A 142,985-nucleotide genomic window follows, 5' to 3' on the forward strand; every position below is an offset into this window, starting at 1 on the left:
GGTGCCTGTGGACCAGAACCCCAACTGGTGTGAAATGATTTTGGTCTATTAGAGGTGATTGTGAATAGTAGGAAGCTGCACTGGAAACAGTCGAGCTAGAATAATTCATATCATATGAATATCTACCCATCTGATTTTTAAACAGCCCCAACAAGTAGAAATAATATTAAAAACAAACCAGAGTACGGCCATTAAAACCGCACCTGTGGGACCAGTTCCCTCCAGCAGCCCCAAGAGGGCATCTCAGCCTTCTGGCAAATCCTCAAAACCTTGGCAAATTATTTCTCTGCCACCCACCATGACAGCCTGAATGGGTCTTTGGTCCATCAGCAGCTGTGATAGCAGATCCCCAGCCTGCGACGCTGGTTCTCCTTAAGGGGGAGTCTAAAGATCATGGTTATATCAATTTTTGACTCCTCCCCTCTCCGCCACACAGCAGATGCGGATGAGAAGTAAATAGGGGAAGGAATGGTTAATTCACAAGGAATGGGGTCTGCCGCGGGAGGGAATATTAAATAAATTACTCCAGGTCTGATGGACACCTGGTCCTGGGGGTACCAGTAGCTGCGGATGGCAGTAGGTGACACACTTCTCTGGGACTGTATGTCTAATTTTTGGCTCAAGGTTCCTGCTATTTTTCAGGAAGGAGAGCGGGCTTCTGGCTAGCATCTGGCAGCGGACGGGTTAACCTGTGGTCCCAGCCGCGTGGCTTGTTGCTAAGGGCGGGGAAGTGCCTCTGGATCTTGCAGCTCCGGGGCTGAGCTTCCCGGGTCACACGCTGCTGCCGCCTCCATTGTGAGCCGGGACTGAGCCGCTGCTGCTCCCCAGCGGGGTGTGTGCGGGGAGAGCCCTTCCCTAGCGCCCCTCTGTGCCCAGCCGGGGGACTTTCTCCGGGGGCTGGAACCAGCCCTTGGGGCAGCTCCGGGCTCTGCCGACACCAGCCCCTGAGCCGGAGCCTGCGGGTGAGGGGAGAGACCCGGCGGAAAGAGCTGGGGCCGGGCAGGAAAGTGACTCTGTACCAACGGCCCCAGTTCTGCTCCCGGGCGGGGCTCTACGGCCCTCCCTGACCCCCTGTTCCCCCGACCCAGCCTTTGCTCCCCTGAGCCCCTGCAGGAACCGAGCCAGCTCCGGGATAGCGAACGCCCTCAGGCAGAGGCAGTAAGTGGTGATACCTTTATTAATAACAGGCCTAGCACAAATCCCCCCAGCTCATGTTCCAGGTTGTGGGGATGTGCTAATACCCACCGGGGTGGTGGGTTAGAAGCAGTACAGGCACTTTTGTTTAAGGGCTGTGGTACATTGTTGAGTCCATCTTTAAAAATTAATATGTTGAAAGATTGAAAGGTGACATTATTACACTCTATAACTACCATCATGAAGAGAAAATGTGTACCCATGGACTCTTTAGTCTTGTAGATGAAAGCTTAATATGAACAAGCAGCTGGAAACTGAAGCTAGAGGTAATCAAATTAGAAATTTGTCACAAATATTTAATCATGAAGGTAATTACCACTGGTACAAATGACCAAAGGAAGTGGTGGATTTTCCATGTCTTGATGTTTTCAGATCAACATTGAATGAGTTTCTGGAAAATCAGGCTTTAGGTACATACAGGGATAACTGGGATAATTTAATGGCCTGTGACATACAGGAGGTCAGATTAGATGATCTAATGGTCCCTTCTGACCTTAAGCTCTCTGAATCTGAGACTCCTAAATTCTCATCCCACAAATACATGTTTAACATTAAAACATCAGAAAGCTGCAAAAAGTGGCCTATCAGCAATATCAATGCTCAAAACTGAACCCCCATGGTGTAAGTTCAGCCTTTGAAGCCTCCCTAGTTGCCCTTCTCATGCGGCCAGGCTGGCAAATAACATCCACATTTTGCTCCAGATTGTCCCATCATCCTGGAACATGGCTGCAACAGATCCAATGACCTTTGAGGAGGTGGCTGTGTATTTCACAGAGGAGGAATGGGCTCTGCTGGACTCAGGTCAGAGAGCCCTCTACAGGGACATCATGCAGGAGAATTATGAGACTGTGACCTCGCTGGGTAAGGATTTCCGTTTCCTCGGTTATTAGACACTTTGGGGTCTCTGAAGCATTTGGGGGCAGAGTGAGGGTTAATGAAGTACTTTATGGTCTGGGAGTGTTCTGTGGGGTATATCACTATAGTAGAAAACAGTGAGGAGGGCTCTTGTGGTTGAGGCACAGCCCTGGATCTCAGGAGAGATGGCTTCAGTTCCAGGTGTAATCACAGGCTCCCTGTCTGAGCTCTTCTAAATCACTGAGTCTGTGGCTTTCAAAGGGACTCCGGAGAGCTAGACACCGAAGCCCCATTGGGTATGTCTTCACTGCAATTAGGATAATAAAGTGGAGAGTGTGTTTATCAAATCTGCAGGTAACACCAGAGTGGGAGGGATTACAAGCACTTTGGAGGACAGGATTAGAATTCAAAATGACCTTGACAAATTGAAGAACTGGTCTGAATTATCAAGATGAAATTTAGTAACGACAAGTCGCAGGGCAAGCGCATCCCATCCCACTGTTGGGGCAAAGTAGTGGCTGTTATAGCCCCGCTGCTGAGTTCACCTGAGCGCCATTTGCCTCAGGGTGTTTCAGCCTAATGGCCAGAGTCAATATAACTGCCCTTTCCTTCAGGGCTGTGTGGCCTCATGGCCAGAGTCAATATAACTGCCCCCTCTGTTGGCAGGGGGGGCTGCATGGCCTGATGGCCAATGGGGAGAAGTGGGCCATCACCTAGGGGTGAGTGGCAGCTGGGGTAAGGGGACCCAGGCTTTACTACTTTAGGTCCCTACTTTACTGGGTCCCAGCCCAGGGCCCTGGTGAGTGTGCTTGCTACTGAGTCAGTGGTGATCTGACCGAAACGCGCTGACTTATTGCTCAGTTCAGCAACTGGACCACTGTATTTTCCCTGGACTACCTATCATGTATTCCTGTGGTGTCTGTGAAGCGCCCAGCAGTTCTGCTGTTTCCTGGGTGTCCAGGGGTAGCTGGGTATCTGTCTGGATCCTGGTGGACTAGGCCTCCACTGTCCCAGGCTCCAGTAACTCCCAGGCAGGAGCCTGCTGCATACATTCTCCCTCTTGGTGGTCAGCCCAGACTGAGCAGGGCTGCTCCCTTTTTATATTGGTTTCCAGCCAGAACATGCCTAGCAGGGCTGAGGGGGCATGGCTTCCTTCGCCCATAGGATTGAGTTAGCCCTTGCAGGCTCAATGCAGGGCAAGTGCACCTTGTCACACAACTGCAGAAGGGAAAAAAAACAAATGCACAGCTACAAACAGGAGAATAACTGGCTACTCAACAAAACTGAAGAAAAGGATCTGGTGGTTGTGGTGGATCACAAATTATATATGAGTGAACAGTGTGATGCAGTTGCTAGAAAGGCTAATATCATTCTGTAGTTTATTTACAAGTGTTGTATGTAAGACACAGGAGTTAATTGTCCAGTTTCTCTGCATTGGAAAGGCCTCATGGAGTTCTGTGTCCAGTTTTGGGCACTACACTTTGAGGTCTGGTCTACACTCTAGACCTATATTGATATAACTATGTCCTCGGGTGTGTGAAAAATCCACCCCTCTGATGTAGTTATACCGACCTAACCCCCATGTAGGTGGGATTATGTCAACAGGAGAGCTTCTCCTGCTGACATAGCTACTGCCTCTTGGGGAGATGAATTAACTATGCTGATCGGAGAGCTTTCTCTCATCGATTTAGAGCATCTTTGTTAAAATGCTACGGTGGCTCGGCGTTTTAAGTGTAGATGTGCCCTAAGAAAGATATGGACAAATTGGAGAGAGTCCAGAAGAGAGCAACCAAAATGATACAAAGTTTAGTGACCTATGAGGAAAGATTAAAAAAATAGGCATATTCAGCTTTGAGAAAAGAAGATGAGGGGGGTGGGGCGGGACCTGATAAGTCTTCAGATCTGTTAAGGGCTGTCATAAAGGACAGTGATCAATTGTTCGCCATGTCCACTGAAGGTAGGACAAGAAGAAGGGGGTTTAATCTGCAGCAAGGAAGGTTTAGTTTAGATATTAGGAAACACTTTTCAACTGTCAGGCTAGTTCACCACCGGAACAGGTTCCCAAGAGAGGTGGTGGGATAGCCATCGCTGGAGGTTTTTAAGAACAGGTTGGACAAACACCTGTCAGGGATGTCTAAGTTTACTCAGCAGAGGGGGATGGGCTAGGTGGCCTATCAAGATCCCTTCCAGTGCTACATTGCTATGATTCTACAGTTTCAGCCCAGGTGAAAGGAGAATGGCTGTTTTTCCTCTATAGTTGTCCTCTCTCAGGTCTGTGCTGTATGGAGTAGGCTGGTGGGGGAGGGGTGTTAAGGAGCGCCAGAGCCAGCCTGTGTTGCCAGCCAAATGGCTGCCTGCAAGGAGTAGAGCTGGTCTCATGGGTGATTGGGAAGGGTAGATTGACCATTGATCAGCTAGGGGTTGAGGCCCTAGTATGACCCCATGAGAGGAGACTCTGCTCTCAGTGTGGCACTGGGGGCATGTATATATATATATATACACACACACACACCCCTCCTCACATATTTTCTGTACATGCATCTCACAATGGTTATAATGACCAGTGTGATACAGGCTTTTATTAGAGACCTTACATGACATTCTTTTGTTGAACGCAGGGGGATCCCAGTACGCCTATATATATATACACATATATACACACATACACACTAAAATATATGTTCTCTCGGTCTGTAGTTAAAAATAGGTCACTCAAAGGTAGCACTTCTTGAGACAAACTCCTTCACATAGGGGTTGGAGATACTTATCTCCATGGGAAGAGGCACTGTACATTCTGTGTCATATAATAGGACTCTATTAGCATTCATTGTCAAATGCTAATGAAGAGTTGTTAGAAACTTCAGAAAGAAGCTAACCGGAAGAGGTAAACAGCCTGAGGTGGAGGGAACCCTACCTTGAGGTGTACTCCAAGCTCTGTTCTGGTATATTGAGGTTGCAAAGAGACACCCTGGCAACCTTCACCTATGAAGTAAACTCACTTGAGTTTGCTTCATGAAATGGGGATCTCAGTCAGGCTTGGCTGAAAGCACTGGGAAGAACTTTGTGTGAGGTGATTGTTCTTTGGACAGGAGAATAACCTGTTAGTTAAAGTTAGAATTTCATGATGTTGTTTTACATGTAACCATTTGTTCCCATCTCTCACACCGATTTTCATTTAAATCTATATTCTTCCTTAAATACATCTCATTTGTTTTATACTTGAATTCACATGCTGTGTGGAATATAGGAGCGGTGGTTTAAGATAAAAACTGGCAAACTGTGGTAAGCTGTTCCTTTGGGAACAAAGGATCTGTGAATTCTTTGGGTATCAGTGATCAGGGGCTGGCCCACAGAGATATCGCTGATGTGACTGGGGCTTCAGGGGCTGGAGCGCATCTGTTAACCTGCAAGGCAAAGACAGGACTGTGTAGCTCAGAGGACACTCGACCTGGTCTTTACCTCATCTCTAGTTTCCTAACTTATCTTGTCCATTGTTAGTAAATGGTTCTCCCTCCCTGGGCTGTTTTCCTTCTTATCTTAGCTGGCTCAGTCTATCTTTTTAGCCTACTGACCTATTATCTTATCTTATTTAGCAACAATCTGTTTACTTCCCTAATTCTATCCTCCAAGTAATGGGGCCTCCCTCCATGTGTCAATTACTCATGTCAGGACAGGCCTCTGCTACTCAGACAAGCCTCCCTCATGCTGGAGGCTGGTGATTACAGGGTGACTCACAGCCCTGGATGCCCTGAGAAGCATCATGGGGGCAGGGTGGATTGGCTGAAACTGGTTATACCCCAGATAGTTAAAGTGTAGCAATTCTGCTCAACTCACCATGGAAATAAATTAAGGCTATTCCTTAGGTAGAGTGGATGACCCGTTGCTCCAGATTAATGTGTTGTCATGGGCTATTGTATGATTTATAGCCCTATCCCTCTAGGATGGGGGTGGGGAGAGGAAGGAGCCTCTCTGGGCGGGCTATTCAGATCCCGGGTCTGAAACTACTAACAGCCCTGACCTTAATGAACAAGATCAACACTTGTTTCCTTGCCCCCCTCCCACCCCCCGACGCAGGATTTCCAATTCCCAAACCTGATGTGATCTCCCGGCTGGAACGAGGGGAGGAGCCGTGGGTCCCCAATCTCCAGGGCTATGAGAAAAGGGAGATCCTGAGAGAAGCCCACGTAGGTAAGGAAACAGCTAAACTGACTGAGAAACCAATTCTTGTATCTTCATGGCAGACATCACTCATAGGTTTTCATCAAGCTTGTCTGACCTTTCAGCCCCTGCCTTCATCTATATTCAGAGGATGTAGAGGCAGTATGGGTCCCCTCCTCTCTCTCCTCTGGGGAAAAGGTTTGGGAGGATGGGGTGGATTCAGCTCCTGATATTTCAATCTCCCCAGCAGTTGTGTGTGTTCCCCCATTTTCTCTTCCTCTTTCTGAGGTTTCTTTCCCCTCCCACTCTACCCCAGCACAGGCAATGACTCCTGTCTGCATTCTCTCTCTGTCTCAGCAGGTAATGCGACACTGAATAAGAATGAGGAGAATCCTCAACAGAAAGTTCCTGAGCAGGTGGATTCACATAGGGCGGTATCAAGGGAAACCAAAGGGGATGTTTCCCAGGATCCTGATCATGTACATGCCTGGGATAGTCAGCACAGGCCAGAGAGGCAAGGTAAATCCACTCACAAGAGAAGGGGGGCCAACCAAATCAAAGATATTGTTCAGCAGAGAGTCCCTACAGGAGAGAGACCCTACATGTGCAGTGACTGTGGGAAAAGCTTCCAGTGGAGATCAGCCCTTATTACTCACCAGAGAATCCACACAGGAGAAAAACCCTACAAGTGCCCTGACTGCAAAAAAAGCTTCAGACAGATCTCAGCCCTTACCTATCATCAGATAATCCACACGGGAGAGAAACCCTATAACTGCCCTGACTGTGGGAAAAGATTCAATCAGAGCTCACACCTTATTAAGCATCAAAGAATCCATACTGGTGAGAAACCCTATAACTGCCCCAACTGCAGGAAAAGCTTCAGTCAGAGCTCACACCTCATTATTCACCAGAGAATCCACACGGGGGAGAAGCCTTTTAAATGCCTGGAATGTGGGAAAAGCTTCAGTGTGAGCTCACACCTTGCCGCACATGAGCGAATCCACAGGGGAGAGAAACCCTATAAGTGTTGCAACTGTGAGAAAACCTTCAGTCAGAGCTCATACCTCATTATTCACCAGAGAATCCACACAGGGGAAAAACCCTTTAAATGCCCAGAATGTGGGAAAAGCTTCAGTGCAAGTTCAAACCTTGCTGCACATCAGAGAATCCACAAGGGAGAGAAGCCCTATAGGTGCCCCAACTGTGAGAAAAGCTTCAGTCAGAGATCAGCCCTCACTAATCACCAGAGAATCCACACAGGAGAGAAACCCTACCGATGCAATCAGTGTGGGAACAGCTTTAGTCAGAGCTCAAACCTTATTTCGCATCAGAGAATCCACACTGGATACAAACAGTAGAAATGTCCTGGCTAGGGATGGGCCAAAGGAATAACACCTTTGCCGATTCCCCTGAATCTCCGAGGATCAGGCCAGGCTGGAGTGGCCATGCAATGAAGACATGCAACCATGCAACAGTTACTACAGTAAAGAATGAAACCATCTTCCTGGAACTGAGTTGTGCAGACCCAGAGGCTGAGATAAGATTTCCATGTTGTGATGGGATTTGATTATTACTTTATGAGATGCTCTGGAAGGCCTCTGTTCTGCTCCTACATTCACGTTGGTGCTAGAAACCTAGAACACACTTTATCTTGTATACAGTTGTGATGGAATCCCCAAGGTGCAGCCTGGGACCATGGGACCGCTGTGCTTCCTTAGGCCAGGCTGGGGGCGTTGTCTCTCGCATGCTTTGCTAGTGACCAGCAGCAAATCCCTCCAGGAGCTGTTATCTCTCAGTGCATGTGGAGCCCTACACTGAGCTAGATTGCATGAATGCTCCTAGAGCCACTCATGAATCACACAGAGAAAGGCACCAGCGAAATCCACCCTCCCAGCCTTGTACCTCAGGAATATACCATCTTGCACCGCTCAAGATGAGCGGTGCAAATTTATTAATTGGTTCACCACTTCATCAATGGAAAGTGGATATACACCAGCCTTTGTAAACCTGAGCGAACACCCTTACCCAACACTTCAGGCAAACTCACTGGTAAAGATAAACAGTTAAACACATTTATTGACTACAAAAGATAGATTTTAAGTGAAAGGCAAAAAGTCAGAATGGTTACCAAAATAAAATTTAAGCACCCAGTCTAAACTCTCAACCCTATTAGACTGGGCAACATATAGATTAAGCAGTTTTTCTCACCCTACTGGATATTGCATTACATAGTACACAGGTTTCACCCTTGAAAACTGGGCCAGTCCCTTCTGCTGGAGTCTTATTCATAGATTATAGGACTGGAAGGGACCTCGAGAGGTCATAGAGTCCAGTCCCCTGCTCGCATGGCAGGACCAAATACTGTCTAGACCATCCCTGATAGACATTTATCTAACCTACTCTTAAATATCTCCAGAGACGGAGATTCCACAACCTCCCTAGGCAATTTGTTCCAGTGTTTAACCACCCTGACAGTTAGGAACTTTTTCCTAATGTCCAACCTAGACCTCCCTTGCTGCAGTTTAAACCCATTGTTTCTGGTTCTATCCTTAGAGGCTAAGGTGAACAAGTTCTCTCCCTCCTCCTTATGACACCCTTTTAGATACCTGAAAACTGCTATCATGTCCCCTCTCAGTCTTCTCTTTTCCAAACTAAACAAACCCAGTTCTTTCAGCCTTCCTTCATAGGTCATGTTCTCAAGACCTTTAATCATTCTTGTTGCTCTTCTTTGGACCCTTTCCAATTTCTCCACATCTTTTTTTAAAATGCGGTGCCCAGAACTGGACACAATACTCCAGCTGAGGCCTAACCAGAGCAGAGTAGAGCGGAAGAATGACTTCTCGTGTCTTGCTCACAACACACCTGTTAATGCATCCCAGAATCATGTTTGCTTTTTTTGCAACAGCATCACACTGTTGACTCATATTTAGCTTGTGGTCCACTATAACCCCTAGATCCCTTTCTGCCGTACTCCTTCCTAGACAGTCTTTTCCCATTCTGTATGTGTGAAATTGATTTTTCCTTCCTAAGTGGAGCACTTTGCATTTGTCTTTGTTAAACTTCATCCTGTTTAACTCAGACCATTTTTCCAATTTGTCCAGATCATTCTGAATTATGACCCTGTCCTCCAAAGTAGTTGCAATCCCTCCCAGTTTGGTATCATCCGCAAACTTAATAAGCGTACTTTCTATGCCAATATCTAAGTCGTTGATGAAGATATTGAACAGAGCCGGTCCCAAAACAGACCCCTGCGGAACCCCACTTGTTACGCCTTTCCATCAGGATTGGGAACCATTAATAACAACTCTCTGAGTATGGTTATCCAGCCAGTTATGCACCCACCTTATAGTAGCCCCATCTAATTTGTATTTGCCTAGTTTATCGATAAGAATATCATGCGAGACCGTATCAAATGCCTTACTAAAGTCTAGGTATACCACATCCACCGCTTCACCCTTATCCACAAGGCTCGTTATCCTATCAAAGAAAGCTATCAGATTGGTTTGACATGATTTGTTCTTCACAAATCCATGCTGGCTGTTCCCTATCACCTTACCACCTTCCAAGTGTTTGCAGATGATTTCCTTAATTACTTGCTCCATTATCTTCCCTGGCACAGAAGTTAAACTAACTGGTCTGTAGTTACCTGGGTTGTTTTTATTTCCCTTTTTATAGATGGGCACTATATTTGCCCTTTTCCAGTCTTCTGGAATCTCTCCCGTCTCCCATGACTTTCCAAAGATAATAGCTAGAGGCTCAGATACCTCCTCTATTAGCTCCTTGAGTATTCTAGGATGCATTTCATCAGGCCCGGGTGACTTGCAGGCATCTAACTTTTCTAAGTGATTTTTAACTTGTTCTTTTTTTATTTTATCTGCTAAACCTACCCCCTTCCCATTAGCATTCACTATGTTAGGCATTCCTTCAGACTTCTCGGTGAAGACCGAAACAAAAGTCATTAAGCATCTCTGCCATTTCCAAGTTTCCTGTTACTGTTTCTCCCTCTTCACTAAGCAGTGGGCCTACCCTGTCTTTGGTCTTCCTCTTGCTTCTAATGTATTGATAAAAAGTCTTCTTGTTTCCTTTTATTCCCGTAGCTAGTTTGAGCTCATTTTGTGCCTTTGCCTTTCTAATCTTGCCCCTGCATTCCTGTGTTGTTTGCCTATATTCATCCTTTGTAATCTGTCCTAGTTTCCATTTTTTATATGACTCCTTTTTATTTTTTAGATCGTGCAAGATCTCGTGGTTAAGCCAAGGTGGTCTTTTGCCACATTTTCTATCTTTCCTAACCAGCGGAATAGCTTGCTTTTGGGCCCTTAATAGTGTCCCTTTGAAAAACTGCCAACTCTCCTCAGTTGTTTTTCCCCTCAGTCTTGATTCCCATGGGACCTTACCTATCAGCTCTCTGAGCTTCCCAAAATCTGCCTTCCTGAAATCCATTGTCTCTATTTTGCTCTTCTCCCTTCTACCCTTCCTTAGAATTGCAAACTCTATGATTTCATGATCACTTTCACCCAGGCTGCCTTCTACTTTCACATTCTCAACGAGTTCCTCCCTATTTGTTAAAATCAAGTCTAGAACAGCTTCCCCCCTAGTAGCTTTTTCAACCTTCTGAAATAAAAAGTTGTCTCCAATGCAGTCCAAAAATGTGTTGGATAGTCTGTGCCCCGCTGTGTTATTTTCCCAACATATATCCGGATCGTTGAAGTCCCCCATCACCACCAAATCTTGGGCTTTGGATGATTTTGTTAGTTGCTTGAAAAAAGCCTCATCCACCTCTTCCACCAGGTTAGGTGGCCTGTAGTAGACTCCTAGCATGACATCTCCCTTGTTTTTTGCCCCTTTTAGCCTAACCCAGAGACTCTCAACACTTCCGTCTCCTATGTCCATCTCTACCTCAGTCCAAGTGTGTACATTTTTAATATATAAGGCAACACCTCCTCCCTTTTTCCCCTGTCTATCCTTCCTGAGCAAGCTGTACCCATCCACACCAACATTCCAATCATGTGTATTATCCCACCAAGTTTCAGTGATGCCAACAATGTCATAGTTGTATTTATTTATTAGCACTTCCAGTTCTTCCTGCTTATTCCCCATACTTCTCGCATTTGTATATAGGCATCTAAGATACTGGTTTGATCTTTCCTCCCAGTTTTGTCCTGACTCTCCTTTCTCTCTGCCAATATAGCCCACACTCCCTCTCGTTTCCGACCCATCTCCCCGGTCTCCATGTTCCCCACTTACCTGTGGGCTTTGCTCACCTGTCCCCGTCGAACCTAGTTTAAAGCCCTCCTCACTAGGTTAGCCAGTCTGTGTCCGAATAGGGTCTTTCCTCTCCTCGAAAGGTGAACGCCATCTCTGCCTAGCAGTCCTTCCTCGAATAGCATCCCGTGGTCTAGGAAGCCAAAGCCCTCCTGGCGACACCATCTTCGCAGCCAGGCATTCACCTCCATGATGCATCTGTCTCTGCCCGGGCCCCTACCTTTGACAGGAAGAATTGAAGAGAATACCACCTGCGCTCCAAACTCCTTCACCCGTACTCCCAGAGCCCTGTAGTCACTCTTGATCCGCTCAGTGTCACACCGCGCAGTATCATTTGTGCCCACATGGATGAGTAGCATGGGGTAGTAGTCAGAGGGCTGGATAATCCTCGACAATGCCTCCGTAACGTCTCGGATACGGGCCCCCGGCAGGCAGCATACCTCCCGAGATGAAATGTCAGGGCGACAGATGGGCGCCTCCGTCCCCCTCAGCAGAGAGTCCCCGACCACCACTACCCTACGTTTCCTATTCGCAGTGGTGGCAGCAGACTTTCCAGCCTTAGGGGTACGAGGCTTCTCCTCCTTTACTGTAGGGAGTGATTCCTTCTTTCCTGTGTCAAGAAGAGCATAACGGTTACCTATAACCACGGCAGGAGGGTTCGGAGCAAGGGTGGAGCACTGCCTGCTGCCAGAAGTAACCAGCTGCCAGTGTCCACCCTGAGCCATCTCCTCCTCCACCAGTGGTGTATCAGCAGTCCTGTGTACTGGGACAGCTACCTCAGCTGTCTCCACATGGACACTGTCGAGGAATTGCTCATGGATACGGATGCTCCTCAACCTAGCCACCTCCTCCTGTAGCTCTCCCACCTGCTGCCTGAGAGATTCCACCAGCAGGTACCTCTCACATTGGATGGTCCCCCCAGCCTGGATATCAGTAAGTGGAAATTGCAAGTTACAGTCTTTGCAAAACCACACCAGGATCTGGGTAGAGGCATCCATGCTTAGGCACTCTGTCTGGCTACAGGCACAGGTGGAGGAGACAGTAGCAGTGCTGGCATAGGTGTTGCGGGTCTTCTTAACCATCGTAAGCCTCCCTCTGTCAAACTCCCGTCTGCAGCCCCCTGTCAGATGAAAGGGTTGTTTAAGCGAAAAGTTATGAATGTAGTTGCTTTATAGGTATTAAGGGGAATCAAGAGAGAACAGATGGAACTGGCAAGGGACCCTTGCCCCCTTCGTAACTCCCTTGCGAAACTCCCTGTTCGCAAAGCTCCCTGGTTGCTTGTGCGCTGCTTTATAAAGCCCTGGCCTGTATGAATGCCCTGCCCACTGATGAAGGCTCAGCCACTTACCAGAGACTTCTAGCTTTCAAACCTTCCAACTGCCAGCCACAGCACACGGTCCTTCAAACAACCAAAACAAACAAACAGACTGACAAACACAAGCTCAGCTCACAGCAAGTAACCCTCAAACACAAACAAACACAAGCTCAGCTCACAGCAAGTAACCCTCAAACACAAACAAACACACGCTACAGACAGTCACTTACCCCAAAAGGGTGCTGTATTGCTCCTCCTTCACCTGGAGAACTCCCTTGCGAAACTCCCTGTTAGCAGCCCCTGGTCGCAAAAAAGCAGCCCGTGTTCGCAAAAATGTCCTTGTTGCTTGCAGCGTAGGTGGGGGAAGGAGAAAGGCCAAGCATGGGGCCCTTGTGTTCTGTTTTATACACTTAGTCCCATGTGCTTGGAGAAAACAAGTCCAGGCATGCCTAGTGGGCATTGCTGAGTCCCCAGTAAAGGTTGAGCACTTCCCCTGGTGTGGCTTTGTGCAAGTGAGTCATTGAATTATAACTCCACTGCTGAACAATGGTTGGTGGTGTCTGTTCAGCAACCACCTGGGCATTGGTTACCTCCCTTGTCATTGTCTCTGGAGAGTTAGTATCTGGGTGCTTTCCAAGCCCACAGCATATTTTAGTGACAACCATACAACACAACTCTCATAACTACATATTCATTAATTATATACATATTGCGACAGACCCAGACCAGTGGGGTACAGGAGTCTGGTAGAAGGCAAATATACTGGCCACTGGATGAATATTTTGCTGTTCCCTGAGTGACCAGAGCAGGTGCTGCCCTAGAGCAATCAGGGACCTGCTAAAACCAATTAAGACAGGCAAGCTAATTAAGACACCTGGAGCCAATTAAGAACACACTAGAATCAATTATGGCAGGCAGGCTAATCAGGACACCTGGTTTAAAAAGGACCTCCCATCAGCTAGTGAGGGGGCGCGCAAGGAGCAGGGAGTGAGAAGCTGCTGGAAGACTGAAGAGTACAAGCGGGATCAGGTTTCGGGAGGAAGATCCTGCAGTGAGGATAAAGAAGGTGCTGGGGGAAGGCAATGGGGAAGTAGCCCAGAGAGTTGCAGCTGTCACACAGCTGATACGGGGACATTGTAGACAGCTGCTGTCCACAGGACCCTGGGCTGGAACCCGGTGTAAAGGGTGGGCCCGGGTTCCCCCCCTATCCCCCAACTCCTGGTCAGACACCAGAGGAGTTGACCTGGTCTGTGAGAAACACCAGAAGGAAAGGTCTAATTTGGAAAGGGATCTGGCCTGTCCCCGACCCACTAGGTGGGACACAGACTGCTGAGATTGTTCTCCCTTTCCCCCATGCTGGCCAGTGATGAGGTTAGTTGAGTGAATGCAGGTTGGAGCCTCTATCAGAAGCGGCCAAACTGAGGGCTGCTGTGAACCTCTGAGGTGAGCAATTCTGCCAAAAAGCCCAGGACCCACCAAGGCAGATGAGGAACTTTGTCACACTGGTGTCAGGGGTGGGATCTGGGCGCACCACATGGCAGAAGGAGGGTGTTTTTAAAAAAAAAAAAAAAAGGGAGAGGGTTTTTTGTTTTTCTTCAGCACGATGGATGATGTAGTGCAGGCCCTGATACAAGCCACGGCTGCCCCGCAGGAGGTTACCAGTGTCCAGGCAGCCGCCCAACAGGAGGCAGGTACCAGGAAAACAGAACCCTGTGGTCCCAATTTTATGAACTCACCCATCTCGCACGAAAGTGGTTACGAACCGAGTCTCAGAGTCCAGAAGAGATGCTAGAGGTTCTAACTACCGCCAGACCTTCGCACCTGGGTAAGCCAGAATGACCCTTCCACCTACGACGAGGTTGTTGCACTGGTAGAGAGGTAAAGGATGGTGAGGGAACTGATCCAAACAGTGAAGGAAGAGGTACCCCGGGTTAAACTAGTGGCACTGACCCCCATATCTCGGGCAACTGAGCCCCCAGGAAAGCCCAGATGGAAAAAGAGAGGGACTGAAGGCCCACCAGAGGCCACCAAAAGTCAAAGCACTGAGGGTGAAGAGGATTGTGACATTAGACTACCCAAACCGAGAGACCAGGGAATGCCGAGGGCCCCATATGGATGTTACACCTGCGGGGAGTGGGGACACATAGCTGTACAGTGCCCCAATGCTGAGGAGTCTATACAACGTAACCTAGGCAACCGGGAAAATCCATGCTCCCTAATTCATATTGTGGGGGTTGCACTAACCCTACACAAATATACCAGGCCATTGAGGTTAAATGGAGTAGAGACCACAGCACTGATAGATTCGGGAAGCACGATCACGCTCATCTCAGGAAAACTCATGAAATGTAGTCAGTTACTACAGGCAAAATGTACAGGGGTGACATGCATCCATGGGATGGTTAGTTACTACCCCACCATCCCGGTAAAAATTGAAATCCAAGGGAACGCTAAAGAGGTAGCAGCAGATGTAGTGCCTAAACTCCCTTACCCGGTGCTCATAGGGAGGTCACTCCCATTGTGCGGGAACACCTAGAGAAGGTGCAAGAGGCCCAACAATCTTAGTACAATTGCCAAGCTAAAGTTCAGCAGTTCCAGCCCGGATACCGAGTAATGGTATTGGTACCCACAACAGAGTAAACTTTTGGCCCAGTGGCAAGGACCCTATGAAATAGTTGAACCCGTTGGGGAGATAAATTACAAGGTGTGACAACCAGGAAGTCGGAAACAAGAGCAAATATATCAGGTCAACCTTCTGAAACCTTGGCATGCACAAGAGGCATGCACAGCTGTCCAAAAAGACTCTGGAAGTGGATAAAGGGAATTTGAACAGAGAGATCTTAGTCTCTAGGAATAGAGCAAGAGTCAGGCTAACAAAATCAGGCTGACACTGACTCTAATAATGCGAGACTTGAAGGCAGGGCCTAGGCGGATGGAAAGCGAGAAAGCGAATGGGAGCAGACTGTAAGAGATACTGTTTTGACCTTGTGTTAGATAAGAATGGAATGTAGACTGTGGCAGAAATTAATGAGAAAAATGAGATCAGGAAGAAAAATGTATATACAAAATGCAGCTGTTGCTCATTATTGTATGTAATGAAAGGTATAAAAGCTTGCCCAATTGTTTACCTAATGGAGACCTGTCCGTGTGTACTCTCCCGTGCATATTGCAATTGCTCAAAATAAAGCTGCCTCTGGCTTGTTGCTTCAAACTCAGAGTGAGGACTTTGTTTTCCTCCACAATTTGGTGCCATGAGTCGGATGTCAATGCCCGGCTGAGACAGCAACAAACTACTCCGGACTGTTCCCCTGCGAACCCCATGGTGCCATAATAGAGGTAAGAGACCTTTTGAAATCTCTTATGGGGTGTTGCAGGAGGACTGCCCGTGGAGCCGTCTGTCCCTTTGGGGCTCACGCCATCCGAACTCATTGTTTTGCAACAAGACCAGATGCAGAGCGGTTCTGAGGAATTTGTTGCCGCCCTCAAGTAGGTTAGTTATTGTGGTTCAGAGGTCCTCAATAAGGTTAATGCACCGGTGCTGAGGGGTTTTTACTGCCTTAAATAAGGGAAAGGTTGTATTGAGTCTGGACATAATGAATTAAGGTTATTGTTAAATAAGATGTATCGAGATAGGGGGAATGTGTGTGTGTGAATGAATGAATGAATGAAGGGGGGGGTATGAGCCGCTGACCAGGTCTAAGACTAAGCTGACTCCAGCCGCCCCAGGGCTATCCCATGTGGGAGTTTTGAAAGCAAGGGGGGTCAGCCGAACCTTGTGACCCAGCGGATAGGAACTTTTCCTTGTTCATGAGCCACTAACCAGGTCAGGACGTAACCCGCTAGTCAGTGGAACCCATGGCCCAGTGGACCCTTTCCTGGGGATACGAGAGAGTGAGAATTTTCTCTAGTTTATGAGCTGCTGACCTAGCAGACAGGGTGTCCTCTGTGTGTGTGTGTGTGTGTGTGTGTAACTCTTCCCTAGTTCATGAGCCGCTAGTGGACAGGGCACTCCCCTGTGTGTCCGGAAAATGGGGGGGGGGGGCAGTCTAAGAATTCCCCCATGCCATCAAAGGGCACCTCTGCGTATTACATGTATGTGCACTATGGCCCAAGGACCTGCAGGTATTTAGAGAATTGGAATTTTTACATGCGTGATAACACTGCTCTACAGCCAAAATGCTTCTGAAATAAATGTAGTCAAACTACTAATTCTAGGTCACTGAGAACGAAAATGATGCTTAAAATTGTTGATTGGTCTAGTTTTCAAGATATGCTATTGGGTCAGTATATATGATCCTTGACTTGGGAATGGCGGAGGATAAGTGAGTTATAAAGGGAAGGGATCTCCATTTAAACCAGAAATAACTAAAATACATCTTTGACTGGATCTATGAATAAATCTATGACTGGGTTGGACAGTACTTGCTTTTTAGGCAAAACAATGAATGATGCAATCTGAAGCTGGTATTGTGTCATACATGATATGAATTGCATCAGGTTATTCCTAGAAGTCATGGAAGATGCAATCATAACAAAGCTTACATCACTCTGCTGAACAAATTGCCCTAAATCAGCTCTAGAAATCATACAGTGTCATGCTCTCTTATTTGTCAGTGTTTGATTTTGCAAAGGGACACATTTCTGTTTAGCCAAAGTGAGCAGAGATGCCTCGTACTTGTGTGAACAGTGCAGATAACTTCTGCTATGTTTGTGGTGAAGTGACTTTTGCATCACAAAAGCGCAGTATAACCACTATTTTTAAGAAAGCCTATCACCTTTCTTTTGGCTGCAAAATTGGAGATCAGGAGAAGAGGTGGGCCCCACACATATGCTGCAACACTTGTGCAACAAACCTTTGCCAGTGGTTGAATAGGAAAAGGAAATCTATGCCTTTTGCAGTGCCAATGATTTGGAGAGAGCCAACAAATCAAACCAGCAATTGTTACTTCTGCATGGTGCCTCCAGTTGGGAAAGGTGTGTCAAAGAAGAAAAAGTGGACTGTGCATTATCCAAACATTCCATCAGCTATACGCCCAGTACCCCATGGAGAACGACTTAGTTCCTGATGCACCAGAATCATTCTCACTTGAGTCAGACGAGGAAGAGGATGAAACTTCTGGTCCTGAACCATCAATGTCACAGGACCCACATTTTCTCCCATCCTCCTCCTCTGAACCACACCTCATAACACAAGGTGAACTGAATGACCTTGTCAGGGAGTTGAAACTACCCAAGAGTAAGGCAGAGCTGTTGGGCTCCAGACTACAGCAGTGGAATCTCCTGGCAGGTGATGTTAGGGTTTCCATGTTCCGTGACCGTCAAAAGGATCTTGTCCCATTCTTCTTCATGGAAGGTGATCTTGTAGCCTGCAACAACATCGATGGTGTGATGGCAGCCCTCAACATCGTTCACGATCCAGATGAGTGGAGACTGTTCATTGATTCATCGAAGAAGAGTCTTAAAGCTGTTTTACTGCATAATGGCAATTTTTTGCCATCAATTCTGGTCAGTTATGCAGTCCATATGAAGGAAACCTATGACAAACTTGAAACAACTTTTGGGGTGCATAAACTATGACCAACATCAGTGGCAGCTTTGTGGCGATTTGAAGGTTGTTGCTCTCTTGCTTGGTCTGCAGACTGGATATACAAAGTACTGCTGTTTTCTCTGCGAATGGGATAGTCGTGCAAGAGATTCCCACTACATCAAGAAAGATTAGCCACTCCGACAGTCATTGGAGCCTGGGAGGAAAAGTGTTCAGCATCCACCACTTGTTGAATCAAGGAAGATTTTGTTACCATCCTTACACATCAAGCTGGGTCTGATGAAGATTTTTGCCAAGGCCATTGACAAAACACAAGCAGCTTTCAAGTACCTCTGTGGAAAATTTCCAAGGTTAAGTGAAGCTAAGATAAAGGAAGGTGTCTTTGTTGGTCCTCAGATTTGTGAACTTCTTCGAGATGATGCATTTGACCATGCACTGCGTGGCAAGGAAAAGACTGCATGGAAAGCCTTCCAGTTAGTGGCAATAAATTTTCTCGGAAACAACAAGGCAGACAACTACAGGTTGTTAGTGGAAAACCTCCTCAAGGCATACAAAAGCCTTGGTTGCAACATGTCACTAAAGATATATTTTTTGCACTCTCATCTAGATTTTTTTTTTTTTCCACCAAACTGCGGAGCAGTGAGCGACGAGCACGGCGAGCGATTTCACCAGGACATTGCAACAATGGAGAAACGCTATCAGGGCAAATGGAGCCCATCAATGCTTGCAGACTATTGCTGGACAGTGACAAGTGATGCTCCATTTAATGAATACAAGAGACAAGCCAAGAAGCGCTGAGTAGACACTGAATAGGACTAAACTATGTACATAAGTTTTTTGCCTTTTTGTTTCATAATAAATTTTATTTCTATAACCCTTTTGCTGATTTTTAAACAGGACAGGTGAAATATTATCATGTAAAGCAACCATAAAAACATGAAAAGACCTAGGTTTACAATTTATGATTAAAACTCTACTATCTACACAATATACATAGACATAAAATGTAAAACCTTAAATAGCTTAGAAACAGTAGCCAATCAGTTGTTTTAATTGTCATATTTGAATTCAGCACATCAAAATACATAATAAATAGCACATTTTATCTCTGAAGCAGATGACTTCTCAAAAATTGTAGACCAGTGTAATCCATCCAAACAGTTCCCCCTAGAAGGTACGTTCAATCTAGATAAAATTATATACCTCAGAGGAACACTTACATCACCAAAAGCCTCTGATAAACAGTGGGAGCAATTTGTCTATTGGTGGGAGGAAGCTACAAAGAGCCTCCATGAGTCTCGAGTGAGGAGTCTGAAGGACTCCCCAGGAAAGGTTTAAAAACTCAAGTACAGGATTTGAAAACAAAATGCAAAGCATCCGGATGCCTGCCTACCCAAACCATTTCATCAACCCCCTGAGCTCCTTTATATCCCCAATTAGTTAAGGCTGAAGGGAGGAAGGAAAGGAACGGGTTAATTTGAAAATTCAGCTTGATCTGGAGATAGAGAAAGCTGCTCCAAAATCCTTTTACCTGTAAAGGGTTAAGAAGCTCAGGTAACCTGGCTAACACCTGACCCAAAGGACCAATAAGGGGACAAGAAACTTTCAAATCTTGGTGGGAGGGAAGGCTTTTGTTTGTGCTCTTTGTTTTGGTGGTTGTTCGCTCTTGGGACTGAGAGGGACCAGACATCAATCTAGGTTCTCCAAATCTTTCTGAATAAGTCTCTCATATTTCAAACTTGTAAGTAAACAGCCAGGCAAGGCATGTTTGTTTTTATCTTTGTTTTCTCAACTTGTAAGTGTACCTTTTTGCTAGAAGAAGAACAGGAGTACTTGTGGCACCTTAGAGACTAACAAATTTATTAGAGCATAAGCTTTCGTGGACTACAGCCCACTTCTTCGGATGCATATAGAATGGAACATATATTGAGGAGATATATATACACACATACAGAGAGCATAAACAGGTGGGAGTTGTCTTACTAACTCTGAGAGGCCAATTAAGAGAAAAAAAAAAAAAAAAAAAAAAAAAAAACTTTTGAAGTGATAATCAAGCTAGCCGAGTACAGACAGTGTGATAAGAAGTGTGAGAATACTTACAAGGGGAGATAGTCAACGTTTGTAATGGCTCAGCCATTCCCAGTCCTTATTCAAACCGGAGTTAATTGTGTCTAGTTTGCATATCAATTCTAGCTCTGCAGTCTCTCTTTGGAGTCTGTTTTTGAAGTTTTTCTGTTGTAATATAGCCACCCGCAGGTCTGTCACTGAATGACCAGACAGGTTAAAGTGTTCTCCCACTGGTTTTTGAGTATTTTGATTCCTGATGTCAGATTTGTGTCCATTAATTCTTTTGCGTAGAGACTGTCCGGTTTGGCCAATGTACATGGCAGAGGGGCATTGCTGGCACATGATGGCATAGATCACATTGGTAGATGTGCAGGTGAACGAGCCCCTGAGACTGCAGAGCTAGAATTGATATGCAAACTAGACACAATTAACTCCGGTTTGAATAAGGACTGGGAATGGCTGAGCCATTACAAACGTTGACTATCTCCCCTTGTAAGTATTCTCACACTTCTTATCACACTGTCTGTACTCGGCTAGCTTGATTATCACTTCAAAAGTTTTTTTTTTTTTTTTTTTTTTTTTTTTTCTCTTAATTGGCCTCTCAGAGTTAGTAAGACAACTCCCACCTGTTTATGCTCTCTGTATGTGTGTATATATATCTCCTCAATATATGTTCCATTCTATATGCATCCGAAGAAGTGGGCTGTAGTCCACGAAAGCTTATGCTCTAATAAATTTGTTAGTCTCTAAGGTGCCACAAGTACTCCTGTTCTTCTTTTTGCGGATACAGACTAACACGGCTGTTACTCTGAAACTTTTTGCTAGAGTGTTTATCTCTGTTTGCTGTAACTTTGAACCTAAGGCTAGAGGGGATTCCTTTGAGCTCTTTAAGTTTGATTACCCTGTAAAGTTACTTTCCATCCTGATTTTACAGAGATGATTTTTACCTTTTTCTTTAATTTAAAAGCCTTCTTTTTAAGAACCTGATTTTTTTTCCTTGTTTTTAGATCCAAGGGGGTTGGATCTTGATCCACCAGGAGTTGGTGGGAGGTAGGAGGGGGGATGGTTAATTTCTCCCTGTTTTAAGATCCCAGGGGTTTGGATCTGTATTCACCAGGGAATTGGTGAAGAGTCTCCCAAGGCTACCCAGGGAAGGGAATTAGCACATTTGGGAGTGGTGGCAGTGGACCAGATCTAAGCTGGTAGTTAAGCTTAGAAGTTTTCATGCAGGCCCCCATATTTGTACCCTAAAGTTCAGAATGGGGAAGCAGCCTTGACAATCCTACAGCAACATGCGGACCTTACACAGGCAGGAGATACCACTCACTCCACCTCCCTGGGCCTCTTCCTACTGTGCTTCCTGCAGGTGTAGTTAATAGGACATTTGGAGTCTCCCAGCTACTCGGCGCAGGTAACTCCCTGGGACTCAGACTCCAGATGATCAGCTGTAGGCAACAGGTCTCCAGTCTGGATCTTGGGATCTCCAACTCCCGCAGGCAAGGGCTGTAACAGCTCCTGGGATGGAGCCTCCACTAAGCGTCCTTCCACCTTGGTGGTCAGCACAGACTGAGCTGGGCTGCTCTCCTTTATACTAGCACAGCAGTTGGAGCATGCTCAGCATGATCTGAGGGGGTGGGACTCCCTCTGTCCCTAGCATGATATTAACCCTTTCTTGCCTAGTGTGGGATATGCACACTCTGTTACAGGTTGTAAGAGAAGGAATAAACAAAGGTGTCTCAATGTCTTCATACCTTCCAGACCCTAAAAAAACTTAGGTCTTCCCTCCCAACACACATTTTAGATTTCTATTTAATATTTTGAATAAGCCTGTATTAAACTAAAACACAAATTCATATGGTGTATCATTCAATAATTAAAACTCATACGTGATGGGGACCATATCATGAAATAAATCTTTTCTGACCCACTCTTCTAGCCTTCAAAGAATCTCTCAACCTCACCAAACTTATCATCAGAAACAAGTTCCTCACAGACCAAGACCCATCAACTCAAAGTGATACCAGACCCTGCCAGAACAGCAGATGGAAAACCTGCAGTCACTCTACTGCTATAGTGATCAATGCCCCCTGCCATACACCTTTCAAGATTAATGGGTCCTACACATGCCTATTACAACATGTAGTGTACCTCATCCAGGACTCTAAATAGCCCAGTAACAACTATGTGGGTGAAACCAAACAATCATTACGCTCTCAAATGAACTCACAGAAAAATGGTAAAAGACAAAAACACCCCATTACCCATTGGTGAACACTTTTCACAAAATGATCCTTCAATATCTGACCTCACCATCAAAAGAAACCTGCACAACACCTTCAAAAATTGACCCTGGGAACATAAATTCCTAAGGTTGACTACACTACCACTGATGCCAGCAAAACTTATGTTGCTCAGAGGTGTTTAAAATATAAAAAATAATAATAATAATAATAATGAAAAACACCACATCCCTGAGCAACATAAATTTTGCCAGCTTATGTGCACAATACTGTCAGTGGGAGACATAGCTACCCCAGCCCGTTTAAATGGTTTTATTATGTCAATGGGCCTAGAGCAGCTACCTGAGGGTACGTCTACACTAGAAACTTCAAATTGCTGCCAGGGGCGTGCTCCCGCAGCAGCGCTTTGAAATGCGAGTGTGGTCACGCGCGAGCATTGGGAGAAAGCTCCCAGTGCTCCTGGTAATCCACCTCCATGAGGGGAATAGCTCCCAGCGCTTGGAGCCTCTCCACACTAGCACTTTAAAGCGCTCAAATTTGCTGCACTTGGGGGGGGGGTGATTTTTCACCCCCCTGAGCCAGCAATTTAGAGCGCTATAAAATGTAAGTGTAAACAAGCCCTTAGTATCAAAAAAGATGTGTTTCAATTCCTCACCTCAATGAGTTTTCAAAAGAGTCACATGTCACAGAAATACGCCCTGTGGGTGTCTTATTACTGTTTTTCTTTAATATTTTAGAAGGGACTGCAAAGCAGACACAGACAAAAGCTAAATCAACTTTTACCCTCTCAACAATCATTCACTTAGCGTGATGCCATCCAGAGTGGTCATTTTGACCCGGGTCAGCTTTTACCAAGCCCACTGATCACATGATTTTATGTGGTCTTTACTTTGTGAGCTGGTTCCCCTGGCTGATATTCCAAAGTTTGATGTTGAAACATGCTAGCATATAGACTTGTTTGTCATCCTGAGATAGATTTTTGGGTTTGACTTTTTGATACTCTTATATCTTATACTAATGTGTGAACAAAGGGATTCTTACTAAAAACAAAGACAGACTGTGTAGGTTGCTTCTACCTAGTCAGCTGGATTTGTTAGTACAATGGGAACAGATAAGAGCAGTTAAAATGTTACTCGAGAGTATGCTTTAAGATTGCCTCAACCCCTATCTCAAGGCAAGGCCAAGCAACCAGTTAGGAGGGGCAAGGAGGGATGGGGAGGCATAAGAAACACTAAAAGAACACTAAAAGCCAAAGAAAAGCCTGGCTTTGGCCAAAACACAACCTCACTCTTTACCCCTCCCATGGGATACAAAAGAGGTGGGATGAAGATCCCAACTCATGACCCTCCCAAACGGAACATGACCATAAGTTGTAAGGGGTGTGACTTGGGGCATGCATTGCAGGTATATTTTGGCCTGCTAAGAAGGAGGAAGGGGGAATTGGGAATGGGGACACAGGCTAGGCTCTGTGGTGTCAGACTCTGGGACAGGGAATACTGGGAACCAGACTCTGACAGCGTGTAGAGCTATGGATGTGCTTGCTTGGAACTAACCCCAATAAACATTGCATTGCCTGCACTTCAGACTTCCGGTCTTCTTCTTTCTGTCTGCGTGACAAGGACCAGGGAAGAGGGTGAAGGGAAAGAACCCTAACAAAACATACATGCAGATTGAGCCGTTATTAACCATTCCAGTGCAGTTTCAGCACCTCCAGTAATTTTCTACATCATTTACCTAATGTTAAGAGAATCCTGGTCACAGAATCCTCTAGCAGACTCAGACATACCAAGCCATACCAAACTGATGCTTGCCATATTTATTCATATCAATCACAGCAGCCCATAATAATTTGGCACCATCTGAACACCAGGCATCCAACAATGATTAAGGATTTCATTACTGGGACTCTGAACCGTCAAATGGGGGACAAAAGACCAAAGACAGCACATATGGAACTGATCAAGTTTCTTAATGGGACCGTGATATGTTGTCCATGTCTCACAACCATGTAAAAATGATTGCCTGATAGACATTTAGCTTCATGCTCTCTTTCCTGATCCACCATAGGCATGCTGGTTGATTTTAGCCAAGTCTCTTCACCAGTCCATGCCTCAGTTTCCCCATCTGAACATGGGATAATGATGTATCTCTCCCTGAGAGCCACAGATGAAAAGTGCAATGTAAGAGCTAGGTTAGTGCTGGAGGCAAAACTTGGATTTGGGGGTGGAGGCTGACAGCTTGCAACCCCCACATAATAACCTCATGACCCCCAGTTTGAGAACCCCTGAACTAGATGTTATCATTACCAGTCCACAGGAATATCTGAATTGCACAGTGACAAAGTAATTACTAAATGACCACTAACTACCAATGGCATTTCTCACACACACACACACACACACACACACACACACAGCAATTCACTGATTTAAAGAACATTGTTCATGCAAAGTTACAGTTGCCCTGTGGTCAGGGGTACTGGAACAATGTGTATAGTGGGAGTGCTGAAAGCCATTGAACCAAACTGTAAACCCTGCATATAATGGAAACCACTTCAAACCAGGGGGTGCGGAGCACCCTTCCAGCATCTATGCCCGTGATATCTCATTCCTTTTCAGGATGTCGAGTCCAGCAAAGCTCAAACTTCTGAAAACCAGGATGTGAAGAGTTAATATATTTCATATTGAAACTTCTGAAAACCCGTGAAGCCCTTACGGCCAGCTTAGGCTAATGCTACACTAGAGAGCTTATGGCAGTGCAGCTGTACCGATGCAGCTGTGCTACTGTCAGCTCTATAGTATAGCCACTCTAAGCCAACAGGAGAGAGCTCTCCCGTCGACTTAATTAATCCACCCCCAATGAGCGGCGGTACCTATTTTGGTGGGAGAAACTCTCCCACTGACATAGCACTGTCCACACTGGTGCTTAGGTTGGTGTAACTTACGTTGCTCAGTGGGGCACCCTGAGCAACATAAATTATACCAATATAAGTGGTAGTGTAGACATAGCCTAAGTCAGCTTGGCCTTTGTACCTAACAGTGACACATGGAACCTAGAGGCCTGTTGTAGTAGGGTCGGGCCGGGGCTCTACCCTCTGAGTCGGAGGGGTGCCACACCGGCTCACTATAGCGCAGACAGTCAAAGCTCAGGTCCCTTTACGCAGGGGCTGAGCGGCCCGCAGTTCAGGGAGCTCAGGCCCTTAGTCAGGGGCTGAGCGCTAATCAACAGTTTAAGCAGGCCCGGGCCCTGGATCAGGGCGGGGCACAAACAGTCACAGCTCAAGCCCTTTGGAGCAGGGGTTGAGCAATAAGCAGTTAAGGTAAGCCTAGGCTCCTACACCTGAGCGTTGGGTGAGGGGGAAGCCTGCCACCCGTGAGCGGGGTGGCAGGGGGGAACGCAGGCCTACCCACTCCACTGCGTTCCAGCCTGGGGCCCTAGCAGCGGTCACTGCCGCTGATGGTCAGTGGGGTATCCTGACCGAAACACACTGACATCGGCTCACAAGTCTCTGCAGCCTGACCGGGGTCGGCTACCCCCGGGCTATTTCCATGTTCCCCCTCGGGGCCTACCTCGTTGGCGATGCCGGGCTCGGACCAGTCCAGCAGCATCGGTTCCTCCGGTGCGGGGCTTGGGGCCAGGTCCGGCAGCTCTCCACCAGAGTCGCTGGCACGGGGCAGGCTTGTCCGGTCCTCCTCGGGGTAGCAGGCCCGGGGCAGGCTGGTCCAGTCCTCCTCAGGGTAGCGGGCCCGGGGCAGGTTTGTCCAGTCCTCCTTGGGGTAGCGGGCCTGGGGCAGGTGTGTCCAGTCCTCCTCGGGGTACCTGGCGAGAGGTAGGCTCGACCGGCGTGGCGGGGTAGCAGGTGGCTCGCGGCCTGTGGCTGTCTCCCAAGCGGGAGCTTGGCCCGGGACGTCTGTTCTCTCTGCCGGCCTGGGCTCCACTGAGCTCTGCCAGCGGGCTTTTATACTTCCGGGTCGGGGCCGTGACCTCGGAGGGGCGGGCCCCGGACCCGGTGGCTCCGCCCACGCTGGGGTTGGAGGAAGCTCGGCCCCATCGGAGACGGAGGGGTGCCACACCGGCTCACTACACACACACACACACCCCCCCAAGGCCGGCTCCTGTCCCTCGGGGCCAGACCCATCTAACTCTCCCATGCGGGATAGGAAGTCCACGTTGGCGTGGTCTTTACCGGCCGTATGGCGGATGGTATAAGCATAGGGCTGTAACACCAGGTACCACCGCATTAACCACATATTATTGTTCTTCATTCGGGCCAACCACCAAAGCACGGCATGGTCCATGACTAGTATGAAGGGGGCCCCCAGGATGTAATAACGTAGGGCGTCACAGGCCCATTTCACCGCCAGGGCCTCCTTCTCTATTACCGCGTAGTGTCTTTCCCGCGGGAATAATTTTCGACAGATATATAACGGGGTGCTCCTCCCCATCCACCTCCTGAGACAGGACCGCCCCTAGTCCTACCTCCAAGGCGTTGGTCTGGAGGACGAACTCTCGGTCAAAGTCGGGGCTGTACAGGACAGGTTCGCGGCAGAGACAGTCTTTGAGGGCCCGGAAGGCGCTGTCACACTCCGGGGTCCATTCCACCCGTCTGGGACTGGTTTTGGTGAGGAGCTCCATTAAGGGGGCCGCAATGGAGGCAAAGTCGGGGATAAACCTCCGGTAATAGCCCGCCAGTCCCAGAAATTGGCGTACATGGCGCTTCGTAGTGGGTGGTGGGCATGCTGCCAGGGCTTGAACCTTTCCGACAAGCGGCTTCACTTGTCCCCCTCCGATTGTGTAGCCTAGGTAGGTGGTCTCCTGCCACCCGATACGGCATTTCTTTGGGTTGGCTGTTAACCCGGCAGCTCGTAGGGACCTCAGGACAGCTGCTACCCGCTCCAGGTGGCTCTCCCACTGGTCACTATAAATGATGATATCGTCCAGGTATGCGGCCGCGTATTCCCGGTGCGGAAGCAGGAGGCGGTCCATGAGTCACTGGAACGTCGCAGGGGCACCATGGAGACCGAAGGGCAACCGGGTGAATTGGTAGAGGCCGGTGGCGGTGGCGAAAGCAGTTTTCTCCTGTGACGTGGGGTCAAGGGGAATCTGCCAATACCCTTTGCATAGATCCAGGGTCGTGAGGTAGCGGGCCTTGACTAACCGGTCCAGCAGCTCATCTATGCGGGGCATGGGGTAGGCATCGAACTTCGAGATGGAATTAACCCAGCGAAAATCGATGCAAAAGTGCTGTGTGCTGTCCGGCTTGGGAACCAGGACTACTGGTCTGTGCCATTCGCTCTGGGACGGTTCAATGACGCCCAGCTCTAGCACCGCTCGTACTTTCTCCTCAACGACCTGCCGCATACGATAGGGAAGGGGTCTCGTTGACTCGCGGATTACTACCCCCGGCTCCGTCTGAATGTTATGGTACACAAGGGTCATGTAGCCCGGCTGGTCGGTGAACGTCCCGCGGAACGCCCGCAGGAGGCACTCAGTCTGTTTCCACTGCTCCACAGTCAAGGACTCTCTGAGCTATGGGGTGCCGACGTCCTCGGCCGGTGTAACCCGAGGCCCTAACTCGGGTTTGGGTGGACAGGGATTGATCAGGAGGCCTTCCCGTTCCCTCCAGGGTTTCAAGAGGTTGACGTGATACCGCTGGACTTTTTTTCGGCGGTCGGGCTGGTTGATCTCATAGGTGACTGGCCCAATCTTCCAGATCACCGCCTATGACCTCTGCCACCGCACCAGTAGTTTGGACTCACTGGAGGATAAGAGAAGGAGAACCTGGATGCCCGGCTGGAATTCGTGGACTCGGGCCGCTCGGTTATAGGTTTGGGCCTGGGCTTCCTGCGCGGCCTTCAGATTCTCTCGAGCGAGAGTTCCAGCTTGTGCTAGGCGTCCCTGCAGCTGGAGAACATATTGGAGAAGGCCCTGAGTAGGTGACGGGGCTTGTTCCCAGGTCTCTCTCATGAGATCCAGCAGTCCCCTCGGCCGTATAACAGCTCGAAGGGAGAGAATTTGGTGGATGCTTGAGGTACCTCACGGATGGCCAAGAGTAATGGCGGGATCAACTGGTCCCATCGGCGCAGGTCCTCAGAGGAGAGCTTGCGCAGCATGTCCTCCAGGGTGCGATTGAACCACTCGACTAGGCCGTCGGATTGCGGATGGTATACAGAGGTGCGCAGCTGTTTAATCCCAAGGAGCCGGCAGACCTGTCGTAGTAACCGGGAGGTAAAATTGGTGCCCTGGTCGGTGAGGATCTCCCGGGGCAAGCCCAGGCGGGCAAAGACCTTGATGAGTTCGTCGGCAATGGCCCTTGCAGTGATACTCCGGAGCGGGACGGCCTCCGGAAAACGGGTCGCATAGTCCACTATGACCAGGATATACAAAAACCCGGCCCGGCTCCTCGGGAGGGGTCCCAGCAAGTCCATGGCCACCCGCTCAAATGGGGTCTCCATAATGGGCATAGGGACTAGTGGGGCCGGGGCTGTCCGTGGGGGAGCAGCCAGCTGGCACTCTGGACAGGAGCTACAGTAGTTTCGCACTTCTTGGTGCACCACTGGCCAGAAGAACCGGGAGAGAATCCGTGCAAGGGTTTTCTCGACCCAGGTGCCCGGTGGCGGGGACGTCGTGGGCGAGCTTCATCACCGCCCAACGGTGGCACCGGGGCACCATCAGTTGCCTCTGGATCTCCCCGGTGCAGGAATCTCGATCAACCTGATAGAGGCGGTCCCGTCGTAGTTCGAAACGGGGCCATCCTTTGGCCCAGGCGGGATCAATCAGCGCATCGTCTACTGCGGCCAATTGTTTATAGGCCCTGCTCAGGGTGGGATCTTCCCTCTGGTCTCGGCAGAAGTCAGTAACGATCTGAGGGTCATCTGTCGGTATTAGTGGGAGGTCTTTTGGCTCCCCTTCCTGGCTCCATCGGATTCATTTGGCATACCAAGGACAGGGCTCGTCTCTTTCCACCTTCCTTTGTCTCTTTCCACCAGTCTCTCCAAGAAAGAGTATGAGTGTATAAGTACATGAGCATATGCTATGCAAGGGATGACATTAAAGATATTAAAAATAGCATACTATATTACTTCTATTTGTTTATGTGGTTTGGAGCTTTTCTGTCTTTACAAATTGTATTGATAAAGGTAGTTAAGGTTTTACTTTGCTCTCTGTGTTAGTGTCCTTGTCATACACTCCAGGATTCCCTACAAGATATTGAACTTGTTAGTTTTAATTCTGTTATGGCTGATTCTGGGATAAGAACCTTATTACACTCCAGCATGGACCGAACGGTAGGTGCGGGATCTGCTCGCCATATGGGGAGATGAATCAGTGCTAGCTGAACTCCGTAGCAGTAAAAGAAATGGCAAAATATTAGAAAAGGTCTCCAAGGCCATGAAGGACAGAGGCCATAACAGGGATGCACAGCAGTGCCGCGTGGAAATTAAGGAGCTAAGGCAAGCCTACCACAAAGCCAGAGAGGCAAACGGAAGGTCCGGGGCACAGCCACAAACATGCCGCTTCTACGCGGAGCTGCATGCCATGCTAGGGGGTGCAGCCACCACTACCCTAACCGTGTGCTATGACTCCTTCACTGGAGAAACACACAGGGAAGAGGGTTCGGGGTATGAGGAAGAGGAGGATGAAGATAATGTGGATAGCTCACAGCAGCAAGGAAGTGGAGAAACGGGTTTCCCCAACAGCCAGGATATGTTTATCACCCTGGACCTGGAGCCAGTAACCCCCAAACTCACCCAAAGTGTGCTCCCAGACCCTGAGGGCACACAAGGGACCTCTGGTGAGTGTACCTTTGTAAATATTACACATGGTTTAAAAGCAAGCGTGTTTAATGATTAATGATTAATTTGCCCTGGCAATCGTGGCCAGTACAGCTACTGGAAAAGTCTTTTAACGTGTATGGGGATAGAGCGGAACTCCTCCAGGGACATCTCCAGAAAGCTCTCTTTCATGTACTCCCAAAGCCTTTGCAAAAGGTTTCTAGGGAGCGCTGCCTTATCCCGTCCGCCATGGTAGGACACTTTACCACGCCAGGCCAGTAGAAGGTAGTCTGGAATCATTGCATAAAAAAGCATGGCAGCGTATGGTCCTGGTGTTTGCTGGCATGCAGACAACATCCATTGCTTATTGCTCTTTGTTATCCTCAGGAGAGTGATATCATTCATGGTCACCTGGTTGAAATGGGGTGATTTTATTAAGGGGACATTCAGAGGTGCCCGTTCCTGCTCAGCTGACCAGAAATGTTCCCCACTGTTAGCCACGCAGTGGGGGGAGGGGTGAAGTGATCATCCCAGAGAATTGGGTGTGTGTGGGTGGGAGGGGGGTCAGTTGGGTTTGTGCTGCATGTTAACCCGGGAACCACAGCCCCTCCTTTTTACATTGCAAACCCATTTTAAATGGCCAACCCAACGGGTGCTTGGTATGGGAAATGAGGGCACTACTGTTTGAAACCATTCCCACATGTTAATAAGGTGAAAAAAGCCAAAAGACTGTGGCTTACCATGGCTGCCTGCAAGCCGAAATCTGTTGCCTGGCACTGCGTGAGTGATCTCTCACACCAAACCGGCAGACCCTCAATATAAGAGGAAAAATGCGACCTTGTAACGAAAGCACATGTGCTGTGTAATGTGAACAGCAAAATTTAACGTGAAAGACTGTACCCATTGTTCTCTAAAATGTGTCTTTTTTAACCACCTCTCCCTTCTCCTCCACCAGCTGCAAATGTTTCTCCTTCACAGAGGCTAGTGAAGATTAGAAGGAGAAAATGGCGGACTCGGGCTTACATGTTCACGGAGCTCCAGATGTCCTCCCACACTGAAAGAGCACAGCAGAATGCATGGAGGCAGTCAATGTCAGACTACAGAAAAGCACAATATGAACGAGAGGAGAGGTGGCGGGCTGAATCGCGGGATGAACAGAGGAAGTGGCGGGCTGAAGATGATAGGTGGTGTCAGCATGCAGACAGAAGGCAAGAGTCAATGCTCCAGCTGCTGGAGCATCAAACTGATATGCTCCAGCGTACAGTTGAGCTGCAGGAAAGGCAGCAGGAGCCGAGACCGCCGCTACTGCCCCTGTGTAACCAACAGCCCTCCTCCCCATGTTCCATAGCCTCCTCACCCAGACGCCCAAGAGCACGGTGGGGGGGCCTCCGGCCACCCAGTCACTCCACCCCAGATGATTGCCCGAGCATCAGAAGACTGGCCTTCAATAAGAGTTAAAGTTTTAAATTGCAGTGTGTCCTTTTCCTTCCCTCCTCCCCCACCCATCCCGGGCTACTTGGCAATTATCCCCCTAGTTGTGTGATGAATTAATAAAGAATGCATGAATGTGAAGTAACAATGACTTTATTGCCTCTGCAAGCGGTGCTCGAAGAGGGAGGGGAGAGTGGGGTTTTTGGTTTACAAGGAAGTAGAGTGAACCAGGTGGGGGGGGTGGGGCGGAGGGTTCATCAAGGATAAACAAACAGAAGTTTCACACCGTAGCCTGGCCAGTCACAAAACTGGTTTTCAAAGCTTCTCTGATGCGCACCGCGCCTTGCTGTGCTCTTCTAACCACCCTGGTGTCTGGCTGCGTGTAATCAGCGGCCAGGCGATTTGCCTCAACCTCCTACCCTGACATAAACGTCTCCCCATTACTCTCACAGATATTGTGGAGCACACAGCAAGCAGTAGTAACAATGGGAATATTGGTTTCACTGAGATCTATCTGAGTCAGTAAACTGCGCCAGCGTGCTTTTAAATGTCCAAATGCACATTCTACCACCATTCTGCACTTGCTCAGCCTATAGTTGAACAGCTCCTGACTACTGTCCAGGCTGCCTGTGTACGACTTCATGAGCCATGGCATTAAGGGGTAAGCTGGGTCCCCAAGGGTAACTATAGGCATTTCAACATCCCCAACGGTTATTTTCTGGTCTGGGAAGAAAGTCCCTTCCTGCAGCTTTTAAAACAGACCAGAGTACCTGAAGATGCGAGCATCATGTACCTTTCCCGGCCATCCCACGTTGATGTTGGTGAAACGTCCCTTGTGATCCATCAGTGCTTGCAGCACCATTGAAAAGTACTCCTTTCGGTTTATGTACTCGCTGCCTTGGTGCTCCAGTGCCAAGATAGGGATACGAGTTTCGTCTATCACCCCATCACAGTTAGGGAATCCCATTTCAACAAAGCCATCCACTATGACCTGCACGTTTCCCAGAGTCACTACCCTTGATATCAGCAGCTCTTTGATTGCGTTGGCTACTTGGATCACAGCAGCCCCCACAGTAGATTTGCCCACTCCAAATTGATGCCCGACTGACCGGTAGTTGTCTGGCGTTGCAAGCTTCCACAGGGCTATCGCCACTCGCTTCTCAACTGGAGGGCTGCTCTCATCTTGGTATTCTTGCGCTTCAGGGCAGGGGAAAGAAAGTCACAAAGTTCCATGAAAGTGCCCTTACGCATGCGAAAGTTTTGCAGCCACTGGGAATCGTCCCACCCCTGCAACACTATGTGGTCCCACCAGTCTGTGCTTGTTTCCCGGGCCCAGAATCGGTGTTCCATGGCATGAACCTGCCCCATTAACACCATGATGTCCACATTGCCGGGGCCCGTACTTTGAGAGAAGTCTGTGTCCATGTCCTCATCACTCTCGTCACCGCGCCACTGTCGCCTCCTCGCCTGGTTTTGCTTTTGCAGGTTCTGGTTCTGCATATACTGCAGGATAATGCGCGTGGTGTTTACAGTGCTTATAATTGTGGTGGTGATCTGAGTGGGCTCCATGCTTGCTGTGCTATGGCGTCTGCGCTGAAAAAAGGCACAAAACAATTGTCTGCTGTTGCTCTGATGGAGGGAGGGGCAACTGATGATATCATAGAATATCAGGGTTGGAAGGGACCTCATCTAGTCCAACCTGCTGCTCAAAGCAGGACCAATCCCCAGACAGATTTTTGCCACAGGTCCCTCAATGCAGGGCTGGCTTTAGCAAGAGCGGGGCCCGATTCCTGGGGGCGGGGCTTGCTGCAAGCCCCGCCCCCAGGACCCGCGCCGCGGGGGGGGGGGACGGGGGGACCCGAGCCGTGCCGCGGGGGGGGGAGACGGGGGGACCCGAGCCGTGCCGCGGGGGGACGGGGGGGACCCGAGCCGTGCCGCGGGGGGACGGGGGGGACCCGAGCCGCGCCGCGGAAGCCCCGCCTTGGGTAGGGGGAGGGGGAGCCCGAGCCGCAGGGACCGGGCCGGCTGGAGCCAAGCCGGGCCAGAGCCGCTGGGGCCTGCGGGAAGGGGCCGCGCCTCCCCGGAGCCCTTCTCCCACCCGCACCCCAGCTTACCTCGTGCTGCTGGCCCGCCCCTGCTTCCTCGCAGACTTCCCGCGAATCTCTGATTCGCGGGAAGCAGGGGAGGGGGCGGGGCGTGCAGGGGAGGGGAGGAGGGGGAAGTGAGCTGGGGGCGGGGCGGACAGCTGCAGCGCAGGGCCCTCTTGGCGCGGGGCCCAATTCAGCCGAATCGGGGGGGAAATGAGCTGGGGGCGGGGCGGACGGCTGCAGCGCGGGGCCGAATCGGCTGAATCGGCCTAAAGCCGGCCCTGCCTCAATGGCCCTCTTAAGGATTGAACTCACAACCCTGGGTTTAGCAGGCCAATGTTCAAACCACTGAGCTATCCCTCCCCCCACTCTTCAGGGAGGGAGGGGGGAGCAAATGAATAAAAATGAATACAAAACAAATCTGGTCTCTTTCTTGTTTTGATCCACTCCATCTCTCTTATACATCTTAGGCTGGCAGCAGACGGTGCAGTACAACTGCTAGACATCTTTGTCTCCTGGGTGGTCGCCAGAAGACAGTGCAGTACGACTGCAGGCAGGACTGAATCTCCAGGAGACTAAACTTAAAAAGAGAATGACCTTGAGTCACTCTCATTTATGTCCAGGCGCCCCTGACAGACTTCACCGAGGTCTGCCAGGAGCAACCATGTCTGCCCAGACACCCCAGACCAACCTCACCGAGGTCAGCTCACCGAGCACCCAGGAGACAACAACGATGGCTACCAATCATAATGCACCATCTGCTGCCAAAAGGCAATGAGCTGCTGCTGTGTAGCAATGCAGTGCCACGTCTGCAAGCACCCAGGAGACGTACGGAGACGGTGAGCTGAGCAGGCTCCATGCTTGCCGTGGTATGGCGTCTGCACAGGTAACCCTGGAAAAAAGGCTTGAAACGATTGTCTGCCATTGCTTTTATGGAGGGGGAGCTGATGACATGTAACCAGAACCACCCGCGACAATGGTTTTGACCCATCAGGCATGGGGATCTCAACCCAGAATTCCAATGGGCGGCGGAGACTGCGGGAACTGTAGGATAGCTACCACAGTGCAATGCTCTGGAAGTCGACGCTAGCCTCAGTACTGTGGACACACTCCACCAAGTTAATGGTCTTAATGGTCTTAACTGAGGACACACACAATCGACTGTATAAAATTGATTTCTAAAAAATCGACTTCTATAAATTTGATCTAATTTCGTAGTGTAGACATACTTGGCACTCCCAGAGCTGGCTTGGCTCCTGCAGGCGCTCAGGGGAGCAGAGCCTGGGGGTGAGGGGGTCAGGGAGGGCAGCAGTTCTGGGACTCGCAGATTCCCGCCTGGGAGCAGGGCTGGTGTGAGGAGGGGCCATTGGTGCGGAGTCACTTTCCTGCCCTGCCCCAGCCCTTTCCCCCAGGTTTCTCCCCTCACCTGGAGTCTGCGGCTCAGGAGCTGGTGTCGGCAGAGCCCGGGCTGCTCCAGAGGCTGGTTCCAGCCCCCAGAGAAAGTCCCCCTGACTGGGCACAGAGGGGGCACTAGGGAAGGGCTCTCCCCACACACACCTCGCTGGGGAGCAGCAGCGTCTGACCCAGGAAGCTCTCAGCCCCCGGGGAGACTGAGCGCTTCCAGCTCTGCCCACCACCCACTGCAGCAGTGTTACCGAAATATCGGGTCCACCTAGCTGAGAGCCAATAACAGCCAGACAGGGATAAGGAAGTGTTGCTTTATTCTGCAGAAGAAAGGAGAGCTTTGCACCTTAGTACAAAAACTCTGTCTTACACACATTTTACAGATTCTTTATACACATTCAGACCAAGGTCCTTGCCGTGTTAACACTTGTGTAACCCTTCTGCCCATCTAAGTTGGCAGCAACAAGGGCCGGGTTCTGTATCTAGGGGTTCCGTTTCAATAACGCAATGCAAAACCGGCTCGAGCCCCCACCCAGTGACCTGGGACAATTACATACCACCCCCTGGGCGCCTCTAAGAGGCAATACTTCCCCTCTCGCAAGCACAGAGTCTGAGTGTAACAGAAAATGTTTAATAACATGAGGTAAACGACATCAGCGTTAAATTGGAAAAAACACCACAAACAGGCTTCATGAGCAAAAAACTCACCCCAGCAAATTGGGCTGTGTCCTTTCCCTTTGGTTCTTGAAACCAGCAACCCAAGGATCACCAAAGTCCCCAAAGTCCAACAACCCCCCAAAGTCCCTGTCCCTGGTCAGTGCAGCCCCAGAGTTCAAGCAAGGGGGGGGTGAGGCACGCAGGGTGTTAAGGGGCACCTTACGTGATCCAAGGCCGACCGGCTGCCTCTCCGTGGGGTTCCGCCGCAGCCTTCTCCACGAGCCGCTCCACTCCACCAGCTGTCCCATGAGCCGCTCCCGCTGTCCACGAACTGCTCTGGCAGCTGCTCCACTCACCGACCTGTGAGCCACTCAGCTCTGCTCCACTTCAGCCGTTCCTCGGGCTGCTCCCACAAGGCTCCGCTCTGCTCACTGCTTCTCCAGCCGCTCCGCCCTGCTCACCGACCTGTGAGTTGCTCAGCTCCGCTCCAACTGTCCCCATGAGGCTTCACTCTGCTAGCTGCTTCGCCAGCCGCTTAGCAATATAGCTTCAGAATCCCCCACTAGTTAACACAGCCTCAGTGATCTCAGCTCTTTCGTGATTTCAGCTCATAGTAGGGGAGCCCCAGTGCTAGTGCACCATTGGCCCAAAGTGAATTTAGCTCAGCAGTCTGTAATTAGACTTCTAATGGAATCAAAGTTAGCTCTGACATTCAACAGTGGAGAGAGGAGGTAGTGCAATTGGTGTTTCAACCCCTCGGGGAGGGGGCCATACTATCAGGTACAAATACTTGTCCCCATCCTCTCTCTATTCACTGGGTTTTGTAACCCATGCCCCTTGTCAAGCAAGTGCTACTTAGGTAATGGTGATGGACTCACTCAGTCCTTCTGTCATACAACAGGTTCACTGCCCTTGATTCACAGAATCAGGGTAACAAAACTTTATTCTTCCTGCCCCAATAACAAAGAAACTGGGGATCCCACACCAGCCAAAGTAACCACTTTGAGTTGCTGTTGTTTCATGCCAGGCGAGTGGGTGTGCCTATGCAAACAAATCAGCCCCTGGAGTTCTTTTCCACACTCGCCATAATTCACCACCAGATGTCAGGGTAAAGCTCATCCTGACTCTGCTTACATCTGATTGGTGGTTGTCAGACCCGTGCTTTTGCTATCTGGTCAGTGAAAACTAGCTTGGGACCAGCTCCAACTACCTTAAGGCCTTGAAGGGAAAACAGTTGAAAAGTTCAGCCTACTGTGTCCTTAAGGTGTCTGCTTCCCCCTAATGGCCGCTGGCTGACATAACGACTGCTCGGATTAAGGGGGGTCACTAGTAACTTTCACAGCAGTGCCCAGCATGGAGGGTCAAAGGATCCTTCCCCAGAACCTCCCTTTGCCCCACTCCCTCCAGGGATATGTCTGAGCAGTGCTTCTATATCGTGATGCCAACTTTTCCCAACCTAGCGCTAAAAATTTCCCAAATCTGGTGGAAAATTCCCAGATAACGTTTTTTACAGTGCTTCTATATCCTGGGAAATTTCCCAAAACCTGGGAAATTTGTGAGTAAAATGTTTCAACTTGTGAAATTGGGAATTTTCATTCAAAACATTTTACTCAAAAATTCCCAGATTTTGGGAAATTTCCCAGGATATAGAAGCACTGTGCCCGAGGCGATCACAGCCTGCCTCCGCTGGGCTCGGAGTCCCTGTCACTGCGAGCCCCCGCCCCTGCCTGGGCGTGTAGCTACACCGGCAGCTGAGGAGTTAACGCCCCCCGCCGCCGCCGCGCAATGCTACTCTGCTCATCCGGGAGGGAGGCGGCTGCTGTCTCTGTCTCTGAGCAGATCCGGGGCTGAACTTCCCGGGTCAGACGCTACTGCAACCTCTATTGTGAGCCGGGAGCCGGGCTGAGCCGCTGCTGGTCCCCAGCGGGATGTGTTCGGGGAGAGCCCTTCCCTAGTGCCCCTCTGTGCCCAGCCGGGGGGACTTTCTGCGGCAGCTGGAACCAGCCCCTGGGGCAGCCCCGGGCTCTGCCGCCACCAGCCCCTGAGCCGGAGCCTGCAGGTGAGGGGAGAGACCCGGGGGAAAGGGCGGGGTGGGGCAATGGACCATCTGCTGCTTTGCTGCTCCTGCAAACCGAGGCTGCTCAGTCCCAGCTGCTGGTGCCTCGGCTCCCACTCTGCACAACATGCTCGAGGGGGCAAATCGGAGGGAGGGGCAGTGTCTGTGCAGGGGGCAAACTGACTGCACGGGCGGCGTGGGGTGTCACACGGCTGGAGGCAGAGCCAGGAGAGGGGCCAAGGAGCAAAATCAGGGCAGGGGGTAGGCAGGGTTAAGAACAGGATACAGGCACTGCCAGCCAGGGGCAGAGGGGAAACCCCCTGATAGGGAGTGGCAAAGGGGATAGAAGTGACCCCAGATGCGGGAGCCATCTGCAATCTTTGCAAAAATAGTGTGGAGGCAGAGGGGCTGCCCTCTCCCCTCCCTTCTGCAGCTCAGCACCCACTTTCTAGGGCTGAGTTCTTGAAGACAGGGGGCAGCCCAATGTATAGGCCAGACAGATCTTCCCTAAATAACATGGTGTATTGAGCTGCCAAAGGAGACTTGGTTCAGGGACATATTTGACATACAGCTCCTCCCCCTCCCCCCCCCCCCAAAAAAAGGTAATTGTCAGACATGTTTTTAGGGTTTGAAAGAGTCCCTTATCAGTTTCTGTGTCTGCATAAAACCTCTTGGCAGTTCACAAAGTGCCCTAGCTGCTGTTCTCATTGCCTGAATTGCTCTGCCTTTTTCTTGTGATCCTTTAATTCTTTAATCCTTGCATTTTTTAAGTTGTTTTCTTTTTAAACTGTTCTTTTGCTCACTCTGAGCACTTCATAACGTACCTGCATTAACATTCAGCAGGTGGATGTCATTGTGCATCACTGTGCAATAATCACTGAAAATATTAATTCACTAGTGGCTTTAGCAATCTGATCTCAGTGTTTCTAGTATAACAGTTCCCATTTGCCTTGCAACATTTTAATTTTAAAATTTCCTGGGGGGAGATTTTCTCTTTTTTTAATACATAAGTTTATTCTTTGGGATCATATGTCTTCAAGGCTTTCTGATTTCCTGGGTTGGTGTCAAAACTTCTTTCATTTCTTTGATCCGTCAATGGAAACTGCCTTTGTCAACTGTTATTTTGTCTTTCAGTCCAACACTCTAGTGCTTTTTCTACACTTGTCTGTAGAATTTGCTTGCCAAATATCAGGGCTGCCCAGATTGGGGGGGTGGGGCAAGTGGGGCAATTTGCCCTGGGCCCTGCAGGGGCCCCGTTGAGAATATAGTATTCTATAGTATTGCAACTTTTTTTTATGGAAGGGGCCCCCGAAATTGCTTTGCTCCAGGCCCCCTGAATCCTCTGGGTGTCCCTGCCAAATATTCCCTAAAGGCCATGTTTTTAAACCCTCCTCCATCACAGTGTCCTAGAGCCTGGGCTGCATCCTAAGCCCAGACATCTACACTGCAGTGAAACAACCCCGCAGCCTGAGCCCCATGAGTCTGATTTGGCTGGCACAGTCCACCCATGGGTGTCTAGTTGCAGTGTAGAGCTACAGAAAGGGGGTGTAAGCACAGCTCCCAGAATTAGGGGATAGCTGTTTGGGGGGGGGTGTTGGGAGCATGGTCAGAACATATTGCACGACAGCTCTTCTGTCTCTTGGGGCCCATAGGGGGCTGTGGAAAGCAAAGTGTAAGTTAGAGCCGCATTAAGGCTGCTCTAACCTACACCAAGAGCCAAGTAGGACTTTGCATAGACCCTGAATATAAGGAGTGTAAAAATGAACCACACCCAGCTCCCTGATGTGCCATCTAGCAGGCCTGGCATGGTGGGAAAACTGAAACTGAGGTCAACTGAATAGCCAGTGAAAATTAATCTGAGCTTTCTGCATACTCTGCCAAGAGCCACAAAGAGGGTGAGATTTAAACATCTATTTAACTGTTGGCAACGTGATGCTGGAAACAGCACAGGGGGCAGCAGGTCTGTGTGGGACGGGGTAACTTGGGGCTGACATGAGGGGCCAGTCAGCAGGGGATGTATGCCAGGGCTCATGGGAGCTCTAGCCCAGCCAATAGGGCAGATGGCAAGGGAGGCTGAGGAAGGGGAGCAAGTGACTGAACTCGTGAGATTGTGCTGGGGCAGCATGTACTGAGTGAGGGACCCTTGCTGTTTCAGCAGCCAGTGACTTTCAAGGAGGTGCCTGTGTATTTTCCTGAGGCAGTGGGCTCTGCTGGACGTCATGCAAGAGAATTCTGAGACTGAGACCTTGCTGGGTAAGGATTCCTGTCTCCTTGGGTACCGCAAGCTGAAGCATCTGGGTTGGGTTGTGTTCAAGGATGTTTCCTGGCCTCTTAGATTTCAGAGGGAGCCAGATTTCAGAGGGATAGCTCAATGGTTTGAGCATTGGCCTGCTAAACCCAGGGTTATGAGTTCGATCCTTGAGGGGGCAACTTAGGGATCTGGGGCAAAATCAGTACTTGGTCCTGCTAGTGAAGGCAGGGGGCTGGACTCGATGCCCTTTCAAGGTCCTTTAATTTATTTATTTATTTTATCCCATATCCCACGTGTGAGAGACCGTCCCCTCTGCACCTCTCCCACGGGACCAGAGATTCAGGGACATAACGATGGTGCTGCTCTTCCCATAAGTAAGGCTCCCAAGTGGGAGAAACTCCCTGTTCCCAGCCCCTTCTTCCCAGGGCAGGTTCCATCCTGTGGGGACTGTGACCTCTCTGCCAACTCAGGGATGGACTTGTGTCTCATGAATCGGCTCTGCCTAAGTCCCCCAAGGGCCAGGTTTTCAGGGGTATTTAGATATCTAACTATGCAGATAGCTGCCTCATGGGATTTTCCAAAGCACAATGGAGATAGGTGCCTTGGGGCTATTGAAAATCCCACAAGGAGCCTGTCTGCATCTTTAAGCACCTAAAGACCTTTAAAAATCTGGCTTCAAGTTCCCTGTCGGTGCAGATCCCTAGACTCACTTCAGTGACTCAGCATCTGGGCCACACGTGCTGCCTTTCCCTGGGGGCTCTGGGACTATTTCCCTTGTTGTTCGTATTAAATGTTCCTACAGCAAAGAAAGGGGTTAAAATCCTGGCATAGCCTCCCTAACAACCAATCAGCAAACAGAGGGTAGGTTTGATTCCACTTGCTTTCTGTCCCCTGAGCAGGATTTCCCATTTCCAAACCCAGCATCACCTCCTGGCCAGAGTAAGGGGAAGAGCTGTGGGTCCTGGCTGTCCATGGGCTCTGAGGAAAGGGAGCTCCCTGGGGTAGTTCAACCAACTCAGAAACAATCAATGAGGGAAGCAAAATTCTGAGATTCCCACAAAAGGTCCATGAGCTCCACCAGTTCTGCCTCTTCTCACCCAGGTCAGGATTATCCCCAGCAGGGGTTGTATTCTCATGGCAGACATCACTCACCATAGCTTCCCACCCACCCTGACTAATAGCTGTCAGTCTCTCCCTCTCTCTTAGTGTTCAGATGTGATGTGGAAGAGAATTGGTCCCCTCCTTTCTCCTCTCAGGTATTCAGCTCCTGAATCAGCTCCTCTTTGGCTTGTTCCCCCCTTTCTTGTTCCTCTTTCAGAGGTTCCCATTCCCCCCAGCAAAGGGACTGACTTCTGTCTGGATTCTCTCTCTGTCCCAGCAGGTGATGGGGCAGTGAGCAAGAATGAGGAAGAGAATCTGCAGCAGGAAGGTGCTGAGCAAGTGGAACCGCCCAGGATGTTATTGCAACATCCTGAAGGGAACGTTTCCCAGAGCCCGGAACAGGGGACTGACAGGTGGAATCTGCGCCGGTCCCTTAGGCAGAAAGGAAAACAGCCTGTGGAGAGAGAGCTCAAAGAAACCATCCACCAGGAAATCCCCACTGGAGAGAAACCAAACTCATGTGGTGAGTGTGGGAAGAACTTCCGGTGGAGATCAGCTCTTATTGATCACCAGAGAATCCACACAGGAGAAAGGCCCTATCAGTGTGACGAATGTGGGAGAAGCTTCAGCAGGAGTTCGAACCTCGCTACCCATCAGAGACTGCACACGGGAGAGAGACCCTACAAATGTCCCGACTGCGGGAAAGGCTTTAATCACAGCTCCAATCTTTCTGCACATCAGAGAACCCACACAGGAGACTTGCCTTACAAGTGTCCCGATTGTGGGAAAAGCTACAGCGTGAGCTCCTACCTCCTGAGACATCAGAAAATCCACACGGGAGAGAGACCCTATAAGTGTGATGAGTGCGAAAAGAGTTTCAGCCAGAGCTCAACCCTTGTTATCCATAAGAGAGTGCACACGGCAGAGAAGCCCTATAAATGCCTTCAGTGTTGGAAATGTTTCAGGAACAGCTCTGACCTTATTAGACACCAGAGAATCCACACGGGAGAAAGACCTTATAAATGCAGCAAGTGTGGGAAAAGTTTCAATGAGAGCTCGCACCTCACCAGGCATCAGAAAACCCACACAGGGGAGAGATCCTATAAATGCCTCGAGTGCAATAAATGTTTCAAGAACAGCTCCAGGCTCGTTAGACACCAGAGAACCCACACAGGGGAGAAATCCTATAAATGTCCTGACTGTGAGAAAAGCTTCAATCGGAGCTCAAACCTCATTGTCCATCAGAGATCCCACATGGAGCAAAAGCCCTACAAGTGCCTGAACTGTGCTAAAACCTTCAGCTGCAGCTCACAGCTGATCAGGCACCAGAGGATCCACACAGGAGAGAAACCCTATAAATGCCCCGACTGCGGGAAAAGCTTCACCGTAAGCTCACAACTGACTTCCCACCAGAGACTCCACACTGGAGAGAAGCCCTATGGATGCCCCGAGTGCGGGAAAAGCTTCCGTCACAGCTCAGGACTTGTGTCACATCAACGGAAACACAGGAAGGAGGGCTGCCCGGTGACTGTCCCAATTGTGGTGACAGCCCAGACTTTATTGCATATTACAGTGGTGCCCATGCAAAGTAGCAGTGCCTAGATCCCACGCAGGAGAGACACACTATACATCTGTAGAATGGGTTGAAACTTTCCCATGAAAACTATTTTTGATGGAAAATTGGGGGGGTTGATTTGATCCGTTTTTGTGAAAAGTGTCAAGTGTCTGCTTTCTGGGGGCGGGGGGGAATTTGTGGGTTTTGCACCACCTCCCTTCTCTAAGAGTATGTCTGCACTGCAGCTGGTAGCATGCTTCCCAACTTGGGCAGACAGCACGTGCTAGCTCTGCTCAAGTTAGTATGGTGAAAATTGCAGAGTGAGCTAGGGCGGCAGCTTGAGCCAGCCACCTGAATACGAACCCGTCCAGACTACCCCGGCTGTGCTGCTATTTTAGTGCACTAGCTTGAGCAGAGCTAGCATGTGTCTGTCTACCCACTCTGGGATGCTCCCTCCCAGCTGTTGGGTAGATATACCCCAAGAGGGAAAAGTGTGGTGCATCATGGAACATATAGGTGAACCTGGCCTATAGAGAACAATTCAGGCATGAGATATCCACGCTATAACTCGCATGAGGCACTGTGATGATATTTCCCATTCAAAATATTTCTGGTTTTGGCCAAGCTAGAGATGAGTCGAATATGAGTCAACAGTGTAACACTGTTGCAAAAAAAGCAAATATCATTCTGGGATGTATTAGAAAGAGTGTTGTAAGCAAGACAGAAGAAGTAATTCTTCCGCTCTACTCCACGCTGATTAGGCCTCAGCTGGAGTATTGTGTCCAGTTGTGGGTGCCACATTTCAGAAAAGATGTGGACAAATTGGAGAGTCCAGAAAGGAGCAACAACAATGATTAAAGGTCTAGAAAACATGACCTATGAGCAAAGATTGAAAAAACTGGGCTTGTTTAATCTGGAAAAGAGAAGACTGAGAGGAGACATGATAATAGTTTTCAAATCCATAAAAGGTTATTACAAGGAGGAGGGAGAAAAATTGTTCTCCTTAACCTTTGAGGCTAGGACAAGAAGCAATGGGCTTAAATTGCAGCAAGGGCAGTTTAGGCTGGACCTTAGGAAAAACATCCTTTCAGGGGGTTAAGCACTGGAATAAATTTCCTAGGGAGGTTGTAGAATCTCCATCATTGGAGATTTTTAAGAACAGGTTAGACAAACACCTGTCAGGGATGGTCTAGATAATACTTAGTCCTGCCCTGAGTGCAGGGGACTGGACTAGATGACCTTTCGAGGTCCCTTCCAGTCCTACACTTCTATGATTCCACTAGTTCAAAAATCTCTTCCGAAAGAGGAGGCTTATTAACCATGAAACAGCCAGCAAAGGACAGAACTAGATTGACCTCCCCTTCTATCAAAGGTGTGAAAGCAGGACACACTTCAGGATCCAAACATTAAAAAAAGGAAATGGACAGCAATTATTAAAAGTAGGTAGAGGTTACATTTAAACACAGTCATACAATACAGACTACTATCGGCCCCCTTGCAACCACCTCTCATGGAAGTGCCACTTACATCCCCCCAACTGCAAGACATTATCCCACAGTTCAGCACTCCCACTGGACAACTCCAGCAGCACTGGTGTGCCATAGACTACAGGAGTTTGATACACTGATGGGATCCCTGTGTTTTTGCATAGGAACATGCTTAACACACTACTGGAAAGCAGGATAGTTGTAGCTGTGTCAGTCCCAGGTTATTAGAGAGAGAAGGTGTGGGAGGTGATATCTTTTACTGGACCAACTTCTGTTGGTGAAAGAGACAAGTTTCAAGCCACAGGGAGCTTTTTTCAGGGCTGGGAAAGGCACTCTGAACATTACAGCTAAATGTAAGTTGGAACATTGTTTAACATAAGTAGTTAGCACATAGGGACCATTAGCACTCAAATACTATGGTGGAGAGCACAGTACCTATATAAAATAATAGATAAAATAGAACATAGGACTGGAAGAGACTCCATGTCTCTGAGTCCAGTTCCATACTATTCCAGGCAACCTCAACATATACTCTGATTCATAAATGTACCAAGCTCGATCTTAAAACTAGTGAAGTTGTTTGGCCACCACTCCTCATGATGGGAAGCTGTTCCAGAACCTCACTCCTCTAATGGTTAGAAATCTTCTTCTCGATTCCAGTCTAAACACATGCATGACCAGTTTATACCCATTTGCAGCTTATCTCTGGGGTGGATGGGGTTCTGTACCGGGGAAAGGAGAACACAGTCATAAGTTTATGGTTTGTGGTACAGTTGTTAGTGATGTTCACATTTTGTCAACAGAATGGACTATTTATTGGTGAATTACATACTGGCAAATATGGTGAGTGGAAATTATCAAAGCCTACAGATTAACTGGCAGATCTTTGACACTCTGTACTTGGGTACTGAAGGAAGTTGTGCTAACATGTTAATATAAGGTGTGAATTTAAAATTATTTAGTTAAATCAATGCAAACTCACTTGTGGACATTCTTATTTTGGTTTAAGAGTGGCCAATTGCAGTGTAGCTTCAGTCGATAATGAATAGGGTGAAGTTAACTGAAATAAACCACTCTTCAAATGTGAGGGTTACACTGATTTTACTAAATCATTTCTTTAACCCGTTAAGTCAGTGCAAAGTTGTGTGTGAAGCAGGACTCTGCTCACATTTTCAAGGTGGTATTTGCACACACAACACAGAGAGACTGTGGCCTATACTTACAAAGGTACTTAAATACCTAATACCCAGTTTTAGGCATCTTAATTCTAATCCCATGCTCCTAGCACTGGATTATTGCCTCAGGTGCCTAACTCCAAGAGAGGGTTCCCTGCAGCCTTTATTTAGGCCCTATCTCCATGGGGGTGGAGGTTGCACAACACTCCTTTCATCGGAATCTCCCACTAGTGAGCTGGAATCTAAGGCACATGCCTCTCCCCATTCATTGAGCCTGGGCACCTACCTCAGGCTTTATGGATAGCAGGGGTCCTGTGGCTTTTATGTGCCTAAATGTTCGGCACTGTGACGTTCAGTGTCAAAATGCCTATCCCTTCATTAATCTAGGCTTTACTTTTGACAAAGGAAATTGGAACTGACATGCTGGAGCCCAGAATGGTAGCTTCTGAGCCGGGCTGGTGTCCTGTCCCAATATGAGTGCAACCCAGAGAAGAAAGCAGCATTATCGGGACCAAACAAGACTACAGCAGAGGCAGGGAAGGCCTGGTCTGCACTTAATATGTAGGTTAATATAATTATGGCACTCGGGTGTGAAAAATCCACATCCTTGCCCACTGTAGCTATGCTAATCTAACCCTGGCACAGATGCAGCTAGGTCCATGGAAGAATGCTTCCATTAACCCAGCTACTGTCACTTGGAGAGGGAGTGTTCCTACAGCAACGGAAAAACCCCTTCCCTTGCTGTGCGCTACGTCTGCACTATGGGGTTATACCAGTGTAACCACAGTGCTGCAGCTATGCCATTTTAATTGCCAGCGTGTAGATGTGACCTAGAACGTCCGTGAGCTGGACTGAAGATTCTATCTACCCTGAACAACCAGGCGTTGTGACCTGTCAGATTAAGCTGGTGGGTTTGTTTATGCACTGGTTTCATTGGTTAAGTAACAAGGACCTTCTGTACTCAACTCAATGGCATTTCTGTCTTGTCTATGTGTAAGTAACATGACAACTTTTGAAAGCTATATCTGATCAATTCCAAAATTTCAGGGAATGTCCTAGGCATTAATGGACAGAACCCTACTGACTTTGGGGAAAATCAGAAAACTGTAAAATCATGTTGGGTCCCTCAGGATACAGGTGTGCCGCTGTGATGTGAGAGTTAGATTAGGGTTAGTGGCCCCTCCCCCCACTCTGGCTAGCCCTCTTTTAGTTGGACTCCTCGCCCCGCAACAGGGCTTAAATTCTCCTGGAGTATTTGCAGGAGCCCCAGGGCTTGGGACTTCAGCCCCACTGTGCACGCCGGGGCTTGGAGCTTCTGCCCCGTGGGGCATGCCGGGGCTTGGCCTGACTCTTACCCACACAATTTTAGATTCCACCCCTACCCATCCTCATGGGTACTCAGGGCATAAGGGACCCAACTTTACCCCTCTATGGGCTCAGGGCTCTACTCCTCCCTGGGCTCAGGGCTAACATTCATTCCTGATGGACTCAGAGCTCTATTGATCTGCGAGGCCTTTTCCCAGTGCCTTCACACAGTGAATATCCTTAAATATGTACACGCGTTTATTAACAATTAGCAACAAATCAAGTATCTTATGCTCACCACTCCCAATAAGATAGACGTCTCCCGATGGCCAGTCAGGGTCAGGTCATCTGGGTTCCGGCTTCTCCACAGTCTGGGCATGCAGGGTTTAAAAATCCTAGTAGCTTTGGTCTTGAGCAGTATTCTGGAGTTAAGCTTCAATGAGCTTCTTTTCTGACCGTCATTATATAATTAAAATGAGGTTCTCTCTTATTTATGCCTTAACCAATTATTTTACTTAAAACATAGCTATGCAAAACCCACTAACCAATCGTTCTCACTATACAGGGGTTCACGTGCCTAAGACCGCCTACTTGTTAGCTTTTGCATTTTTCAAAGTCAGTAAAAAGTTCTCAAGGTCACTTCTCTTTATGCTTCCTTAGTGGGATACACTTGCAACAGCAAAACCTCATACTTTTTATTATCAGGAAGAAACTGCAGAAACTCAAGGTTAGTTCTCCATCCCCCCCCTGACTTTGTGAATATCTAGCTATCCCTGTTAATAATGCTGCAGCTGATACTTTTCTATCTGTCCACCTGCATCAAGGCCAAATTCTCCTGCCTCTATAGTTTTTGTTTCTAATTTATGGTGACTGAGCATACAAGATGTCTGCGGGTTATGCTAAGTCCATACACAAGAAGGCTGTGGGTCATGTCAAGTCCAGACCTCTTGTTACATTTTGGCCCCACGGGGCACACCGGCACTCGGGGCTTCTGCCCTGCAGGGTACATGGGGGCTCCCATGGGTTTAAAAATACGGACCGGAGTTCTGCTCCAGATGGCTCTGGTTGAATTTAAGCCCTGCCCCCCACCCTAACTGCAGGCATCCCCAAAATTTGGTCTTGTCCCTACTTCAGCCATCTCTTTTGTTCCCCTCATTCTGGTCAGAACCCTTTTGATTAGAGTGGAAATTGGAAAACTAGAAATGCCCAATTTTTATGGAAATCCATAATCAATCAGGTTCTGACCTGAGTAAGAGGTGAGAGGCCCTGCTGACAGTTAAGCTCAGACTACATAAACAATGAAGTGTGCAACTCTCTAGCCTAGAAGGATGGTGTAATGGGAATTAGATGCCTAAATACCTTCGTGAATCCCACCTGATATATTTATCTTTGAATAACCAAGAAAGTATGACCCTATGTTATAAAAGCTGGGTCATATGTCCTTGTCTTTCTTCTCTGGCAAGAGCTATGCAAGAGATCAGACTGGATGATCACAATGATCCCTTCTGACCTTAAACATCTATGAAATAAAGGCTTCAACTCCCACTGTCTTGAAATAATGGTGAGCCAATAAGAGGTGAAGAGTCCTAAGACTAGCAAGTAATTGCTTAACAAGATTGGCAGGATAATTGGTGTCATTCGGTTTCAGAGTGAACATGTAGTGGCTATTAATATTACCATTCTAAATTCTCTTGGAGCTCTTGTAGCAGCATGTCGATCCGAGACACCAGTGCCACAGTGTGGCTCTGACAGGATCTCTGCAGCCAAGAGAGTAAAGTCTGCAAGAAATCTCAGAAGCCCCAAAGAATCCCAGGGGACTCAAAACCTTTGGATTGAGCAGGAATTCTGCTCTCCCAAGTTCCAGTCCTCCAGCCCTGCCCATCCCTCTCTGCAGCAGTGTCCATAGTGGGGTACAGATACCCATACTCCCTGTCCCCAACACATGCATGTGGGACAGTTCCACCAGATCAAAACCTTCGCTGGGATGGGAGACACAGAGGCTGCTGGAACATGCCCCCTGCCTGTGAGAGCTGCTGCTAGCAGAGACATGTATTGAATGCTACAATACCCAGTGACACTGCGGGAGACTAGCAGTGCTTAATTTGTAATGAAAGAGGTGCCAGGGCACAAGCAATTTTTTTACATTAATAACTGATGCAGCAAGACCAGAGTGATGGAGCTATGAACTGCCAAGCCCACAGGTGCCACGGCTCAGTGCTGGCAAGCCCTGGCACAAATTAAGCACTGGAGACTAGCCCTGAGGTTTTAAAGGCCAGGTCTAAACTACACTTAGAGGGGTGATTTTCTTAGCGACATTTCTATAGTGCAGACACAATTATATCAGCATCACAGTGCTTCAGCTGTGTCCCTGCAGCTTATTTTGCTTGGGCAGCAGCTGGTTTAAGATCTGCTGGCAAAATCACATCTTTGCTTGTATAAGCTGCATCCCCAGGAGGAGGTCTGCGCAAATCTATCTCTAGTGTAGAAATTAGCTGTTGCCACAGGAGGGCTCTGGATAAAGCTGTGGGAGAGGGCTGCTCTTTCTGCACTCAGATCAGGATATCAGCAGTTGAGCTTCCGGGGTGAGCTATTAATGACCCCTCCATTGTCATGCAGGGGAGCCGGGCTGAGCAGCCACCGCTTCTCAGCCGGGAGAGAGACAACGCCCCTCTGTGCCCAGCCGGGGAGACTTTCTCCGGTGGCTGGAACCAAGCCCCAGGTTCTGCCGACACCAGCCCCTGAGCCGGAGCCTGCAGGTGAGGGGAGAGACCCGGAGGAAAGGGCTGGGGCCGGGCAGGAAAGTGACTCTGCACCAACGGCCCCTCCTCGCCCCAGCTCTGCTCCCGGGCGGGGTCTGCGAGTCCCAGAGCTGCTGCCCTCCCCGATCCCATTCCCCTCCCCCCACCCCCCCTGCTCTGCCCCCCTGAGCGCCTGCAGGAGCCGAGCCAGCTCCGGGAGAGCGAACGCCCCGGGCCGGGCCAGGCCAGGGACCGAGTCTCCCAGCCCGAGGGGAAGGGAGGAGGCAGGAGGGAGAGACTGGCAGGGGCAGCAGGAGCAATCGGTGGAGAAAGAGGTTCCCGGCTCCCAGCACTGCCCAGCCCCATTCCCTGCAGCCCCCCGGGGCAGATTGACTTTCCTGGGGAGGAGCAGGGAGAGGAAAAGCCAGTTCCTGCCTCTGCCTGGTCCCCGCTCGGCTGGGGGAATGTGCTGCCCTGGGGACAGTGTCAGGGGGATCCCCCAAAGCGGCTCCTTTCATCTCTTTTCTAGTATTTGGTTCAGAGACTCTGGTATTGGGGCGAGTGGGGGGTTGAAGTGTGGCAGTCCTGGTGGGAGGATCTGGGTCTGCACTGGCATGAAGCGACCAAGCCTTTTCTCACCACCACCGAGTCATGAGCATCTGTCTGCAGGGAAAAGGCCTGGTGGGAATCAGGGTATGAAATGGCCTAAAGCCCCTTCTGAAACCTGCCCCGTCTTCTTACCCTGACAGGCTGAAGAACCACATCTGGTCCATTCCAGACTGCCCTACCCTCCCGGGGCATGGGGCAGGGACAGGGACATGGCTGGAGCAGAGTTGGCTCAGGTAGGGCATTCATATTGGAGTTCATGGAAACGAGAAGAAGGCAGCAAAAGGCTGGGGTCAAACAGGCCCTTATTCTTTGGATACAAACCTGTCCTGGAGGGTTAGGAATCCTCCTGTGGTGTGGAAGGTGAACCAAGCCCCTGAAGGTCCTGAAGCCATATTTAAACTCCCTTATGGGTAGGGGCTGCTGGGAGTTTCTGAAGGAACTTCTCATTTCTGCTACAGGCCCTGTTTTGGCCCCACTGCTCTTTGGTAGTAGAGACCAGCACAGTTATGTCTGGGACTGTCTGAGCCACATAATGCAATCAGGGAACCCTACTGAGGATGGCAGCTTGAGTGGGCCCAGCTCCAGGCACCAGCCCAGCAAGCAGGTGCTTTAGGCGGCCAACGGAGAGGGTTGGCACGTCCGGCTCTTCGGCAACAATTCGGCAGCAGGTCCCTCGCTCCCCGTCGGAGCGAAGGACCTGCCGCCTAAGTGCCGCAGATCGCGATCGCGGCTTTTTTTTTTTCTTTTTCTTTTTCTTTTTTTTTTTTTGCTGCTTGGGGCGCCAAAAACCCTGGAGCAGGCCGGCCCTGAGCTTGAGGCCCCCAGACTACAACTCCCATGAGGCACCAGGGCAGCATTTCCAAATCAAAATATTTCTGGTTTTGGATACCATTTTCCATAGGAGTAGGTTGGTGGGGGGACGGTTTTTTGACCTGCATTTCGGAATTGAACTAGTTCAGATTTTGTCCAATTTTTTTCAGTATTTGAATTTTTACCAAAAAAAAAAAAAAAAAAAAAAAATCCTGTTTTCTGCCCCGCTCCATTGATGCTTCTGTGAGTAACGAAAGCAGGGATGGAGCCATCAAGAGTGTGTGGGGTACAAGGAAAGTGGGGTGAGGGCCTTTTGGAAGGTGATTCTAACTCTAAGCTAGGGTTCATGGGAACTACACCGATCCCTGCAGGGCAGAATTCAGCAGAGGGCTCAACCAGGTCTCCCGTGATTAGCTGGTGGGACTGTGGCTGGAGCAGGAAGCTCTGAATGTGGGATTCTTGCTATTCCAGGAGCTGGTGACCTTCGAAGAGGTGGCTGTGTATTTCACCAAGGAGCAGTGGGCTCTGCTGGTCCCAGGGCAGAGAGCCCTCTACAGGGACGTCATGCAGGAGAATTATGAGGCTGTGGCCTCACTGGGTAAGGATTCCTGTCGCCTCGGGTACAGCTTGTTACCACGGAGGCCTCTTCCAGTCTTATGTTCTTATAAGGGAGCAGGGAAGGAACCCTGAACAGAAGCCAGTGCAGGTGCTTAAGAGAGCACACATCTTAGGGATACATTTCATAGTCCCCAGATCCCATATGAGAGAGACATCCTCCACATCTCTTCTCATGGGCCAGAAGATTCTGAGACCCAGCAGGGATGCTTCTCTTAATATCTCTAGTGATTTGAACAGGAACACACTCACTTTATTCCCCGAAATTCCTGATAGTGGTTTAAACCCCAATGGTTCCCTGTCCTCTTCTTAATCATCATTATTAGCGTGAGTATTTAGCTTGCGGTAGTGCGCAGAGGTCCAAGAGGCCAGGGCCCCATTCTGCTAAGCACTGTACAAACATATAGTAAATGACAGTCTGTGACCTGAGGAGTTTATAGCCTGAAAATCTAGTAAAAAGAACAGGAGTACTTCTGGCACCTTAGAGACTAACAAATTTATTAGAGCATTAAGATGCATCCGAAGAAGTGGGCTGTAGTCCACGAAAGCTTAATGCTCTAATAAATTTGTTAGTCTCTAAGGTGCCAGAAGTACTCCTGTTCTTTTTGCGGATACAGACTAACACGGCTGCTACTTTGAAACCTGAAAATCTAGTGTGACAGGTGCTGACACACACAGAGACAAAGCACATCTGTGGGATCTGTAAAGAAAATAGAGTTCCCCCTCACAGACTTTGTTTCAATTCAAGGCAATAATATTTCTCTCTAGCCTCTTATTATTTTTTTATTGTGTCCGACACATTGGTCGGAGATGCCTGCCTTAAAACAACACAAAAGAGAGTGGGTTTATTAGCTGTCAGTGTTCAGGGGAGGCCATCGGCACAGCCTGCTTCAGAAAGAAGACATCATTATAACCATCTAGTCCAACCTGCATCACACAGGCCAGCGAATTTTACCCAGAGATTCCCAATATCTTGTGGTTGAACTGGAGGGTATTTTTTAGAAAGACATCTGGTCCTGACTTGAAATCTCCAAATGATGGAAGATGAACAGTTCCAGTGTTTTCAGTCTTTCATTGTATGGAAGCTGTTCCACACCCCTAATCATTTTTGTTGCCCTTTTCTGTACTTTTTCCAATTCTAATATAACTTTTTTTGAGATGGGGCGACCAGACCTGAATGCAGTATTCAAGGTATGGGTGTACCATGGATTTATATAGTGGCATTATGATATTTTCTGTTTTATTATGTATCCCTTTCCTAATGATTGCTAACATTCTGTTAGCTTTTTTTGCCTGCTGCTGCACTTTGAGCAGATGATTTCAGAGATCTATCTACATTGACTGCAAGATCTTTCTTGAGTGGTAACAGCTAATTTAAACTCTCTTATTTTGTATCTGTAGTTGGGATTATGTTTTCCAATATGAATTACTTTGCATTGAGTTTCATCTGCCATTTTGTTGCCCAGTCACCCAATTTTGTGAGAGCCCTTTGTAGCTCTTCACAGTCAACTTTGCTCTTAAGCATCTTGAGTCATTTAGAATTGTCTGCAAACTTTGCCACCTCGCTGGTTATTCACTTTTCCAGATCATTTATGAATGTATTGAACACCACAGGTCCCAGTACAGATCCCTGGGGAGCCCGCTATTTACCTGTTTCCATTCTGAAAACTGATAATTTATTCCTACCCTTGTTTCCTGTATTTTAACCAATTACTGATCCATGAGAGGACCTTCCCTCTTATCCCATGACAGCTTAGTTTGCTTAAGAGCCTTTGGTGAGGGACCTTGTCAAAGACTTTCTGAAAGTCCACGTACACTGTATCAACTGGATCACCCTTGTCCACCACATGTTTGTTGATGCTTTCAAGGAATTCTAATAAATTGGTGAGGCACAATTTGCCTTTACAAAAGCCACGTTGTCTCTTCCCCAGTTTATTGTATTCATCTGTGTGTCTGATCTGTTCTTTATTATAGTTTCTACCAATTTACCTAGTACTGAAGTTAGGCTTACAAGCCTGTATTTGCCAGGGCTGCCTTTGGAGCCTTTTTAAAAAATCGATGTTACATTAACTATCCTCCAGTCTCCAAGCCCCCATGCCCCAACCCTACTCCCCGGCAGGAGCTCGAAAGGGATGGGGAGGACACTTGTTCTGGCCCAGGGCCCCACAAAACCCTAATCCACCCCTGTGCAAGGGTGTTAAATTTAACTACATTATGGTCACTATTACCAAGTAGTTCAGCTATATTCACCTCTTGGACCAGATCATGTGCACCATTTAGAACTAAATCAAGAATTGCCTCTCCCCTTGTGGGTTCCAGGACTAGTTCCTTCAAGAAGCAGCCATTCATGGTGTCTAGAAATTTCTCTCTCCCTCCCATCCTGAGGGGACATACCCAGTCAAAACCGGGTAGTTGAAATCCCTGATTATGATTGGGTGATCTGTTTTTGTGGCCTCTCTAATCTCCCTGATCATTTCACAGTCACCATTACCACCCTGGTCAGATGGTCGGTAGTATATCCCTACTGCTACACTCTTAGTATTCAACTATGGAATTTCTATCCATGGAAATTATATGGTATAGTTTGATTCTTTTAAGATTTTTGCTGTATTTGACTCTATGCTTTCTTTCACATGTAGTGTCACTCCCCCACCACTGAGACCTACTCTGTCATTCCTATATATTTTGTACCCTGGTGTTCCCGTGTCCCACTGATTAACATCATTCAATCAAATTTCTGTGGTGGCTATTATATCAATATCCTCATTTAATACCAAGCTCTCAAGTTCACCCCTCTTAGTATGTCGTCTTCTGGCATTTGTACACAAGCAATATTTAGTTGACTGCCTTGCTGCGACGTAACTGTGATGGACTCTTTTTGGTTGAACTCTTCTTTTTCTTTTTTTTTTTCCACTTCCTACATGTACAGTACTTTATATCCTCTCCTCTTTACTAGAATGAGGAGTATCCTCTTTAATAAATCCTCTCCTAAGGGCTGTGTCTGTCTGGACTGTGTGTTCCTCCTCACCCATCAGCTTTCCCCAGCCCTTAGTTTAAAAAAGCCTCCACAATCTTTTTAATTATACATGCCAGCAATCTGGTTCTGTTTTGGGTTAGGTGGAGCCCATCCTTCCTGTGTAGGCTCCTGTCAGGGTTCCCTCCCCACTCTGAACTCTAGGGTACAGTTGTGGGGACCCTCATGAAAGACCCCCTAAACTTATTTCTACCAGCTTAAGTTAAAAACTCCCCAAGGCACAAATTCTCCCTTGTACCTTGGATTAGGTAACTCTGCCCCCATCAAGTGATTAGACAAAACTCAGGGAAAGGACCACTTGGAGTTCCTACTTTCCCCTAATATTTCCTCAAGCCCTCACCCCCTTTTCTGGGGAGGCTTGAGAATAAACAAGATGAGCACAAACCAACCTTTGGTTTTTTTAGACCACTAAAAAAACCAATTAGATTAAAAAAAAAAAACCACACACACAGAAATTTATTAGAAAGAAAAAGGTTAAAAGAAGCACCTCTGTACAATTAGAATGAAAGCTAATCTCACAGGGCAGTCAGATTCAAAACACAGAGGATTTCCCTCTGGGCAAAACTTTAAAGTTACAAAAAAAAAAACCAGGAATACACCTCCCTCTCAGCACAGAGAAAATCACAAGTCAAAATAAAAGTAAGCTAACGCATTTCCTCGCTAGTACTTACTAATTCTAATGGAGTTGGATTGCTTGCTTCCTTGATCTGTCTCCGGCAAGGACAAAGAACAGACAAAACAAAGCCTTTCTCTCTTTCTCCTTCCCTCCCCCCCCCCCCCATTTGAAAGTATCTTGTCCCCCTATTGGTCCTTTTGGTCAGGTGCCAGCTAGGTTACCTGAGCTTCTTAACCCTTCACAGGTAAAAGGATTTTGTGCCTCTGGCCAGGAGGGATTTTATAGTACTGTATACAGGAAGGTTGTTACCCTTCTCTTTATATTTATGACAGCTCCCCCTTCCCTAAAAGGTTCCCCACTTCCTAATAAACCTAAATCATTCCTCCCTACACCTCATTTTATCTGCACAGTGAGACCCTGCAGTTCTGCCTATCTAGCTGGTCCTGCATGTGGAACAGGAAGTGTTTCAGCTTCAGAGAGAGGACCTGGACTTCAATCTCTTACTCAGAAACCTAAATTTGGCCTCCAGGACCTCTCTCCTATCCTTCCCTATGTCATTGGTACCTACATGGACCACCAGCTCCTCCCCAGCATTGCACACATGTCTATCTAGATTTCTTGAGAGATCTGCAACCCTCGCACCAGGCAGGCAGTTCACCGTGCAGTTCTCCCGGTCATCACAAGCCCAGCTACCTATATTTCTAATGATCGACTCCCCTGTAACTATTACCTGGCTCTTCCTAATAACTGGAATACCGTGACATCATCTGGAATCTTTTCCCTCTGCTCCAGTTGGATGTTCTCCTTCCCCGAGACTTCCATCCTCCTCAGCAGCACAGAGACTGTCAGACCGGGGGTGGGACCGTTCTGCTGTGTCCTGGAAAGTCTCATCTACGTACCTCTCTGTCTCCTTTAGCTCCTCCAGTTCAGCCACTCTGGTCTCCACAGCCCATACTCAGTCTCTGAGGGCCATGAGCTCTTTTCACCGAGTGCAAAAGTATGCCACCGTAACCCACCCACAAGGCAGATAATCATACATGCTTCCTTCAGGGTAATAAACTGGATAGCCCCCACACTGCTGCTGGGCTTCTGCCTGCATTCTTTTTTGCTTTTACTGGGTTTGTTTGTTTGTTTGCTTGTTCGTTCTTTGGGGTTTTTGTTTTTGCTTTGGGGTTTTTTTGGGATGTGTGTGTGGGGGGTTATTGGCCTAAGTTTAGAGTATGTCTGTTAAGTGTAGCTTGCTCTCAGGCTCCCCCTCTAAGTTGCCTTGCAAAACTCCCCTGTTCACTAGCTCCTCTGGCGACTTAGGAGCAGGTTTTTTAAACCCCTCTTTTCCCTGAGTTAGCCTTGCTCCTTGTCAAGGGATCAAAGGATGGCCAGCTAGACCCTCCTTAGTAAGGTCTCAGCCTAGCCTAGCAGGCCACTAGGCTCAGCACACAGCCCCCAAAACAGACCACACTATAAACATAAATCAAGCAGGCACACAACAAGCTAACACAACAAAGTCACCCCCAGGATCACCTAGTCACTCCTCCTGCACCTGAAGAGCTCACCTAGTCACTCCTCCTGCACCTGAAGAGCTCCCTGTTTGCAAGGCTCTGATTTGGAGCAGAGACCTGGCTCAGCCCAGTCCCTCTGGGGTGCCCTAACCCCCAGGCTGTGGAAACAATTTTTCTTACGTAGGCCCAATGAATATTTAATTGTTTATTCAAAGTGGAACAGCGCCAATGGGGGAAGTTCACAAAGAGTGAGAGAAATCTGGGCTCTCTCTGGGGTGCAGGAGGTATAGACTGAACTTGCTGCTCTGCTAGATTCTGGCCAGGGACTTGAATCTAGATCCCAGTCACGTTCCCTACCCATTGGAATGGATGGGGCTCTCTGACCCTAAGCTCTATCTTGGACCTGAGAAATTGGTGTCCATAAATTGGCATTTTCTGATAAAAAAAAATCATTGTGTCAAAAATTTCCTCACCAGCTCTGTTCCAGGTCTTTGCGGTAAGGGCAGGATTCATGTCCTTCCCCTGATTTCCCAGCATGCTTTGGCCCACTCTAGGACATTGACATAGAATCATAGAAGATTAGGGTTGGAAGAGAACTCAGGAGGTCATCTAGTCCAACCCCTGCTCAAAGCAGGATCAACCCCAACTAAAGCAACCCAGCCAGCTCTTTGTGAAGGGAGGCCTTAAAAACCTCTAAGAATGGAGATTCCACCGCCTCCTTAGGTAACCCATTCCAATGCGTCACCACCCTCCTAGTGAAATAGTTTCTCCTAATATCCAAGCTAGACCTCCCCCGCTGCAACTTGAGACCATTGTTTCTTGTTCTATCATCTGCCATCACTTAGAACAGTCTAGCTCCATCCTCTTTGGAACCCCCCTTCAGATAGTTGAAGTCTGCTATCAAATCCCCGCTCACTCTTCTCTTCTGCAGACTAAATAAGCCCAGTTCCATCAGCCTCTTCTTGTAAGTCATGTGCCCCAGGCCCCTAATCATTTTCGTTGCCCTCTGCTGGACTCTTTCCAATTTGTCCACATCCTTTCTGTAGTGGGCGCCCAAAACTAGACGCAGTACTCCAGATGTGGCCTCACCAGTGCTGAATAGAGGGGAATAATCACTTCTCTCAATCTGCTGGCAATGGTCCTACTAATGCAGCCCAATATGCCATTAGCCTTCTTGGCAACAAGGGCACACTATTGACATAGCTACCAGAGTGAGCTACATTTCCCAGCATGCTCTTGGGCAAAGACATCTGAGGGCGACTGCCTGGAACTCCCGGAAGCCATCTTGGCCCATCACTGGCAAGCAGAGCGCCAGCTTCTCTGGAGCTACTTGTACCATTCCAGCCTCAGGTGGAAAAGCTAAGGTCAGCAGTTGCTTCCTTATTCATTCCTGGCTGCTCTTCCAGTTCAGTGACTTGGTCTTTTGACCAAGCAGCCTGGAACTGGGCTGACCAGGTTTCCATTGTACACCTTAAAAAGTCTGTCTACTGTCCTATTACACTGTGAAATGGGCAGGTGGATTTTTACGCCCCAGGGAAGTAAAAGTGTGTGTGTGTGTGTGTGTGTGTGTGTGTGTGTGTGTGTGTGTGTGCGCGCGCATGCTTGCATGCATGGGGGAGCCTTAAATGGACTGCAGAGGACCCCATATGTCTGCCACTGGATGTGTGACCCTACAGAGTGGGTCTCCATGAATATTTTCCAGTTGCTTTGTCTCAAGTGCCCCCTTGCCCAGCAAAGAAAGGGGCTGATATGAAAGCAGAGAACTGTCTGCATGAGAAGCACATGAATACCAGCCTCAACCTCTCCCATTTTCTACCCTGAGCAGGGTTTCCCGTTCCCAAATCCCTCGTGATCTCCCAGCTGGAAGGAGGGGAGGAGCCATGGGTCCCAGATCCACAGGGCTCTGAGGACAGGGAGGTCCCAAGATGCAGCCACAGAGGTGAGGATTTAGTTAAACTAACTTGGAAACCATCCAAGCCTTCGGGATCTCCCCCAGTTCTGCCTCGTCTCAGCCAGGTCAGGATTGTCCCCAGCAGGTGTCATATCCTCATGGCGGACGCAACTCAGCGCTTCCCGCCCACCCTGCCTGAGACATGCTGGAGCTCCCTTCCCCTGTGTGCTCAGATAGGCTGTGGGGATAGGCCTGTCCCTCCTCTCTATCCTCTGGGAGGACGGAGGGTTTGGGGAATCAGCTTCTGATTTTTGACCCTCTCAATTCCTTTGTGACACTCCCTTTAGCATCCCCATTCCTGATGCTCCCTTGCTGCCCGCAGAGGCACTGACTCGTGTCTGGATTCTCTCGATTGCAGCTGCCGAGGGGATGGTGAGGGAGGAGGAGGAGAGGCCGCAGCAGGACACCCCTGAGCAGCTGCAAAGCCCTGATCAGGGAGCAGCCTGTGTGACTGAGGGCGGTTCAGGAAGGCAGCAGAGAAACTCGCCCTCGGAGTCGGAGTGTGAGCGAGGCACGGGGCCGCACCCCGCCCGGGGCCCATCCCCTCCCTGTGGTGAAGCCATGGAGAGTCCAGGCCAGGCCAGGGAGCGGCCTAACATATGCAGCGAGTGCGGGAAAGGCTTCCGGCGCGGCTCAGACCTCACTAAGCACCGCCGGTCCCACGGCGAGCGTCCCCACCAGTGTCCCGAGTGCGGGAAAGGCTTCCCTGTCCGCTCGGCCCTGGCCACCCACCGGCGCATCCACACGGGGGAGCGCCCCTACGCCTGCGACGCCTGTGGGAAGCGCTTCGGACAGAGCTCCCACCTCATGCAGCACCTGCGCTCCCACACAGGGGAGAAGCCCCACCGGTGCCCCGAGTGTGGGAAGAGCTTCCGGGAGGGCTCCACGCTGGCCCGGCACCGCCGCACCCACCGCCAGGAGAAGCCCCACACCTGCCCCCACTGCGGGAAGGGTTTCCACGAGCGGTCCAACTTCGCCCGGCACCAGCGCACCCACGCTGGGGAGCTACTTCCTGCCCCAGAGGAGGAGGGAAAGTCCTTCATCTGCCCCGAGTGTGGGAAGGGCTTTGGCCGCAACGCCTACCTGACCCTGCACCGGCGCGTGCACACAGGAGAGAGGCCCTATGCCTGCGCCGACTGCGGGAAGAGCTTCAGCGCCAGCTCCAACCTGACCCGGCACCAGCGCGTCCACACAGGCGAGAGACCCTACCCCTGCGCCCGCTGTGGGAAACGCTTCTCCCAGAGCTCCACCCTCTTTGTGCACCTGCGCACCCACACTGGGGAGGCACCCTACCGCTGCGCTGCCTGCGGGAGGGGCTTCAGCCAGAACTCCACCCTCCTGACGCACCAGCGCACCCATAGGGGTGGGAAACCCTGCCGCCAGCCCCCGGGAGCCTGTGCCAGGGACGGGCCCTACCTGGGCAAGTGCTGTGTCAGTGACCCGCTGCTCCAGAGGCACCAGAAGACACACCTGTGATGGGGGACCTGGCCCCACCCAGAGGCATAGGTAGAGCGCAGCCCGGAGGACTAGCCCGGGGTCAGTTTCTTGCTCTGCCACAATCACGCCCAGATCGTCAAAGGTATTTAGGCTCCTGACTCCTATTGATTTAAATGGGCTTTAGGGCCAGATTTTAAAGGTATTTGGGTGCTTAAAGATGCCTAAAAATTCAGTTCCAAACGGGAACCAAAAAAAGTAGAAATTTCCCATGCAACAAAATTCCATCATGTTCTGGTTGTGACTTTATATGTTTATACACCTCTACCCTGATATAACGCTGTCCTCGGGAGCCAAAAAATCTTACTGCATTATAGGTGAAACCGCGTTATATCAAACTTGCTTTGATCTGCTGGAGCGCGCAGCCCCGGCCCTCCGGAGCATTGCTTTACCGCGTTATATCCGAATTCGTGTTATATTAGGTCGCATTATATCGGGGTAGAGGTGTGTGTATATGTGTATATATATATATATATATATACACACACGCACACACACACACTATATATATATACACTAAACAAAAAACAAAGGAAATCAAAATGGTCCCTCCCCAAAAGGTAGAAATGGAACCTTTCAGCCTTCTAGGCATGTTTCGATCTCATTTTATTTTTCCCCAATGAAATTTCATCAGAACTAATCCATTTCTCTTATTTTGACAGAATGCCCCTTCCAACAGAGAACCATTCCTTCAGAATGTTTTTGGCTAGCTCTAGAGCTTAACCTCCTCTGGTGCTTTCGAAAAATCCCTCCAGGTGCCTATCTGCAGCTTTAGGCACCTAGGTACCTTTGTAAACCTGGCCCTTCGTGTGTGTGGGTTTCAGTCCCCCATCTGTAAAATGGGGTTATAGTTCTGCCCTGCCTGACAGAGGTATGCAAGGACAAATGCACTGAAGGTTGTGAGGTGCCCAGATGCTACAGCGATGGGAGCTCTCTCAGCATTATAGATAGGTAGCCTGGGGTTAGCGAACTGCCATTGAATTTCCCTGGGATTTGGGGGCCTAAGTCCCTTAGGTTCCTTTGAAAATCTCAGCCCACATTGCTTAGGAGTATAAGGGGATTGGTGTGTATTTGAGTTGGGGAGGGAGTGGCTGCCTTAGGAAGCAGGGGTTGTGATGAAGCTGCTGGGCACTACATGAATGGATTGTTTGTCTGGGATTGCGAGGAATTGGGAGCCAAAGGGAAATTTTATTTTTCTTAAAGCCCCAAACTACCCAAAGTGATGACGGCCTCTGGTTCTCTGGGGTGGCAGGAGGGGGTATAACAAGCTAGCTGGGCCATCTGGTGTATTCCTCCCCCCCCCCCCCCCCCCCCCCCCCCCCCCGACACACACACATACATTCTGGGCAATTCCTGTATTTTGGAGCTCTCCATAGTGATGGACAAAAATCCTGTAGCTCCCGCTCCATGCAGCTGGTCACAAAACAGGAAATAGCATTCACAAATGTGTTTCAAGGGATGTTTCCTGTTCTTTCACCCATATGCAGAGTCCAGACCAAGGGCAAAGCCCCACTTCAGTCCCATTTGTGCTCTATTTTGAGGGATTAAGGGGGATTTAATACCCTCTAACCCGGGGTAGTCAGTTATTTTTTCTCAAAGTCCAAATTTCTTGGTCAAGGTATAGTCAAGGTCCAGACTCAGGGGAAATTAATTTTAAAAATCCTAACAATAATGATAATAAGTAAATAACATTTTGGGATCTGTTCAAACGTGTCTGGTGGTGGAACTTTTGAACAGATCCCAAAATGTTATTTACTTATTATTTGGCCCATGGTCCACTTATTGACTACTCCTGCTCTTATCTATCTATCTATCTATCTATCTATCTAATCACATTAAAGTTGGTCAGAAACTGGGATTTCCCATGGAAAATTATAATGAAAATGAGGGGGGGAAATGCTTTTGTTGAAATTTTTCACAGGAAATTTCAACTTTTAAATGCAAAATGGAAATATTTCAATTCTGAAATGACACCATGGTGCCTCATGGGAGATGTAGTTTGTGTGTTTCTTGCCCCCATTCTCCTTTATGGGCCAGGCTCCTTAATTGGCCTACATCTCCCATGATGCCTTGCTGAGGGAAGATGGTGAATCATGGAAGTCCCATGGCCACAATGCATCATGGGAGATGAAACCTAGCTGGGGAACCCGGCCCATAGAGGAGAATGGGGATATGAAGCAACTGAACTACAATTCACATGAAGCAACCTTGGCAGATTTTCCAAATCAAAACATTTCATTTTGAGGGAGCTCAGGGTTTTGCTTTTTGTTTTGTTTTGTCTTTTAGATGAAAAATTGATATTTTCCTCAGAAATCAGATATTTTCCTTTTCATGAAAAATGCGTTAGTCAAAATTCAAATTTCCATCAATAAAAAGTTTAGACAGCATGTGTTTTGGCCAGTCGTAATCACCATGCATATCCCTCTGTCAGTCTAGCTGTACTTCATATATGTATTTGGTAATATATAGGTGGGGAAAACTTCCAGTCATCTCCTTATCTGTAGTCTGTCTCTTTCTCTGTTTTGTCTTGTTTAGATTGTAAACTCTTTGGCACAGAGACCAGGTCTTTCTATGTGTTTATGTAGCGCTTGATGCATTGGGGCCCCAATCAGAACTGGGCCTGTTCATTGCTACTGTAGTACAATTAATAAATCTTAATTACTTCTGTTTAATCATGCTTGGAACACACAGAGAAGTGTGTGTGTATGTGCGTGTGCGAGCAAATGTAGGCTGTGAGCAGGACGTAAATGGTAGAGCTGGATGAAAATTTTTGGAGAAACAAAAAAAAATAGAAAAGAAACCAAAACATTTTTTTGACATTTTTGGAAATGATTTTGATTTTTGGTTTGGAACAACATTTTGTTTCGTAATTTCCTTTAATTTTTTTAAATGTGAAAAGTATTGAAATCAGAAACCTTGTTCAATCCAAAACAATTTTTTCTGACTTTTCAATTCACTTAAACTTTACAAAAAATTGTTTTCAGGTTGACCTGATTTTTTTTCCTGATTTCTTTCGGAATTGCCAGTGACCCGAAAAGTCAGTTATTCACCCGGATTTAATAAGCAGAGCCTGGCTTTCATGCTGATCCTCTGCATGAGGGGAATTTCAGTCAGTGTCTATTAAATAAGTAAATTTTATGGCACAAATACTCAGCTGGTGCACTGAGTCCAATGGAGCAACACCAATTTACATCCAGCTGGGGATTGATTGTAGTGGAGATAGGGCTGATTCACACCAGCTGGGGCCCTGGCCTCATTTACTTCTGTGGGAGCTGTGGACGAACACATGTAGCTAGCTTTAGGTGAACCCAGGTAATGCAGGCCAGAGGAGATAAATGTCTTGATAAACTCCATTATCCTGCATTAGGTAGCTCTAGCTATGGTAAGCAGCCTCATGGACTCTCCTCGCTGATCCTAGATACCCATATAATGATGCTACTGGCAGGGGTCAGCTGTAGGTTTCCAACGTGGGACCTCACCCCAGGAGCCTATAGAGCCTGAGCTAAAGCATCATTAACTCAGTTACCCCTTTTTGGCCCAAGTTGGTAGCCAGTTTTTGGGGTCCTGTGAGTTGCTTCTACTAGGAGGAGAAATTAATGATAGAGTCAGGTGTTTCTTTGGTGCAGTCCTGCTTATTTGCAAAGAATGTACAAAGCCCTGTTTTCATGAACACAGAAGGAATCAAACAACAGGAGACAGTTTCTTTGATCACAGCTCAAAGGCTCTTTCAGCTAGCACTCTGCCCAAAAGCTCTCCCTTGGCTTTTCTCAGGGCCATGCTTGCAAGTGCTCTTTTTAGCTGCCTCCCTGGCTTTCTTGCTGCCCTCTCTCTCAGCGCATGGCTACACTTGCAGATGTGGAGCGCTGGGAGTTAAACCAGCCTTCGGAGACCACAGCAGGGAAAACGCTGCTATGTGTTTACACTGTCAGCTGCAAGCGCACTGGCGTGGCCCCATTAGCAGGTCTTGCAATGCCACAAAGAGCAGTGCATTATGGTAACTATCCCAGTGTGCAAGTGGCTGCAATGTGCTTTTCAAATGGGGAGGGTGGAGTGTGACAGAGAGCGTGTTGTGTGTATATGGGGAGAGAGACAGTGTGTTTTGGGGGGCTGAGAGCATGTCAGCATGCTGTCTTGTAAGTTCAGACAGCAGCAGACCCCCCCCCACACACATATACACACACACTCAGAACAGCAGCATTCCACACTAATAGCTTGCTTTGTCCCAGAGCAGATAAGCAGCTGGCTATCAGAAATTGAGCTTTGAAAGGGCATATCCGCATTCCTGTAGCCAATTTCAAAACAATGAGAAGAGTGGCCACTTGACTTCACGGGATTATGGGATGTTTCCGGATGCCAATCACAATGCAGTAATGCAATACCTCGTTCACACTGATGCCCGGGCTTTATGCTTCTCGTGGAGGTGGATTACCAGGAACGCTCCAGCTGCAGAGTCCAGGAGCGCTACATGCCTTGCCAGTGTGGACACATAAGGAGTTAGGGTGCCTGGGGCTGCTTTAATGCGCTCTAACTTGCAAGTGTAGCCAAGCCCTCAACTTCTGTGGTCTTTCTGCTGCTTCTCTTCCAGACACACAAATCTTCACAAAACAATAGCCAGCAAAACTTCTCCACAAAGCTCAGTTTCTGGATGGGGACATGTACTTTTGTTTTGGGTGGAGACTGCTATTGTTTCAGCTATTTCATTCCATAAAGGAGCTTCATTGTTTCTGACATTTATCCCAGTTGAAGGGTGGCTACACTCACCAGCTTCACTGAGGTTTTACCCCACTCATAACAACCCAAAAGAAGCAGCAGGCTCTCTAGATGCAGTGTAGCCACTAAGGGGGGTCAAACAGCAGGGCTGGATTAGCTTGTGTTACACCCACATAGGAACAATCACTGTGATTTTTTTTTTCTTCTTCAATCAGCAGCTGGACAGGAAGCGATATGGACTTGCCCTGGTGGTCTATGTTCTTGTGACCACCAGACTGGAGTGCTATAAGAGAAGAGGAAGGGTGGTCCAACGGTCCAGGATTTAGCTTAGCACTTGGGAGACCTTGGTTCAATCCCTTGTGCTGCTACAGCCTGCTTTTGGGCAAATCCCTTAGCCTTTCTGCACCTCAGATCCCAATCTGGATGCTAGCACTCCCCTCCTCCCAAGTGTGTTGTGAGGAGAAACGTACTGAAGATCATGATGTGGACCAGATAAATACATGAGGCTGACAGAATGTCCTATACATAGGAGTCAATAAAATACTTCTAAAGAAGCCCCTCAGCCAGGCAAAGAACAAGGTAACCTGCTGCGTAGGTGACCTGTGTGGGGGAGGGAAGCTCTCTTCCTGATTTTGAAATTTGGCTTGGTACAAAATTGGAATGAAAAATTACACACACACACACCGAATTGTTTCAGTTCAATCAGCACGTTTCAAAATGTTTCACTGTGAAAATGTCAGAACAGGATGTTTGGAAATTTTGTTTCTGGTTTTATTCCAAAATGAAATTCCAGAGGATATGGAACCACATATTTGGAAGTCAATAGTGAAGATAGGCATCAGAATGATTTACCAAGATTGATTTTTTTCAGATAAGCTCTAGCTCAAACAGGAATTGGCCTGTGTCACGCAGAAGGTCAGGCTAGATGGTTTAATGGTCACGACTGGCCTTGGAATCTATGCAATGATTCTAGTTGTTTCCCACTGAATACTGGATGGAAAGGGAAAGATGTTGGAAAGAACAGACAGCAGATAATCCCTGAGACGTTCCCCTCTGAGCACAACTGCATGGAGAGTCCATGAGGGGGGCGGGGGTGCTTATCACAGCAGGGTCCTGGCCCAGCCAGCCTAAGAAGTGGCGAGTGAGTGTCAGTATCCCTAAAATTCTCCTGTCCCCAGCCGAGACGCTGCTCAGGGGCTGGCTAGCACATCTGGAATCTATGCTGTGCAGGCAGAGGAAGAGAGCCATCGTCCTTCCCTTAGCAATAACCTGAGCCCTCTGGTGTTACTGGGTACCACAACATTAAGACCCTCATCTGCTGGAAGCTGCTCGCCCAGGTTCCTGCAGCATCCGCACCTCCAGTCCTCCAGGGAAGATCTTGGGGTGTACAGGAATGAGTAGGGCGATGAATCTTTGAGCCTCTAGTACCCCTCACTGGACACTGCTGTGGAGGGGGATGGGCAGAGCCAGGGGAATGGCAGTCGGGGAGGGACAAAATTCTTGCCTCTCCTGAAGGTTTGGGGTGTCATCGGTTTTGTTTTGTTTTTTTGAGGGGGGGTGTCTCTCTTTGAGGTTTCCTACAGAATTTACCCTCCTAGCTGTGGAGATCCTATTGGAGCATCACTGGTGACTGGCATGGCTACAATGGCCCCAAGATTGATAGCAATAGCCCCATTCATCCCCAAATAACAGAGTCAATGGGTGCCAACCTTATGCTGAATGCCTTCCCGCTTCGACCTCCCCAAAACACTCCAACCTCTTCTGCCCCCCAGGGCATGACTGTGCCTGAGCACGAGGGACAAGCACCTGAGGCCCCAGAGCGGCTGGGAGTCCAGCACCAAGACTGAGCAACTGAGGGGAAGGGAGCCCAGCAGACAGACCATGGGCTGCAGGTATAATAGGCCGGGGAGGCTAAGCCTTCCCAAACAGGATGCTGTGCACTTTCATTTGGAGGCATTTGAGTGGATGCCTGGGCCGTGGCCATGCCTGTGCTCCATCCCAAAGCCCCACTCCCGCTCTTCCCCCCATGCTGCCTCCCCCAATATGCTCCTCTTCCTACCCCCACTCCACCTTTCCCCCCTCCCAAGACCAGCCCTCGGTCTGCATCTTCCCATCGCTGCCCCTTCCCGTAAGGCCCCACCATCCGCTAAGTCACTCCCCTCCTCCACCCACCTCCCAGCGAGGCCCCCACCTCCTCGTGGGAGTATAACATTTTTCACACAACAGTTGTACTAGTTTAAAGGTTGTCTACATGAAGAAATTTTTACAAGAGTAGCTGCATAAATATACTGATATAGCTCTGCTGGTATAACACCCTTAAACTAAGGACTGGGGGAAAGGTGACAGATGTTAAAGAGCACATGGGTTGGACAGAGAGACCCTTGAAAATATAATCCCAACTGTACATATAAAATGATGGGGGTCTATATTAGTTGTTATCACTCATGAAAGAGATCTTGGAGTCATTCTGGATAGTTCTCTGAAAACATCCACTCAGTGTGCAGCGGCAGTCAACAAAGCTAATTGAAAGTTAGGAACCATTAGGAAAGGGATAGATAGTAAGACAGAAAATGTCATAATGCTACTATAGAAATCTAGGAGACACCCACACCTTGAATACTGTGTGCAGTTCTGGTTGCCTCATCTTAAATATATATTTGAATTGGAAAAAGTACAGAAAAGGGCAACAAAAATGATTAGGGGTATGTAATAACGTCTATATGATGAGAGATTAAAAAGACTGGGACTGTTTATCTTAGGAAAGAGATGACTAAGTGGGGCTATGATAGAGAGCTATAAAAGCATGAATGGTATGGAGAAAGTGAATAAGGAGGGTGTTATTTACTCATCATAACACACAAACTAGAGGTCACCAAATGAAATTAATAGGCAGCAGGTTTAAAACAAACAAAAGGAAGTATTTCTTCATACAATGCACAGTCAACCTGTGGAACTTTTTGCCCAGGAATTTTGTGAAAGCCAAAAGTATAACTGTGTTAAAAAAAAAAATTGGATAAGTTCCTGGAGACTAGGTCCATCAATGGCTATTAGCCAAGATGGTCAGGGATGCAACCTATGCTGCGAGTGTCCCTAAACTGCCAAATGTCAGATGGTGGGACTGGATGAGAGAGAACAGATCACTAGATAATTTTCGTGTTCTGTTCATTCCCTTTGAAGCATCTGGCACCAGCCACTGTCAGAAGACAGGATACTGGCCAAGTGGGACCATTGGTCTGACCCACTGTGGCCATTCTTATGTCCTTACAGCAGTATAATTCTATCCGTTTAACTATGCTGGTAAATTTCCCCATGTAGACAAGCCCTAACTAAACTGGTTTCTAAAGTGATTTAGTAAAGGCAGCACAACCCCTTTGTATGGACACATTTAAACCAGTTTAAGAGTGCTTTAAAATAGCATAAATTTAGTTTGTTGCTGGTCAGAAACCAATTTAATTAAATCTGTATAAAAGCTGCATAAGATGGAGCCTACGCTTAATAAATCAGTCAATCAAATCAAGCTCCAGTGTTTTCACTGTCCAGCCCAGCTGTTCCTTGACTCCCTTCAGCTGCCAGCATTGCTCCTCTCAGATTAACTGGGTTTCCCTGTGCTGTCTCTTCTGTGGGTGTGGAGAACATCCCCACAAATGCACTCTGATCTAGCACCGGACATGTCCTTGCACAAACCCCCCATGTCTCCTTCCTCCAGCCCCCGCCGACCGCTGTTCAGGAAGCAGCGCACTAGGTCGGGGGCACTCGGTGGGGTCCGTCATGGAGGGTTTACAGATAACAAGAGGAACATGGGCCCAGCTCCACAAAGGTGTTCAGGTGCCTCTCTGCCTCATCAGGCACCTAATTCTGCCACTGGGCATCACTGACATCGTCAAAGCTGCCGCCTAACCCCGTAGGCTCCTATGTCCCCCCAGCACCTATGTTTCCACTGGTTGACATTCACAAATCCACCTAGAGGCTGATGCTGCCCCACAGCTACGGAGCCACTCAGTGCCCCCGCTCAAGCCAGCACCCCAGAAGTCAGATTCTCAAATGAGGCTGGGGAATCCTTGCTCCCCAGCCAGGCCTGATCCTGTAGGGGTGCTCTGAGCACCCCTAACATCTGTTAGGTGACTGACAGGCCCTGCGGCAGGAGGTCCAGAGGTGGAGGGAGTCGGGGCAGTACAGCTCCCGCACAGAAGACAGCTGGGGGCACAGGGAAACATAGGGCGAGCGTGAGAGATGGACCAGGTGTGACCCGGAGACAGCAGAGAGAGAGACAGTTTAGGTTGCTCCAGCCTCGGCTATCTGAGCGTCTGACCTGGCTCTGGTGCCTGATGCCAGCAGAGGATTTGCAGCTGAGGATCCCAAATGGAGGGAGCGCCCTGAGCCACATGGGTAATTAGGCCACTAACCCCAGACCTAGGTGCTAATTCCCAGTTTTATGCTCCTCTGTGACCCACAGACCTCCCATAGAACCCTGTAGGAGCCAAAACTCACTCCACCCCTAAGTATGCAGAGTGACAGTTCCCTCAGCATCTACATGCCTCTGGGCAAGCATACGGCTACCTCACTGTGGGCATCCAGACCCCTATGTGCCCTGCCCCAGCCCCAGAGTGATCCATGGAGAAAGGCAGGTGTTCAGCTGCCTATGATCCAGTGGGTGGGTGCTGACCACACCTACCAGATCAGGTCCCATCCAAAATCTGGCTGTGGGACTACCTCTCTTATAACTTTTAGCCCAGTGGTTAGAAGCCCCACATCAGAATATCCCGTAGGCCAGGGCACTCAGCTAAGACTTAAGAAACTCCCATTCAAATTCTCTTTTCCCCAACATGGCAGAGGGGGGAACTGAACCTGGATCTCCCACACAAGTGGTGTCACCACCATCTCGTCCAGCCATTTGCATGGAGCAAGACAGGTGCCTAACTCATTCTTGCAATAACTGGCACCACCTGACTCTAGGCAGAGGCTCCTGGACATGGCTCACAAGCAGAGCTGGGCGCCTCCCTGCAGCCTGGACTTAGGCATCTAACTTTCAGTGAAAGGGGTGGAGTTTAGGACATACCTCTCAGCTGGCCACGTCCTGTTGGCACTATCTAGTGCGCTGGGTTTTTGGCTCACGTTCAGGGGCACCTATCTCAGCCCATTCATTGAAGAGGGGGCCCAGGCACCAACCTCAGGCTCTGTGGATCACGGTGCTGTTCCTGTGATTTCCTTGGCACCCAAATGCTGAGCTCTGCCATGCCTGAGTCCCTCTGTGGATCTGGGTTGTGATTCCCCACCCTTGGCAATAATCAGAGCACTCTAATGACAGCAGCTAATGAATCTGTGCTCCCCCCAGGACAGAAACACAGCACAGGGGGCATCCAGCCAAAGTCCTTCTCTCCTTCCTGAGCAGAGAGAAACCTCCAGAGCGAATGGACCAGAGACACAGCCCAGAGAAACCTGCTCCCTGCTGCCAGCTGGGGCTTTGGGCAGCCCTGGGGGCCAGGTGCCCATCAGCACCAGGAACCTTTTATTTCAGGGATACCCCCAAGTCATCCCAAGGTCACTGCAGCTCTTCATTCCCCTCCACCTGCCCTATTTACGCTCATGCCCCAGCCATACACCCCCCCAATGGCCAGGAGTATGGGGTCAGAGTCACGTTCTTGTTGTTTAAATGATAGAAAGACTCACAAGAGAGATAGGACAGTGAGACAGGGACAGCTGGGTCCCTGCAAGTAAGGGCTCTGGGCAGCTACACTGGGCCCAGCCTCTCAGATGGGGTCTGCACAGGGCCCTATTGGGTATGTCTACACTGCAGCTGAAAACAAGCCTCACATAGATTCACACTAGCAAGCCTCGATCTAGCATATTAAAAATAGCAATGTGGACATTGCAGCTTGGGCTGCATCTCAGGCGCTTAAGCCCAACCAACACCCTCGGCTTCAGCCCGACTGCAATGTTCACACTGATTGTGTGGCAGCTCAAGCCCCGCTAGTACAAATCTGTCTATCCGGGCTGAGGCACACTCCCAGCAGCAGTATAAACACATCCTATGTGGCCTGTCAGCCCTGCACACCAGGTCAGCTGCTTAGGCAGCTAAGCCCCTCTCATCTCCCCACCCCTCAGCTTGGCATTTCACTCCTGGCTAGCTTCAATGGCTCCCCGCACAGTTTGCTGGCTTCAGGAATCTCTTTCCTGGACACCTAACTCTCCTCATGCATTGTACAGGGAGGGAAGCGAATTCCACTGGGCAGCAGGGTGCTGAGGAATTAGGTGTTGCAAGACTGAGCAGAGCAATGCTTAAGTACCTTTGAGGATCTGGGCCGCAGATCCTCACACCCCTTTCTATCCCCTACAATCTCAGTAATCAGTACCTCCCCCTCTGCCTCTCAGCATGTCAGTTCCCTTACCCCTCCCCAGACAATGCATTTCCCAGTTTATTTGCACTGCTTCAGACTCCAGTAAAAGAAAATTGTGAATTTCTAGTCTATGTGGGTTCTCTGGTGTCGAATAAGGATTGAGCTCCGGCCGAAGCTTTTCCCGCAGTGAGGGCATGTGTATGGCCTCTCTCCCGTGTGGGATCTCTGATGCGTGATGAGGTTGGAGCTCTGACTGAAGCTTTTCCCACAGTCAGGGCATTTGTAGGGTCTCTCTCCCGTGTGGATTCGCTGGTGCCTGATACGAGTTGAGCTCTGGCTGAAGCTCTTCCCACACTCGGAGCACCCGTAGGGTTTCTCTCCCAGGAGGAGTCTCTGATGCTGAATAAGGTACCTCCTGGCGCTAAAGTTTTTCCCACAGTTGGGGCATTTATAAGGCTTCTCTCCAATGTGGATTCTCTGGTGCTCAAAAAGGGTCAAGCTCTGGCTGAAGCTTTTCTCACACTTCTCACATTTATAGGGTCTCTCGCCTGTGTGGATTCTCTGGTGCACAATGAGGGCTGATCTCCAGTGGAAGCTCTTCCCACATTCTCCACATGTCATGGATCTCCCCTCTCTCCGGTTTCTCTGCTGAATGATTTCTTTGAGTTTCCTGACTCCTCTTCCCCTTTGAGTGGTTTTACTCCCTTCCTTCCCTAGCTGGTTTCTGTCATGGCTAGATACCCTGCACTGACTCTCACAGGCTTCTGCCTGCTCAGGAATCTCGGAAACATCCCCTTCAACTCTTCCTGACAACATCCCGGGCAGTTCCACTGGCTCAGCACCTTCCTGCTGGGGATTCTCCTCCTCACTCTCCCTCAGCATCCCGTCACCTGCTGGGACAGAGACAGAATCCAGACAGGAGTCACTCCTTGTGGCGGGGGGAAGGGAACCTCAGATGGGGAATGGGAAATGGAGGAACAAGCACAAATAAATGCTGGAGAGATTGAAACATCAGGAGCTGAATCCCCTAAGCCCTTCCCCAGAGGAAAGAGGGGAGGGGACCAATTTGTTCTCCACATCCCACCTGAACACGCAGAGGGAGGGAGCTACTGCCAGGGGTCAGTCATGGAGGGTGGGAAGCGATAAGTGATGCCTACTGTGAGGATATGACACCTATCTGAATGGGAGGAGCTCACAGGGCCTTTGTGGGAATCCCAGCTTCTTCCTTAATCCACTGATGATTTTCAAATCAGTTTAGCCAGTTCCTCACCTGTGCCGGCCCCTCTCAGGATCTCCCTTCCCACAGAGACCTGGAGGTCAGGCACCCACAGCTTTTCCTCTCTTTCCATCATGAACATCATGTCAGCTTTCCAAATGGGGAAATCCTGCTTAGAAGAAAGAGAACAGCTGAATTCAGGTGTGTTACATCCACACTAAGTATTTGTTATAAAGAATTTTAAACCCAGGGTTTTAAACTCAGCCCCATTTACCTTCCTCTGCACTAGATATTTCTTGGAAATCCCTGATGCTAACAGTACCCCAGTGCTGGCAACCCTAGAAGCACCAGTGTAAACAGGATCCAGGGAAACACCAGCACATTTATGGCAGTGTCATCTGGATCTGCTCTCTGACACTGGTATGTGGCACATTTCACGCCTGAATTTCCCGCAGGTTCTTTCCCTTCAGATGGAAGTTCCAGACAATGCAATGCCAGGAAAAAGAATCGGTCTGGAGGGATAAAAATTTCAAAAACAGTGAAGTGTTTTAGAAACCAAAATACTGTTTTCAAAAGTGGCCTGATCTACACAGAGGTTCTGTACCAGTTGAACTATTCATGCTTGTAGGGGGTGAATAAGCTGTCTTTAAACACTTTTTTATGGTCAATAATAAATAAATTATAATAATAGTAATAAATACAGTATCTGTAATGCCATAGCACTTAGAATTGCTAGTCATGGCCAGGACCTTGTGCTTGGTGCCGTACAAACAGAACAAAAAAAGTCCCTGCCCCAGACAGCTTAAAATATAATTATACAAGACACAACAGATGGGAACACAGAGATGGGGGAGCACAAGGAGACAATATAGGTCAGCATCCCAGTAGCAAATGAAAGACGACAGGGAGAGTGGGGATAGCCCATGAACGACCTCCACAGGGAAGACAAGTGACTAGATGTGACAGAGAGGAGGGTGGTGAAGCACTGGAATGGGTTACCTAGGAAGGTGGTGGAATCTCCATCCTTAGGGGTTTTTAAGGTTTAACAAAGCCTTGCTGGGATGATATAGTGGTGTTGGTCCTGCTTTGAGCAGGGGATTGGACTAGATGACCTCCTGAGGTCTCTTCCAAACCTGGTATTCTATGATTCTAGAAGGGGTGGCCAGCAGGGGGATGGAAAGAGAGGTTGAAGCGAGGGGCCAGGAGAATGAGCTTGCAGCAGCATGCTGAATTGGATAGGAGGGGGTGTCACTGTGTCAATGCCAGGGGGATTATGTCACTCTAGGGGGAAAGACAAAGCCGTGCAGCTACTGTGGGTAGACACGGCCAGAGGCACATTACAAGTTTGGCTCTCATTGAAAGTCTGTTTTGAAAAGTGGGACTTCAGCTCCTCAATCATTTAGATGCATCTAAAAATTCTACAGAGAAATGCAGGGCAGACCCAGCCCTTCCCACCACGGCTAAACCCACTGATACATTTTAACTCCCCAGCAACAGAGTGTGTGAACCAAGCGCTGGAAAAGAGCAGGACCAAAGGAACCACTTTGGGGGATCCCCTGACACTGTACACAGGGCAGCATATTCCCCCAGCAGCTCAGGGACTAGGCAGAGGCAGGAACTGGCTTTTCCTCTCCTTGCCCCTCACAGTGTCCCAGGAAAGTCAATCTGTCCCGGGATGCTGCAGGGAATGGGGCTGGGCAGGGCTGGGGGAACCTCCCTCCCTACCTACTGCTCCTGCTGCCCCTGCCAATCTCTCCCCCTGTCTCCCTCCTGCCCCCTCTCCCTTTCCCTCAGGCTGGGAGATTTGGTCCCTAGCCCGGTCCCAGGGCATTCACTCTCCTGGAGCTGGCTCAGCTCCTGCAGGTGCTCAGGGGGACAGAGCCGGGGGAGAGCAGCAGCTCTGGGACTCGCAGACCCCGGCCCGGGAGCAGAGCTGGGGCGAGGAGGGGCCCGGCCCCAGCCCTTTCCCCCAGGTCTCTCCCCTCACCTGCAGGCTTCGGCTCAGGGGCTGGTGTGGCAGAGCCCGGGGCTGCCCCAGGGGCTGGTTCCAGCCCCCCCGGAGAAAGTCCCCCCTGCTGGGCACAGAGGGGCGCTAGGGAAGGGCTCTCCCCGTACACACCCCGCTGGGGAGCACCAGCGGCTCAGCCCCGGCAGTTCCCACTAGCTGCAGTTCACCGCTCCAAGCCAATGGAGGCAGCGGGAAGCGGAAGCCAGCACATCCCTCGGCCCACGCCACTTCCTGCAGCCCCCATTGGCCCGGAGCGGCAAACCATGGCCAGTGGGAGCCACGATCAGCCGAACCTTTGGACGTGGCAGGTAAACAATCCAGCCCGGCCCGCCAGGGTGCTTACCCTGGCGACCCGCGTGCCAAAGGTTGCCAATCCCTGGTCTATACATTGCTTGGGCATATGTATACTTGGCTGCTTGTGTCAGCACTGCATGTACTCACCTGGAGTGCTTGTGTTAGAATTTATAGGGTTAGAAGGGACTGCAAGGGTCATCTAGTCTAATCCTCTGCCAAGATGCAGGATTTGTTGTGTCTACAGCATCCAGAACAGATGGCTATCCAGCCTCCTTTTGAAAACCTCCAGAAGGAGCTTCCATGACATCCCTAGCCAGTCTGTTCTATTGTCTTACTGTTCCTACAGCTAGGAAGTTTTTCCTGAAATTTAATCTAAATATGCTATGCTGTAGTTTGAACCCGTTGCTCTTGTCCTGCCCTCTGTGGCAAGAGAGAACAACTTTTCTCCATTTTTTTTATGGCAGCCTTTCAAGTATCTGAAGACCGCTGTCATGTTCCCCCTTCATCTCCTCTTTTCCAAACTAAACATACCCAGTTCCTTCAGCCTTTGCTCATATGACTTGCATTTGATCATTGTTGCATGCCTCTGGATCCTTTTTAATTTCTATACATCCTTTCTATTCATTGGTAACCAAAATTGGACAGCGTACTCCACTAACCAGCACCAAGTAGAGCGGTACTATCGGGTCCTGTGACTTGCACGCTATGCCTTTGCTAATGCAACCTAAAATTGCCTTTCCTTTTTTTGCAACAGCGTTGCACTGTTGACTCATGTTGGGGATGAGATCCACAATTCCCAGATCCTTCTCAGCAGTGCTGTTGCCAAGCCAGTTATTCCCCATTCAGTATTTGTGCATTTGTTTTTTCATCCCCCATTGTAGCACTTTACATTAGTCTATGCTGAATTTCATCCTGAGATTCTGCCACCATGTCTGTTCCTTCCTGTTCTGCAGTGCTATCCCATCCCGCTGGCCAGTGCTAGTTGGCAGAGACCTGAAGCAGTGCTCCCCTCAGGAAACTGTCATGAAAAAGTAACTGCTCTATTTCATCCTTCTCTGCTAGCCATATTGCCATGGCTGTCTCCCACCCATCCGAAGCTGTCCAGCTGCATGACTGCCAGTACACACAGCACAGCCTGTTCATATTAGGGACGGTCAGGACCATGGCCTCAACAGTAACTTCCTCATGCTGCCTTACTGCAGTTTGAAAATGTCACTGGCAAGGGACAAAAAAAAAAGGATGAATTATGGGATGCCAGACGAGGAATCCTAGGAGTTTGTTAGTTTGACCCCAAACTAACAAACCAGTTAGTTTACCAGTTGGTTGTGGTAAGCATCCCACAATGCATCATGAAAAAGATCCCACAATGCAGAGAGCCCAGTGGTGGAACATTGTGTCCCGGGGTATCTGCTCAGGATGCTCCATGGTTATTTTGACCAAAGTGCAGAGCAACAATTCAGAAGGGAAGCAGCTAAAAGTGGCACAAACAAAGAGGAGTGGATGCATTCTTTCATGATAGTTATACTGATACAGTTAGAGCAGAAAAACGTACACCAGAAAAATCTTTGCCATGTAGACATGGCCTAACTTCAATGAATCTATCAGCCTCAAATTCAAATTAAAATGTAAACCTGTGGCTTCAATTTCACTGTGTTCTTCATTTCACCCATCCTTACCACTACTTCATACAAACAGCTGATTAATATTAAATATTCCATTGTAAAGTTAACACTTCCCCCCCGCCCCCAACTCAGTCAATGAAGTTGTCAAGGCTGTATCCCCACTTTGAACTTTAGGGTACAAATGTAGGGGCCTGCATGAAAACTTCTAAGCTTAACTACCAGCTTAGCTCTGGTCCGCTGCCACCATCCCAAGGCTAATTTCCTTCCCTGGGTAGCCTTGAGAAACCTTTCACCAATTTCCTGGTGAATACAGATCCAAACCCCTTGGATCTTAAAACAAGGAGAAATTAACCATCCCCCCTCCTTCCTCCCACCAACTCCTGGTGAATACAGATCCAACCCCCTTGGATCTAAAAACAAGGAAAAATCAATCAGGTTCTTAAAAAGAAGGCTTTTAATTAAAGAAAAAGGTAAAAATCATTTCTGTAAAATCAGTATGGAAATTAACCTTACAGGGTAATTCAACTTAAAGAGCTTAGAGGACTCCCCTCCAGTCTTAGGTTCGAAGTACAGCAAACAAAGATAAACACTCTAGTAAAAGGTACATTTACAAGTTGAGAAAACAAAGGAAAACTAACACGCCTTGCCTGGCTATTTACTTACAAGTTTGAAATAGGAGAGACTTGTTTAGAAAGATGGGGAGAACCTGGATTGATGTCTGGTCCCTCTCAGTCCCGAGAGCGAACACCCTCCCAAACAAAGAACACAAACAAAAGCCTTCCCCCCCACAAGATTTGAAAGTATCTTGTCCCCTTATTGGTCCTTTAGGTCAGATGCCAGCCAGGTTACCTGAGCTTCTTAACCCTTTACAGGGAAAAGGATTTTGGAGTCTCTGGCCAGGAGGGATTTTATAGTACTGTACACAGGACAGCTGTTACCCTTCCCTTTATAGTTATGACAGAAGTATTTTTGGAGTACAGAGAATTAGCTTCTACGTGAACTTTGATTTTTTTTGTGTGTTTAAGTGCCTGTATTAAAAAAAAAAAAAAAAAAAAGAAAGAAAGAAACAGCAAGATAATTACAATGGAACAACAGTGCATTTAATGGACCTAGATTCTAAATGTACAAGGGATAATTACTCAGCCTTGTGGTCAGCCCCTTCGGTCTGACCTAGTATGGCCATTCTCATGGAATAGGAACAAGTAAACAGGTTATGGAGTTCACCTACTCATTACGGGGGCTCTGTAGTGTATACATGTATTGAAAAGGAAAACTGGAGACCCATGACAGTGTATGTATGTAATTCTACTAGCAGATATCAGTAACTCAGTCATCTAGCTAAACCTTCTAGATCTGTGAATTCATAGTAACTACAGGGGAATAAAAAGCAGAATCCAAGTGTAATTTCAGCTGCTAGATTTCAGAGTAGCAGCCGTGTTAGTCTGTATTCGCAAAAAGAACAGGAGTACTTGTGGCACCTTAGAGACTAACAAATTTATTAGCCCACAAAAGCTTATGCTCTAATAAATTTGTTAGTCTCTAAGGTGCCACAAGTACTCCTGTTCTTCTAGCTGCTAGATTGTACAGTATAAAGTAAACCCTTAAAGAGACTTTCCTGGAGGCCCCATTTCACCCCACAAAGATCAATTTTCACACTCTTGTCTTCTCCAGATAAAGGACTCTGAGCATTTGAGAAACTGGGATCTACCTCATTCCTCCTTGTTCAAATCAAGAAAAATCATAATTAAACCATCGCCTTGACTCAGTGCTCAGAGCCCAGGATAGGATGTTTTGAACCTGAGTCCAACATTGCTCCTGTACATATCAATTCCATTAAATAAAACACCGGAAAGAATAAACCAGAAGTTACAAGATAAAGATTGTTCTAGGTTCCTAGTACCAAACTTAAATGTAGGAGCTGAAGAGGGGACACTCAGAGCTTCCTTGAGAAGTGAGAATCAAATCCCATCACAACGTCTCAGTCTCTTGCTCTACAGGACTCCCTTCCAGGAAGGTGATTTTATTCTCTGCTTTAATAACTGTTACATGTCCTTGTTACGCGGCCACTCCAGCCTGGCCTGATACTCAGATTCATGGGAATCGGTAAAGGTGTTATCCACATGGCCCATCCCTATCCAGGACCCCTCTAGGGTTTGTGTCCTGTATGGATTCTCTGATATGTATTAAAGTTTGCTCTGAGACGTGCCCTCATTGCATTTTTAGGGTTTCTCTCCCATGTGTTTTTTCTGATGTTTACTGAGGTCTGAGCTGTATCGGAAGCTTTTTCCACAGGTCAGGCATTTATACGGTCTCTCTCCTGTGTGGACTCTCTGATGTGCAATAAGGTTGGAGTGCCAACCAAAGCTTTTCCCGCACTTGGGACATTCACAGGGTTTTTCGCCTGTGTGGGTCCTCTGGTGTGAATCCAGGTGTGAGCGCTGACCAAAGCTTTTCCCGCACTCGGGACATTTGTGGGGCTTTTCGCCCGTATGGGTTCTCTGGTGTTTAATAAGGTTCCACTTCTGATTGAAGCTTTTCTCACACTGGGGGCATTTATAGGCGCTCTCCCCCATGTGAGTTCGCTGGTGTGAAATAAAATGCGAGTTCTGGCGGAAGCTTTTCCCGCACAGGGAGCATGTTTGGGGCTTCACTCTTGTGTGGCTTCTCTGATGGGTAATAAGGTACCAGCTCTGGCTAAAGCTTTTCCCGCAGTCGGGGCATTTATAGGGCTTCTCTGCTGTGTGGATTCTCTCATGTCTGATAACCGATGAGCTGTGTTTGAAGCTTTTCCCACACTCGGGGCACTTATAGGGTCTCTCTCCTCTGTGGATTCCCTGATGTGCAATGGGGTGGGAGCGGAGTCTGAAGCTTTTCCCGCACTCACTGCAGGTGTAGGGTTTTTCTCCCATGTGGTTTCTCTGATATTTTGTGAGGTCTGAGCTGAGACTGAAGCTTTCCCCCGCAGTCAGTGCATGTGTAGAATTTCTCTCCTGTGTGGATTCTGTAATGTGCAATGAGGTTTCCACGCAGGCTGAAGCGTTTCTCGCAGTCAGGGCACTTGTAGGGTTTTTCTCCTGTGTGGATTCTCTGATGAATAAGAAGAACGGATTTCCAAGCTTTATGGCTAAGGAGAATCTATTACCTCCAAGTGTGTTTATGCAGACTCTAGAATGCAGCTGTATAGCTTCTATTGAACTGTAACATTCTATACACTACTTTCTTTTATACCATGCTTTGAAAGATGTATGTGTGTTAGTTATTGTGATTCCTGCTTTGTATAGAATATTTGTTAAGAGTCTGTAATTACAATATCCTGGTAGGTTGTAAATCTAGAAACCATTTGGTCAAAAAGCAACCAAACCTATCAGAGTGTTACATGAAGAAACGGGACACATCCCTCTTGTACAAGATGCCAATGTGGTATAGATATGATCACCAGAAAAGAGATTTTGTCAGATATGTATGGTTGAGAAAGAGTCCTGGATGTGAAAAAGAATGTGAGGATGTTTTTGTTCAGAAAACCTCAAAAAGAAGTAATGCTTAAGATGTGCTATCACAGCTCTAAACCAAGTCATAAAACTGAGTCTTCTATAGCCATCATATTTACAAAGAAAAACTTCAGTTAAACCCACCCAAAGAATTCTAGAAATATCCTTATTGAAATTGATTTATTTTGTAAACACACTAATGTCTTCATTCTTTAAATATGGAGACAATTTATGGTGGGAAATATTTTACGGAAGACATTGGTTACTTCCAAATCATGTTTCCACTTAAAAAGTGAAAATCTTTATTGTTTCTCAAATGCTTAAGGAGATGAATATTTGCAAATATTTTGAATCTAAATGAAAATGTTCATATGAAAACTGCCTGATATCATTGTTCTATGAATGGTAAGATGTCTCATGCACAAATGTAGCAAAGTGATTTGATGCTAAATTAATTTTATTAATGTAAGAAGCCATTTAAGTATAAGATATTTACATTAATGGAGAATTAATTATTGGCAGTGCACAGGCAAACCCTCACCCAACTCTGGAAGACAAAGCTGTTGCAAGAGTCAACAACTTTTTAATTATTTAAGCTAGAGGCTTTGTAAGAGCTATTGAATTGAAAGAGACAATTTTGAGAACTACAAGACTTTATATGAGGAATGGGAGTGTTTGAACTTTTTGAAAATAGAATTTCATTTCCTGTCAAACTCTAATAAAATTGAAAGAATATCTCAGAAAATGGACTGAATAAAAAGGAAGTTTTAAAAGTAACTTTTAAAGTTATCAAATGCTTTCCTGCCACAAAAAGGGCAAAGACAATTTAAGAAATGTTGGACGCTCATTAGGCTGATTGCATATTCAGGAGTTGAAGGTGTCACCTAAGCCAACCCCGAAGGCATGGAGCCCATGAAAGAGTCACAGCACCAGCTTTGACACTAAACAAGCCTGAAAGAAGTTTTTCTATAATTTCATGGAAATAGGAAAGAGAAGAGTATAAATAAACTGTGAAGTGAGCACAACCCTCTGCTACCCTGCTAAGACAGCAAGCACTTCACAACTCATCCTGTGCCCATCTCCAAGCAAGTTGCCACAGACAGGTAAGAAAAACAGAAGACTCAAGAAGAAGCCAACCGTAGAAATTGGCGATAAGTATTCCTTTCATGCAGTTTTGTTTATTTACAAAGAATGTACACTGTATCTCTGGATGCAGAGGGAATCAAATAGCAGGAAGCAGATTCTTTTGCTCACAACACCAAGAACACGCTTTGAACCTGCACCCCTGACCCAAAAACCTCTTCCCAGGTCTCTTCCAGTTGTCGGTACAGTGCTACGGCGTTGGGGTCCAGTAAGGGGGTGAGAACCTGATGAGAGACAAATGGGAGGGGAAGGCCATTCCCGATGGAGAGTTGGTGGTGGAGTATGTCCTGACCTTCTGGGAAAGACTTGCCAAGCTCATGGGCCTGGCCAGGGAGAATCTGGACAGAGCCCAGAGGAAGCAGAAGGTCTGGTATGACCGCACGGCACGGGCCCGCGCCTTTGCCACCAGGGATCAGGTGATGGTCCTCATCCCTGTGAGGAAAAACAAACTCCAGGCCGCCTGGGAAGGGCCCTTCAAGGTTGTCAAGCAACTAAATGAGGTAAACTATGTGGTGGAGCTGTCTAACCGGGCACATCGCCCCCGGGTGTACCATGTGAGTATGATGAAGCCATATTATGACAGGGGGAATGTGGTGTTGGCCGTGTGTGGACATTGGGAGGAGCAGGGAGATGACCCTTTAGTAGATCTATTCCCTGGGACAAGAGCTGGTTTCCCCCTGAAAGCAATTCCCCTCTCGGATCAGCTGACCCTGGCCCAGCAAGCTGAGATCAGAGGGGTGCTGCATCTGTACTTACAGCTGTTTTCCAGCCAGCCTGGATGCACTAATGGGTGCAGACAGGATCGCACACGCCTATAAAATGCTCCCCCTTCCGAGTCACAGGGAAACCTGCTCAGGACCTGGAAAGAGAGGTCAGGACATGCTGGCTTTGGGGGTGATCCAGCCATCTTCCAGCCCTTGGGCTTCGCCGGTGGTGCTGGTCCCCAAAAAGGACAGGTCAATCCGGTTCTGTGTGGACTATCAGAAGCTCAATGCCATCACTGTATCCGATGCCCAGGCCTGATGAGCTCCTAGACAAGCTGGAAGGCGCTCGGTACCTTACCATCATGGATCTTACAAAGGGGCTACTGGCAAGTACCGCTGGATGCAGATGCCAAGCTGAAATCGGCCTTTAACACCCCTCTGGAGCTTTATGAGTTCCTGACCCTGCCTTTCGGCCTCCAGGGAGTGCTAGCCACCTTCCAGCGCCTGGTGGATCAGCTACTGAGGGGGATGGAGAGTTTTGCCGTGGCGTATATTGACGATATCTCTGGTTTTAGCCAGACCTGGGAGTGTCACATGTCCCAGGTTAGACAAATGCTGGACAGACTGCAGGAGGCTGGGCTGACCGTAAAAGCTGAGAAGTGCAAGGTGGGGATGGCTGAAGTATCCTACCTAGGTCACCGGGTGGGGAGCGGCTGCCTAAAGCCGGAACCAGCCAAAGTGGAGGTGATCAGAGACTGGCCTGCTCCACAAACCAAAAAGCAGGTCCAAGCCTTTATTGGGATGGCGGGGTATGTGGCCCCACTTTAGTTCTATAGCCACCTCCATCACTGAGCTGTGCAAGAAGGGGAAGCCAGACAAGATGGTCTGGACCGAGGAGTGCCAGGAGGCTCTCCAGGCGCTGAAGGAGGCTCTGGTCAGTGGCCCAGTTCTGGCAAACCCAGACTTTGACAAGCCTTTTATGGGGTACACTGACACCTCAGACATGGGACAGAGGGTGGTGTTAATGCAGGAGGATGAAAAAGGGGGAACGACACCCGATCGTGTACCTGAGCAAAAAGTTGCTACCCCGGGAGCAGAACTACGCGGCCATCGAGAAGGAATGCCTGGCCATGGTGTGGACTCTTAAGAAACTAGAGCCATATCTCTTTGGGCGATACTTCACCGTGCACATCGACCACTCTCCCCTGTCCTGGCTGCACCAGATGAAAGGAGCCGACGCCAAACTCCTGCAGGATTATGACATGGACGTGGTCCATGTGAAGGAAAGTGCCAACGTGATAGTGGATGTGTTGTTCCAGAGAGGGGGCCCTGAACTTCCCCGGGTCACCGGGCAGAGTGCCCCGCTCAGTTCAGTCTCGAAGGGGGGAGAGATGTGACGGAGCAGGGAGCAGGGCAGATTTGACCTGGGAATGTTACAGGGGAGTTACATTGGGGATGGGAAGGAAGCTACCTGAGCTGTAACCTGAGCCGTAACCTGAGCCAGGAGGGGGTTGGGAGAAGTGACACCTTCTGCCCAGGAGACTGAACAAAGGAGAGGAGGAGCAGAGGGGAGGGGGGAAGAGAGCTGCTGGAGGAGTTTTTTTGTTTTCAGTTTGGGCTGGGTGGTGCAACGCAAGGAACCCCAAGCTAGGGTTTAAGCTACCTAAACCCCCCAGAAGGAGTTGATTGAGGGGTTCTGGTTGTACCTACACGCTCTGCTTGGGACTGTGTTCCTGTCATCTAATAAATCTTCCATTTTACTGGCTGGCTGAGAGTCACTGTGAATCTCAGGAAGAGGGGTGCAGGGCCCTGACTCCCCCACACTCCGTGACACCCCGCCATACATGTGCCCCCACCCACCCACCCACCCACCCACAGGCCTCCACAACACAGGCCAGAACAGGAAGATGTTACTGGGGGCTTGGCTACAGTTGCAAGTTAGAGCACATTAAAGCAGCCCCAGGCACCCTAACTCACAACCCGTCCACACTGGCAAGGCACTTAGAGCGCCTGGACTGTGCAGCTGGAGCGCTCCTGGTAATCCACCTCTACGAGAAGCATAACGCTTGCTGTGCCTCGTCTGAAACGCCCGAGCATCAGTGTGAACAAGGTGTTGCATTACTGCGCTTTGATGGGCCTCTGGAAACGTCCCATAATCCCCTTAAGACAAGTGGCCACTCTTATCATTATTTTGGAATTGGCTGTAGGAATGCAAATATGCCCTTTCAAAGCTCCATTTCTGACAGCCGGCTGCTTATCTGCTCCGGGATAAAGCAAGCCATTAGTGTGGAATGCTGCTGTTGTGAGTGTGTGAGTAGGGTGACCAGACAGCAAGTGTGAAAAATTGGGACAGGGGGTGGGCGGTAATAGGATCCTATATAAGAAAAAGACCCAAAAATCGGGACTGTCCCTATAAAATCGGGACATCTGGTCACCCTATGGGTTGGGGGTGGGGGGGAGGGGAAGGGGGTCTGCTGCTATCGGAACTTACAAGACAGCATGCTGACATGCTCTCAACTCCCCAAAAACCCACTCTCTCTCCCCCCACATAAACACAACACACTCCCTGTCACACTCCACCTCCTGCCCCCATTTGAAAAGCACGTTGCAGCCACTTGCATGCTGGGCTAGCCACCACAATGCACTGCTCTCTGTGGCATTGCAAGAGCTGCTAATATGTGACCACGCCAGTGGGCTTGAATCTGACAGTGTGAACACACTGCAGCACTTTCCCTACTGCGCTCTCTGAGGGCTGGTTTAACTCACAGCACTCTACGGCCTTGGCTACACCTGCGAGTTGCAGCGCTGTAAAGCCGCCCCCAACACTGTAACTCACTCCCCGTCCACACCGGCAAGGGACTTGCAGCGCTGTATCTCTGTGGTTGCAGCACTGCATGTACTCCACCTCCCCGAGAGGAATAGTGAGTATTGCGCTGCCGCTGCAGCGCTGCGGCACCAGTGTGGCCACCAAATGCGTTGTGAATGGCCTCCAGAATTATTCGGCAGTATCCCACAATGCCTGTTCTAGCCACTCTGGTCATCAGTTCAAACTCTACTGCCCTGGCCTCAGGTAACCAAGCATGTGAACCACCCTTTACATTCCCCGGGAATTTTAAAAATCCCCTTCCTGTTTGCTCAGCCCGACGTGGTGCGGAGTGCTATCAGCGAATCTTTCCAGGTGACCATGCCTCCACGCGCCAAGCAAGCCCCAGCATGGAGCAATGGCGAGTTGCTGGACCTCATCAGTGTTTGGGGGGAGGAAGCTGTACAGTCCCAGCTGCGCTCCAGCCATAGAAATTATGATACCTTCGGGAAGGTATCAAAGGACATGATGGAAAGGGGCCATGACCGGGACGCCCTGCAGTGCAGGATTAAAGTGAAGGAGCTGCAGAGTGCCTACCCCAAAGTCCACGACGCAAACGGCCGCTCGGGTGCTCCCCCCGCGACCTGCTGATTCTACAAAGAGCTGGATGCGATACTTGGGGTTAACCCCACCTCCACTCCGAGCACCACCATGGACACTTCAGAGCCGGGGTGGTGGGGGGGGAAGAGAAGGAGGAAAACAGGAGTGATGGTGGTGGGCCGGATGGAAACACCCTGGAATCCCTGGAGCCATGCAGCCAGGAGCTCTTCTTGAGCCAGGAGGAAGGTAGCCAGTCGCAGCGGCCGGTACTTGGTGGAGGACAAACAGAAGAGCAGGTTTCCGGTAAGCGGTTTCTTTTTTTGGGAAGGAATTTTTTCGGTGCGGGCTCTTTGGGAAAGGAGGGTTAGGCGTGCATGCCTAGATGCAGAATAGTGCATTGATGTGGTTTATCACGTTGCAGTAATCGGCCTCGGTAGTCTCCTCGAATGTCTCATGCAGAACGTGTGCAATGCGCTTGCGCAGGTTTAGCGGGAGAGCCACTGTGGGCCTTGTCCCAGTCAGGCTAACGTGTCCGTGCCACGAGGGCGGGGGGACCATTGCTGCACACAGGCAAGCTGCATATGGGCCAGGGCGGAAGCCGCATTGCAGTAGAAGACCCTCCCTTGCTTCCCAGGTCACCCTCAGCAGCAAGATATCATCCAGGACAAACTCCTGTGGAAAATGTTGGGACAGTGTTCAGTGTAGCTGCCCCCTGAAGCTGTTGGCTCTCCCCAAGGCACAGAAACCCAGAGGACAGTGCAGCCCTGAAACAATCAGTCCCCCTTACTCACCATTTTGAGGCTCCCGTGGGATATGTGTGCTCTGTTTCGGACGGGAAAATTATGCTATTGTGTAGACCCTGTGTGTTTTCTACTCTTTAAGTGCGGGGGGAATCATTACTCTGTCTGGTATAAACAATGCTGCCTCTGTTAAATGTTGCATTTTGCCTATACAGCTGCATCAACCTTGAGACCTCAGCTGTCCCTCTTATCGCCTGCTCAGAGACTGCAAAGACTCAGGAAGAGACCGCGAAAAAGCAAAGAAGACATGCTGCAAGAAGTGATGCGGCAATCTCTTAAAGAGAACGAGAAAGCACAGAACTGGAGGGAGAGAGAAAGCAGGATGCGCCAGGAAAATGCAGTGCCCTGGTGGCAAAGCACGGAGCACCGGCAGCAAAGCACGGATCGCCTCATAAGCATCCTGGAGCGCCAAGCAGATGCTATCCAGGAGCTGGTAGCCATGCAGAAAGAGGAGCAGTCCCGCAAACGCCACCCCCCCTACAGCCCTTGTCCCAAAACTCTTTCCGTTGTGCCCCATTGTCACCTCCAACCCACTTTCCCCAACTTCCGTGTTCTTCACGCCACCCGCTGCCTCCAACACCAGTATCTTCACCACCCAACCCTGAAAACCACGATCCTTACCCTCTGCACTCAATCCCCATCACCATGCAGTAGAGCTATCCTGAAGTGCAGCACTCACTGCACAGCACACCAGACAGGACATACGCAAATCTGTGATTGTACCGTTCCCCACTCCACCCCCTTGTTTCTTTCCAATAAGTGGATTTTTTGGCTTTGAAAACATTCTTTATTATTGCATAAAGTAAAAGACTCCTTAGCACAGGAAATAAACAGGCACTGAAAGTCTGCTTAGCAAACACTGATTCCTAAAGATTGGAACTACTGCACTTCACTCCCGTGCAGGGCACCAGATATCACTGCTGGTTTTCAGCCTCTAATTGCTCCCTCAAGGCATCCCTAATCCTTGCAGCCCCATGCTGGGCCCCTGTAATAGCCCTGCTCTCTGGCTGTGCAAATTCAGCCTCCAGGTCTTGAACCTCAGAGGTCCATGCCTGAGTGAAGCTTTCACCCTTCCCTTCACAAATATTATGGAGGGCACAGCACGCGGATATAACCGCGGGGATGCTGTTTTCGGCCAAGTCCAGCTTCCCATACAGAGATCGCCAGCGGGCCTTTAAACGGCCAAAGGCACACTCCACATTCATTTGGCACTGGCTCAGGCTGTAGTTAAACCATTCCTTGCTGCTGTCAAGGCTCCCTGTGTAGGGTTTCATGAGCCATGGCATTAACGGGTAAGCAGGATCTCCAAGGATCACAATGGGCATTTCAACTTCTCCTACTGTGATCTTCCACTCTGGGAAAAAAGTCCCGGCCTGCATCTTCCTGAACAGCCAAGTGTTCCGAAAGATGCGTGTGTCATGCACCTTTCTGGGCCAGCCTGTGTTAATGTCAATGAAATGCCCACGATGATCCACAAGCGCCTGGAGAACCATAGAGAAATACCCCTTCCGATTAATGTACTCGGATCCTAGATGGGGTGGTGCCAGAATAGGAATGTGCGTCCCATTTATCGCCCCTCCACAGTTAGGGAACCCCATTTGTGCAAAGCCATCCACTATTTCCTGCACGTTACTCAGAGTCACGGTTCTTCTGAGTAGGATGCAATTAATGGCCTTGCAAACTTGCATCAACACGATTCCAATGGTAGACTTTCCCACTCCAAACTGGTTTGCAACCGACCGGTAGCTGTCTGGAGTTGCCAGCTTCCAGATTGCAATAGCCACCCGCTTCTCCACCGGCAGGGCAATCTCGTGTCCTTGCGCCACAGGGTGGGGCAAGCTCCTCACACAGTCCCATGAAAGTGGCTTTTCTCATCCGAAAGTTCTGCAGCCACTGCTCGTCATCCCAGACTTCCATGACGATGTGATCCCACCACTCGGTGCTTGTTTCCCGAGCCCAAAAGCAGCGTTCCATGGTGCTGAGCATGTCCATGAATGCCACAAGCAATTTCATGTCATATGCGTTATGCGGCTCGATAGCATTGTCGGACTCCTCACCCTCACTCTCACTTTGGATCTTAAGGAATAGTTTGACAGCCAAACGTGACATGCTGGCAAGACTCGTCAGCATACGCCTCAGCAGTTCGGGCTCCATTTCCCACAGACAGATTGTGCTGCACAGAAACCGTTGAAAGATGGCGCCAAATGTGGACGGAAACAAAGGGATTTCTGGGATGCGAAGCGATGCATCACGAAGCGTTGGGACAGGACCCAGAATGCCCTGCACATACGCCCCCTTCCCACAACCCACGGTGCCAGAATGAGAAAAGGTGCTCTGTGGGATAGCTGCCCATAATGCACCGCAATTGCCGCAAATGTGGCCACGACAGTGCGCTGGGCAGCTGTCAGTGTGGACAGACTGCAGCGCTTTCCCTACTCAGCTGCACGAAGTCAGGTTTAACTCACAGTGCTGTACATCTGCAAGTGTAGCCAAGGTCTACATCTGCAAGTGTAGCCATGCCCTTAGGCTAAGGCCAGGTCTGCACTATAAAGTTAGGTTGACCCAGCTACTTCACCCACAGGTGTGAAAAATCCACACCCCCAAGCAATGCAGTTAGGCTCACCTAAGGCCTTGGCTACACTGGCGCTGTACAGCGCTGCAACTTGCTGAGCTCAGGGGTGTGAAAACGCCCTCCCGCCCCTGAGCGCAGTGAGTACAGCGCTGTAAAGCACCAGTGTAATCAGAGCCTGCAGCGCTGCACGCTCGCTCACAGTGCTGCAAGCTATTCCCCTCAGAGAGGTGGAGTACTTACAGCGCTGCAAGAGAGCTCTCACAGCGCTGGCGGCACGACTACACTCACGCTTCACAGCGCTGCCACGGCAGTGCTGGGAAGTCCTGAGTGTAGCCAACGCCTTAGTTCCCAAGCAGACAGCACTAGGTTGACAGTAGAATTCTTCCACTGACCTAGCTGTCGCCTCTCAAGGAGGTGGATTTACTATAGCGAAGGGAGAACCCCTCCCATCATTGTATTAAGTGTCTACACTGAAGCACTACAGTAGCACACTCTACATGGGGACTTAGGCTGGCTTAACTATGACACTCAGGCTTTGGCTACACTTGCAGCTGTACAGCGCTGTGAGGTAAACCTGTCTCCGTACAGCTGAGTAGGGAAAACGCTGCAGTCTGTCCACACCGACAGCTGCCAGCGCAGTGGCGTGGCCACACTTGCAACATTTGCAGCTGTGTTGGGAGCGGTGCATTATGGGCAGCTATCCCAGCATTCACGTGGCTGCAACGTGCTTTTCAAAACGGGGAGGTGGGGTGGATTGTGACAGGGAGTGTGGGGGGAGAGAGAGTGCTTTTTGGAGCACGTCAGCTCTCTATTTTGCAAGTTCTGAACTCCCGGCCCCTTGCTCATTCATTTACTCACTCAAAGCAAGCTGCAAACTGTTTGCTTTTCTCTGTGGTACAAGCTTTAAAACCAGCACTTCCGCATTCCTGCAGCCGGTCACAACAATGGAGAGGATTGGCCACTTGACAAGGCGATCAGTACAGCGCTGGAAGTGTTTACACTCACACCCGTGAGTCGTAACCACTCCACTGCAGCTGTTATTCCTCTCAGGGAGGTGGAGTACCTGCAGTGGTGTACCCAGGGAGATACAGCGCTGTAAGTGCCCTGCCAGTGTAGCCGGTCAGAGTTACAGCGCTGGAGGAAGGCTTTACAGCGCTGTAACTCGCAAGTGTAGCCAAGGCCTCAGAAGTGTGGATTTTTCACATCCCCGAGAAGTGTAGCTGGGTTGATCTAATTTTCTAACATGGACCAGCCCTTAGGCCATGTCTATACGTACAGCGTTGCAGCTGTACCAATACTTGGGTTGTGGGGATTAGAGAGGCTGATTCCCCCTGAAATCCAGGAAACCCATGACGAACCCTGCACAGAAGCTTCAGAGACTCCACAGCTTCTAATACCCAAGGGGACAGGAATTCCTTACCCAGTGAGGTCACAGTCTCATAATTCTCCTGCATGTCATCCCTGTAGAGGGCTCTCTGACACGGGTCCAGCAGAGCCCACCGTTCCTCTTACACAGCCTCTTCCTCAAGCATCAGGAGCTCTGCTGCAAGCACTTCATCCCATACCTCACAGGGATGGAAAAAGGATCTGGACCGTTATTCTGCAGCCTGTCAAAGTGAGAAGGGAACTGGGGCTTTGGTCCATTTCACACACTGATTCCCCCCGGGTTCCTTCCCTGCACACAGACGCTCTAGACTCTGCCGTGCTGGGCAAATGATTCAACCAAGATTTTCGTAAAGAGCAACCTAACGTTAGGTCCCAAACCCACATTCAGGTCTCTCAATAAGTGGCTGGAGTTCCAAAAATGCTGAGTCTGCAGCACTGGGGTTCGGTTGTGAGTGTTCAGCACTGCTGATCATCAGGCCATTTATTCAGCAGCCTGATGGGGGATTTAGAAAATTAACATTAGGCTCCTATATTTAAAAATCCTGGTTATAGTCACTAAATTACAGCACAGACCCAGCCCCTCACACAAGGCTTAATCCACTGAAAGTCAATGGGACCACGCAGATGGCAAAGAAAAGCACATATAAGGCTATGTCTACACTACAGACCTTACAGTGGCACAGCTGTACTGCTATAGCGATGCCGCTTTAAGGTCTCCCACCAGCATAATTAAACCACCTCTAACGAGCTGCGGTAGCTATGATGGATGGTGGGAGAGCTTCTTCCGCTGACATAGCACTATCCACACTGGTGCTTTTGTTGGTGAAACTTGTGTCAGTCCTCGGGGGGCATCCCACACATCTGATCAACAAAAGTTCTACCAACAAAAATGCTAGTGTAGAGGCTAAGGGGCTTGTCTATGTAACCCACACACATCCTGGGTGTGGGGTTCTGTCCCATCTTTTGGCACCGAGACCACTTAGAGAGATTAATGAGTCTGCTCTACAGCCCTCGCTAACAGTTATATGGCTTTTAGCTCATGCAGTAGAGCAGAGGTAGGCAAACTATGGCCCACGGGCCACATCCAGCCCACGGGACCCTCCTGCACAGCCCCTGAGCTCCTGGCCTGGGAGGCTAGCCCCTGGCCCCTCCCCTGCTGTTCCGCCTCCCCCGCAGCCACAGCTCACTGCACTGGCAGCGCAACACTCTGGGCGGCAGCACACCTGCAGAGCTGCAGCCTGACCCGGTGCTCTGTGCTGCGCGGTGGCGTGGCTGGCTCCAGCTGGGCGGCACGGCTGCCTCTCCTGGTGCTCTGGGCGGCGTGGCTGTAGCACTGCCAAACCACCAGTGCTCCAGGCAGCGTGGTACAGGAGCAGGGAGGGTTGGATCGAGGGCAGGGGAGTTTGGGTTGGTGGTCAGGGGGCAGGGGTGTGGATAGGGGGCAGGAAGGTCAGAGGACAGGGAACAGGGGGGTTGAATGGGGGCAGGGGGCAGTCAGGGGACAGGGAGGGTTGGATGGGGCAGGAGTCCCGGGGGGGCCATCAGGGGGCAAGAAGCAGGGGGGGGTCAGATAGGGGAGGCTGTGCTCTGCCCCCTAACCAACCCTCCATACAATTTTGGAAACCCGATGTGGCCCTCAGGCCAAAAAGTTTGACCACCCCTGCAGTAGAGGCTCATGCATTTAGCTTCAGAGGTCCCAGGTTCAATCCTGCCCACTGACAACGGGTCTGTCGATGTTACATCTACACTTCAAATGCTGCAGCTGCGCCCCTATAGCACTTCAGTGTAGATACTATCCATGCCAATGGGAGTGAGAGTCAGTCAACTTAGTGCTGTCTCCACCAAGGGTTAGGCTGGGACAGCTACATTTCACAGGGGTGGAGATTTTTCACACACGAGAGACATAGCTATACAGATGTAAAATCCTATGTAGACCAGGCCTTTGCGGGCTCAGATAAAAGGGCTGGTCTACGCCAGGAACTTACACCGGCACAGCTATGGCCCTCTAGGGTTTGAAAAATCCACACCCCAACAATGTACTTAAACGGACCTAACCCCCAGTGCAGGCAGCGCTAGGTCGAAGGAAGAATTCTTGTTGACCTACCTATTGCATCTCGTGGAGGGGTAGTACCTACACCAGCAGAAGAACCCCTCCCATCAGCATACATCACGTCTACACTGAAGTACTACAGGTTTCAGAGTGGTAGCCGTGTTAGTCTGTATCAGCAAAAACAACAAGGAGTCCTTGTGGCACCTTAGAGACTAACAAAGGTATTTGGGCATAAGCTTTTGTGGGCTAAAACCCACTTCATCAGCTGCATGGAATGGAACATACAGTAGGGAGGTATAAATACACAGCATATGAAAAGATGGGAGTTGCCTTACCAAGTGGGGGGTCAGTGCTAACAAGCCAATTCAATTAAGGTGGAAGTGGGCTAATCTCAACAGTTGACAAGAAGGAGTGGAAATCACTTTTGTAGTGCTAATGAGGCCAATGTAAACAAGGTGGCCCACTTCAAATTTGGGCCAGATGAAGTGGGTTTTAGCTCACGAAAGCTTATGCCCAAATAAATTTGTTAGTCTCTAAGGGGCCATAAGGACTCCTCGCTGTTTTTACTGAAGAGCTACAGTGGTGCACTCTAGTGCTTTAATTGCAGACATACCCTAATGCCTGGTCTACACTTTGAAATTAGCTCCGTATAACTACATCGCTCAGGGATGTGAATAGCCACGCCCCTGAGCAATACAATCATACTGACCTAACCCCCCATGAGGACAGCACTAGGTTGAGAGGAGAATTCTCCTGTTGACATAGCTACCACTTCTCAGGGAGGTGGAGTACCTACGCCCATTGGCCTAAGTAATGTCTTCACTGGAGTAGTTCAACTGTGCAGTGTGTTAAGTGTAGTTAAGTGCAGACTAACCCAAAGGGCTGGTCTACACTGGGCGGGGGGGGGAGGGAGAGAAATCGATCCAAGATACGCAACTTCAGCTACGTGAATAGTGTAGCTGAAGTCGAAGTATCTTGGATCGAATTACCTGGGGTCCAGACGGAACGAGATCGATGGCCGCGCCTCCCCTGTCGACTGCGCTACCGCCACTCGCTCTGGTGGAGTTCCAGAGTCGACGGTAAGCACGTTCGGGGATCAATATATCGCGTCTTAACGAGACTCAATATATCGATCCCGGATAAATCGATTGCTACCCGCCGATACGGTGGGTAATGAAGACGTACCCTTAGTGAGTAAACAACTCTTGTTAAATGGGGGGGAAATCCCTGTGTATGCACAAAGGAGATTTATTCAAACCCTACCCCATACACATATACCTCAACACAATTTTTTTTCCAGTCTATAGAGAGGAGAGTGTCTGATCTAGTAATTCCCTATCATATGTAAAGTTTACAGCCAAAATATTTAACGTTAGAGCTATTGAAAAATCTGATAAAGCTTTTTAAAGTGATGAAAACAAAATTTCTCCCCCGTCCAGCCCCTTCTCAAAAACAGGCTACGTGGTGTTTACTGAAAAGTTTCTAAAACAAATTCACCCATCGACAGAAACTGTCAATCCTAAAGATGAACATAAAATGTGCCAGACTGTATCAGACTCAAGTTCCATCTAGTAATTCTGAGCATGTTATAAGCAAAGGAACTTCAAGCTTAAGTTGTGCAGCCAAAGAGCAGAATCCAAGGAACCACTCTGGAGGATCCCCCTGACACTGTTGCTAAGGCAGCACATTCCCCCAGCAGCACTGGACTGGCTTTTCCTCTCCCTGCCCCTCACCTTGTCCCAGGAAAGTCAATCTGCCTGGGTGCTGCAGGAAATGGGTCTGAGCAGGGTTAAGAGCCAGGAATGCTCCCTCCCGACTTATTGCTTCTGCTGGCCCTTCCAGTCTCTCTCCATCTCCCTTGGGCTGGGAGTCTAGGTCCTAGCATTCTTTTTTATATATATATATGGAGATATACCTATCTCATAGAGCTGGATGGGATGTTGAAAGGTCATCAATTCCAGTCCCCTATTTTCACAGGGGGACCAGGTACTGTCCCTGACAGATTTTTGCCTCAGATTCCTAAATTGGCCCCTTGAGGCTTGAACTCACAACCCTGGGTTTAGCAGGCCAACGCTCAAACCACTGAGCTCTCTCTCCCTCAAGCTCTCCTAGAGCTCGCTGGGCTCCTGCACGCGCTCAGGGTGGCAGAGCCTGGAGGGGTCAGGGAGGGCAGCAGCTCTGGGACTCGCAGACCTCCCCCTCCCCCCCAACAGAGCTGGGGCGAGGAGGGGCCGACGGTGCAGAGTCACGTTCCTGCCCGGCCCCAGCCCTTTCCCCCGGGTCTCTCCCCTCACCTGCAGGCTCCGGCTCAGGGGCTGGTGTCGGCAGAGCCTGGGGCTGCCTCAGGGGCTGGTTCCAGCCCCCGGAGAAAGTCCCCCCGGCTGGGCACAGAGGGGCGCTAGGGAAGGACTCACCTAGCTGAGGAGTAGCAACGGCTCAACCCCGGCTCACAATGGAGGCGGCAGCAGCAGCGTTTAAGATCACGACCCAGGAAGTTAAAATTTCAGATCTCTTGAGCGGACAAAGAGTTAAAGGCAGAGAGGAGCAGGAGCAGGAGCCGTCGCCGCCCCGCACTGGCCAGTGCCCTCTAGTGATCACTGGGAACGTAGTCCCCGCCGTGGAGTTGTGGACAGGTTCAGAGACGGCAGGACTTTCTTGCAGGTGTAAGGATGTGGTTCTCTACCTGTAATGGGGTTTGACTCACCACCATGGCACCGCCTGCTGGCTTTCCTAGGAATTTGCTCAGGGTTGCCAGTGCGCCCTCCTCAGATGGTGTCTCACCCATCATCACTCCTGTCTCTGCATTCCGGACATGCATTGCTCCCCAGACCGCTTCATCCTCTTCTGGACACAGCCCTCCAGCTGTGCCCAACTCGGTTCTTTCCCTGCTTCCAGGGGACTGATAGTCCGCAGTCCTACCACATGCCTCAAGTGGCAATCTGCAATCCCCATTCTAGCCACTCATCTCAGTGGCAGACTGCAGTCCACGCACTGGCCACTTCCCTCAGTGGCCAGTAACGGGGGGGGGGGGGGGGGAAGGCTGCTACTCTAGGCCCTATCCCAGGGATCCTATAGTCAACAGCCACATACTACCCCTCCTCCAACTCCACCATGTCCTTCCCTGGGCCACTTCCCCATAGCCCCAGCACCTCTCCTCTGCCCTTGTATCAGGGCCTCAGCCTAGCAACCATCACCCTGGAGCTTCCTCCTACTCTATGACCCTGCCAAGTAAGCACTTTTCTGTCCATGGTGCTCCAACCCTCTAAGCAACCAGTATTCCTCCCTCAAACTCCAGGAAGTGATTGCCTCTGCTCTGCTCAGCAGCCCCTTCTTATATGGGCCAGCCTGGCTCTGATTGGTTCCTCCCATAAACCTTCTCCTAATTGGCTGGCACTACAAGCCTTTTCCTTATTGGCTACCTCCCTCACAGCCTCCCCAAGGTTGCTTTAACCCCTTACATACCAGTAAGGGGCAGCTGCCCCACCACACTACTCAAACAATCTGGGCAGAAACCCGTTGGCTCCGTGTTCTCCAAGGGTGCTAAAGGAGTTGGCGGATGTGATTGCAGAGCCATTGGCCATTATCTTTGAAAAATCCTGGCAATTGGGGGAGGTCCCAGATGACTGGAAAAAGACTAATGTAGTGCCCATCTTTAAAAAAGGAAAGAAGGAGGATCCGGGGAACTACAGGCCAGTCAACCTCACCTCAGTCCCTGGAAAAATCATGGAGCAGGTCCTCAAGGAATCAATTCTGAAGCACTTAGAGGAGAGGAAAGTGATCAGGAACAGTCAGCATGGATTCACCAAGGGCAAGTCATGCCTGACTAACCTAATTGCCTTCTATGAGGAGATGACTGGCTCTGTGGATGAGGGGAAAGCAGTGGATGTGTTATTCCTTGACTTTAGCAAAGCTTTTGGTACAGTCTCCCACAGTATTCTTGCCGGCAAGTTAAAGAAGTATAGGCTGGATGAATGGACTATAAGGTGGATAGAAAGCTGGCTAGATGGTCGGGCTCAACCCGGGGTAGTGATCAATGGATCCATGTCTAGTTGGCAGACGGTATCAAGCAGAGTGCCCCAGGGGTCGGTCCTGGGGCCAGTTTTGTTCAATATCTTCATTAATGATCTGGACAATGGCGTGGACTGCACTCTCAGCAAGTTTGCAGATGACACTAAACTGGGAGGAGTGGTAGATACGCTGGAGGGTAGGGATAGGATACAGAGGGACCTAGACAAATTAGAGGACTAGGCCAAAAGAAATCTGATAAGGTTCAACAAGGACAAGTGCAGAGTCCTGCACTTAGGAAGGAAGAATCCCATGCACCGCTACAGACTATGGCTAGGCAGCAGTTCTGCAGAAAAGGACCTAGGGGTTACAGTGGACAAGAAGCTGGATAGGAGTCTTGTTGCCAAGAAGGCTAACGGCATTTTGGGTTGTATAAGTAGGGGCATTGCCAACAGATCGAGGGATGTGATCATTCCCCTCTATTCTCCAATTGGTGAAGCCTCATCTGGAGTACTGTGTCCAGTTTTGGGCCCCAAACTACAAGAAGGATGTGGAAAAATTGGAAAGAGTCCAGCGGAGGGCAACAAAAATGATTAGGGGGCTGGAGCACATGACTTATGAGGAGAGGCTGAGAGAACTGGGATTGTTTAGTCTCCAGAAGAGAAGAATGAGGGGGGATTTGATAGCTGCTTTCAACTACCTGAAAGGGGGTTCCAAAGAGGATGGATCTAGACTGTTCTCAGTGGTACCAGATGACAGAACAAGGAGTAATGGCCTCAAGTTGCAGTGGGGGAGGTTTAGATTGGATAATAGGAAAAACTTTTTCACTAGGAGGGTGGTGAAGCACTGGAATGGGTTACCAATGGGTCAGACACACGTTTTATGTAATATATTTGACACATAGACCAGGATGTATAGATGGGATTCTCCATTTGTCTCCATCCTATCCATGCCACTCAGCCAAAAGAGGATTCTTCATTACTGCCACAGCCACGTGTTTTCTGCAATATCTTGGCTGCAGATTAAGCAGCAGAATCCACCCCCCGTTAAAGTAATTCTGCTCCAGAATCTAAACTGTCCTTTAAAATAAATGCTGTGTCAAGCTCTTACAGCTGCCAAGAACATCTTAAAAATGTAGAGAATGCAGGTGTGTCTGCCTAACTTTGCAGACAGCTGACACAATAGCATTGAGCATTGGGGACTGTCCCCATTCATGCCAATAATCCCTAATGATGACATTTACATTGTTAACAGCTCATCAACATTAATCTGCATCTCCATTGCGGCTGGATGCAGGGTTAGAGACCTGGCGGGGTGGGGGGGGGGTAGAATCATAGAATATCAGGGTTGGAAGGGACCTCAGGAGGTCATCTAGTCCAACGCCCTGCTCAAAGCAGGACCAATTCCCAACTAAATCATCCCAGCCAGGGCTTTGTCAAGCCGGGCCTTAAAAACCTCCAAGGAAGGAGATTCCACCACCTCCCTAGGTAACCATGATAGCAGCCATGCCCCATGCTTCCACATGGTCCTGTCTCAGGCCCTGCACTACCTTGCCCTCTGAGGAGAAAACATGTCCAGTTCCATTTGAACGAGTGTCACTGGAATGCCAGGATCTATGAGTGCCTGGCAGATACAGTTGGGCAATTTTGGGGGGGGTGAAAACAATTTACTCACCCCAATAATGCAGTTTTGGTCGACCCCAACTCATTCTCAAATAATCTTGGCTGAACCAAAACATCAAAATTTTAGAAATATTGAAACTTTTTGTTTCAACCTGTCCTGACAATTTTTGTTTAGATTCTGGGCCGAGGGAAGTGCCCAGAATGAATCTATAGGGTGGTGGTTATGACACTCACCTAAGGGTGCAGCCAATGCCAATTTAAGTCCCTGCTCCAATGGCTATTTAATTATTGATAAAAGAGGAATAGTTTCAGCAGGAGAGACTGAGAAAGCCTCATGTCAGACTATCCATTAGCCAGTGGGTAGAGCACGCTCCTGCAGTATGAGACCCCCAAATTCAGATCTCTGCTCCATATCAGGCAGAGGGGGGAACTGAAACCATATATCCAGGGAGGTCCCTAACCACTTGCTGAAACCACTGATGTCCCCTCAGCCATTTTGTTAATCAGGTATTCCCTTGGGTTTTGTCAAAACCAAATTGAAAACTTTCAGGTCACGTCCAAACAAAATGTTTCATTTTGACTCAGCTCAAAAACTCTTTGACGTTTCAATTTGCTGAAAATTTCAAAAACATTCTATTTGATCCAAAACCAAACTTTTTGTCAAATTTTCAAACTGAAAAATCCCTTATTTATTCATCTCAGCTGGCAGAGCCCTTGCAGGAGACAGGTCAGTCCCGAGACATGGCCCAGCACTGTGCCAAGGCAAAGGACCTCCGGCAGAGCTGTGGGAACACAAGGGATGAGAATGGGACCTGCAGCCATGCTCCCAGGGCCTGCCCTATATGAAGAGCAGGACCAGATTTTTGCAATGGATGCCACCACCAAACTCTATCATGGGGTTCAGAACAGTTTGGAGCTGAGCATGGAAGGCACCCAAGTACCCTAGGACACAAACCAGGAGGTGATTGCACCAGACAGCCAATCTCTCTTCAGAATACTGAGCTCTGAGGCACAGGAACAGGAAGTGAGGGCACTGATGGTGATTCCCCTCAGAACCCAAGCAAACTTCTGAAGGGAAAAAAGAGAGCAAGGGAGGACACGTTCATGGACCTTGTGACTGCATCCCACCAAGAAAACAGAAGAGCAGAGGGAGGTCTCCTCAGCAGGCAGAGAGGCTCCCAAGGGAGATCCTGGACAAAGGAGAGGACAGGCAGGAAAGAATGCTGGACTATACCCTGCAGACAGAGGCAAACAGCTCTGCTGGAGAACATTGTGGTGCTATGGTCACAGCCATCACCCCATCCAGCCATGTCCTGCAACTTGTGGAGAACACAGGATACTGGGAGCCTCTTTTTGTTTCCCCAAATGGCAGGCCCTGCCCGCACCATTCCACCCACCAAACAAGGAGAACAGGTCCCACTTACACATTTGTTGTGAGCCCATCAGCACAGCCATGTGTATGCGCTCAGCACTTTGGGCATGTTCTGCCACACATCCATTGGTTATCACTTTGCACAGTTACATTAAATCCATAAATGTTATGTACAACTCGACTGACAACTTTCATTGAGATGCGGCTGCCCCCAGTAACACCAATTCTTAATCAGATCTTTACACAAACACCATGCATTCATTTCCTTGGCTACAGGACATTCATTTTCTACCACAACCCATCCCTGATCCGTGTCCCTGATCACTTGGGGCTGGCTGTTAATAAGGTACAGAAAGTGCCATCATCTTTATTTCACAGCCATCGATGAGGATCTCCCCTTGGCTCTCCCAGACGTTGTGCAAACCGAGACAAGTGCCTATCACATGAGGCAGATACTATTCAGCAGCCTTCAGCCATGTCAGGAGGCTTCTCCTCCTTTCCTTGAGTCTTCCAACCACCCTCTCCACAATCATTCTTCAGATAGTCAGGGTACAGTCAAACAGCTCCCTTCTCCTGCCCTTGTCTCCAGGAAAATGATTCATAAGCCAGGGAAGCAGAGGGTAAGTTGGGTCTCCCAGAATGACAGAAGGAATTACAACACTATACATTTTTTAACACTGAGAGTAATTAACCAAAGGAACAATTTACCAAGGGTCATGGTGTATTCTCCATCCCTGACAATTTTTAAATTGAGATTGGATGTCTTTTTCTAATAGCTCTGCTGTAGGAAGTATTTGGGGCCAGGACTCTGGCTTGTGTTATACAGGAGACCAGACTAAATAATCACAGTGGTCCCTTCTGGCCTTGGAATGTATGAACAATACCACCAATATCCATAATGGCCATGGGAGCAGAAGTTCTCTTTTTCTTTGCAGAAAACAGAGCTGCGTTTCTGAAGACCCTGGCATCATGGACCTGTCCACCCCATCCCATGGCAATCAATGAGGCCTTGCAGCACCATGGAAAAATACCCTTTTTGTCAATAAACTCTGATCTGGTGAGAGGGGGGTGGGATCAACAGATGGGTTTGATCAAGGGCTCCTGTACAATTTGGGAACCCCAGCTATGCAAGGCCATCAGTAGCCTCCTGTGCATTAGCAAGCGTTCTGTTCTAGCCCCGCAGCTCCCTCTTGATAGCAGTGCACACCTACATGACAAAAAGTCCCGACAATTGATCTCCCAGCACCAAACCGGCTATCTACTGAACAACAGTTATCAGGAGTTGGGAGCTTCCAGATGCTGATGGCCACATACTTCTCCACGCTGAGGGGGACTCTCAGGTTGGTGCTTCACCGCTGCAGCTTGGTGGCAAGCTCCACACAGATGTCTAGGGAAGTAGCCTTCTGCAGTCTGAAATTCTGTGGCCACTGCAGTTCATCCCAGCTCTGCAGCACTGTCCTGTCCCACCCATCAGTGCTAGGGGGCCATGAACAGAAGAGGTTCTCCAGCAACTAAAGCCACTCTGGGAAACCTGAATGTAGAAGTAACCGGTTGATCTCATCCTCTTCCTCTATCCACAATGATTCATACAGGAACTAGCTTAAGCCAGAGTAAACAAAACAATATAGACGCATCCTTTCACCATAGTTAAACTGGTACAGATAAAGCAGAAAAACATACACTGTGAGAACTTTCCTATGTAGACCAGGCCTAACCTCAGTGATTCTATCATATTCTAATTCAAAGTAGGCAAACTGGATTCCCTCATACCTCAGTGACTGTAATTACTGTGATCTTCTTTTCGCCCTCATTACCACAAGTTCATACAAGCAGCAGATTAACTTTAAAATGGAATCTCTTGGTAGTATCACTTTTGTTGCATCTTCAGTCAATCGGGTATTTTTAGATTTCAGAGAATTAGCTTCAAAGTATTTACAGTGTCTTGACTCTGAAGTGATTTTTTTAAAATATATTTTTGTGATTATTGCCTATACCCAAAAAGTGAAATAACAAGCTAACTACAATGGAACTAGTGTAGTTAATGGGCTGGCTTCGAAATGTACAAGACCCCAATGACTGATGAAAGAAACTTTCCCTCCTTAGCAATAACCAGAGCTCTCAGCATTACTGGGTTAACCCTGTGGCTGCTGGAAGATGCTCCTGCAGGCAGTAGCATGTTCCAGCAACATCCATGTCTCCAGTCCCACTTGAGAGTATTATCCCCTGGGGCAGAGGGAATCTCTTGCTGAGTATATTGTGTCACATACTGGACATTGCTGCAGGGATGGAGGCAGCAGGAGACACTAGAAATCTGGAGTAGAATTTTGTGCATCATGAGGATTTTGCAGAATTTACCTTTCTTGTTTTGGAGAACCCACTGGAACATCACTGAGAGGTGAGAACTGCCTATTTATCGCCATAGACTGTTCACTCTGAACCATAATGATAACATATTGCATTCCAGTATTGGTAATACTTTCTCCTGCTCATTGTGCTTCATCAGTCTGGGTGGATGGCCTATTAATTTGACAGAGCTCTTCACAGGGGGAAAGATGCACCTTCTGCAGGGGAGCTTGGTTTATCTTCCTACTGTTTTTTGTTTGTTTGGAATTTGTTGGATTTCACGATGCTTAGCTGATGTACAGATGAGAAGCTTCTTATTAATCAGCTTTAGTACTCAAAACAGAACTTGAAGATGAACAGAGCAGAGTGCATGAAGTTACAACAAAAAATGTTAAGATATGGTGTTAACCCCCACCCCCACTTACTAACAAGTAATAAATAAAACCACAAAGATTTACCAATCAATAGGAAACGTACTCTAGCATGGAATGGGGGCTTTTACTACAACACTGAATCCTTAGTACAGGGCTGGATCAATTTACCAGTCAAACTTTGTAACCCAAAGTTATGGGTCTGTGAGTGGCAGCTCAACAAAGAGTCATTCTTAAAAGGGTGTCAAGTATCAGAGGGGTAACAGTATCTGTAGAGTATCTGCATCTGAAGAAGTGAGGTTCTTACCCACGAAAGCTTATGCTCCCAATACTTCTGTTAGTCTCAAAGGTGCCACAGGACCCTCTGTTGATTCTTAAAAGGCAATCTTTCAACAATTGCTTGGTCACTGATATGTCAATTCAATTTAAATTTGCCTTGAGACTATGACAATCCAGAGACAAGCCTCTTCCTTTCACACAGAGATATCTCACATTAACATAGCCCCATGGTAACCGGTATCAAAGTTATATCTATGGCAGTTCACCAGAAGCTGTTACCATAAATGCTCTGCAATCCCAGTCATGGTGTACTGGAAGCTCCTATGTTACTTTCACCAAGTGGTAAAACAATGATTTATAAAACCACCCAAATTCAAGCAAACGTCATCTGTGACTGAACTGTGGTGAGTGCCCATCAGTCCGTCTACAGGCTGCCAGCTCCTCTTTGGGATATGCACATACATCTTCCTAACAAAGTAGCTCTATGCTGAGCTAGTATAACAAATCCCCAAGTCACATTTACTAACAAAATTTTAATCCTAGACAGCCAGGGTGAGGCTGGTGTGACAAAGCGGGAATTTTCTGTAATATTTTTATGGTTCCTGGGCATGCCTCGGTTTCCCTCCGTACTCTGCATAGCCACCCAGTGGGTGCAAAAGGGTTCAAAATGCGGCTCTTGCGGCAGAGCAGCAGACATGAGATGCTGTGTCATGTAGCTGACTGGGGTGCAGTGACTGGGACATTAAAGGATGGGCTGAAACCGACCCTTTTTTAAATGCCAGACATTCAGACCTGGGAACCAGACCAAAAGGAAGGAGCTTTCCCCCCACCTCTCAGCAGAGCAAAGGCCCCAGCTCAAGAACAATGGATTGAACTGGTGTCAGGATACTGGGATAACTCCTGGCTTTTACAAAAAGAGTCTGGAGCTTTCACCTGGGATGCCATTGAGAGGAGAAACCGAGACCGAAACAGATGCTGGCTGGTTGCACTGATGTAGCCAGCATGGACCATGTGTTAACCTTTGCCCCACCGTGCTAACGTAAGGACTTTCAGATTCTATATGCCAGGTAACTAATGAATTGTCACCTTCTGTTGAAAGGGCCGCTTGGTGTCACTGCAGATATTCACTGAGAGCACTGTGCCCTGCAGGACTCTGGCTGGGCTGGATTCGCTGCAGGGAGCCACAGACAGGGATTGCTGGCACCGAAGGCCCAGTCTGGGAGTCATGGAGGCCATAGGCCTCCCCCTGTGGAGCTGTGTGGTCTCCCCCTGTGGAGCTGTGTGGGCACATTAAAGGGGTCACTCCCACGGGGCTGATAACAGGCTGGGGCCAGACCAGATCCTGTGACTCTGTGACAGCTGGCTATTGCCACACAGAACACAATATACATTTACATCATTTACAGGCTTCTATGAACTCAGGGACACGCTTCCCAACACTTAGAATGACCAAGCTGTCGCTGGGCCAGAGCAGACATATGTTTGAATTCTTTGTTACTTATCAGGTGAAACTGGTGCATAGATAAACTTTCCCGGGGGTGTCTGTATCCAAATGCATGCTTCAAATGCCATTAATTCAGCACCGTTTTTCAAACTTAATGAATCTCTGAGTATGAGTCTGCTTTTCCACGGCCAGTTTGATTTGTGTAACCTCCCCAGGCACATTGTACGAACGTAACATCAATAAAGCCCATAGACATGTTTATTAGTATAACCACTGCTTTCTAGGCATCCTCAGCACCACAAGGACAGGCAGGGTAAAGCCGCCTGGCATGGTGCCACCTGCTGAGGTTGCATGAGTGGGACTGTGTTTATAAAAGTGTTTGAAATCCAAAACAAAATAATCCCTCCCTTCCTAGAAATAACCATCTGCCCCAGTCCTCTGTGCCCCAAAACCAGATTCCCAGACCCCACTGAGCAGCAGCTCCCTGGAGTCTGCCAGCCAGGCTGACCCTGGCTCCAAGCGGCTCCTTCTGATCTGGCATGGGGGGGCAGGGATATCAGGGGATGCCGGTTTCTACCCCGTGTGGATTCTCCGATGCGTAAGAAAATTGGAGCAGCGAATGAAGCTTTTCCCGCAATCAGGGCAGTCGTAAGGCTTCTCCTCCCGGTGAGTCCTCTGGTGTTTGATCAGGGCTGAGCTCACAGTGAAGCTCCTCCTGCACTCGGGGCATTCGTAGGGCTTCTCTCCCGTGTGGATCCTCTGGTGCGTCATGAGGTTTGAGCTGCGATTGAAGCTTTTCCCGCAGTCGGGGCACCGATACGGTCTTTCTCCTGTGTGGGTTCTCTGGTGTCTAATCAGGTCCGAGCTGTTCCTGAACCATTTGTTACAATCAATGCACTTATAGGGTTTCTCTCCGGTGTGCACTCGCTGGTGATTGATAAGACTGGAGCTCTGACTGAAGCTCTTCTCACACTCCTCGCATTTGTAGGGTCTCTCCCCCGTGTGAATTTTCTGGTGCCTGATGAGGTAGGAGCTGACACTGAAGCTTTTCCCGCACTCGGGGCACTTGTAGGGTCTCTCCCCTGTGTGGGTTCTCTGGTGGGAAGTGAGGTTGGAGCTCTGGTTGAAGCCTTTCCCACAGTCAGGGCATTTGTAGGGTTTCTCTCCGGTGTGGAGTCTCTGGTGGGTGATGAGGGTGGAGCTGTCACTGAAGCTTTTCCCGCAGTTGGGGCACTTGTAGGGCTTCTCCCCCGTGTGCAGTCTCTGATGAGTGATCAGGTGGGAGCTCCGGCTGAAGCTTTTCCCACAGTCCAGACATTTATAGGGTTTCTCTCCGGCGTGGAGTCTCTGATGGACAATCAGGTTTGAGCTGCGACTGAAGCTTCTGCCACATTCCTCACAGATGGTCGGTCTCTCTTCATTGGGGATTCTCTGGTGGGTGGTGACCACGGGCCTGTGACACGATTTATCCAATCCTTTCCCTGGCTGGGTTCCTGGCTGCCTTTGCAGTCTGTGCTGACTCTCCCAGGCTTCTCCCTGCTCAGGGCTCTGGGAAACGTTCCCTTCAGCTCTTCCTGACATCCTCCTGTGCGGTTGCACTAGTTCAGGACCTTCCAGCTGAGAGTTCTCCTCCTCGCTCTCACTGCCCATCCCGTCTCCTGCTGGGACAGAGAATCCAGACAGCAGTCAGTCCTCAGAGAGGCTGACACAAAAAGGGGTGAAACAAATCAATATCAGGATCCAAATCCCGCCAAATCCTTCCCCAGAGGAGAGAGGGGCAAGCCAGGTAGCAGACAGGGTTGTTGGAATCCCATGCATGACATCTGCCATGGGGACATAAAACTGGGCTAGGAGCTTACTGAAGCGATCCCTCACCTGTGTGGCTGCTTCTAAGGATCCCCCTTTCTTCAGAGCCCTGGAAATCTGGGCCCCATGGCTCTTCCCCTTGGTTCAGCCGGGAGATCTCACTGGGCTTGGGAACAGGAAACCCTGCTCAGGGGAAAAAGCAAGTGGGCTCACGTACATTCTCTGTTTGTAGGTTGGGGAGGCTGCTGCAGGGTGCCCAGCCCAGCCCTTTTCTTTGCTGCAGGGAGAAGAGAAAAGACAGGAAAATGCTCCCAGAGCCCGCTGGGAAAGGCCAGCATCTGGGGGAGGCATGCTGTGTCCCCTGAAGTGAGCTCAGGGATCTGCACAGACAGGGAACTTGGGCCAGATTTCTAAAGAGGTTTAGGCACCTACAGTCACAGACAGGGGCCTAGTGGGATTCTGTAGAAGCACAATGGGAGTTAGACACTGAGGAGATTTTGAAAATCTCACTCAGTGCCTGTCTGCATCTTTAGGCGGCTACCTACCAGCAAAAATCTGGCCAGTGGGGCCTCAGGCAGAGCAGAGTCAGCAGACACATGTCCATCCCTGATGGGGCAGAGGTCCCAGAGGTGGAATCTGCCCTGGGAAGTGGGGGAGACAGTGAGTTTGTCCCACTTGGGAGTCCAGGTTACGGGGAGAACAGCACCATCATTAAGTCCCTGGATCTCCAGTCCTGTGCACCTGGAGTCTGGGTACTATGGGGCTGTTCCTCCTGAACGCTAAGGGACCAGATCAGAACCCGCCCTGGGAACTTCAGGGATGCCCAGCTCCTGATACCTGAGTGGTAATGAATCCTTACCCAGGAGGTCCCTGTAAAGAACTCTGTGATGTGGATCCAGCAGAGCCCACTGCCCCTCAGGGAAATACACAGCCATCTCCTCGAAGGTCACCGACCCCTGGAACAGCAAGTGTCCCCCGCTCAGTGCCTGTTGCCCAGTCGCAAGCGCACGAGCTCAGCCACAGCCTGTCTCAGCCTCCCTCACCATCTGCCGCAGCTCCCACAGGCCTTGGGTTACATCCCCTGCCCACCAGCCCCTCAGGATGGTCCCAAATCACCCCCTCCCACGACCCACACAGACCTGCCCCAGCACTGTTACCGAATCAGAACCTCCCCTTGCTCCACAGGGGAGAATCCGCCCCCCTCTCGCTCCCTGTGTGCCCAGCTCTCCAGCCTCCCTAGCTTGGAGGCTGCATCTGGGCCTTGGCTGGCCTGACAGCCAACGCATGTGTGGGCTCCATGCGCCCGCCACCGCCTCACTGGCTGTTCAGAGGCCACTTCCTATGGCCTTCTCTGAACAGCCGAGCTGGAGGAGTGGCCATTACACCCTGCCTCTGTCCCATCCCCTGCCCCCTCCCTCGCCCTCTGTGGGGAGAACTGGGCCTAAATGTTCATAAGACTTCACAATAACCTGTAATAACAAACAGTGATGGGAACCGGTGTAAGGAAACCAGACTGAGACTGGCTTGGTCTAAACTGAAAATACCACACTCATGTAATCCAATGGCTGCTGAAACTAATGCTTGTTAAAAACGGGTGATGTGGAGCTCGAAACTAATGAATCAAAATTGGTGGACAAAATACCACGTCCACTCACCACTCCCTTTGTGTCTCGTTAAGGAACGAGACTTTGTGAGGACAAGTCAGAAAGAACAGACGGAGGCTAGCGGGGTGAGCTTCGCCACCCTGCCCACTACCCCCACCCTTTCCCAGGATCCCAAACACTCTTTGTCCTGATCCTGAGAGCTGTCCTGACCCGCCCGGGCCAGAGAAAGGGACCCACATGACATCACCACCCGTACCAGCTCCACCAGAATCCCAGTGAAATGGGATTAGACTTTAACAACAGCTCCAGCCCACCTCAATTAACTTCTTCTCTTTCCCCTAAAGGACAGTTATTACTGTCTCTGATACCAGGTAAGAGACTGCGAGACAAGGGGCTTTTTCCTTCTAAAACCCTCTCCAGCTAAAGCAAAAGGGAACATGGGATGTCATTAAAATGAAGGCCTCACTTAGCGCTTTACATGTCAAATGCTGTATCTTGAATGGAAGGTTCAAAGGGTGTTTAGTGGGGAGTGTGCCACGGTGCTATAAAGGCTGCGGTCTCTGTACACCAAGCCCTGACCCTTGTTTAACATTAGACATGGATTGGGTTACGTAAACCTCTTTGGCCCCTTTGTTCCATCTAAATTTATGCTACGCCCCCCACAACACTTTACATAGGAGCTCAGCATCATTATCCCCATGTTACAGATGGGGAAACTGAGGCACAGAGTGGGACAGTGACTTGCCCAAGGCCAGGCTGCAGCCAGCAGCGTACCTGAGAATAGAAGCCAGGTCTCCTGCGTGTCTGTCAGGTATGCTAGCCACTAGGCCACACTGCCTTCATTTAAACACAGCCCAATGGGGAAATTCCTCACCCAATGCACTAACCCTCCCCCTTCCGTACTGTGGTTACTCCTCCTACCACAACCCACTTCCCCTGGATAGATCCCCTACCTGAGCATGATCCGCTGCAGCCATGTCCCTTCCCCGTTCCCCAGCAGACAGGGCAATCCGTAGCCAAGCACGGACATGGTTCTGCAGCCTGTCAGGGCAAGAAGGGCCAGTGAGGAGATTTCAGAAGGGGCTTTGGTGCATTTCACAGCCCCGTTCATCACAGGCTCTTTCCCTGCAAACAGACACTCGGGCCTCTTCAGTGCTGAAAACAGGCTTCAGTCACCTTATTCCAGCACCGACCCGGCCTCTCCCACCAGGACTAACCCCACGGAGCCATTTTAACCCCCCTTCCCCCGTAACAGAGTCCCTGAGCCAAACACTAGAAAAGAGCAGAATCGAAGGAGCCGCTCTGGAGGATCCCCCCTGACACTGTCCCCAGGGCAGCGCCTCCCCCCAGCAGCGCGGGGACTAGACAGAGGCAGGAACTAGCTCTTCCTCTTCCTGCTCCTCACCTTGTCCCAGGAAAGTCAATCTGCCCCAGGGCGCTGCAGGGAATGGGGCTGGGCTGGGCTGGGAGCCGGGAACATCCCATCCCAGTGATTGCTCCTGCTGCCCCTGCCAGCCTCTATCCCTGTCTCCTTCCTGCCCCCTCTCCCCTCCCCTCGGGCGGGGAGCAGAGCCTGGGGGGGTCAGGGAGGGCAGTAGTTCTGGGACTCGCAGACCCCCGCCCCCGCGTAGCAGAGCTGGAACGAGGAGGGGCCGGTGGTGCAGAGTCACTTTCCTCTCCGGCCCCAGCCCTTTCCCCCGGGTCTCTCCCCTCACCTGCAGGCTCCAGCTCCGGGGCTGATGTCGGTAGAGCCCAGGGCTGCCCCCGGGGCTGGTTGCAGCCCCCGGAGAAAGTCCCCCCCGGCTGGGCACAGAGGGGCGCTAGGGAAGGGCTCTCCCCGCACACACCCCGCGGAGCAGCAGCGGCTCAGCTTGGAAAGGAATCCGGACTCACAATGGAGGCAGCAGCAGCCTCTGACCCAGGAAGCTCAAACCCGGTATCTTCAGACAGGGAAACACCCCCTGGAAGAGCTGTCCATAATCAGCAACTGACAATAGCCAGGGCCCTCTGGTGGCCACAGTTAGTGGTACCAGACGAGGCCCCTTTCCCCTCCCTTCCCTTCCTGGGGAGTAATTCAATGCAAGAGGCATTTTTCTGGTGGGATAAAGAACCCACATGAATCTCCCCATGCAGGTACTTTATAAACCAGGATCAAGTCACCCTCTAACCTTCACTTGAATAAAACGAACCGATGGATCTCTGTAAGTCTTTCGCTCTGAGGCAGGTTTTCCAGACCTTGAATAATTCTGGTGGTTCTTTTCTTTGTCGTTTTAAGGTTTTCAACATCCTTGTTGAAGTGAGAACACAAGAAGTGGACAGTGTGTCCAGTAATGGTCTCCCTAATGTCCTATATCAAGACAATACCACCTGTCTACTCCTACTCAGTATTTCCCTGCTTCTACCTCCAAGGATTGTACTGATTCTCTTAGCAACACAAAAAGAACAGGAGTACTTGTGGCACCTTAGAGAATAACACATTTATTAGAGCATAAGCTTTCGTGGACTACAGCCCATTTCTTCGGATGCATATAGAATGGAACATATATTGAGGAGGTATATATACACACATACAGAGAGCATAAACAGGTGGGAGTTGTCTTACCAACTCTGAGAGGCCAATTAAGTAAGAGAAAAAAACTTTTGAAGTGATAATCAAGATAGCCCAGTACAGACAGTTTGATAAGAAGTGTGAGAATACTTACAAGGGGAGATAGATTCAATGTTTGTAATGGCTCAGCCATTCCCAGTCCTTATTCAATCCTGAGTTGATTGTGTCTAGTTTGCACAAACAGTTTCTCGTCTGTTTCAAAAACAGACTCCAACCAGAGACTGCTGAGCTGGAATTGATATGCAAACTAGATACAATCAACTCAGGATTGAATAAGGACTGGGAATGGCTGAGCCATTACAAACATTGAATCTATCTCCCCTTGTAAGTATTCTCACACTTCTTATCAAACTGTCTGTACTGGGCTATCTTGATTATCACTTCAAAAGTTTTTTTTTCTCTTACTTAATTGGCCTCTCAGAGTTGGTAAGACAACTCCCACCTGTTTATGCTCTCTGTATGTGTGTATATATATCTCCTCAATATATGTTCCATTCTATATGCATCCGAAGAAGTGGGCTGTAGTCCACGAAAGCTTATGCTCTAATAAATTTGTTAGTCTCTAAGGTGCCACAAGTACTCCTGTTCTTTTTGCGGATACAGACTAACACGGCTGCTACTCTGAAACTTAGCAACACAGCATCACACCAGGAGCCTGTGTTCAGCTGGATTCCACCTTGATCCTAAATTCTACCCAGAGGCATTGCTGTCAAGGATACAACAGTCCCCCAGCCTTTATGTGTGACCAGCCTTCTTTGCTCCTAGATTTGAAATATAAAATTAAACAAATAAGGAAAACTACCCATAATATCTTTTGAAACAATATTTTCAAGGTTGAAATTTTTCAAAATCATTACAATAAAAGATTGTTTTGGCAGGGATATTAATCCTCCTGCTTCAGGATTTAATTCAATGTCTATTATAGAGACCAAGCCTATGAAGGGCCAGATTTGTTTGTGTCTATTACTGCAGAGTTCTTACACAGGCAGGCCATTCATCCGGTTTTAAGACAGACAATCAGGGGGTGGGGGTAGGGTATGGTTTTTCCGCTGTCCAGTACTGAGACAAAATCAGATGTAGTTTTGTCCAGTATCACACACAGAGGACTCCATTTTTAAGAGCATACCACTTCACCCTCGCTGCCATGGCTTGCAAACACTGACCAGCAGAGCTGAGAATGGGGAAACTCAATGCATGTCACAGAAACAAAGCACTAATACCTGAGGTGCTAAGGACAGGAAAACTCAATGTACAGACCAGAAAAAAAGTGTTGAGACCTGGGAAACAGAGAATGGGGAAATTCAGTGCATGGCACAGGCACTCAGTTCTGAGACTGAGATCTGGTAAACTCAGAGTATGCCACAGACAAACAGAGGTGCGACCAACAAGATAGCTGAGAAAAGGGACAATCTGTGCATGGTACAAACACACAATGCTAAAACCACGGCACCAGAGAAGCGGAAATGCGGAGTTTGGCACATACACACACCACTCAGATCAGGGCTGATGAGCATAGGGAATGAGTGCATGAAACTGACACACAGCACTGAGACCAGGGCAGATGAGAATGGTAAAACTCGGTCCATGGTACAAACACATAGGACTCACAAGAGATCAGTAAGCAATGAGGGAACTCATATAATGACACAGTCACCAAGCAAGGAGACCAGGGGAACTGAGAATGGGAAAGGTCGTTACATGCCATACACATACCACACTAAAACCAAGGGAGCTGAGAATGGGGAAATTCAGTGTATCACACACATTCACTCAATGCTTAGACCAGGGAAGCTGACAATGGGAAAACTCAGCACATGACACAGACATGCACTGAGAACAAGGGAGCTGAGAAGGGGGCAATTCAGTGCAGAGCCCCACACTTAGTGCTGAGACCAAGGGAGCTGAGAATGGGGAAGTTAAGTACATGGCCCAAAAACAGAGTTAAGACATGGGCAGCTGAGAATGAGGACACATGGTGCAGAGCACAGACAACCAGCGATAAGAAATGGGGTGCTGAGAATGAGGAAACTTGGTCCATGGCACAGACTTTCAGCACTGACACCAGGTGAGATGAAGTGGGGGGTTCTCTTGGTTTTTTATTGTTTTTTTCAATGGTTTGCATGCAGAGGGGGTGGGACTCAGTTTCCCTGGGTGTTACTGGTTTAACAAGGTGATGGGAGAGGGAGTTTGTTGTTACAGAGGACCAGCAACAGAATTTAGGACCCCAGCCAATGGCCTGGAGAATGGATACCCCAGTGACTGGTGTCATGGTGACCGGGAGGCCCAGCTCGGGAGTCACAACTAGTTCTGGCCAGTGGGAGGACAATGGGCTGCAAAGAGAGGACCCCAGTCACCTGATCAGCCAGTTCCAGCCAGGTGACCCTGTTTACCTGGATAGAAGTCAATGGACAGAGGTGGGGCTTGGGGGAGGTGATATCAGATGCCCAGCTGGAAAGCACAGGGGGCTCAGGACTGGAGAGAGAGAGCAGGCAGCGCCCACCTGGATGAAGGAGAGACTTAGATGTACTGTACTGAGGGAGGCCAAGCCAGAGGACCCTGAAAGTTTCCTATGCTGTGTTCAGACACTCAATAAACCCTTCTGTTTTACACTGGCTGAGAGTCACTCCGGTCTAGAGAACAGGGTTCCACTAGGCAACCTAGTGACAGAGGATGTGGAAGAAGCTAATGTACTCAATGCTTTTTTTGCCTCTGTCTTCACAAACAAACTCAGCTCCTAGACTACTGCACTGGGCAGCACAGTGTGGGGACGAGGTGACCAGCCCCCTGTGGAGAAAGAAGTGGTTCAGGATTATTTAGAAAAGCTGGATGGGCACAAGACCAGTGGGGCCGGATGCACTGCATCCGAGGGCGCTAAAGGAGTTGGCGGATGTGATTGCAGAGCCATTGGTCACTATCTTTGAAAACTCATGGCGATCGGGGGAGGTCCCAGATGACTGGAAAAAGGCTAATGTAGTGCCCATCTTTAAAAAAGGGAAGAAGGAGGATCCAGGGAACTACAAGCCAGTCAGCCTCACCTCAGTCCTGGAAAAATCATGGAGCAGGTCCTCAATTTTGAAGCACTTTGAGAAGAGGAAAGTGATCAGGAACAGTCAGCATGGATTCACCAAGGGCAAGTCATGCCTGACTAACCTAATTGCCTTCTATAAGGCGATAACTGGCTCTGTGCATGAGGGGAAAGCAGTAGATGTGTTATTCCTTGACTTTAGCAAAGCTTTTGATACGGTCTCCCACAGTATTCTTGACAGTAAGTTAAAGAAGTATGGGCTGGATTAATGGACTATAAGGTGGATAGAAAGCTGGCTAGATCATCAGGCTCAACAGGTAGTGATCAATGGCTCCACGTCTAGTTGGCAGCAGGTATCAAGCGGAGTGCCCCAAGGGTCGGTCCTGCAGCCTGTTTCGTTCAATATCTTCATTAATGATCTGGAGGATGGCATGGACTGCACCCTCAGCAAGTTTGCAGATGACATTAAACTGGGAGGAGTGGTAGATATGCTAGAGGGTAGGGATAGGATACAGAGGGACCTAGACAAATTAGAGGTCTGGGCCAAAAGAAATCTGATGAGGTTCAACAAGGACAAGTGCAGAGTCCTGCACTTAGGAAGGAAGAATCCCATGCACTGCTACAGACTAGGGACCAAGTGGCTAGGCAGCAGTTCTGTGGAAAAGGACCTAGGGGTTACAGTGGATGAGAAGCTGGATACGAGTCAACAGTGTGCCCTTGTTGCCAAGAAGGCTAGCAGCATTTTGGGCTGTATAAGTAGGGGCATTGCCAGCAGATAAAGGGACATGATAATTCCCCTCTATTTGGCATTGGTGAGGCCTCATCTGGAGTACTGTGTCCAGTTTTGGGCCCCAAACTACAAGAAGGATGTGGAAAAAATGGAAAGAGTCCTGCGGAGAGCAACAAAAATGATTAGGGGGCTGGAGCACATGACTTATGAGGAGAGGCTGAGGGAATTGGGATTGTTTAGTCTCCAGAAGAGAAGAATGAGGGGAGATTTGATAGTTGCTGTTAACTACCTGAAGGGAGGTTCCAAAGAGGATGGATCTAGACTGTTCTTGTTACCTCTGTTCTCCTAAAAACCAACCCAGGGTCACACTTGTATTAGTTTTATTACGATGCCGCTGTTGGGTCAGATAGAAAAGAGATGGAGCTTATTCATACACGCACACATTCACTGCATTGATGGAGCTTATTCATATATGCACACACGCACACATTCACTCATGCACCCACACACTTACACAGGCGGAGAGTTACCGGAGACAGCATGGAGACGGAGAAGCCGAAGCATGGTAGCTCTGGTGTGTCCGCCTGCGGTCACGAATCAAGGCTGCTGAGCAGGTCAAGGAGTAGCAGCTGCTTGTGTGCATGGCTGCTTCCTTTTTCTGGAACTGGGCAGCTCCTGTCACGTACACTGAGTTTTCCTTCTGTGTCCATTACCGAGAAGCATTCCCAGACCAGTTCCTTTCACGCATACCAGGTTCTTCTTCTCTTTACAGCACTTCGTGATTGCCTTCTCAGGGCAGATTATATCAGACACACCTGTCTCCTGTCTCTGGGTTCCTTTCTCCTTGCAACTTCTCTCCGCCCAGTCCCACATACACTCCCTTGTTCACACTCCCTGGTTCACACTCTCTCTGAGGGATGGGATATTACAAAGCTTGGAAGTTCATACTAGTGGTAACTTGAAAAGGTTACAGAGCTTGCAAAGGTTGCAAAATTTAAAAGGCTATGCTAACAATAACTGAAGTTATAAAGTCTGCAAAACGGTTGCAGAACTTAATGATACAAGTTACAGATCTTACAATTGCATTTGAGCGGAGGCTTTACATAACATTTCTCAGTGGTAGAAGATGGCAGAACAAGGAGTAATGGTCTCAAGTTGCAGTGGGGGAGGTTTAGGTTGGATATTAGGAAAAACTTTTTCACTAGGAGGGTGGTGAAGCACTGGAATGGGTTACCTAGGGAGGTGGTGGAATCTTCTTCCTTAGAGGTTTCTAAGGTCAGGCTTGACAAAGTCCTGGCTGGGATGATTTAGTTGGGGATTCGTCCTGCTTCGAGCAGGGGGTTGGACTAGATAATCTCCTGAGGTACCTTCCCAACTCTAATATTCTATGATTCTATGATTCTATTCCCTCTGGGAGTGTAGGCCCTGGAAGCCCAGAGAGAGTGGACTCCCTGAGGGGGCCCAGGGCGAGAGACAGGCGTGCTAAGACTCAGACAGGCACGGTTCCAGGTGGTGGAGGGGCTTAACCACGGAGAGAGAGAGAGAAGGAGAGCATGGACTCCTAAGAAGGGCTGTCACACTTAAGGGGGTTCCCCCCAGGGACCGTATAAGCCAAGAGAGGGCACGAACTGTGAGTCTGTGACACCAGGGAGCTAAGAAGAGGAAATGTGGTATATGGCACAGACACACAGGGCTCGTACCAGGAGAAATGATCATAGGACAAGAGAAACTCAGTGGCTTACACAGACACACAGCACTGAGACCAGGAGAGCTGAGAGTGGGGGAAGGCTGTGCATGGCATGGACACACAGCACTGACACCAGGAAGCTGAGGGTGAGGGAAGGCTGTGAATGGCACAGACACGGAGCACAGAGACCAGATAGCTGACAATGGGAGAAGGCTGTGCATGGCACAAGCACACAGCACTGACAGCAGGAGAATTGGAGTACTTGTGGCACCTTAGAGACTAACAAATTTATTAGAGCATAAGCTTTCGTGGACTACAGCCCACTTCTTCGGATGCATATAGAGTGGAATAAATATTGAGGAGATATATATACACACATACAGAGAGCATGAACAGGTGGGAGTTGTCTTACCAACTCTGAGAGGCCAATTAAGTAAGAGAAAAAAAAACTTTTGAAGTGATAATCAAGATAGCCCAGTACAGACAGTTTGATAAGAAGTGTGAGAATACTTACAAGGGGAGATAGATTCAATGTTCGTAATGGCTCAGCCATTCCCAGTCCTTATTCAATCCTGAGTTGATTGTATCTAGTTTGCATATCAATTCCAGCTCAGCAGTCTCTCCTTGGAGTCTGTTTTTGAAGTTTTTCTGTTGTAATATAGCCACCCGCAGGTCTGTCATTGAATGACGAGACAGGTTAAAGTGTTCTCCCACTGGTTTTTGAGTATTATGATTCCTGATGTCAGATTTGTGTCCATTAATTCTTTTGTGTAGAGACTGTCCGGTTTGGCCAATGTACATGGCAGAGGGGCATTGCTGGGACATGATGGCATATATCACATTGGTAGATGTGGAGGTGAACGAGCCCCTGATGGTATGGCTGATGTGATTAGGTCCTATGATGATGTCACTTGAATAGATATGTGGACAGAGTTGGCATCGGGCTTTGTTACAAGGAGAGTTGTGAGTGGGGAAGGCTGTGCATGGCACAGACACACAACACTGACAGCAGGAGAGCTGTGAGTGGGGGAAGGCTGTGCATGGCACAGACACACAGCACTGACAGCAGGAGAGCTGTGAGTGGGGGAAGGCTGTGCATGGCACAGACACACAGCACTGACAGCAGGAGAGCTGTGAGTGGGGGAAGGCTGTGCATGGCACAGGCACAAAGGACTGATACCAGGTTACGAGTGAGGAAAGGCTGTACATGGCACAAACATGCTGCACTGTGACCAAGGAGCCAAGCGTGGAGGAAAGCTGTGCCTGGCACAGACACATATAGCTGAGACCAGGGGAGCTGGGAGTGGGGGAAGGCTGTGCATGGCATAGACACCCAGCACAGACACCAGGAGAGCTGAGAGTGGGGGTAATCTGTGAATGGCACAAACACAATACTAAAATCAGGAGAGCTGATACTGGGAGAAGGCTGTGCCTGGCAAATACACACAGTCCTGACACCAGGAAACCTGAGAATGGGGGAAGGCTGGTTATGGCACAGATACACAGCACTGACACCAGCATAGCTGAGAGTGGGTGAAGGCTGTGCCTGGCACAGACACACAGCACTGAGACCAGGAGAATTGCCTGTGGGGGAAGGGTGTACATGGCAAAGACACACAGCATTGACACCAGGGAGCAAAGAGTGGGATAAGGCTGTGCATTGCACAGACACAGAGCATTGAGATCAGAAGGGGTGAGAATAATGCATGTCACAGACAAAGTGATGCATGTCACAGACAAAGTACTGAGATGAAGGGAGCTGAGAATAGGGAAAGTCAGTGCATGACAGAGAGACACAGCACTCATACCAGAGGAGCTAAGAACAGTGAAACTCAGTGTAGAGCCCAGACACACAGTGTTGAGAGCTGTGGAGCTGAAAATGGGGAAATCTGGTCGATAGCATGAGACACGCAGGGCTCAGATCAGATCAGCAGGCAATGGGCAAACTGACAATATTTCAATCACAGACACTAAGCAAGGAGACCAGGGGAGCTGAGAACAGGAAAACTCAGTGCATACCCCAGACATACAATACAAAGAAAAGGGATGTTGAGAACAGGTAAACTCAGTGCCTGGCACCCAAACATAGGACTCAAATGAGATGAGCAGGGAATTGGGTAACTCGGAACATGTCAGTCACATTGAGACCAAGTGAACTAAGAATGGGGAAATTCAGTGCATAGCACACACATCTAGAGCTGAAAGCAGGGCAGCTGAGAATGCGGAAAATGGTGCATGGCACAGACACACAGCACTGAGACCATGGAATTGAAAATGGGGTGACTCAGTGTATGGAACAGAAGCAAACATTGAGACAATGGGAGCTGAGAACAGGAGAAATTTGTGGATGACACAGACACACAGTGTACAGATCAGGGGAGGTGAGAATGGGAAAAGTTTTTACATGACACACACACGCATGCGCACACACAGCACTGAGACCAGAGAGGCTGAGAGTGGGGGAAATGTCAGCATGTCACAGGCACGCAGCGCAGAGTTCCAGTGCAGCTCAGAATGTCAAATCTCAGTGCAGGGACAGACAAATAGCACAGAGACCATGGGATGTGAGAACAGGAAAACTCGGAGCATAGCACAGAACTGAGACACTGGGAACATAAAATCAGTACATGTGACAGACCCACAGTGCTCTGACAAGATGGGAGAAAAGAGAATCTTGGTGTCGGACACATATGCATGGCACTGAGATCGAGAGAGCTAATAGGGAAAACGGGTACATGTTACAGAAACACAGCACTAATACCTCAGAAGCTATTAACAGGGAAACTCAGTATATGGCCCAGACACAGTCACAACCTGGGGAACTGAGAAGGTGGAAAACTGAGATCATGATGCCACAGTCACATAGAGGCAAGACCAAAGAGCTGAGAACAGGGAAATTCAGTGCATGGTGCCCACACCCAGGGCTGAGACCAGGTGAGCTGAGTATGGGTAAATGAGGTGCATGGAACAGACACACAGCACCGAGATTAGCAGACCTGAGAAAGCAACTCAAATGCCTTACAAAGTGCAAGTATATTACAGCAACGTAATCATCATTATCAGTCAGACGGGCAATCTCATCAAAGTATGAAATCCGATTTCTTTGACAAGAAGGACTTTGGCCTCCAGAGGCCTCGTAAGACTGCTGGGTGACATCTGGTGAACTTTTAGCATACAGATAGGAACTTTTATTGTGTTAATATGTTTTCTCTGTAATGCTGCCACAGTAAGAATAAATGTGCTAGCTTATAAAGCACTACATGGTAACTTGTGGCTGCTGGCAACTACAACTGTTCATAGCCTTCGAAGAGAAAGCAAAGCCCAGAGGCTGTCCAGGTTAGGCAGTCTGGCTGGCTGCAGATAGCACAGTATAAGCAGGGAACTGTGCAGTCTGGTAAAACCCCTGGCAGGAGGGACAAAGATAAGGGTGTCTACCCAAGCGAAGGGGCAGATGAGGTGCTGAGATCCTAGAGTGGGTTCCCTCAAGGGACCATGGAGGGGGAACACAGGTGCAGTTGTCCTGAACTGTGACAATTCTGATTAAAAAATTAGCACTATGCAGTATCAATGGATTAAGTACTCAGTAACTGACAGATCTCAAAAAGTTGTCATCCATGGAGAATCATCCGTGAATGGGGGTGTTTCTAGCGGGGCTCTTCAGGGATCGGTACCAGGCCTGACTCTATTCAACAGTTTCATCCACAATCTGGAAGTAAATATCAAATCATTGCTGACAAAAATTTGCAGAGTGGTAAACAATGATGACAGGACAGCCACATAGAGCAATGTAGATCGGTTGGTAAGCTGAGTCCCCTCAAACGTGTTTTAATACAGCCAAATGCAAGATCATACATCTAGGAATAAGGAATGCAGGCAGTACATACAGAGTGGGGGCCTGTGTCCTGGAAAGCAGTGACTGTGAAAAGGATCTTGGGGTCATAGAGGACAAGTGACTTAGAGTGAATTCCTATGATGCATTGCAGCACCATTTCCAAGTATAAATATTTGTTTTCAGGTGCTTGGTTTCTGACAACAAAAACATGTCCCATGGAAACCAGACGCTGTTTGTGAAAAATGTGTTTTGGTGATAACCCAATTTTCAGTCCCCAATCTGGAGTTCAGACTAGATGATCCTAGCAGTTCCTTCTAATCCTATGAGTCTATGAATCAGTTGGAACAGCGTTTTTGTAGAAAATGTTTGGCCAGCCTTGGGGTCTAGGCCACCTGTGCCTCCCCTTCCCCCCCACTCCTGGGGCTAAGGGTGTGCAGAGCCCCTTCTCCCTGAACAGGCCCCAGTGTGACATATGGACTCCAGGCCCCCACCCTGCGCTGCTTCCAGCTGGTAGCTACAGTTCTCAGCTCCCTGGCTACCAGCTTCCCTCCTCTCCGTCCCTCTCACCGCACTGGGGCTGGTAGAGGGATGCAGCAGGTAGCAGAGGGGCCATGAGATCTGTTCAAGAGGCCTCCCCCACCCATTAGTGAGAATGGCATAGAAAAGTGATTCCTTCTTCCAAGCTCCACACATCTAATAAGCCCCACCCATGTGAGTCACCAAATTTCATACAGTTTAAGGCCAGAAGAGACCATGAGGTCATCTGGACTGATCTTATGCAAGCCCAGGCCAGAGAATTCCCCCTTTGCTGTGGGCTCCATGCAGTTCCATTGAACTGGGAAGCATTTGCTGCCCATTGACTGAGGCAGAGGGAGTGGTACACTGCTGGGTTCTCCCTCCCTGGGGCAGAATTATGGTTGTGGGGCTGCATTGGGTGGGAGGCATCACCTCTACTCTGCAGTTCCTGGTCTTCCAATATTTGGGTTTTGTTTTTCCTTCTAACCTTCTCTAAGGGGGGAATCTAAGGGACACTGAAACCTAGCATGTCCCAGTTTGCCAGAGCCTGAGTTTGAGAATTAAACTCGCCCATTCACAAGGAACCCAGGGCTCTAGCAAGAGCCTCTTCCATAACCCCTGGAAGGGGTCTGCACAGGATCCTCAGTTGGGCAGCATGGTGGATCTCAGAGGTGTTCTAATTGAGGGAGCACGAGGCACTGCTGTCTGCCCAGGTTGGGGCTCAGGAACAGGGCAAGGCCTAGAGCAGGATTCTCCCATTCGTGTATCTGTCTCAACTCGGGTCTTTTCCCACAGCCTGATCTCAGGTTCTAAGCCTCTCCTCTGGATTCTGTCTGTGGACTCAGCAGGAACGGGTTGACATCCTGAGGTGTCCTAAATAAAACTTCTTAAGGAAGAGGGACACTTTTCTCCGATCTACTGAGTAATTCTGCCTCCTACTAGAGTAATGAGTTGTCAGTCCTCAGTTTCTGCTGGATCAGGCTTGAGAAGAACTTTTAACCTCTAGCCTAGGCTTTCTCCGTCAATATTCCTTTGGCTATTCTTATTGAATGTACACCTGTTGCTTTGAACCTCACTTTCCATTTCCCCTCTGATACCTTCTTTTTCTCTCTCACAAAGTCTGGTCTCTGTCCCATACCTGTCTTTTCAAAGCTAACCCCCATCTCAGTATTGCCAAATCCAATGTTTAAAAATCATAATCCCCTAAAATCATGAGATTATTTTTTTAAATCTCATGATTTTTTAAAGTAATATGCCTTGGTTCTTTTCATTTGCCTTTTGGTGTTTGAGTCTTCAGGGGTCACATTTTCAAGCTTTTCTCTGCAGCCTCAAGGTCTAGAAACTTACTTTTTTCACCAGTGGAAACTGAGATTCACCCATAAACACATGACTCTGGGAGCTAGGGTATTAATATAATACCACATATTGCAAGACTGGTGATAAAATTAGGAGGGGGTAACACTGCTTATTCCACTTCCTTTGAAATATTACATTGTACAAAACAATAAGCATACCTTTTTTGTTTTAATGTGAAAAAGTCAGAAACGGCCATGTTTCTTCACTAGAAAGGAATTGCTCAACAGTATTCCAGTAGAATGTTTTTCCATCAGAAGATGTTGATTTGATTAAATCAAAACATTCCTCAGGAACATATTGACTTAATTAAAATTTTCTATGGGAAATTATTGAAACATTTAAATTTGATGTTATCATTTCAACTATATTAATTATGTGATATGATATATGATATTATAATCCCCATCAATGGAGGCTTTTAAGAACAGGCTGGACAAACACCTATCTGAGATGGTCTAAGTTTACTTGGTCCTGCCTCAGCTCAGAGGGCTGGAGTAGATGTCTTCTTGAGTTCACTTCCAGCCCAAATTTCTATGAGTCTATAATAATAGGATATAATGAAATACAGTCAAATTATAACATTAAAATGAAATGTTTAGATCTTACCAAAACATTTCCATAATGTCAAAATGAAATTGTTCTGGATATTTCATTTTGTGAAAAATTCTGGGAATTCTACTTTTTCTCCCAATTAGGGATGAAATGAAATTTCAGAATCTTGGAATTTTTTGTGGGACAGGAATTCTGTTTGTGACCAGCTCTCCTCTCAAGGAACATGCACCTTAGTGTACTGTATTTCTGCTATGGTAAAAAATAGTTCAAACTCAACCTAAAGGCCAATTTTCAGCAATTCCAGCCAATGCTGCTAAAAATCAGATTTCACTCTTTTCACCACTCTTGATACACATTTCAACATCTTTAATCACATTTGTACAATGAGGGAAAATGCAGCAGGTGGGTTTTACAACCAGTAACTGGGTGAAGGGGCTGGAAAGGAGGAGGTTAACATGAATAAATGATACTAGTGATGGTAGTGATCAATGACTCCATGTCTAGTTGGCAGCTGGTATCAAGCAGAGTGCCCCAGGGGTCGGTCCTGGAGCCGGTTTTGTTCAATATCTTCATTAATGATCTGGAGGATGGCGTGGATTGCGCCCTCAGCAAGTTTGCAGATGACACTAAACTGGGAGGAGTGGTAGATACGCTGGAGGGTAGGGATAGGATACAGAGGGACCTAGACAAATTAGAGGACTGGGCCAAAAGAAATCTGATGAGGTTCAACAAGGACAAGTGCAGAGTCCTGCACTTAGGAAGGAAGAATCCCATGCACCGCTACAGACTAGGGACCGAATGGCTAGGCAGCAGTTCTGCAGAAAAGGACCTAGGTAGGGGTTACAGTGGACGAGAAGCTGGATATGAGTCAACAGTGTGCCCTTGTTGCCAAGAAGGCTAATGGCATTTTGGGCTGTATAAGTAGGGGCATTGCCAGCAGATTGAGGGACATGATCATTTCCTTCTATTCAGCATTGGTGAGGCTTCATCTGGAGTACTGTGTCCAGTTTTGGGCCTCACACTACAAGAAGGATGTGGAAAAATTGGAAAAAGTCCAGCGGAGGGCAACAAAAATTATTAGGGGGCTGGAGCACATGGCTTATGAGGAGAGGCTGAGGGAACTGGGATTGTTTAGTCTGCAGAAGAGAAGAATGAGGCGGGATTTGATAGCTGCTTTCAACTACCTGAAAGGGGGTTCCAAAGAGGATGGATCTAGACTGTTCTCAGTGGTACCAGATGACAGAACAAGGAGTAATGGTCTCAAGTTGCAGTTGGGGAGGTTTAGGTTGGATATTAGGAAAAACTTTTTCACTAGGAGGGTGGTGAGGCACTGGAATGGGATTACCTAGGGAGGTGGTGGAATCTCCTTCCTTAGAGGTTTTTAAGGTCAGGCTTGACAAAGCCCTGTCTGGGATGATTTAGTTAGGGATTGGTCCTGCTTTGAGCAGGGGGTTGGACTAGATGACCTCCTGAGGTCCCTTCTAACCCTGATATTCTATGATTCTGTGCTGTGGTCACTGGGCCAGCTACATCACAACATAGCAAGGAAGGATTAAATGACAAAGTAGATTTGGCGGCTCTTGTTTGTTTCTTTCACATCTTCCTATTCCATTGCCTACAATTAGTTTGTAGATTCTGCTTGGTTCAATCATGTAATTGTTTATCTTCTACCTAATGTGAGTGACTTTTTCTGCCCATTTCCTTTTTAATTTTTAGTCCCCAAAGTTCACGCCTTTGATAGGAGTGGAGGTCAGTGCTCCAGCAAAGTCCTTATCCATACACAAACTCACAAAGGTCTAATTAACATGGTGTAAACACCTCAAGCTAAACCAAGCCAAGCAAGGTTGGAAATGATATGAGCATCACAAATGCAGCTGTGCCTGTTAAACTAAATCAGTTTATAATCCTACCTTTAATTAGGGCTTGTCTACATGGGGAAACTGACTGGCTACTGCTATTTTAGAACAACTCCCCACATGGACCCTATATCTCAATACGAGAGTGTCCATATGAGGTGTCATTAGGGGATATCTGTAGCACTTCAAAATTCACACTCTCCCTTATTCTGGAATAACTTCCCTGAACGGAGAGGCCCTTAGACTGGGGTAATTTTTTGTCTGTAGAGACCTCACCTAATCAATTTAGGCTAAACCAAAATGAGCCTGGATTATAGCATGTTCACACAGCCTATTAAACCAGGCTAACATCATCCTGTAAATTAAAAGGCTGTGAATGAGCCCCAACTCCCTTCTGCACTATACCCTCTGCAGTAACACCTGGACTCTGACAGAGGCCTAGCCCTCATTTGGGAGGGGACTTGGAAGGTTTGTCTACCAAGTGGGTTCTCTGGTGAGCGAACAGATTTGATTTCTGAATGAAGCTTCTCCCGCACACGGGGCACTCATAAGGTTTCTCTCCTGTGTGGATTCGCTGGTGCCTGCTGAGGTTCGAGCTCTGAGGGAAGCTTTTCCCGCAGTCGGGACATTTATAGGGATTCTCCTCTGTGTGAGTTCTCTGATGGGAAGTCAGGCTGGAGCCGTAGCGGAACCTTTTCCCGCAGTCAGGACACTCGTGGGGTTTCCCCTCCATGTGGGTTCGTTCGTGGGAAAGAAGGCTTGCGATCTGAACGAAGCCTTTCCCGCACTCGGTGCATTTGTAGGGTCTCTCCCCCGTGTGGATTCTCTGGTGGGTCATGAGGTTGGAGCTCTGGGTGAAGCTCTTCCCACAGTCGGGACATGGGTAGGGGCGCTCTCCCCCATGGGTTCTCTGGTGTCTGATCAGGTTGGAGCTCTGGCTGAAGGCTTTCCCGCAGTGAGTGCACTTGTAGGGCTGTTGCCCCGTGTGGGTCCTCTGGTGTGTGACGAGGGTGGAGCTCCGATTGAAGCATTTCCCGCAGTCTGGGCAGATGAAGGGCTTATCGCCCGTGTGGGCTAGTTGGTGCCTCAGGAACCCAGAGCTGTTCTTGAAACATTTCGTGCAGTCGGGGCATTTGTAGGGTCTCTCTCCCGTGTGCACTCTCTGGTGAATGATGAGGTTCAAGCTCCGGCTGAACCTTTTCCCGCACTCCTCACATTTGTAGGGTTTCTCTCTGGCACTGTTGTGACTCCTCTGGTGCAGGCTGAGGGCGGAGCTGCAGGGGAAGCTTTGCCCACATTTACCACAGGCGAGTGATCTCTGCTCAGCTGAGTTTCTTTGTTGGACAGCGTCATGGACGTTCTTGTCCCCTCTTTTCCCACGAGTAGATTTATCCAGTCTCTCCTCCGGCTGGTTTCCATGTGCCCTCTCTGGCCTGAGCTGACTCTCACAGGCTTCTTCCTGCTCAGGGCTCTGGGAAACATCCCCTTCAACTCTTCCCAATACTATCCCATGCAGTTCCACTGGCTCAGCATCTTCCTGCTGAGATTTCTCCTCCTCATTCTCACTCACCATCCCATCACCTGCTGGGACAGAGAGAGAACCCAGACAGGAGTCAGTCCCTGTGGCTGTGGGAATGGGAACCCCAGAAAGGGGAACTAACCCCAATATCTACTGGGGAGATGGAAAACTGACAAGATATATTTCCCACAATCAACTCCTCAGAGGAACGAGGGGAGGGTCCACAGCCAGACGTCAGATTGGACTCATCACCAATTTAAATTCTACTGGTGGTGTTTGCAAATATATGTATATTTAGGCAAACATATTCATATTTAAATTTTACTGGGCTTTTGTGGACTGAAATGGATCGACAGCTGAGAGTGGTCTCTGTCTCCTGGTGATTCTGCCCCCTGCCATTCTCCCAGCCCTGCGCACTGCATGTATGCTACACCCAACCCCAGCTATGCCCCACTCTGGTGTCACAGAGTTTAAGGCCACACGGGACCACCAGATCATCCAGACTGCTTTTCCACATATCAGAGGCCACCAACCCTACCCAGCACCTACACACCAAGCCCAACAACCAGAATTAGACCAAAATATCATAGCCCACAGGAGACTAGACTTTTGTGTGCCACAGGCAGAGGCAGGAGGGACTGAGGTGCACCAGTGCACGAGGCCCCACCAATGGCAGCTGAATGTCAAAGTGAGATATAGGTGGATAATCCTGGCATGTGACCTGCACTGCAGAGAAAGGTGTGAAAACTGCCAATCTGCACTGGGGAAAAATTCCGTCCTAGCCCCACATATGGCGATCAGACAAACTCTGAGCATGGGAGCAGGAACCAGCCAGCCTAGCACCTGAGAGACAGAATGCTCAGTGCCACCTCTGAGCCCTGCCCACACCATCTAGTACCCATCTCCAGCCATGGGGATACTTCAAAAGAAACAGATTAAAAACACCCCACATCCCTTGAATGCATTGGGGGACATCCCTTCCTGACCCCTGCACTGAAGCATGTGCTTTAGGAACATAAGACAGGAACTGGAAAGGACCCCCAGGCCAGCTGACCCCTTTTCCATCATATACAATCCCATAGCACTATCTCCCTCATTAATTTGTCCAGCTCTCTCTCAGAAAGCATTAAGTAGTTTGTCCCCAGGCTAGAAACCATCTTTTAATTTCCGACCTGAATTTGTTCACGGTCAGTTTATCCCTATGTGTTCTTGCCCAACGTTGTCCTTTAGCCTAAAGAGTTCTTCTCCCTCCCTGGTGCTCCCCGCACCCCCCGATGTATTTATAGTGAGAAATCACATCCCCTCTTAGCCTTCATTTTCCTAGACTAAATAAGCCAAGTCTTCTGGCCTCCTCTCAGAAGATTGGCCCTCCATGCCCCCAATCATCCTACCAACACTTCTCTGCACCTAGGCCACTTTGAATTCATCATTTTTGGCCATGGGTGACCAGAACTGCGCCCAGCATCCCAGACAGGCTGATTCCAGCGATTCCCCTGAATTGGGCCCCGCACCTAAAAGGGCCCCACGCCCTTGCTGCCGCCTGTACGCAGTACCGGGGCGGGTAGTCAGGCTTCCCCAGGGGGCAATTTAAAGGGGCTGGAACCCCAGGTCCTTTAAATAGCCACCAGAGCTGAACCCCATTTCTGGAGCCCTGGGATAGGGCTGCGGGGCTCTGGGGGCTATTTAAAAAGTCCGGGGCTCCCTTGCTTCTACCACCCCGGCCCTTTAAATAGCCACGGAAGCCCTGCTGCTTCCCCAGGGCTCCCTCGGCTATTTAAAGGGCCAGGGTGGTAGAAGCAGGGGAGCCCCAGGCCCTTTAAATAGCTCCCAGAGCCCTGGGGTAGCGGGGGGCTCTGGCAGCTATTTAAAGGGCCGGGGCGGTAGAAGCAGGGGAGCCCCTGCCCTGCCTGCAGCCAGCCCCTACTGCACCCCCTGCCCGCACCAGCCCCGCACCCCGCACCTCCTGCCCTGCCTGCAGCGGCAGCCAGCCCCTGCCACACCCCCTGCCCACACCAGTCCCGCACCCCCTTCCCTGCCCGCAGCCAGCCCCTGTCTCCAGCCAGCCCCGCACCCCCTGCCAGCAGCCAGCCCCTGCTGCACCCCCTGCCCTGCCCACAGCCAGCCCCTGTCTCCAGCCAGCCCCACACCCCCTGCCAGCAGCCAGCCCCTACTGCACCCCCTGCTCGCACCAGCCCCGCACCCCCTGCCCTGCCCACAGCCAGCCCCTGTCTCCAGCCAGTCCCGCACTCCCTGCCCTGCCTGCAACCAGCCCGTCTCCAGCCAGCCCCGCACCCCCTGCCCTGCCCACAGCCAGACCCGTACCCCCTGCCCTGCCTCCAGCCAGACCCTACCTCCAGTCAGCCCCTGCCCTGCCCCTGCCCTCCCTCCAGCCAGCAATGTATGTAATATATAATTTTGTTATTATTTATATAGTTATAGAAAGTAAATAATACATGGATGAAATGAAAGGGGTTTTTTTACGTGGTTTTTTTTTTTAAGTCATCCCTGCTGGGGCCCCACCAAAAATGTTCAACTTGTGCCCCGCACTTCCTAAAGCCGGCCCTGATCCCAGAGGAGGTCTCCCCAGCACTTCGCAGGAGGACATCCACACACTTCCCTAGCTCCACTAGAAATGCCTCACCTCATACATCCTAGGATCACATTTGCCTGCTTTGCAGTCACACCACACTGGTGGCTCATAGTCATCCAGCCAGCGAACCCTGACTGACAGCTGCCTGGGCGCTACATTCCTCACACCCGGCAGCCTCTCCATGCCCCTCTTAGCTTGGGATGTGGCAGAGGAGTGGGGGGACCTGGGAGCCGACCGGCTGTGGGGAGCTCAGCCCCCAACCCTGCTCCTCCTGCTGCTGCCCCGGCACAGACACAGCTGGCAGAAGGCGCGCTGGAGCTGTGTGCCCGGGGTGGGCAGCGCCCTGGCTGGGGCAGGTGGGCACTAAGGGGTGGAGACGGGGGCAGAGCACAGACACAGCCAGCAAACCCCAGGGCTAGGTCCTCGGCTGATGCCCTGCAGGGTCAGAGCAGCCTGGGTGCGAGGGGGAGGGAGGGGCTGTGAGAGCCAGAGCCTGGAGGGGGCCAGAGAGGGCAGCAGCTCTGGGAGTCGCAGACCCCCGTCCGGGAGCAGAGATGGGACGATGAGGAGCCGGTGGTGCAGAGTCGCTTGCCTGTCGGGCCCCAGCCCTTTCCCCCGGGTCTCTCCCCTCACCTGCAAGCTCCGGCTCAGCAGCTGGTGTCGGCAGAGCCCGGGGCTGCCCCAGGGGCTGGTTCCAGCCCCCCGGCGAAAGTCCCCCCGGCTGGGCACAGAGGGACGCTAGGGAAGGGCTCTTAAGTTCCCGCACACACCCCGCTGGGGAGCAGCAGCGGCTCAGCCCCGGCTCCCGGCTCACAATGGAGGCGACAGCAGCGTCTGACCCGGGAAGTCCAACCCCCGATGTGCTGAGCAGACAGGCAGAGAGCAGCAGCCGTCTCCCTCCCGGAGTAATAAGCAGAGCAGGGCCCTCTGGTGTTATTGGGCATTATTTCATTAGCCAGCTCCCTGCCAGAGCAGGGTCCGGGTCCAGACAGGGCTGCTGCCCATTGTGGATGGATGAATGGGTTTCAACACATGACAGAATCTTTCACGATAGATTAATCTTCAACCCAGGACACTCTGGAGGGCAGGCAACCCTAGTTCAGAATTGCCAGTGTCTTCAATACCAGCTGAGGTTTTTCTCCCCGCCCCTTCCCGGAGAGTGGAGAGAGAGAGAGAGTCAAAAACCACCCCCCCACACACACACATAGCAAGCTCTCCACAACCCCCAACCACAAGGAAACTCTGCAACCCCCCTTCAAAAGTCACTTATCGCATCTGGGGAGATGATACATCTAGATAAGATTGATAAAATCGTCTGTCTCCATGCTCTCAGGTGACTCAAACCATCTCTCGCACACCTGCACCATGCACTTGCGTATTGGTGGGCAGACAGCTGTTGTATTTTCAACAGTATTGATCTGTTATTGCTTAAACCACAGAAGTGGGAACATGGCAGCATCTTGAGCTGGACACAGAAACTTTTAAGATTAGCTATCCCAGTGTAGGGGATCCCACTGTAGGCCCACGAACATGCCCCCCTCCTTCCCCCCAGCAACTGGCAACTGGCAAATCCATAAAAAACCCAGCCATGCTGGTCAAATACGGGCCAGGTGGTAACCCCACTGCAAAGGGAGAGAGGGGGCAGATCCTAATTGCTCCCATCCCAGTCCCTGAGCTCTGGAAGATTGTTCCTACCTCCCACCCTGTGCTCTTCTGGACAGGAATAGTCACTACAGAATAGTCACTCCAGGTCTCCCACTTCCTCCCCAAAATAAGGGTGAAATCCTGAGCCCATCATGAGACAACCACTCCCATCCTTACCAACCTTTTGCAGAAAACATCCTTTGCCAAGGCCCCCTGAGCTCAGCTGGCACCGTGAGCTCTGTCTGTGCAGGGAAAGGGGTGAGAGATGGATTTTAGACAGTCCAGATGAGAGGCTCAGGGCTCCTGCTGTCCCCTGGGGCTGGAAGAGTTCCAGAAAGTGCCGTACAGTGAGAGATGAGGAGGCCGTGTCCTGCCTAATGGCCCAAGACCCTACATCCCAGCTGGGCAAGCCCACTGACAGCAATTTGATCTCCCTGCTTTTCGCAGTGTTTTCCCTATAATCTGGAAGGGGAGTGGGGACTGAAGAATGTTGAACGTGTATTTACACAAAAACACGAACATTATCTCCCCACATGTCTTTTGAGGGTTATTTATTTTGCAGGATGTTTAACCCTTTCTAGCCATGCATCACACCCTGTCAGATCCCAATCTAATTGTCTGTTTCAGCCCCACAGCTAGCTTGCTAATGTCAAGGCCAATGTGACATTTTCTGTGGATTTTAGAAGGGGAGGGCACAATACCAGAAATCCAGTTGCAACCTGAACTGCAGACCAAGTTCTATCACTCCATCATGGATGCAGAGGACCTGATTCTCTGCTCACATGCACCAGTTTTTACACAGCTTTGCCTTCTGTAAGCTGCTCCTGATTTTAGGTCTGTGGGAGGGAAATCAGAATCAGTCCCCCAGCACCACAATTACACCCAGTGCTTTGCATCAGCAGAGCCCAGAGCACTTCACAAAAGAAGTCTGTATCAGTATCTCCATGTGACAGGGAAACTTAGGCATACAGAGGGGAAGCAACTTGCCCAGGTCACCCAGCAGGCCAGGGGCAAAGCCAGGAATGGAATCCCGTCTCCTGATTCCTGATCCAATGCTCCATCCACTAGGCCACACTGCTTTGAAAAGAACCCCCACCAAGCTGGGGCAAAGACTGGAAGATGACAGTCTCTCTCTCTCCAGCCCTCGGCTTTGGCCATTTGCTGTAAGTTATTTATTCTTCTGGGTTCCAAGACATTATCATCACCATGTGTAGTTCTCTGCTGTTACACATAAAATATACATATTGGTGAAATGATTTTAATTAATCCACATAATGAATTCTTGGGAAATATGCTGAGGGTCAGTTTTCTTAGCTAAGGTCCAGGCTATAAAATTAATATAACATATTAAGGCCTTAAAAGCCAGAGGTTAAGCGACCAAGGGGAGCTAGCCAACAGGGGAGTTTGAGAGGGAGTTTGTGGGAGGGAGTCATTATATAATCACTATGATTAGGAAGGGTCACATCACCAGTGCCAATGCTGCTCCTGTCTCCTCCACCTGCGCCTGTATCCAGACAGACAACCTCTACCCAGATCCTGGTGTGGCTTTGCAGAGACTGTGGCCTGCATTTCCCACTCACAAAAAGCCAGGAAAGGGGACCATCCAGTGTGAAAGCTGCCTGCTGGTGTAATCTCTCAGGAAGCAGGTGGGAGAGGTGGAGGTGGCTAGGCTGAGGAGCATCTGTGCCCATGAAGAATTCCTCAAGACTATTCATATGGAGACATCCAAGGCTAAGGAAGCTATCCAGCTACAGAGGATTGCTGTAACACCACTGGGGAAGGAGGATATGGCTCTTTCACAGGAAGGACACTGGCTGCTGGTTACTTTGACAGCAGGCAGTGCTCCAGCCCTATTCCCAACCCACCCACCATGGTGATGGAAAACTGATATGCTGCCCTGGCAACAAGCGATGAGGAAGTTCCCCAAAGTTGGAAGAGGAGAAGCCATGTACCCTCAAGGCTGGGAGGATCGCAGCCACCACTCCCAGGAGGAAAAGTAGGGTGGTAGTGGTTAGTGACTCTCTTCTGAGGGGCACAGAAGCACCCATCTATCACCCTGACATGGCATCTCAGGAGGTCGGCTGCCTGCCAGGAGCCCGTATCCGAGACGTTATGGAGGGATTGTCGAGGACCATCCGGCCCTCTGACTACTACCCCATGCTACTCATCCATGTGGGCACTAATGATACTGGCAGGTATGACCCTCAGCAGATCAGAAGTGACTACAAGGCTCTGGGAGTAAGGGTGAAGGAGTTGGGAGTGCAGGTGGTGTTCTCTTCGATCCTTACACTCAAGGGTAGGGGCCCAGGCAGAGACAGATGCATCCTGGAGGTGAATGCCTGGTGGCGAAGATTGTGCCGCCAGAAGAGCTTCGGCTTCCTTGACCACAGGATGCTGTTCCAGGAAGAAGGACTGCTAAGCAGTGATGGGGTCCACCTATCGAGGAAGAGGAAAAGCATATTTGGATATAGACTGGCTAACCTAGTGAGGAGAGCTTTAAACTAGGTTCATAGGGGGCAGGTGACCAAAGCCCACACGTAAGTCAAAAACAAGGAGACCTGGGAGAAGGGTCAGAATTTGGAGGCAGCATGGAGTATTATAGTAGGGATAAAGGAGAGACAAGACAAAAATGGGGATGGGGGGGAATCAAATCAGTATCTTAGATGTCCATATACTAATGTGAAAAATATGGGGAATAAGCAGGGAGAACTCGAAATGCTAGTAAATAAACACAACTATGACATAGCTGGCATCACAGACTTGGTGGGATAATATATATGACTGGAATATTTGTATAGAAGGGTACAGCTTGCTTATGAAGGACAGGCAGGGAAAAAATAGAGGAGGTGTTGCCTTATATTAAAAATGTATACACTTGGACTGAGATTGAGATGGAAATAGGAGACAGACTTGTTGAAAGTCTCTGGGTAAGGATAAAAGGGGTAAAAAAACAAGGGTGATTTCATGGTACGGGTCAACTATAGACCACCTAACCAGGAAGAAGAGGTGGATAAGGCTTTTTTTAAACAACTAAAAATCAACCAAAGCACAGGACTTGGTGGTGATGGAGGACTTTAACTACTCAGACATCTGTTGGGAAAATAACACAGCAGGACACAGATTATCCAACAGGTTCTTGGAATGTATTGGAGACAGTTTTTTATTGCAGAAGGTGGAGAAAGCTACTAGGGGAGAAGCTGTTCTAGATTTGATTTTGACAAATAGGGAGGAACTGGTTGAGAATTTGAAAGTGGAAGGCAGCTTGGGTGAAAGTGATCATGAAATGATAGAGTTCACGATTCTAAGAATGGTAGGAGGGAGAACAGCAAAATAAAGACAATGGATGTCAAGAAGGCAGACTTTAGCAAACTCAGGGAGTTGGTAGGTAAGATCCCATGGGAAGCAAGTCTAAGGGCAGGTCTTCACTACCGGGGGGGGGGGGGGTCGATTTAAGATACGCAAATTCAGCTACGCGAATAGCGTAGCTGAATTCGACCTATCGGAGCCGACTTACCCCTCTGTGAGGACGGCGGCAAAATCGACCTCCGCGGCTCCCCATCGACGGTGCTTACTCCCACCTCCGCTGGTGGAGTAAGAGCGTCGATTCGGGGATCGATTGTTGCGTTCCGACGAGAGGCGATAATTCGATCCCCGAGAGATCAATTTCTACCCGCCGATTCAGGCGGGTAGTGTAGACCTAGCCTAAGGGGAAAAACAATTGAAGACAGTTGGCAGTTTTTCAAAGAGACATTATTAAGGGGACAAGAGCAAACTATCCCATTACGTAGGAAAGATAGTAAGTAGGGTAAGAGACCACCCTGTCTTAACTAAGAGATCCTCAATGATCTAAAAATCAAAAAAGAATCCTACAAAAAGTGGAAACTGGGTCAAATTACAAAGGATGAATATAAACAAACAACACAAGTATGTAGGGACAAAATTAGAAAGGAAAAGGCACAAAACTTCCTAACTGCCAGGGTGGTTAAGTGTGACAATCAGTAGTGACCCCCACCCCTTCTCTTTCTTAACAATCTAGCAGCCATTATGGCTACCAACGGCCATTAGGGGTAGCAGGAGCCTCATGTACACAGCTAGCCTGAACTTTTGAACTATCTTGTCTCCCCTGCCTTGAGGCGGAGGAGACCTACGCCAAACCAGTTTTCACTGACCAGATAGCAGAAGTAAGGGGTCTGGCAACCACCAATCAAGTGTTAACATGGCAGGAGTCTTTGTCTGAGTGTGTATAAAAGATCTGTAAAATTTGTATAAGACAGAGTACCTCTGTACTAAGGTGCAGAGCTCTCCTTTCTTCTGCATGTGAAAGTTACTAGTGACCCCCCCCTTAACAGAGCAGCCTTTATGTCAACCAGCCGCTATTAGGGGGAAGCAGACACTTCAAGTACACAGTAGCCTGAACTTTTGAACTGTTTTCCCTTCAAGGCCTTAAGGTAGTTGGAGCTGGTCCCAAGCCGGTTTTCACTGACCAGATAGCAAAAGCATGGGTCTGACCACCACCAATCAAGTGTTAACACTGCAAGGACCTTTGTCTGAATGTGTATAAAGGATCTGTAAAATGTGTGTAAAACAAAGTTTTTGTACCAAGGTGCAAAGCTCTCCTTTCTTCTGCAGAATAAAGCTACTCTTCCTTATCCCTGTCTGGCTGTTATTGGCTCTCAGCTAGGTGGACCTGATATTTCGGTAACAGTTTCTGGCGACTCCGCCAGGACTCTCCTAGCTCAGACATTGGACTCCGGACGGCTGCGGCGAACTGGGAACGGCGCCAACGGGGTGTTTCGCCCCTTTTCTCTGCTTCACCGCAGCCCCTGGGGTTCGTGCTCCGATAAGGTGAGTCCTAATAAAATAAGAAGACACTATCTGGTTCTAGTCTGGTTAACCGGTTAATAAATTTCTGTCTTATACATTTGGGTGTTAGGTGTGTGGACGGAACTGAGCCTCTCATTCGTAATTCCTCAGAGTGGAAGCCATCGCATGCGATGAAGCTCTAAGGTCAAATTGGGATCCTTCTGTCCCGTCCCCTGTAGCAGTCAGTATTAGTAAAAATTCCTGTAATAGAATCCTATTAGGCCATAATTCCCTCTGTTCTCTGTGTAATTCTCTGTTAGAGTGTCAGCAGGCGGATGGGTGGGTCTCTGGTAAAACCCTCTAAAAATAGCCCTTTAAATTATATGTTAAGTAAATGGTCTTTACCCGGTGTTCAAAAAAAAATAGTTACACCTTGTGTAAAAATGAATGTGGCTAGTGTTATGAAAATTGAATTGTGGAAAGAATGTGCATTTTCCCCAGAACATGTGCAGTGTATATTGTAGCAAAGGTAAAAAAAATGCAAACCTACCAATATAGGTTGTGTTGTCTTTTTCAGATCACTGTGTGTTTAAAAGCAGGAGTTAGAAGTAAAAGGTAATCAAAAGTCTGGAAAAGTTAATTGTGTCCTTTTATTTTTAAGTAAAAATCTTTAAGCTGTGAATAGCTTTAAAGCTAAAAGCAAGCCAGAAAGCATCTGTATTAATGCAATTTTCTAACTAATAAGGTAAAAGCTACTAAAACCTGGGCTGCCTATAAAACAAATACAAAAAAATATGGGGTAATTCCTCTGTTTTGTCTAAAATCAACAAAAGCATGTGTATATAAAGAAAATATTTTAAGCAATAACTGACTGCCCAGAAAGGGTAGACCTCTGTTCTTTTGTCTTTCAAATCATCAAAGAAAACGGATGCCAGCTGAATAGCATTCAATGTACCATGCATTTACTGGCACAATAACAATTATTTTTGTGTTCTATGGCCAAAATTGTTGTTAAAATTTGCATACCAACACTCTTTGGAAGCAAGGACATGGAAGGTTAACCCATTCCCCATATTGCCCGTGGGATCCTTCTGGCTACCTCAGATTTTTAGCCAGAGGGCTGGGGAGGGAGAAAAGCTATTGGACACAAGAGGTTGTACCTAGTGGACTCCTCAAAGGTGGGTGTGCTTGTCCTGGTTTGTTGCGCCAAAGTTCTGTAATAAAGTTATTTTACTGGAAGGGTGTACATGGCATACATTAAGTAATAAAACTAATGTACTGTATAATAACAATGTATATGTGTTCATTGTTAAAAAAATGTATAAGTAAAAAGTAAAAGTTTTCTTTGTAAATTAAAAAAAATAAAAATAATAAAACAACAAGTTAACTAAAAAAAAAAAAATAGCTAGCAAGCTCAGTCCAAAGATAAGATGCTGGCCCCATCCAAGGACACTGCCCACAGCTAAACCTTTGCTGACAGCCAAGAAAAGGGGGGCCTGAATGTGCCCAAGCAACTATAAAATCTGCAAAGCACTGCCAGGCATTAATGAAATGTGTAAGGTTTCTTTTCTCACAGATAAAAGAACTGCTAACCAAAGACCCTAGCAGCCCTGCCATTCATTGAAACAAGGAGACACAGTCTATGTAAAGTCCATCAACAAAAGACTGCTTTGGCTCCACGCTGGAAAGGCCCTTTCCAAGTCCTGTTAACCACCAACACCACTGTAAAGTGCCAAGGACTACCTGCCTGGACCCAGGCTTCTCACTGCAAAAAGACCCCTCCACCTCGGGAGGACTCTCCGACTGATCAGCCTATTTCTCCTTCTAGCCCTGCTGTGCCTTCTGGACAGCAGAAAAAAAAAAAAGACAAGGTGAAGTGCTAGTAACCTCTCCCTTGTCCACTGACAGACCTACTGTGCCTTTGGATTTTTCTAAAAAAAGCAAAACCATTACAGGGTAATGTGCTAGTAACCTCTCCCCTGTAAAATGCTAAACCACACTGTTTCAAAAAAAACCCCAAAAAACAAAAAAAAACCACTTGCTTCATTAAAACCACAAAGTCCAGGGATTCCTGACTACAAGAGACATTAAAAACTGACCCTGGTAAAAAAACAAAAAATTATACACTGGCAGAAAAAAACTTGTGGGACCCATGCTTTGGAATGTGGTATAGTACTACCCCCCTAAAAAATGTATTAAAATATCAATAAACTGTAATTACCACTACACTACGGACTATTAAATTTTCATTACCCTTATCCAGTTTCCAGATCACCTCTACATACCCAAATTGCTCACAAGGGGCTGCCATTAAATTAGCACAACAGAGGGCTTGGGTTATTTCCTCTAAAAAGAAAAGTGACTTGACCAGATCCCTATGGGATGGGGCCAATAGTGCAGCAGCAGTTCAAAATATTTTTAAAAACCAAAACATAATAAGAAATTGGGGCACAGCTAACCCAGGTACAGGCTGGAATTGGTAAGTTACATGTTATCTCCGCCCTTAGTTCTATAACCCAGAAGTTGCTAACAGAAATGGTATTGAATATCACTGAGGTTGAAAAGGCATTGCAGTGGAATCTAGCATGTTCAAAAATTCAGGATTTCCTGAATGACCATCTAATGGCCATTCGGAATGATCTAGAGCATCAGGCTTGGCCCATTGCCCTTACAGACACATCAGAAGTACCATCTGATCTGTGACCATAAAGACATACTTGAAAACTTTCTGGGTGAAAGTGCAAACATTCTCAATGCTCCTTCCAAGCATATAAACCAATTAGGGGGGGACTTGTGCTCACATCGGGAAAAAATGTTGTTTCTATGTTAATCATTCTGGCTTAATTAAAAAGAATTTACAAGCCATTAAAAATGCTGCTTTGTTTTCCGTGCTGTATCTCTTGATCACATCTTTAGTTTTAAAAAACCTCCTTCCAGACCTTGGGTCATGGTTTACGGGGCTCTTTCAAACAATTGTGGGCAGAGACTGCAGCAGCCATGAGCCAAGCAGCAGCAGCAGACAGAATGCAGATGGCAACATGTGGGAGCTGTGGTATGTATATAGTCCTAGCAGGAGACCTGGAACAAAGGTATGTGTGTATGAAGTGTCGCCTTATAGTGTTACTGGAGGAAAAGATTAAGGGGCTGGAGATGCAGGTAGAGACCCTGGTGGAGTTTAGACGGGGGTTTGAGCAGCTGATGGAGGATAGGCAAGGCGGGTCTGAAGGGGAATGCTCTAGGGTGCAGAAGGAGGCAGTAGTAGATGACAGCGAGAGGGGAATGGAAGGGGGAGAACAAGGTAAGTGGAAGCATGTGACTGTGAGAAGCAGGCCAAGGAAAAGGAGGGCCAGTGAGGGGGGAATAGAACTCAGGAATAGGTTTGAGTGTTTGGATAACGAGGTAGAGGGGCAGCAGGTGGTGACTGAAGGTGGGAGGGTGAGGAAGAAGAGAAGAGCGGCTAGTCCGAGAGAGACGGGGGAGGAGTTGATGGAGACAGCACCAATTATGGGCCACCAGAGGATACAGGAAGGCATAAGGGGGAGCATAAGGGAAGATAGGAACAGACACAGGTCAGGACTAGAGGGATCGGAGACTAGATTACTAGATCGCACTGTTGCCAGGCGACGGCAGGTGTATGTAATTGGAGACTCTTTACTGAGGAGATTGGACAGGCCTGTGACCAGGGCGGACCCGGAGAACAGAAGGGTGTGCTGTCTACCGGGCGCAAAGATACGCGATGTGGACCTGCGGTTGAAAAGGATCCTAAAAGGAGCAGGTAAGAACCCCTTGATAATCCTTCATGTAGGAACGAATGACATGGCTAGGTTCTCGTTAGACAGAATCAAGGGAGATTATGCCAGGCTGGGGAAGACTCTCAAGGAGATAGAGGCTCAGATTATCTTTAGTGGGATTCTGCCTGTTCCGAGGGAAGGGCAGCAAAGGGCTGATAGGATTGTGAGGATAAATAGTTGGCTAAGGGAGTGGTGCTATAAGGAGGGCTTTGGGATGTATGGCCACTGGGAGGCTTTCGGGGACAGACACCTGTTCTCGCGGGATGGGCTTCACCTGAGTAGGGAAGGAAATAGACGTCTGGGAGGGAGGCTGGCTCATCTTATCAAAAGAGCTTTAAACTAGGAAGTTTGGGGAGAAGGTTGGGAGATGCACAGTTAATCTCCACGCCAGATTCCAGTATTGAAAAGCTGAGTGAAATAAGAGGAGACATAGCCGGGGAGATGAGATTGGACATAGGAAGGACAGGGGGGACGGACACAAAGAGGCCCGCAACATACAGTGCTACTAATGGGAGACAGGCTAAACGACATACATTAGGGTGTTTGTACACCAATGCGAGAAGCCTAGGTAATAAAATGGAGGAATTGGAGCTCTTGGTCCGAGAATTGAAACCGGATATAGTAGGAATAACTGAAACGTGGTGGAATGGCAGTCACGACTGGAACGCAGGTATGGAGGGGTATGCGCTGTTTAGGAAAGACCGGGATAAAGGTAAAGGTGGGGGGGTGGCATTGTATGTCAATAGTGAAATAAGCTGTAAAGAAATAATAGTGGATGGAATAGATAACACGGAGTCCGTCTGGGCGATACTCACACTGGGTAAAAGGACTACTAGAGCCTCTCCGGGGATAGTGCTTGGGGTGTGCTATAGACCGCCGGGATCGACCCAGGATATGGATAAGGAACTATTTAATGTATTAAGGGAAGTAAATACTAATAGAAACTGTGTAATTATGGGGGACTTTAACTTCCCGGATATAGACTGGGGAACAAAAGCTAGTAGCAATAATAGGGCTCAGATGTTCCTAGATGTGCTTGCTGATCAATTCCTTTATCAAGTGGTAGCTGAGCCGACGAGGGGGGAGGCCATTTTAGATTTGATTCTGGTAAGTAGTGAAGACCTCGTTGAGGAAGTGGTAGTGGGGGACAACTTGGGCTCCAGTGATCATGAGCTAATTCGGTTTAAACTAAATGGAAGGAGTACCAGAATTAAGTCAAAGACTAGGGTTTATAATTTTAAAAAGGCCAATTTTAACAAATTAAGGGGACTGGTAAGGGAAGTGGATTGGGCAAACGTATTAAGGGATCTAAAGGCAGAAGAAGCCTGGGATTACTTTAAGTTAAAGATGCATAAGCTGTCAGAGGCCTGTATCCCCAAAAAGGGAAAAAGATTACTAAGCAAGAGATTTAGACCGAGCTGGATGAGCGACCGACTCAAAGGGGCGATTAGGAAAAAACAGAAAGCGTACAAAGAGTGGAAGAGGGGAGGGATCAGTAAGGAAACTTACCTTAGTGAAGTCAGAGAATGTAGAGATAGAGTGAGAAAGGCCAAAGGCCGTGTAGAGTTGGACCTAGCGAAGGGAATTAAAAGCAATAGTAAAAGGTTTTACAGCCATATAAATAGGAAGAAAGCAAAGAAAGAAGAAGTAGGACCGCTGAAGACTATAGCCGGAGAGGAGATTAAAGATAATCTAGGCATGGCACAATATCTCAATGAATATTTTGCATCGGTGTTTAATGAGGCCAATGAAGGTATTAGGGATACTAGCACCATTACAGAGGGGCATACAGGATGGGGGATTACCGCATCCGAGGTAGAAACAAAACTTGAACGCCTTAATGGGACTAAGTCGGGAGGACCGGACGATCTTCATCCGAGAATATTGAAGGAATTGGCACGGGAAATAGCAGGCCCATTAGCGATAATATTTAATGAATCTGTAAACTCGGGGGTGGTCCCGTTAGACTGGAGAATAGCCAACGTGGTTCCTATTTTCAAGAAAGGGAAAAAAAGTGATCCGGGTAACTACAGGCCTGTTAGTTTAACATCTGTAGTGTGCAAGGTGCTGGAGAAGATTCTGAAAGAGAAACTAGTTGAGGACCTGGAGGTTAGTGGCAATTGCGATAAATTACAACATGGTTTTACGAAGGGCAGATCGTGCCAAACGAATCTGATCTCCTTCTTTGAGAAAGTAACGGATTTATTAGATAAGGGAAATGCGGTGGACCTAATATACCTGGATTTCAGTAAAGCGTTTGATACTGTACCCCATGAGGAATTATTGGTTAAACTGGAAAACATGGGGATTGATATGAAAATCCAGAGGTGGATAAGGAATTGGTTAATGGGGAGAATGCAGCGGGTCGTATTAAAGGGTGAACTGTCGGGTTGGAGGGAGGTTACTAGTGGAGTGCCTCAAGGTTCGGTTTTGGGACCCATTTTATTTAATCTATTTATAACTGACCTCGGAACCGATTGCAAGAGTGGGCTGATAAAGTTTGCGGATGATACGAAGGTGGGAGGAGTTGCAAATTCGGAGGAGGATAGGGATATTCTGCAGGGAGACTTCAATGAGCTTGTGAATTGGAGTATCAGAAATAGGATGAAATTTAATAGTGAAAAGTGTAAGGTGATGCACTTGGGGATGACTAATAACAAATTTAAGTAACAAGATGGGGACGCATTGGTTAGAAGTAACGGAAGAGGAGAAGGACCTAGGGGTCTTTGTGGACCGCAGGATGACTATGAGTCGACAATGTGACGTGGCGGTGAAAAAAGCCAATGCGGTCTTGGGATGTATTAGGCGAGGTATATCTAGTAGGGATAAGGAGGTCCTGCTTCTGTTGTATAAGGCACTGGTGAGACCTCATTTGGAGTACTGTGTGCAGTTCTGGTCTCCCATGTTTAAAAAAGATGAACTCAAACTGGAACGGGTGCAGAGAAGGGCGACTAAGATGATCAGAGGAATGGAAAACCTGTTGTATGAAAAGAGATTAGAGGAGCTTGGGTTGTTTAGTCTGACAAAGCAAAGGCTGAGGGGTGATATGATTGCTATCTTTAAATATATCAGAGGGGTAAATACAAGGGAGGGAGAGGAATTATTCCAGCTTAGTACTAATGTGGACACGAGAACGAATGGATATAAACTGGCCGTGGGGAAGTTCAGGCTTGAAATTAGACGAAGGTTTCTGACCGTCAGAGGGGTGAAATATTGGAACGGCCTTCCGAGGGAAACGGTGGGGGCGACGGACCTGTCTGGTTTTAAGATTAAGTTAGATAAGTTTATGGAGGGAATGGTTTAATGGTAAAACATAGTAGCCAAGGAAAACCAAGCAATGGTACGTAAATAGCATAATGGCCAACAAGGGTCAGGCTAGAGACTCTTGCCTACATGCTCGGGGTATTACTGATCGCCATATTTGGGGTCGGGAAGGAATTTTCCTCCAGGGTAGATTGGCTGAGCCTCTGGAGGTTTTTCGCCTTCCTCCGCAGCATGGGGCAGGGATCACTAGCAGGAGGGTCTCTGCCGATTGAAGTCACTAAAACACAGGATTGGGGACTTCAACGGCAGAGTCCAGGGAAGGGTCTTGTGGCCTGCAGCATGCAGGGGGTCAGACCAGATGATCATAATGGTCCCTTCTGACCTTAAAGTCTATGAGTCTATGAATTCTTTTCTTTCTTTTCTTTCTATGTATTATCTAAATAATAATACAATGTGCCAAATGCCTGTGTAATGCTATAATCAAAAGCTCTGCTGTCCATAAGAAAACCCAGTATCTGTCCCTCCAGCTTAATCGCAAATTGCGTAGCGGGCCTGACAATTTTTGAATTTGTCAGGCCCAAAGGGGGGACTGTGAAAGTTACTAGTGACCCCCCCTTAACAGAGCAGCCTTTATGTCAACCAGCGGCCATTAGGGGGAAGCAGACACTTCAAGTACACAAAAAGAACAGGAGTACTTGTGGCACCTTAGAGACTAACAAATTTATTAGAGCATAAGCTTTCGTGGACTACAGCCCACTTCTTCGGATGCATATAGAGTGGAATAAATATTGAGGAGATATATATACACACACATACAGAGAGCATAAACAGGTGGGAGTTGTCTTACCAACTCTGAGAGGCCAATTAAGTAAGAGAAAAAAAACTTTTGAAGTGATAATCAAGATAGCCCAGTACAGACAGTTTGATAAGAAGTGTGAGAATACTTACAAGGGGAGATAGAGTCAATGTTTGTAATGGTTCAGCCATTCCCAGTCCTTATTCAATCCTGAGTTGATTGTGTCTAGTTTGCATATCAATTCCAGCTCAGCAGTCTCTCCTTGGAGTCTGTTTTTGAAGTTTTTCTGTTGTAAGATAGCCACCCTCAGGTCTGTCATTGAATGGCCAGACAGGTTAAAGTGTTCTCCCACTGGTTTTTGAGTATTATGATTCCTGATGTCAGATTTGTGTCCATTAATTCTTTTGCGTAGAGACTGTCCGGTTTGGCCAATGTACATGGCAGAGGGGCATTGCTGGCACATGATGGCATATATCACATTGGTAGATGTGCAGGTGAATGAGCCCCTGATGGTATGGCTGATGTGATTAGGCCCTATGATGATGTCACTTGAATAGATATGTGGACAGAGTTGGCATCGGGCTTTGTTACAAGGATAGGTTCCTGGCATAGTGGTTTTGTTCAGTGATGTGTGGTTGCTGGTGAGTATTTGCTTTAGGTTGGGGGGTTGTCTGTAAGCGAGGACAGGTCTGTCTCCCAAGATCTGTGAGAGTAAAGGATCATCTTTCAGGATAGGTTGTAGATCTCTGATGATGCGCTGGAGAGGTTTTAGTTGGGGGCTGAAGGTGACAGCTAGTGGTGTTCTGTTATTTTCTTTGTTGGGCATGTCTTGTAGGAGGTGACTTCTGGGTACTCGTCTGGCTCTGTCAATCTGTTTTTTCACTTCAGCAGGTGGGTATTGTAGTTTTAAGAATGCTTGATACAGATCTTGTAGGTGCTTGTCTCTATCTGAGGGATTGGAGCAAATGCGGTTATATCTTAGAGCTTGGCTGTAGACAATGGATCGTGTGGTGTGTCCTGGATGAAGCTGGAGGCATGTAGGTAAGTGTAGCGGTCAGTAGGTTTCCGGTATAGGGTGGTATTTATGTGACCATCGCTTATTAGCACAGTAGTGTCCAGGAAATGGACTGCTTGTGTGGATTGATCTAGGCTGAGGTTGATGGTGGGATGGAAATTATTGAAATCATGGTGGAATTCCTCAAGGGCTTCTTTTCCGTGGGTCCAGATGATGAAGATGTCATCAATGTAGCGCAAGTAGAGTAGGGGCGTTAGGGGACGAGAGCTAAGGAAGCGTTGTTCTAAGTCAGCCATAAAAATGTTGGCATACTGTGGGGCCATGCGGGTACCCATTGCAGTGCCACTGACTTGAAGGTATATATTGTCCCCAAATGTGAAATAGTTGTGGGTGAGGACAAAGTCACAAAGTTCAGCCACCAGGTTAGCTGTAACATTATCGGGGATACTGTTCCTGATAGCTTGTAGTCCATCTTTGTGTGGAATATTGGTGTAGAGGGCTTCTACGTCCATAGTGGCCAGGATGGTGTTTTCTGGAAGAT

At 48.8% G+C, this 142,985-nt stretch overlaps 3 protein-coding genes and 1 pseudogene across 11 annotated transcripts; 1 reads left to right on the forward strand and 3 right to left on the reverse strand.

The window, feature by feature from the left end:
• Positions 1-806: 806 nt before the first annotated feature.
• Positions 807-62,955, forward strand: LOC128848310 (zinc finger protein 239-like). 3 transcript variants are annotated; one of them, XM_054048249.1, is made up of 6 exons: positions 807-1,158; positions 1,896-2,055; positions 6,124-6,237; positions 6,565-7,546; positions 41,893-42,857; positions 59,490-62,955. In XM_054048249.1, the coding sequence occupies exons 2-6, from the start codon at positions 1,917-1,919 to the stop codon at positions 60,263-60,265; spliced, it is 2,976 nt and encodes a 991-aa protein (XP_053904224.1). In that variant the 5' UTR covers positions 807-1,158; positions 1,896-1,916; the 3' UTR covers positions 60,266-62,955. The 3 variants fall into 3 exon arrangements, with proteins under 3 accessions (XP_053904224.1, XP_053904222.1, XP_053904223.1); XM_054048247.1 differs by lacking the exons at positions 41,893-42,857; positions 59,490-62,955 and having other exon boundaries at positions 6,568-9,673; XM_054048248.1 differs by lacking the exons at positions 6,124-6,237; positions 41,893-42,857; positions 59,490-62,955 and having other exon boundaries at positions 6,565-9,673.
• A 223-nt stretch (positions 62,956-63,178) lies between these two features.
• LOC128848339 (zinc finger protein 34-like) lies at positions 63,179-73,166 on the reverse strand. 2 transcript variants are annotated; one of them, XM_054048316.1, is made up of 2 exons: positions 72,599-73,166; positions 63,179-72,218 (listed from the first exon to the last, which is right to left on the reverse strand). In XM_054048316.1, exons 1-2 carry the CDS (start codon positions 72,687-72,689, stop codon positions 71,452-71,454), a joined length of 858 nt encoding a protein of 285 aa, XP_053904291.1. In that variant the 5' UTR covers positions 72,690-73,166; the 3' UTR covers positions 63,179-71,451. The 2 variants fall into 2 exon arrangements, with proteins under 2 accessions (XP_053904291.1, XP_053904290.1); XM_054048315.1 differs by having other exon boundaries at positions 63,179-72,221.
• A 3,651-nt stretch (positions 73,167-76,817) lies between these two features.
• Positions 76,818-82,167, reverse strand: LOC128847903 (zinc finger protein 271-like; annotated as a pseudogene).
• A 19,668-nt stretch (positions 82,168-101,835) lies between these two features.
• Positions 101,836-127,956, reverse strand: LOC128848305 (zinc finger protein 239-like). 6 transcript variants are annotated; one of them, XM_054048224.1, is made up of 5 exons: positions 108,576-108,743; positions 107,814-107,901; positions 106,116-106,212; positions 105,326-105,439; positions 101,836-105,108 (listed from the first exon to the last, which is right to left on the reverse strand). In XM_054048224.1, the coding sequence occupies exons 2-5, from the start codon at positions 107,835-107,837 to the stop codon at positions 104,024-104,026; spliced, it is 1,320 nt and encodes a 439-aa protein (XP_053904199.1). In that variant the 5' UTR covers positions 107,838-107,901; positions 108,576-108,743; the 3' UTR covers positions 101,836-104,023. The 6 variants fall into 6 exon arrangements, with proteins under 6 accessions (XP_053904199.1, XP_053904198.1, XP_053904203.1 ...); XM_054048223.1 differs by having other exon boundaries at positions 101,836-105,111; XM_054048228.1 differs by lacking the exons at positions 105,326-105,439; positions 106,116-106,212; positions 107,814-107,901; positions 108,576-108,743 and adding exons at positions 121,080-121,085; positions 123,501-124,603; positions 127,765-127,956 and having other exon boundaries at positions 101,836-104,863.
• Positions 127,957-142,985: the final 15,029 nt, after the last annotated feature.

The sequence above is a fragment of the Malaclemys terrapin genome, chromosome 13, assembly GCF_027887155.1.
Source record: "Malaclemys terrapin pileata isolate rMalTer1 chromosome 13, rMalTer1.hap1, whole genome shotgun sequence".
Taxonomy (NCBI): Eukaryota; Metazoa; Chordata; order Testudines; family Emydidae; genus Malaclemys; species Malaclemys terrapin.

Bases quoted from the DNA above. Each gene is read 5' to 3' on its own strand.
- LOC128848310 (XM_054048249.1), top strand. From the start codon at position 1,917: ATGGCTGCAACAGATCCAATGACCTTTGAGGAGGTGGCTGTGTATTTC. The intron at 7,547-41,892 runs CACTGGATACAA...CCAGGAAATCCC, and splicing joins ATTTCGCATCAGAGAATCCA to CACTGGAGAGAAACCAAACT. The intron at 42,858-59,489 runs GCTTCCGTCACA...AGTGCGGGAAAG, and splicing joins ATGCCCCGAGTGCGGGAAAA to GCTTCCCTGTCCGCTCGGCC.
- LOC128848339 (XM_054048315.1), bottom strand. From the start codon at position 72,689: ATGATGTTCATGATGGAAAGAGAGGAAAAGCTGTGGGTGCCTGACCTC. The intron at 72,222-72,598 runs GTGAGGAACTGG...TCTCTGTCCCAG, and splicing joins CCTGAGAGGGGCCGGCACAG to CAGGTGACGGGATGCTGAGG.
- LOC128848305 (XM_054048228.1), bottom strand. From the start codon at position 124,595: ATGGTGAGTGAGAATGAGGAGGAGAAATCTCAGCAGGAAGATGCTGAG.